This window comes from Erpetoichthys calabaricus, chromosome 3, assembly GCF_900747795.2.
Source record: "Erpetoichthys calabaricus chromosome 3, fErpCal1.3, whole genome shotgun sequence".
NCBI lineage: Eukaryota > Metazoa > Chordata > Cladistia > Polypteriformes > Polypteridae > Erpetoichthys > Erpetoichthys calabaricus.
In genome coordinates, this window is record NC_041396.2 from 249,537,416 (window position 1) to 249,681,594 (window position 144,179).

General features: G+C 38.9%; 2 protein-coding genes across 2 annotated transcripts; both read right to left on the minus strand.

Moving 5' to 3' along the window:
• Positions 1–433: 433 nt before the first annotated feature.
• ap1s1 (adaptor related protein complex 1 subunit sigma 1) lies at positions 434–90,325 on the minus strand. Its single transcript, XM_028798009.2, is given in 6 exon segments — positions 434–1,461; positions 3,284–3,309; positions 3,312–3,420; positions 44,777–44,885; positions 61,192–61,370; positions 90,159–90,325. Coding segments are annotated over 6 exon segments (474 nt in total). The 5' UTR covers positions 90,162–90,325; the 3' UTR covers positions 434–1,413.
• A 17,260-nt stretch (positions 90,326–107,585) lies between these two features.
• serpine1 (serpin peptidase inhibitor, clade E (nexin, plasminogen activator inhibitor type 1), member 1) lies at positions 107,586–120,411 on the minus strand. Its single transcript, XM_028798010.2, has 9 exons — positions 120,160–120,411; positions 117,628–117,866; positions 115,661–115,885; positions 114,661–114,855; positions 112,530–112,728; positions 111,030–111,130; positions 109,530–109,619; positions 109,152–109,235; positions 107,586–108,324 (listed from the first exon to the last, which is right to left on the minus strand). The coding sequence occupies exons 2-9, from the start codon at positions 117,863–117,865 to the stop codon at positions 108,278–108,280; spliced, it is 1,179 nt and encodes a 392-aa protein (XP_028653843.1). The 5' UTR covers position 117,866; positions 120,160–120,411; the 3' UTR covers positions 107,586–108,277.
• Between the last annotated feature and the right edge of the window lie 23,768 nt (positions 120,412–144,179).

Genomic DNA, 144,179 nt, shown 5'->3' on the forward strand with positions numbered 1-144,179 from the left:
TTGCACAACTTACCATCTGCCAGAACCCCTTGTGGGACAATACTGAAAAATCACTCAATTTTTGCATAAGCATTAACTGTTTTCAACAGTAACTGTACTAAACCTTGATCACAGCAACATTCTACACAATCTCAGCAAAGGTAACAGATTTCAATGAGCTGTTTATGACAAAGAATTTTAACATGTAACCCCCAACCCCATATACTGCAAGATGCTTCTAGCAAAATTCTGATTTTGGGCTCAGAATGGCTGATTCTCATTATCACCAAGAGCTGGTGACTCATCCACCATCATCAGGTAGGAAAGACTGCAGACAGAGAGGGAGGAGGGACGACAAAGCAGGCAGCGCCCTGCCAGCTGGCGTGGGTGCAACACAATTACATGCAGTGCAGGGAGAAAAGAATGAAGACGCAAGTGGTAAGAAAATGTCCAGTTGCACATGTGGAAATCAGTTTTATTTTCATTTTAATTTAACACAGATTAAAATTAAATTGCTTTACAGGAGAAGAAGAGAATAAAGCAAAAATTGAAGAATATTAAAATCATAAAAGTTTCAAAATAAAGAACACATTAATTCATCCTTTTTCCCCGTGTTGTGTATTAAAGTATCAACTAATACTCCCAGCTTTGCTGCTTTCCTTCCTAAGCAGACAATGGCTGAATATTATAATTCCCAATAAAATAAATACATTCACACAATTCCCTTTATTATAGAGTAGTAACTGAATAAGCAGTCTTTTTTCTTTGTAACTTCAATTGACAACATATATTTCAGTCAACTGTTTGCTCTGAGTTGCCAAGTCTGTTTATTCTGACACACTCTAGTATAAAAAAAGTCAGTAATTATCAGTATTTGGTTGTCAGAACTTCTGAGGAGCAGCAGGTAATTACAGGGCTGCTGTATTACATGCTGCTAAGTTTTTGCCTTCTGTGTTAGGTGCTCTGCAGGAGCCAACATATATACTTGAAATAATGCTGGAAACAGCACAAAGGCAATCACTTTGTCATCACTGACAAAAAAACATATGCTTTGATATGGGTGGGAATGACAGGGGAAGACTGTAAAATGTACAGGAAATATAACTGTTAGGCAAAATGTCAATAACATAAAGATGGAAGGGCATCCCTGTGGTCTTTTACCCTAGTACTCAATCTTTAACCAAGTGAAGACAGCCCACTAATAGCTGTCTACTATGTGAACTTCACATGAGTAGTTGCAGCCATCTGTTCTCCTACATATAACCCACTCAGTAGGTATTTACTATATGAACTTCACAAGAGTAGTAGCAACCATGAAATGTGACAGCCCAGAAGACTGTATTCTTCCTCACAGAGCAAAGTGACTGGTCCCATTAGTTGAGGAAAAAAAAAAAAAAAAGAAAGAAAAATTGAAAAAAGAAAATTATTGCTCTGCTATGCCAGGCCCATCTCTTCAAGGACACTTCGAGGCGACTCATCTTCCTTCAAAAGAAAGTATATAATAAAAGAAGAATTAGAAAAAAGTAGGTATAAACAGCAGCAGCAAAATTAAAAAAAAAAAAAAAAAAAAAAAATAGGTGTAAAAGCTGCAAAAAGAATTTCAAAGGGGTCCTATCTGTGTTCAAAAGCATCAACAACCACAGCAAAAATAACAGCAACAAAGGTATGGTGGAAAAATCAACCAAAATATTTTATTTTATGAAGTGTACACTATCTATTTTATTTGTACAGTACTTAAAAACTATAATAAATTCAGCAGTTTCTCTCAGGCAGAAACTACAGTACTGATTTGGCACTCGGAAGCCTTTTGTTTGAAGATCAGGCTACAACTAATTCAAATTACCTCAGAATATATCAAAATATTTAACATACCTGCTCAAATTATATGGGTTGCTTGATTGATTCTAAACAAGAAATAACTCTTAATTTATTTTACAATCACTTGTGTTTTGAGTGTGATAAGACATTAATTGTTAAATAAAAACCTTTACAATATCACATATTAATAACAAACAAAATGCAAAATTAAATTTCTTGTCAACAAGATTACACAAAGAAAGACTGTAGAAAACATGTGAGAGTTTATAGACTTTAGGCTAAGGTACATCACTCCCAACACTAGTCCTCAAAGGTTACTACATACCATATTCAACATTTCATTACACACAAATTTCAAAATAAACCTTAAATTCTTATTGAGTTATAAGAGAGTATTACTGATATCTACCCCCTTGCATATTTTATCTCCTAACTTTGAGATATAATAAAAGATGTAAAATGTAAATATATGTAAAATATATATAAAATGTTATATATACATTATAAAGAACGTAAAATTGACAGAAAAAATGAGAAGCCATTGCTCTTGCTAGGACATCCAAATTTTAAATTACTGGGATAAATAAATGAAATTAACAACCCTGTATTATTATATACTTTGCATTATTTGCTCACTACACTACTCCAAATCAGAATCAATCACAGATCCTGAAATCTAGCAAAAACATTCTTTATAGTTAAAAATTAATTAGAAGAATAACTAACTTCCAGTAATTCTCACAATTTCACATTAAGTTATTGCCTTGTGTAATTGCTGGGCCTAAGGACACTTTGTAATTATTAGTTACGATTACCTATATTTTCTTTGGTCTGTTTAACTGCTACTATAATTAAAAATAATAAATAATAATTCATTACATTTATATAGCGCTTTTTCTCAGTACTCAAAGCGCTATCCACACAGGAGGAACCGGGAAGAACACACAATCTTCTACAGTCTCCTTACTGCAAAGCAGCAGCACTACCACTGCACCACCTGTGAGGACACCTGTGAGAATCAAAATGCTACTAGCCTCGACAATTACATAGACTCATTTTCTGATTGGTTTATTATGCTACTGGCATTTTTAATAGAGTATCACAGTGTTACTAGTCTTAGTAACTCAATAATTACAAAGAGTTATTGATGAACTGACATATCTGACTCACTTCTCATTGCTTTATAAAAAGGGCAAGAGTTTCTAAAATCTTCGCTAGATTTCACTGTCTCACTGGCTTCATATAGTATTGCCAGCTTCATTTGTTGCATAGATAATAACAGGCACCTACCTCTTTTCACATGTATGCATATCCCAATTTTCATTAATGTTACCATTAGAGTATATGAGACTACTTTCTCACATGCTTAGAATTACTAAACAGGTTTCATTCCTATTTGTACACCAGTACATTATATAAATACTACTGTTATCACATAGCAAAACTTAATTTTATACATTGTAAAAGTATACATTTTCTCCCATACCTCCTGTAATAAATCAGCTTGCTCATTGCTTTCAGGACACTTTTCTTGGAAGTGTCTTGGATCTCTCCCCCCATTAAAAATTCATCCAAAATGAAATAGGCTTTTTCAAAATTGAAGATTATGTCTAACTCACAAACCTAAGAAGAGAAAAAATAAATGGTAAATAAAATGCAGTAACAGTAAATTGTATTGTATGCATACTCAAAGACAAAAGTGACAAAATGCTTGAAATGATGCATCTGCATAAGTATTGAGTTTTATTCTAGACTAGTGAAATGATTTGAATAAAAATAAATGTGGAAATTCAATATCGCTAAACACAACCCATATTGGGGGAAAAAAAAAAAAAAAAAAAAAAATCAAATACTGTACCTGCAGTCCTTAGATGTGATCCTGTTTTGCCTGGTATAAAACTCTGCGCTGATAAATATGTCCACCCATTACTCCCAGTGCTCTACCGCTACAAATGGAAACTGCAGTTTCCTGTGTTGACTCTGGTTTTTGTGTTACCCAACTCCATTACAACCTCTCCAAGATACAACATACAGTCTATGTTTTAAGTGGGCCATCAGCAATATACTGTACATGAAAACTTTTGTGCAGATTAGTTCAGCCATTTTTGCATGGTTGGCGAACAAACAAATTCAATTTAAAATACATAGATGAAACTCATAAAAAACACCAAATAAGCTCACAGTTTACATGGAATGTAAATTTGTTTTTGCTGTTCTGAATTCTTAAAAAACAATCTACCCTTCAACTGGCTTGTTTTCTTCTTGTTGCAGTAGATTATCTCATTGTTATAAACACTGAACATTTTATTTTATTACAAACTAGCTTATTACCCAGAGGCTTTGCTCCACTGAGAGCAAGGGAAAAAAATAAAATGTAGTCTATAAGTTATTAAACAGTAAAACCATTAACATTTAAGAAGTAAAGATACATTGAGCACTACTGGAGTGGTTTCGGGTAAACTACATTTAAAGGCGGTATAACACAACAGGTAAGTAGTACTAACAGCAGCTAAAATGTATTTGGATCATCTCTCGGTAGTAGATCCCTTTTGAAAGGCGCTACACAACCGCTGTGGTATAGAAATTACATTTTCTATGTTATCGTCCAAATTTTCTGCCTGACAACCTTGCACTATGTGCCGGTGATTTAAGAGAAAAAGAATTCTGATAAATGTGGACACTGCCCTTCCGTGTTTAATGGGCAGAAGATCCAAACAATTCCCAAGTCCAACACTTTACATGAAGAGGTCTGTACATCTTCTTAGATGTAAACTCTGCATCTTCTTAAAAAAATTGATCACAAAAGCAACTTGAATGTTGCGGGGTTTTAGTGTCCCGAACTCACCTTATTGAGTAGTCTATGCAGGGCAATTTACAAACAGAGTCCTGCTTCGATGGCGCCGATTACACTGATTCGCAAAGATTTTCACTCTCCCAGGAGCCGACGGGGCTCTAGAAGTGTCACAAACAGTGCGAGAGAGAGAGGACGCTGCCCGAAACTGCGAAGCTCTCGACCCGGCGGAGCAGCCCGACATTCCGTGCCTCCCAGCGTCCACTTTGTTCTCACGACCCCCTCACCACTGAAGGCGGTCTCGTCTTCACATTGCTTACAGCTCAGCGCAGTTAAAAAGTAGAAAGACGCAAAGCTGTTTTTCCTCATCTCTTCTACTATCAAGTACGGCCAACTAAAAAAAAGTTACAATGTGGCAGTTTCCGCGACAGTCATTGTGGACGAATAAATAAAACTTCTCTGTTAGAACGCGGCAGCTGGCGGACAGCTCAGCGCTATAGTCCAGAGGGCTGGGAGAGTGGCGACGCGAGGCGCACTTCTATGGGATAGTTCGGCGTGTTTGTGTTTACTTCCTTTTAAAATCAGTAAAATAACGATATAAAAATGGGGTCCACAACGAAGTGATTAGTTCCTGTATTATAATATGTTCTGTGGTCATACGTAATTTCCATATCGCGTGGTCATACGTAATTTCCGTTTCAAACCGCGAAAAGAATTTTAAATATATAATATATATATATATATATATATATATAGATTATGGATTATGATTAAGACGAGCCTTTCATTGGAAGTTGTTTTTGTTCCCATATTATGTATTTATGGGTAAATTTTCTGTCTATGCTGCATGTTTTAAAACTATTTCTTATAGTAAAACTTGGGGGCAACCACTCCCCCCCCCCCCCCGCTCGCTTCGCTCTCCAACCCCCCCTGCCTGCACTATGCACCAATAACTTCGCGTCTCTGTCGCTCGCGTATGTGGATTTCACTTTCACCAAACAACAAAACTTTTAATCCTCGTGGATAGACCTCTTCATTGGGAAGAAACATTACTTTTCCCTGATGCAACACGAATTAGACAATCTACAAGTCTCCGACTTAAAGTTTTAAAGCCAAACAATATCTACATCCATCCATCCATTTTCCAACCCGCTGAATCCGAACACAGGATCACGGGGGGTCTGCTGGAGCCAATCCCAGCCAATACAGGGCACAAGGCAGGAACCAATCCTGGGCAGGACACACACAAACACACCCACACACCAAGCACACACTAGGGCCAATTTAGAATCGCCAATCCACCTAACCAGCATGTCTTTGGACTGTGGGAGGAAACCGGGCGCCCGGAGGAAACCCACACAGACACGGGGAGAACATGCAAACTCCACGCAGGGAGGGCCCGGGAAGCGAACCCGGGTCCCCAGGTCTCCCAACTGCGAGGCAGCAGCGCTACCCCACTGCGCCACCGTGCCGCTCCAATATCTACATACTTCTGTCATATCACCTATGTCCATATATTCAATCTCTATTCGCTTTTACCTTTTCATCAATATCGCATTGAATTTTGATTCCGTATTTGGAATTACATTGTGACAACACAACTTATAACTGTCCGTGAGTGAATATCGTTTCTTTCTCTCTACAAGAAATGTGTCTGACAATAGCATTCACACAAATGAGAAAAATGATTGAACAGTGTGTGTGGTTTTGTGGGCAGGAACTTTTCCAAATCTCTTTGCATACGCTCTTGTCCTCGCGGGGCTTAAAATTTTCTCTCACGGGATTTCACTTTCACCATGATAACAAATCTTTTAATTCTCGCGAATACGCCTCTTCATTGGGAAGAACACTACTTTTTTTATTCCAGGATGGCAACACGAATTAGATTATCTACAAGTCTCCGACATAAAGTTTAAAGCCAAAATATTTGATCTATTTGATTCTCTTTTGCTGTTCTATTATTTCACGAGTAATAATTTCCGTTTGTTTGCACTAATGCGATCTTTACTATCCTTTTTTTGAGACTTTCGAATTTTAGTACTTCCAATATCTCTAACCTGCTCTGCACATGTACCGCGACATGTTTTTGAATTCTTTATGATGTTCTACGTTGTCATCTACTCTTTGTCTTTTATTTCTAGCCCCAGGCGTGGTTAAATCTCTTGGCACAAAGACTCATCTCGCGGGACGTGAAAGTGTCTCTCTGAGAAAATTACGTTTCGTCTCCTTCCAAGATTTTTTTTTATAATAGAGAGATAGGTTTTACATTAAGGCAGTGACTAATTGGTATACAGCATTTCATTATGTTCATATAAATTAAACCTGTGGTCTTCATTTTATTTTATTTCACAAAAATAAAAACAACAGCAATACTTTATTATGGGATTTATTATGGGATGTAAAGTTTATACAAAAAAAAAAAAAAAAAAATAAGCAAATATTTAAATACTGTATATTTGAATTTATGTTAAATGATTCTGGGTGTCACATGAATGTTTGTACATGGTTTTTATACTTTTCTATTGTGGTTAATGGCTCTAGTGGTGGCTACAGCAAGAAAAACACCAACAGAAAAACAAATTTCTAGCAGTGCTCTGTCAAATGTTATTTAAATATAAGAGGCATCAAAGTCCTGAGCAGCTACATACCATAAAAAGAAAGCATCAACACCATAGTTCTTGTTTTCATTCTAGTACCTGGCATATAGTTTAAATGGTTCAGCCTGTATGCTGCGGAAGCACAACATTATGTCTCAGCTCTTCACTCTACCTACGGTGACACCCTGCACCCTCACAAAAAGTGCCCTCCACTGCACTTCATCCCAACCCAGCTTCCCATTCTTACACTGCTGTCCTTCGCAGCAAGCAAAACTTGTCACAATGCTTTTGTAAATGGGACACAAGCGCTTCATGCCTTTGCAGATGCAGCAAGTGAATTAATAATAAAAAACCCACTAAATCATAATCATGGAGTTCAAAGCCCATCCCCGGATGCATTGCGTACAAGCTGAAAAACTCTGGAAACAATGGCTGTGTATTGAGGAGCACACCTATGTTCATACCCACACTCACTCACATTTAGGCCAATTTAACATCAGTTAATTAACATAATATGCCAATCTTTGGGACAGGTATGACATAACAATAACAATGTTACATCAACTTACAAAACAGACTTAAAATTTACTACACAAAGGTTACTTTGAAGAAACTCTGTGAAGGCATGCATTGTAACTTATTGATTGTAAACCTAAATATCCGCAGTTCAAATGCAATAAATTAGTTTAGGTTCCAAGTAATACCTGGGTCATTTCTTGTTATTTGAGATATAATTGAAATAAAATTATAACGTTTGAATGGATTCATTACCACTGCAGTCTCACAGCTTCAAAGACATGTGTGAAAAAGAAGTTTGAAATGTCTGCATGTGTCTGTGAAGGTCTCATAAAGATGCTCAAATGTTGAAAACTGTGAGTGTATGAAGTGGGTATTGTTCCTTGCAATGGGATGTTGCCTAACCACCATTAATTTTTTACAGAATAATTTAGCATACATTATAGTACCAGGCGTGGCAAATTTCATTGTCCTTCATAATATGCTCAAATGTTGAAAACTGTGAGTGTATGAAGGGGGTATGTTCCTTGCAAAGGGATGTTGCCTAACCACCATTAATTTTTTTACCAGAATAATTTAGCATACATTATAGTACAGGCGTGGCAAAATTTCATTGTCCTTCTTCACACTTTTGCCATGAAACATTCAAAACCCCAACTATCTGGCAGAATGTGCTACCTTTATGGATTTTTTGTGTCACAAATCCAACATGAAGTCAAAATGTGAAATAAAACGGTGTGATCTTTATACCATCTTTACATTAAACTCCTATCATTACACTGCCAACAATTTTTTTTGAAAAGTCTTGCTTCCTCGAAAAGTTTTTGCTGATTGTGCATACTGGGTATTCACAAATATACTTTGGTTAACTGCATCACGTAGGAATTTCTGAGAAATAGAACATGTATATGTTCTACCTGACAATAATGTTATTTAGTCACTTTTATGATTTCGCATATGCTATTAAATTTCAACAGAATTAAAAGTGCTTTGCTGCCGATTTTCTTTTGTATTCAATGTCTGGTGCATCACGTTGCAGTGTCCAACAGTAGTCCGCAAGCATTGATGGATTTCCAATCGCTCTGGTATCGTTTCTCCATCGTAGCAATGTCCTGGTGAAACCTTTCACCGTGTTTGTCACTGACAGCACCGAGATTTGTAGGGAAGAAGTCCAAGTGTGAGTGGAGGAAATGAATCTTGAGTTGACATGTTGTACCTTCACTCTGTCTTGTATGCTTTGAGGTTTGTCTACCAGCTGAATGTAGTTTGGTGCTCTGCAATTGCCCAGAAAAATGTCAACTTCATCTTGAAGGCTTTCCAGGCAATTTTTTCCGGCCCAACTAACAGATCTTCAAACAGGCTTGTCACTCAAAACATATCTGATCTGGGGGCCAACAAAAATGCCTCTTTGGATCTTGGCCGTCAGTTATCCTTGGGAACATGTGTCTTAAATAACGAAAACCTTCACCTTCCTTGTTCAGTGCTTTCATGAAATTCTTCATGAGTTCCCAGTTTATGTGAAGAGGAGGCAAAAATATCTTTGCCGGGTCAACAAGCAACTCATGTGCCACATTTTTCTGTCCTGGAACTGACTTTTCACAGAGTGGCCAGTTCTGTTGAGAATAGTGTGACTCTTTGGCACAGCTGTCCCATTCACAGATGGAAAACAACAATACTTTGTATAGCCAAGCTGCAGTCCTAGGAACAAGAACGACTTTTAAGATCTCCACAGATATTCCAGTTGTACCTGATATACTGGACGTGCTTCAGCAACAGTTCCACATTCTCATATGTTTCTTTCATGTGTGCTGCATTGCCAACAGGTACTGAAGGATAACGTTGCCTTGAGTAGCAGAACAGCTTTCAGGCTTAACACTGATGAATCAATGAAGAGATGCCACTTTTCTGGGTTGTGATCACAACCCAAGGCCGAGAACAATCCTTCAATGTCAAAACAGAAAAGCAGAGACTTGTCGACTTGTGCAAAAAATTTTTGGTTATATCATGATGTCGGCCTTGAAACACAGAAATTTTTTGTACCTGGTGACAGCAAACACCATTCCTGCAGGCTCAAACCCAGCAGCTCGGCTTTTGCTTTTGACAGATCCAATATCTCTGACCAAATCGTTCAATTCTGACTGTGTTATCAGATGTGGATCGCCTGATGAGCACCGGTTCAAAATCCAGGTCAATGTCACTGTCAGTAACCCTGCATTGCAGTTTCTTCATCTGGTTTGTTTAAGGTTCAATCCTTCGGTGGTTTCGGAATTGGAAGACTGTCGTCATGTGGCAACGAGTCTCATTGCTGAAGGCAGATTAGGATATTCAATTGACTTCTTGTTTTTGGCACCATTAGTCAAACAGAAGTAACAGTCCGTCACATTGTCTTGTGGTTCTCACCATATCATCGGAAACAGCAAATGGCATCATCTTTCGAGTGCTCTGAGCCAGGCTCTCAGACTGACAGCACATGTTGCACAGCAAATGTGAGGTGCCCATTCTCGTCTTGATCACCAATTTTGCAGCCAAAACACACGATGATAGCTTTCTTCACAAGAGCAGTCATCCAACGTCTCTGAGGTGCAAGTGTATATTCGCAAAGATATAGCAGAATATATCGCGGCTGTTACGACATTGACAAGACATCTCGCCCGACACAAAAATGTCCATATCATCAAGCTTACTTACTGTTATATTGGTACAGATACTATACGTTACTATACTTGATTACTATACATACACAACTGACTATATTAACCAAATGAGCAGGATCGGTGTATGTAAGCTACCCTTTACCAGCATGCTGAGACAGTGTCAAGCTCGTTCAGACCTGCCCAGGTATGCCCAGGATGTCAACAATTCCACAGAACAGCTTCCAACCTGGCCTGATTCCAAGCCTGGACATGTCCAGGCTGCACAGACCGTTGTTGATAAGTCACTTACGGGAGCAAAGATGTTTGGATACAAAAGTATAAGAAAAAATCATGACAAAACTGAAGATTTCCCTGAAATGGTACTTGATGGGTGATATTTGTTATCAGCACCCAATAATCTATAAGAAACACCCAACAGTGTTCAAGAAGCAAAAACTTTTGTTGTGCAGTGTTATCAATGCATCTATTTATTAATCATAATGGCACCACAAATATGATCACAGTCATTTCTTGAAGAGGTTCTTTTCAGTAAAACCAATTGTTACACTTACTTTAATTTTTAAGTTTGTACAAGGTGGCACACAAATTGGCAGAAAGTAAAAGCGAAAAAGGTAAACACATTGCTGTTATGCACAGTCTGCAACTAAAAAATCTACAATAAAACTTTTTACAGTTCCAACTTTATTTTTATAAGTACAAGGCAATTTAAAATTAACATTCCTATTCGTATCGAAGAATGTTCCATAATGTTTACAAGATACAATACAATTTATTTTTGCATAGCCCAAAATCACAACAAGTAGTGCTGCAATGGGCTTTAACAGGCCCTGGCTTTTGAGCGGGCCCACCAGCCTTGACTCTCAAGAAGACAAAGAAAACCTCCCACCAAAAAAAAACCCTTGTAGGGAAAAAAATGGAAGAAACCATGGGAAAAGCAGTTTTACGAGAGACCTCTTTCCAGATAGGTTGGGTGTGCAAGTGGGTGTCAAAAAGAGAGAGAGAGAGAGAGAGCGAGAGAGAGAAAAGGTTGGATGATGTGGAGATATGAATCAGGAAGTGCAACAGATTAGCAAGGAGGGAAGTATGGACAGCTATGAAGAGGATGAAGAATGGAAACGCCGTTGGTCCAGATGACATACCTGTGGAAGCATGGAGGTGTGTATGGGAAAATGGCAGTGAAGTTTTTAACCCGTTTGTTTAATGGAATCTGGAAAGTGAGAGGATACCTGAGGAGTGGAGAAGTAGTATACTGGTACCAATAATTAAGGTGGGATGTGCAGAGCTGTAGTAACTAGAGGGGGATAAAATTGATGAGCCACAGCATGAAGTTATTGATAACGAGTAGTGGAAGCAAGGTTAAGAAGGGAGGTGAATGATTAGTGAGCAGCAGTATGGTTTTCATGTCAAGAAAGAACACATTAGATACAATGTTCACTCTGTGTTGCTGGAGAAGTATAGAGAAGGCCCGAAAGAGTTGCATTGGGTCTTTGTGGACCTGGATGAGAAGCACATGACAGGGTGCCCTCGAGAGGAGTTGTGGTTTTATTGTATGAGGAAGTCGGGAGTGACAGAGAAGTATGTAAGAGTTGTACAGGATATGTACGAGGGAAGTGTGACTGTGGTGAGGTTTGCGGTAGGAGTGACAGATGCATTCAACGTGGAGATGGGATTACATCAGGGATCAGGCTCTGGGCCGTTCTTTATTTGCAATGGTGATGGACACGTTGACAGATGAGATTAGACAGGAGTACCCATGGACCTATGATGTTTGCTGATGACATTGTGCTCTGTAGCGATAGTAGGGAGCAGTTTGAGAAGTCCCTGGAGATATGGAGATAATTTTTCTCGAGAGGAGAGGAATTGAAGGGTCAGTAGGAACAAGAACAGAATACATGTGTGTGTGAATGAGAGAAAGGTCAGTGGAACAGTAAGGATACAGGGTGTAGAGTTGGTGAGGGTGGATGAGTTTAATACCTGCAATCAACAGTACAGAGTAATGGGGATGTGGAAATAGAGGTGAAAAAGAGTGCAGGCAGGGTGGAATGGGTGGAGAAGAGTGTCAGGAGGTTTTTGTGACAGACAGTTATCAGTAAGAGTGAAAAGATAGATCTACAGGACGGCAGTGAGACCAGCTTTGTTATATGGGTTGGGGACGGTGGCACTGACCAGAAGCAGGAAACAGAGCTGGAGGTGGCAGATGCTAAGACTTTGGCATTGGGTGGTGACGAGGATAGACAGGATTAGAAATGATTACATTAGAGGGTCGGCTGAGATTGGACGATTGGGAGACAAAGTCAGAGAGGCGAGAATTGCATTGGTTTGGACATGTGCAGAGGAGAGATGCTGGGTATACTGGGAAAAGCAGGATGTTAAAGGTAGTGCTGCCAGGCAAAAGGAAAGAGAATGCCTAAGAGAAGGTCTATGGATGTGGTGAGAGAGGACATGCAGGTGATGGGTGATACAGAGCAAGATGTAGAGGACAGGAACATATAGAACAAGATGATCCACTATGGCAACCCCTAATGGGAGCAGTCGAAAGAAGAAGGTGTGCTATGTGATTCTCTCAGCTGATGCATACTTTGTGACTCCACCTATATATAATCCCTTAAAGTGTATTTTATAGAAATCATTGAATACTGGGAAAATGTACATTAACAAAGAAAATGAGATGAGTGGTCAATTACTGTATTACAAGTAAATAAAAATAAACAAAGGCTACGCGTGAAAGATGAACATGGATTTAGATGATGGGATGATAGTGTGTTGCACTATTAAGTTAGGGGAAATGGATGGCTGTGTGGATTGCTAAACCTGCAACACAAAACTTTATACAATATGGTATGAATTTTATGAAATTTATAATTGGTCACTTTAATTATTCTCTACTAAAAACCACTAAACCATGCAAACTGATAAGTTCTTCTTTGGAGGCATTGATTGTTAATACAAAGAGTACAGCTTGGCCAATTTTGTATTATAACAAGTTTAAAAAAGGCAAATGGCATCAATGTTTTGTCATTGTTGCGGTTTTTCATGTAACCAAGCACTCATGTTTGTGTTTGTTTCCTCAGTAACAATATAATCAAAAGGTTAATACATGAAATCTTGTAAAATGAAAAGCATAACCTATAAGCAAGACATCCAACAGTGCAAAAAAAAATACAGATGTTTCGTATAATAACTATCTAGTCCATTAAATGTTGTAATTATACAAAATTGCTTTAACAGAATTTAAACATGTACTGTATATAAAACATTAAAATGCACAATGGTCACTAGTGTTTGCCAAGGCACTATCTTATCAGTAATCAATTATATGTGATATTCACCACTGGTGGATATGCAACATCATAATCACATAGACAGACTTTGTGCTTCTTTGGCAGAGTTATGAGACGGCAACAATCTATACTAGGCACCCGTTACAAAGAAAAATCTATATCTAGTTATTCAGTTTTATTCTCTAAATAGGACCTGGGTTTCTGACAACCTCCATCGACAAAATGCCATGATTTATGGAACCTAGCAAATACTGTAACAGATTACAACTTACCAGATCTGTTCTATTGCAATGGCATTTTTTCTATTTTTAAATGTATTACTTTACAAAATCACAGAATGCACTTACCTTGGATGCTCCAATCCCATCCAGCATAATAATCCTGTTTTGGGCTGATTAATCAATTTCAACATTAAACCGATAAATAATTTGTGGATCACTCATTTTCCACTAACATCCACCAAGCAGTAAACAGGCAGAAATCCTCAATAATCATTTTTCATTGTCCTTTGACAATGAGCTTTCCAGTGTTGTCTCCTGGCGTAGCATCACTACAGGACCCCCCCCCCCCCCCTCAGGTAGGCCAATGCCCACCCCACTTTGCAACTTAGTTTTATTCATTTTTTTTTTTACTTTTATTTCACAAATGAATATACTGCTGTATATATTGCATACATGCATTTTAATATACATCTCCGTGAATAAAACAGAATGTATTTATAAGTCTACATAGCAAAATCACCAATCATTTGTAGCCAGGTGTAGTAATTTGGGGCACCAACCAGAATGTCACGTTTAATGTAGCAAATCCAACAAAAATAAACATGCTTGGGCTTACTTGCCCTCCAAATATCAGGGCACAAATAAACAAAATATATTGGCTGGTTAGCCACTCATACTTGGGTTAGTTTCTCAAGAGCAACATCTGGCGGATAGCTGTTGCCAAAAATGATGTCTCCTTCTGGATCTTTTCTACAGAGCGAACCAGAAAGGAAAGAGTACTTCCCCTTACTGGGCAGTTTCTTGGCAATGTGGAGAGAGTAGGAGATGGCAATGTTAATAATAATGTCCCCTCTCATCCCAAAGTGTTATTACATGCCTCGACAGAGCCTGTAAGGAGATCATTCAATGGGCATTTGTGACACATTGTGAGTTAATTTAACTCTTAATTGTTTGGAAAGGATATGGATATCCATCTTACAGCAAACATCTCACTAATAAGGCTTAGAAAACAAGATTGACTAAGTTTTACCAATCACAGCCACTCAAAATATTGGATGTTAACAGAAGGCTATCAATAGTACCTTTCTGAATTTATTAGTTATGTACTAGATATGTCAATGTCAATTTATTTATATAGCACATTTAAAACAACATAGGAATGCTGTGGCTAAAGTGCTTTACAATAAAAGAAGAATAAAACATACAATTAACATAAATAACAAACATAAATAAAATAAATTAACATAAATAAAATAAATAATAAATAGAAGTAAGATTACATAATCACAATGAGGATACCATCAGTATTACTGAAGGTCACGGAAAGCAAGTGAATAGAAATGAGTCTTTAATCTTGTTTTGAACAGTTCAATTGTTCCACAGGCGAGGAGCAGCAGCTGCAAAATCCCTGTCCCCCTTAGTTTTACACTTGGTACGAGGGACAACAAGAGACAACTGACCAGAAGATCTAAGCACTCTAGATGGCTGGTGTAAAGCACACAATTCAGATAAGTAGGCAGGAGCAAGCCCATGTAAAGATTTAAAAACTAGCAACAAGATTTTAAAATCAATTCGAAAAGTGACAGGCAGCCAGTGTAAAGAAGCTAATATTGGAGAAACAGAATCAGACTTTCTTAACCCAACCAGAAAGCAAGTGGCAGCATTCTGGACCAACTGTAACCTACGTATCAGGGATTTGCTAATCCCAGAATACAGCGAGTTGCAGTAATCAACGCGAGAAAAGATAAAAGCATGAGTAGCTTTCTCAAGATCCCTGTAAGATAAAAAAGGCTTGATCTTACCTAAAAGACGAAGCTGGAAAAAGCAAGTCTTGACTACAGAATTAATCTGTTTCTCAAAAGAGAGGTTACTGTCAAAGATAACACCAAGACTGCAGATTTGAGGTTTGCAAAAGACAGAGAAAGAGCCGAGAAGTCCAAGACCAATTTGGGCTTTAGCTGATGGACCCACAATAAGCACCTCCGTTTTATTTTGATTCAGATCAAAAAAATTATTAGCCATCCAGGATCTTAGTTCAAAAAGACAGTTGTGCAGTTGATTCATTGCAGAGTTGCAGACGGGAATATAAACCTGTGTATCATCAGCATAGCAGTGAAAAGAAATGTTAAATTTCCTAAAAATAGCTCCAATAGGGTGAAGGTATATAGACAATAAAATAGGACCCAAAATGGATCCCTGAGGAACACCACATTTAAAAGGAGCAGTAGACGAAAAAGAGGAATTTAAAGTCACTGAAAAGTGTCTACCAATTAGATATGAACCAATTAAGAGCAGCCCCTTTAAGCCCAACAAGATGTTCAAGCCGCAACAGGAATATTTTATGGTCAATAGTGTCAAAGGCAGCGGACAGGTCAAGGAGGACAAGGCCTGCAGCACTACCTTAGTCAGTAATAATAGAGATGTCACTGAATACTTTCAGGAGGGCCATTTCAACACCATGATAACGCCTAAAGCCAGATTGGTAGATCACAAATAAATTATTGGAGTTAAGGTGATCAACCAATTGATTATAAATAATTCTTTCTAATATTTTAGCCAGAAATGGCAATTGGGAAATCGGCCGAAAATTGGCTAAAACTCCAGGATCTAATTCTACCATTTTTAGACAGGGACGCACTGCAGAATGTTTAAAAAATGAGGGCACAACCCCCTCACTAATAGAACCATTGATAATGGCTAGTGAAGATGGACCCAAAACATCAAAGGCTTCACTAAGAGGTGCGGTGGTACAAAATCAAGAGGACTGAGAGTAGGTTTAAGGGTGTCAATAGTACTTTTTAACTGTAAAAGTGAGACAAGATCAAAAGGCTTCCACTAAGAGGCGTGGTGGTACAACATCAAGAGTTCTGACAGTAGATTTAAGGGTCTCTGTGAAAGTGAGACAAGATCAAAAGATTCCAAGACAATGCCATGATTAACAGTAGGAAGTTCATAGCCAGTTGGAACAATACTACAGCAGATTGTATCAATTTTACTGACAAAGAATGAAAGAAACTGCTCACATGAAAGAACAATACTATTTAATCCCTTCACAAAATGATGGTGAATGGCCGCATTAATTGAATTAAATAAGACCTTACGATTCTTAAAATGACCAGATATTAAATCAGCGAAGAAATCGTGTTTAGCTTTCTTAACTGCAACCTGGAAGTTGAATAGAAAAGTCCTAAAAATCTGTTTAAAAACAATCAGTCCATCTTTTTTCCAACACCGTTCCGCAGTTCGATAGGCGTGGCTTAGCAATCACGTAATTTCATTTAGCCAGGGAGCAGGTCTTCTCTTATTACAGCGTATCTTGAGCGGAGCAATTGAGTCTAAAGCCATTTTACAAGAAGAATTAAATTCTAAAACAGAATCATCGATACCATCATATTGAACATGTACATCAAGACTAGAGAATATGGTTTTAAAATTGGATATAATAGAAGAATTTGAAAAGCGAGAACAGCATGGAGCACAACTAGTAGTGGGAACATCAACAGTAATATTCAAATCCATCATTATAGAACAGTGATCAGTAAAAGAAACATCACATAAATCAATATTATTAAGTAAAATATTACGTGTAAGAACAAGATCAAGGGTTTGAGAGAGAGTGAGTTGGCGTATTAATATACTGGATAAAATCAAATAAGTCCAATAGTGATAAAAAGTCATTAACCAAAAGTTTCGATTAACAACAAACGTGTATGTTAAAATCACCAACAATAAAAACTTTGTCATGGGAGAGGGTAATAATCAGCCAGGAGATCAGGGAATTCAGAAATGAAGATATCATTAATTACAGGAGGTCTATAAACCACAGTAAACAACAAAGAAGGGGAGCTACAAACTTTGAAAAGTTGTAGTTCGAAGCTACTAAACGGACCCCTTGTAAGGCTCTGATACAAGAACATACTTTTAAAAACAGTGGCAATGCCCCCACCACGACGAGTCAGCCGAGGAGAGTTTAAAAATGAATAACCTGATGGTACCAAGTCAGTAAAACATGAAGAGTCACCATTTACAATCCAGGCCTCAGTGATGAAAAAGAAATCCAGTTTATTTGAGATAATAAAAGTCTTGCAGAATAAAAGTTTTATTAGACACTGATCTATCGAGGCTGCTCTCTTGAACGTGAGAAGGACAAGAGCTTGCTGCGGGACGAGCACGGGTTAGCATGCGAAGATTAGCAGCATTTACTCCCCGAGAGCACACCAAGGAAGAGTTATGCCACCTTGAGATAGAGAAATTCAATTTGGCATCCAGCGCCCATGGACCATAGGGTCATAGACGACTCGCAGGCATCGGGAATCCAAGCTCTCGGACTTGAGTCGGCGTTGTTTAACAGCAATACTGGCTCTTTTTCCACGGCGGCAGCGTTTGCATCTCCGAAAGGCATTCAACTTACTGATACAGGTGAACACCGGCAGTCAGGTGAAGAAGTCAGGAGATAAATAAAACAAAGGTGAAGGTTCACATAATATCTCATCAGGAGATGAAAACTGAGAGGAAAGCAAGCAAGAAAATATGTAAAGTAAAGAATCACGATCATAAGACAGTGGCCATTGAAATAAACTAATACATGAAAACGAAGTTAAAACACAGATTAGCGAGACGAGCAGACGGCCAGCCTCACCAGTCGGCGTATCCTGCTGAAGGGAACAACACAAAATAATCATGAAGAATGTTTTGACGAGCAGCTGTTTAAAGTATTAATAGCAAAAGGAAATGAAGAAACTACAAAAAGCTACAAAGTCTGGTGCAGGAAGATGCCCCAAAGAAAAGTGAAAAACATACTTCTAGCTCAGCTGACTTTAGCAATGGGTTGGTCACCAACAATAACTACTGAGAGTGTCAGAAAATCTACAATCACTCCACTTCCAAATATGTCAGAATTGGCCAAGGTCATGGATTTGTTTGATATTCAAAAACCACCAAACTGAATGGACACTAAAAGTTTCCAACTTGTGTTACAACCGGTAAGTTGTGTAGCTTTATGGCAAATTTGTACAACAGATGTAGCTGGAATAAAGGACACGGAAAGATTCAATTTTTGAAGACTTCTATATTGAAAGACTAAAAATGTACACATCAGGCATGTTCAAAACACGAGTTAAGTGAAACTCTTGAGGCATCACTTTGCAAATATACACATTGCAAAGAACACCAAAAACTGTATTCTGTCTGCTTACTATTATAAAAGGCTACTGGTCAAAATTATTATGGATATTAACTAAGCGTTTGCACCTAGACAATTGGCTGAACTTCTAAAATGTTTTTGTTTTCCTTTTTTTTTTAAAAAAAAAAACAAAAAAAACAAATGTATAAAGTATTTAACAGTAATAAAAGTCACATTAGGCACAGTTGTGACAAATTGAAGCTCATACCCTCTTATTAAATCATGGCGTCACTACTGGTTGTCCTCACAGAGGTAACCTTATTATTATTTAAACTTTCAAAATACTTTGATAGATAAAATGGTTCTTTATCAAAATTTGCGCTTACATCCAAATATGATTCATTTATTTGCAGAGTAGTCATTTCTGATCTTTTATGTTTATGGACACAATAAATATATATACACAAACATACAGTTGTGCTTGAAAGTTTGTGAACCCTTTAGAATTTTCTATATTTCTGCATAAATATGACCTAAAACATCATCAGATTTTCACTCAAGTCCTAAAAGTAGATAAAGAGAAACCAGTTAAACAAATGAGACAAGAATATTATACTTATATATTTATACATTTATTTATTAAGGAAAATGATCGAATATTACATATTTGTGAGTGGCAAAAGTATGTGAACCTTTGCTTTCAGTATCTAGTGTGACGCTCCTTTGCAGCAATAACTGCAACTAAACGTTTCTGGTAACTGTTGATCAGTCCTGCACACCAGCTTGGAGGAATTTTAGCCCATTCCTCCATACAGAACAGCTTCAACTCTGGGATACTGGCAGGTTTCCTCACATTAACTGCTCGCTTCAGGTCATTTCACAACATTTCGATTGGATTAAGGTCAGGACTTTGACTTGGCCATTCCAAAACATTAACTTTATTCTTCTTTAACCATTCTTTGGCAGAACGACTTGTGTGCTTAGGGTCGTTGTTTTGCTGCATGACCCACCTTCTCTTGAGATTCAGTTCATGGACAGATGTCCTGACATTTTCCTTTAGAATTCTCTGATATAATTCAGAATTCATTGTTCCATCAATGAAGGCATGCCATCCTGGCCCAGATGTAGCAAAACAGCCCCAAACCATGATACTACCACCACCATGTTTCACAGATGGAATAAGGTTCTTATGCTGGAATGCAGTGCTTTCCTTTCTCCAAACATAACACTTTTCATTTAAACCAAAAAGTTCTATTTTGGTCTCATTTGTCCACAAAACATTCTTCCAATAGCCTTCTGGTTTGTCAATGTGATCTTTAGCAAACTGCTGATGAGCAAAAATGTTTTTTTTTTTTTTTGGAGAGCAGTGGCTTTCTCCTTGCAACCCTGCCATGCACACCATTGTTGTTCAGTGTTCTCCTGATGGTGGACTCATGAACATGAGCCAATGTGAGAGAAGCCTTCCGTTGCTTAGAAGTTACCCTGGGGTCCTTTGTGACCTCGCCGCCTATTATACGCCTTGCTCTTGGAGTGATCTTTGTTGGTCGACCACTCCTGGGGAGGGTAACAATGGCCTTGAATTTCCTCCATTTGTACACAATCTGTCTGACTGTGGATTGGTGGAGTCCAAACTCTTTAGAGATGGTTTTGTAACCTTTTCCAGCCTGATGAGCATCAACAACTCTTTTTCGGAGGTCCTCAGAAATCTCCTTTGTTCGTGCCATGATACACTTTCACAAACATGTGTTGTGGAGAGCAGATTTTGATAGATCCCTGTTCTTTAAATTACACAGGGTGCCCACTCACACCTGATTGCCATCCCATTGATTGAAAACACTTGACTCTAATTTCACCTTCAAACTAACTGCTAATCCTAGAGGTTCACATACTTTGCCACTCACAAATATGTAATATTCGATCATTTTCCTCAATAAATAAATGACCAAGTATAATATTTTTGTCTCATTTAACTCGTTTCTCTTGATCTACTTTTAGGACTTGAGTGAAAATCTGATGATGTTTTAGGTCATATTTATGCAGAAATATAGAAAATTCTAAAGTGTTCACAAACTTTCAAGCACAACTGTATATTATATATATATATATATATAAAAATATTATATAGTCCATAAAATCTGTAAATATTAAGCCAAATCCATGTAATTCGAGTCAGCTATATCCACGAACTATACGTACAATAAACAAAATAAAACAAGCGTAAGAAAGTGCAGAATTAAGGCGAACTTTGCGAAAAGTGTTGTTAACAGGGAACAGCGGCAACAAAAAGCGTGCGCCACCGTCCCCTCACCTGCTATAATAAAGCAGTTATAATAAAGAAGTTTAGTAGACTTTTACTTTATCTCATTTAGTGTTCTTCCCGGCGGTGTTGCCGTTTTTTAGTGTTAGTGTCTACTTAGTGTTTGTGTTTAGTGTTATGGAAGGAGTGATCTTACCACTGTCAGATTTTGCAATGAATGAGTTGGTAAATAATGATTATTTATCAATAGATCACATGACCAGATTCAATGAAATTTTAGCTGCGCATACAATTTTCCAACCTCAAGAGGTTTTGCTAATGTGGACTCCTGAAATACCTATAATGCCCATTCCACAAAATGTAAAACATATTCAAATATTACCTTCTGCAGCTACTGAACAAGTGACTCACTGGGTGTGTACTTATTATGATGGTGCTGTAATTCATGTCTATGACAGTTTAGACGCTGATAAAAAATTCAACCTCACCGAAGAGCAGCTTCGTTTCCTTCATGCTGTGTTTCCTTACAAACCTCCCATAGTTTATATATTACCTCCCTGGCAGGTAACCACCCATACAATCAGATTGTGACACAGACTACGAATGCCGTGAATGTAATTACCCCGATCTACATGCTGTCAAATAAACGAACCACACGCCGTGGCGCAACGTTAGGGGGCATCGCCTCTGGCGCTGACGTCCGAGGTTCGATTCCCGAGAGGGAGTGCAGTGGAGTGTGTACGCCTGATGAGCCCAGAATGAGGGCGAAACACGTGTCGTGTACTCTTTGCATTTATTTGACAGTAAACTATTTCAACCATTCTATGATCTGCTCCTCACAAACTGAGGGCACCGTGGCGGATGCTAGCAGATTGCTGGCCAACCACAAGCGTTACCTGGTAGGTAACCACCCATACAATCAGATTGTGACACAGACTACGAATGCCGTGAATGTAATTACCCCGATCTACATGCTGTCAAATAAATGAACCACACGCCATGGCGCAACGTTAGGGGCATCGCCTCTGGCGTTGACGTCCGATTCCCGAGAGGGAGTGCAGTGGAGTGTGTACGCCTGATGAGCCCAGAATGAGGGCGAAACACGTGTCGCGTACTCTTTGCATTTATTTGACAGTAAACTATTTCAACCATATATATATATATATATATATATATATATATATATATATATATATATATACACACACACATACACATATATACTTACACATATACATCTATACTAATAAAAGGCAAAACCCTCACTGACTCACTCATCACTAACTCTCCAGCTTCCCGTGTAGGTAGAAGGCTGAAATTTGGCAGGCTCATTCCTTACAGCTTACTTACAAAAGTTAAGCAGGTTTCATTTAGAAATTCTACACATAACGGTCATAATGGTGGACAACGTCTGCCATGTTAAATTTTCTTATTTATGGCCCCATCTTAACGAAATTTGGTAGGCGGCTTCACTGCGCTAACCGATACCGATGTACGTACTTACTTCGGTGGTATGACACCACTGTCGGCCGCCATATTGAACTTTCCAACGGTCTTTGTTACTTAATGGGCCCATCTTCAAGAAATTTGGTACGCGGGTTCCCAACGCTAACTGAATCCTACTTACGTACATATATACGTCCATAGCCTGCAGCTCGGTCCACACTCTGAATCCTCCAGGCACCCCTGAGCATAATCTAATTTTGAAGGTTGGGGCACCAATAATGTTACTGAGAAACTTACAGCCACCGAAACTTTGTAATGGCACGAGGCTTCAGGTCACATGCTTGCAAAAGAACCTAATTGAGGCAACTAGTTTTACTGGCGGTGGCTCAGGGGAGAGAGTTTTTATTCCTCGCATCCCCGTTATACCCTCTGATCTCCCATTTCAATTCAAATGCCTCCAATTTCCAGTAAGGCTCTGCTCCGCAATGACAATTAATAAGTCTCAGGGACAGACCCTACAAAAGGTTGGCACTGATTTGAGGCAAGATTGCTTTTCACATGGCCAACTATACGTTGCATGCTCAAGAGTAAACTCAGCGCACAGCTTGGTCATATTACAACCGGAGGGACGAACTGACAACGTGGTATACAAAGAGATCCTTAACAAATAATTATTGGTACATTTTCCCTCAGTTTATTATTTAAAATTTCAAAGCAGTACTTCGCCACTGCAAAGCGCGGGTATTTTTCTAGTATATATGTATAGAGAGAGAGAGAGAGAGAGAGAAAGAGAGAATTCACACACACACACACACACATACATTTCCCGGTTAAAAATTTTACAATACCTCAAGTTTTTATGGAAATATATGCAGTTTAATGCCTTAATGTTTCATGAAATCAAGGCACAGAACAAATAAACAAAGGCAACTAAAGTCAAAGAATCATTAAGTGCACAAAATTATATTCAAATTTTTGATTAATCAAAATAGCTACCTTTTGCCGATACAGTGCATCCGGAAAGAATTCACAGAGCATCACTTTTTCCACATTTTGTTATGTTACAGCCTTATTCCAAAATGGATTAAATTCATTTTTTTTCCTCGGAATTCTACACACAACACCCCATAATGACAACGTGAAAAAAGTTTACTTGAGGTTTTTGCAAATTTATTAAAAATAAAAAAATTGAGAAAGCACATGTACATAAGTATTCACAGCCTTTGCCGTGAAGCTCAAAATTGAGCTCAGGTGCATCCTGTTTCCCCTGATCATCCTTGAGATGTTTCTGCAGCTTAATTGGAGTCCAACTGTGGTAAATTCAGTTGATTGGACATAATTTGGAAAGGCACACACCTGTCTATATAAGGTCCCACAGTCGACAGTTCATGTCAGAGCACAAACCAAGCATGAAGTCAAAGGAATTGTCTGTAGACCTCCGAGACAGGATTGTCTCGAGGCACAAATCTGGGGAAGGTTACAGAAAAATTTCTGCTGCTTTGAAGGTCCCAATAAGCACAGTGGCCTCCATCATCCGTAAGTGGAAGAAGTTCGAAACCACCTGGCCGGCCATCTAAACTGAGCGATCGGGGGAGAAGGGCCTTAGTCAGGGAGGTGACCAAGAACCCGATGGTCACTCTGTCACAGCTCCAGAGGTCCTCTGTGGAGAGAGGAGAACCTTCCAGAAGGACAACCATCTCTGCAGCAATCCACCAATCAGGCCTGTATGGTAGAGTGGCCAGACGGAAGCCACTCCTTAGTAAAAGGCACATGGCAGCCCGCCTGGAGTTTGCCAAAAGGCACCTGAAGGACTCTCAGACCACAAGAAAGAAAATTCTCTGCTCCAATGAGACAAAGATTGAACTCTTTGGTGTGAATGCCAGGTGTCACGTTTGGAGGAAACCTGGCACCATCCCTACAGTGAAGCATGGTGGTGGCAGCATCATGCTGTGGGGATGTTTTTCAGCGGCAGGAACTGGAAGACTAGTCAGGATAAAGGGAAAGATGACTGCAGCAATGTACAGAGACATCCTGGATGAAAACCTGCTCCAGAGCGCTCTTGACCTCAGACTTGGGCGACAGTTCTTCTTTCAGCAGGACAACGACCCTAAGCACACAGCCAAGATATCAAAGGAGTGGCTTCAGGACAACTCTGTTAATGTCCTTGAGTGGTCCAGCCAGAGCCCAGACTTGAATCTGATTGAACATCTCTGGAGAGATCTTAAAATGGCTGTGCACCGACGCTTCCCATCCAACCTGATGGAGCTTGAGAGGTGCTGCAAAGAGGAATGGGCGAAACTGGCCAAGGATAGGTGTGTCAAGCTTGTGGCATCATATTCAACAAGACTTGAGGCTGTAATTGCTGCCAAAGGTGCATCGACAAAGTATTGAGTAAAGGCTGTGAATACTTATGTACATGTGATTTCTTAGTTTTTTAATTTTTAATAAATTTGCAAAAACCTCAAGTAAACTTTTTTCATGTTGTCATTATGGGGTGTTGTGTGCAGAATTCTGAGGAAAAAAATGAATTTAATCCATTTTGGAATAAGGCTGTAACATAAAATGGGGAAAAAGTGATGCGCTGTGAATACTTTCCGGATGCACTGTATAACAACCAAACTGTGGAAAGCCTTTTGATTCAGAACACCATCAACTCTGTATCTAGCAAAAGAACCCCAGACCATCACACTTCCTCCTCTACGTTTGACAGTTGGTGCCAAACAATGAGGAACCATCCTTTCACCAACTCAGTGGCATACAAATACCCTGTGTGATCCAGCATTTCAAAGCCCTATTTTGTCCTTTAACACTAGAATTACCAGAGCCAACAAAAAAACTCATAAATCTGGCCCACCTTAAATCCCTTCGCACCTCTCCGTCAGCGTCTTTTGTCTTCTAAATGTGTCGATAAGCAGCAAGCAGCCTGCCATACCACCCCCCACCACCTCAGAACGGGCAAGAAGTTCTCCCAGTTCCTGCCTTGATTGATTATCTGGGAGTCAGCTACCCAGAATTGTAAGGGGGAATAATTTGATGTGTGTTTTGGGTCTACAACAATCTATTTAAACACATGGTTAAAACAGAAAAGTTTTTCATGTTTTAGTAATAAATAACAAAATGTAGACATGAACTGTATAATATGTGAAGACTGATGGCCAAATATCAAATAAACACTTTCACAAAAGGTGCAAGTACAATACGTCAGCTTCCGTGGTGCTGTGGTTACAACTGCCGACTTATAATCTAGAGGTCGTGAGATTGAAACCTGCTCCCGGGCAAATTGACCATTTACAGTAGTGAGCTGCTCTTATTGTTAATATTATACAATAAAATCATACATTTGATTTGCGTCTGTAACAGCCAGTGTAAATTTATAGTACTTGCAAAAATGAGTGTTTTTTTTTTTTTTTTTCAGTTTTACTTACGATCACAATACAACAACCCCATCCACCCGCCCCAAATCTGATTCGGTTCATTTTTATCTGAAACTGGGAATAACTGTAGATGTGAGTGGTGTTTTGAGACAATCGAACTGGACATTCTCTGATCTGGAGGGATAAAAGCTGACGCACAAACACTGGTGAATCTGCCTTCTTCGTATCTCACCATCACTTGAATTTTTTTTATTCAGTTTTAATGAGCGTTCCTGCTCACGCTGAATTAGTATGCATCTTATGGTCCATTATGTCAAAGCCGCACTGACCAAAAAAAAAAAAAAAAAATTATATATATATATATATATATATATATATATATATATATATATATAGGAATATATGATATGTGGAATACAGTAATCCCTCCTCCATCGCGGGGGTTGCGTTCCAGAGCCACCCGCGAAATAAGAAAATCCGCGAAGTAGAAACCATATGTTTATATGGTTATTTTTATATTGTCATGCTTGGGTCACAGATTTGCGCAGAAACACAGGAGGTTGTAGAGAGACAGGAACGTTATTCAAACACTGCAAACAAACATTTGTCTCTTTTTCAAAAGTTTAAACTGTGCTCCATGACAAGACAGAGATGACAGTTCTGTCTCACAATTAAAAGAATGCAAACATATCTTCCTCTTCAAAGGAGTGCACGTCAGGAGCAGTGACTGTCAGAGAGATAGAGAAAACCAAACAAATCAATAGGGCTGTTTGGCTTTTAAGTATGCGAAGCACCGCGGCACAAAGCTGTTGAAGGCGGCAGCTCACACCCCCTCCGTCAGGAGCAGAGAAAGAGAGAGAGAGAGAGAGAGAGAGAGAGAGAGAGATAGAGACAGTTTGTTTTTCAATCAAAAATCAATACGTGCCCTTCGAGCTTTTAAGTATGCGAAGCACCGTGCAGCATGTCGCTTCAGGAAGCAGCTGCACAGAAGGTAGCAACGTGAAGATAATCTTTCAGCATTTTTAGACGAGCGTCCGTATCGTCTAGGTGTGCAAACAGCCCCCCTGCTCAATCCCCCTACGTCAGGATCAGAGAAAGTCAGCGCAAGAGAGAGAGAAAAGTAAGTTGGGTAGCTTCTCAGCCATCTGCCAATAGCGTCCCTTGTATGAAATCAACTGGGCAAACCAACTGAGGAAGCATGTACCAGAAATTAAAAGACCCATTGTCCGCAGAAATCCGCGAACCAGCAAAAAATCCGTGATATATATTTAAATATGCTTACATATAAAATCCGCGATGGAGTGAAGCCGCGAAAGGCGAAGCGCGATATAGCGAGGGATTACTGTAACTCATTTTATGACCTGTATAGTACATTTCGGGAAACATTGTGGCACTGATGCAACATTATTCATATTTTTCATATTCATTCGCATAACATCTTGCGCTTGTAATCAGTGACCAAGTTTTTTTTTTTTTTTCTTCGATCTTGCCAGTGTCCACTTTTGTGTGCAAGGGGCTGTTTCTTTTGTACTCCAGGGCATGCAGAGGAAAGAATAGTACAGAGAGGTCAGTTTCACGCTATAGGCAATCATCAGATTCAAAAGTTAACAGTTCACATACAACCAAGGGCCGTCCTTTCTACGTTTACGACATGTGTACCTATTGCAATGTACACACTTCTCTGTGCTGTGTTTACTATTACACTGAAGGGGCTGGGGGAGCGGCGGTCTTGGAACAGAAGCTTGTCGATGTTGCATCCTCTTTTGCTTTATCCATTGCCTTTTCTTGTAAGAAACGACGACGAAGCTCCTCTGCAAGATGAACAGTTTTGACATCATGGACCATAAGGTGCACACTAATTCAGTGTGAGCAGGAACACTAAATAAAACTGAATAAAAAAAATTCAAGTGACAGTGAGATACAAAGAAGGCAGATTCACCAGCGTTTGTGTGTCAACTTTTATCCCTCCAGATCAGAGAATTTCCAGTTCCACTGAACCATGATTTGTAAATGAGTATTTTTTCCCCGAACCCTATTATTTCAGATTTATTATCTCATATATACAGTACAATAAAACCCTGCATGCAGTACCTGAAGTGGAACGTAATTATTGGCAGTACTCTTATTCCTCCTCTCAATTTGTTATTGCTTTTACACCACGGAGAAGGGGGAGATCCCCATGAAGCATCAAGCTCTGCTTGTACCAGCCTATTTCAAGCACTGCCCACAGGAAAAAACAAGCACCACCATGTTGGCACATTCCTTGTCAAAAATTTCGCAATATGCATTAAGCATTGAGATTTAAAAGTTCAGAATTTTTACATGCACTTGTCACAGCATCTAAACTCTAATTACAAAGGAATATTGATATTTTGTTTGCCTTTATTAAATTAACAAGATAACTATTTGTTTGCAGCAGGTACTTATAGTTTACAACTCGACACCTTTAGTTTATGAGTTGGGATACTAGCCCAAAAGACCATCTCAGCTATAAGATGAAGGCGTATCTCCTCTAATATTTAATGTCTTAAATGAAAGAAACCATGACTAACAAAATTAACACAAAATTCACGTAGTCACTGGTGAACTGATTCATTAAATTTAGGCCAAGGGCAACATTTATCCAAAAAAAAAAGCAGACTAAAGTGTGAAAAAATAATCTTTAATGGTATTTCATCTTGCATATATTTTTGTATATTCACACCGTACACTGCACTTGTGCTGTAAATATGGATAAAACCATATGGATGTTTTAAAATTTACAATAGTATAAACATTCAAGTGTGAAGGCAAAAGCCTAACAGGTAGTTAAAGATATTAAGTAAAATAATTATACATGCACTGCGCACATTAAGGCCATATTTTAAATGAAGACAAGGAAGCTTGAGGTTGAACAAACAAATGTACATGCTAAAAATAGCCAAATGTGGAAACACTAATCAGGCAAAGTTGAGCAACAAGAAGGCATTATAAACTATAATATGCATGCAAGAGGTGAAATAAGTTAAAATGTTAACTAAGTATGCATAGTAATGATTATAAAAGGGAGCAGATTTAGAATGAAGCCTATGGGGCTATAGGTATGACAGCTTGTATCCTTGATTGAAAAATCCTGTAAGGAATTATGCACCCAGTAATGTTTAGTAGTTCAGCCTGTAAAGACAGAATGAAATACCAGTAGGCATATGAAACTGAATAAGAAAAACTTTGACTAAATCTAAGAGATAGTATTTGTGTACAGTTGGTAGCACATTATTTAGAATAATCACACAGGCTCAGAAATCTGTATAGCTAACAAAACACAAAATTTACGTAGAAATCTGTTTCACTTGGATGATGAGTGATATTTAGGCTAATGGGGGTAAGAGCTCCATTCCACTTCAAAGAAAACGGTAATGTATTACAAATGTTTTTATTAACAAGACAAGCTTTTATCAGGATTATGTGGTTAATCGAATGATTTTAACTGTGCAAATGTGAACAGGGAAAGCCCAGTAAATGTTGAAACAAAGCAAAAGAATTGAGATTAGATTATTTTTTATTTAAGTAAGTCAATTCCTGTTCATACTGAATACTCTTAGGGCCGGTTTATACTTCATGCTCAGAACGCGTACACATCATGGCTAGCACACAATCCCAGCATTATTTTGACACGTCATGAGGACATCCTCAGAAATGAATGTTGGTTGCAGTACCAGCAAAAATATGGGCGGCGTGTGTGTTCAGGTTTTGTTACATTACGTCAGCATCATAGTTTACTATCAACACGTGACAGCTGGCTGGCAGCACCAACAGAATCGATTTGTGTGCTTCAATGCTTGATGAATGGCTCAATGCGGTGAAGCAAATCATCGAACTTAAATGATGACATGCAAATGTCTTCATGGTGCTTTTCTTCATCCACAGCGTCCTCAAACTTATATGCTGCGTAGTGTTAAGTACTCATTTATCCCCAGGCTTACTCTCAATTAAAACAAATTCTGGTAAGTCAGGTTTCAACTAATGATACTACTCATATAATAAACCTCCCTATTGTTTGGGAGAATGATTCCACAAAATCATATATTTTACTTTTAAGCAATATCTCAGCCATGCTTTTATTGATAATAAGGCCTCCAAAAGCACTATATACTAGTTCACAAACAATACATTCATAAGCTTTTACCAGGTAACTCACAAGTGCCAGGCTCTGTCCAGACTGTTATATGATCTGTGCTCCATAAGACAGCCTGGCACATAAACACATTTTTTTTTTAATTTATGCTTGGGTACTCTGCTTCTGGTCAGATTCTTGTCAACGGATATAATTTTGTTACTTCTAAGGTAAGCTCAAGGCACTTCACCGAGTCTTAGAAAAAACAGCAGGGTATATGTAACATTGTATACAAATGTTTTCCTGAATAGAACAATGAAACAGATATCAAAGCATTAAATAGAATAAAGGACAATAAAGCAGAGTAAAATACTAAATTCAATACTAAAAGAAAAACCTAACAAATAACCTAATTTGTGATATAACAGACTCACAAATTATCCTGAGCACCTGGACAGAGAGGTAAACTGAAAGAAAGGGCAGAATGTTAAGTTAAAAGCCTTCCTGAATAGATGAGTTTTAAGTTGTTTTTTTTAAAAAGAATGAATGGAGTCGGCTAATCTAATTAATTTTGGGATGTCATTCCAAAGTCTGGGTGCTGTGGAGCTGAAGGCCCTGTCACCCATAGAGTGCAGGTATATTGTGAGGCACAACAAGATTGCCAGAATCAGAGGACCTTAGTAGGCGAACAGGAGCATAGTGATTTAGAAGGTCACTGATGTAGTCTGGTGCAAAGCCATTTAAAGCTTTGTAGGTTATTAATAGAATTTTATATTCAATCCTGTAAGACACAGGGAGCCAATGAAGGCGAAGCAGGATGGGTGTGATGTGCTCACTGTTGCGTGTAAGAACTCTTGCAGCAGAGTTATGAATCAACTGGAGCTATGATATAAGATTAGAAGGGGCACCTGCCAGCAGCAAGTTACAATAATCGATGCGGGTTGTGATAAAAGCATGGACAAGTTTCTCAGCACTAGAAAAGTAGAGGAATGAGCAAACATGGGATATGTTATGGAGGTGAAAGTAAGAAAGTTTCTTAATGTGGTTTATGTGGGCGGAATAAGAAAGGGAGGAATCAAAAATGACACCAAGATTCCTTGCATCAGAAGAAGGTCTGATGAGATTACCGTCAAGAGTGACTGAAAAGGAAGTCATTTTCTTAAATTCAATTTTGTTGCAATTTAATTTTAAAGAGTTCTGCTCCATCCAGGTTTTAATTTCACTGAGGCAAGTTGTGAGTTTAGAAATTCTGACATTGAAATGGAATGGAGTGTCATCTGCATAAAAATGATAACCCAGTCCATAGCTACGAATAATATGGCCAAGGGGAAGCATATAAATACAGAAGAGAAGATGGCAGAGGACAGCCATGAGGAATCCTTGTGTGACTGGCGCTGAGCTGGATCTGCTGTTGCCAAGACTAACAAACTCTTGCCTATCAGTCAGATAGGCCCTGAACCACTGGAGGGCAGTGCCAGAGATACCCAGCATGTTCTCCATTCTGGACAGTAGATAATACTGTCATGACTGACAGTGTCAAATGCTGCACTGAGGTCTAACAGAATTAATATGCTGGTTTGTCCAGAGTCTGCTGCCATAAGCAAATCGTTGGTTACCCGAAGAAGAGCAGTTTCACAGCTGTGCTGCGCCCTGAAACCAGACTGAAAGGGTTCCATCAAATTATTATAAGTTAAGTAATTGGTGAGCTGGGAGGCTACAACACGATCAAGAACTTTTAATAGAAAAGGTAAGTGGGAAATAGGCTGAAAATTGTTAAGATCGTCACCATCAAGACCAGACTTTTTTAAAATGGGGGTTACAGAAGCGATTTTAAAAGTGGCTGGCACAAACCCATTGTCGAGGGATGTATTGATTATTGTCATAACAGTCGGGATTATGGCATGAAGGCAGGATTTAAGAAGTGTGGTGGGGATGGGGTCCAGTACACAAGTAGTTGGCCTCATGTTACAAAGCAGGTCATTAACAAATACCGATGTGACTGGTGAAAATTTAGGAAAGGAGCTGGATGAATGGGAAGACAGGGAAGGATATAAATGGATGATGGATTTATGCTAGTTGAATTATTTAGATCTTTCATTTTATTGAGGAAAAAGTGGAGGAATTTTTCACAGACTTCAGTAGAGGAGGTAATTGGGACAGATGCAGGTTGAAGTAATTTATTAACTACAGAGATCAAAACCTTTGGGTTTTCATGGCCACTTTCTATTATTCTGCCATAATGTGTGTTCTTGGCTGCAGTTAGTGCATCCCTGTAAGACCTTTGATGGTCAGAGAAAGCCTGGATGTGAACAGTGAGGCCAGTCTTACATGACATTCTCTCAAGTTGTCGGCCAGTTGCTTTCACAGATCATAGCTCTGAATTATACCATGGAGCTGAACGCTTAAAGGAAACCTCCTTATATTTTAAAGGAGCTGTTTTATCTAGTGCTGAATGAAGGGCTGAGTTATAGTGGTCAAGAAGACTATCTAGTGTTGATAGAATAGGTGAAGACAGAAAAAGATCAGAAATGGATCTAGCATGAACAGAGGGATAGATATTTTAGATAGGTTTCGGAAAGAAATTTGACGTTTACAGGTAAGAGGAGGAAGAGGTAATGAGACTGTGAAAAGCACTGCTTTATGGTCAGAGTCCCAAATCACTGCTAGAAGTGTTGCCGACAGATAATCCAGATGTGCAGATCAGGTCCAGTATATGACCACCAGAGTGAGTGGGAAAATCAACATGCTGCACCAAGTCAAAACAGTCCAGTAAGGATAGGAATTAATTTCTCAGTTTACATGTAGTAATGCCAATATGGATGTTGAAATCGCCAAGAAGAATGACTCTCTGGGAAAGTGAATTTAAGTGGGTTAATAATTCAGTCAGATAAGATAAAAAAAGACACATTGTATTTCGGGTTCCCCTTGTACTTACTTAAGTACTCTGGTGACCCATTCCTCAGTGTTTGGATTTGCATGGGTCCCAACTTCTTTCTCATTGCTGTCTTTCTTGAGACAGAATTATTCAGTAGACCAAAAGTATATAAGTTTATAAAAGTTGTGCAAGGAGTAGCACATTCTAATACAGGAATGAGACATGGTCAATGAAGGAAAGCTGGAAAGAACATAGATAAGAATGGTATGAGCTTCTGTGGAATGTCCCAATGTGAGGAGGTAACTAATGCTAAGTTAGGAGAAAGACTAATGCTGTGTGGGTGTGTAAAATTAAAGATAAAGGATGATTGGGTGGAGACAGAGATGAGCATAAGAGGGAGTAGGTACCAGATGATGTGAAAAGAATTGGCTTACCACAAAGGATGTTCAGGGCTGTTGAGAGTGGACAAAGAATATTACAGGACAAACGGCTAGCCTGAGCAAACCCTAAAAATTCACTAAACTGGTGGTGATGATGATAATAATCTTATGAGCCACATTGAAATGATTGGTTATCCAAATTTTCAATCTAATGATCTATCCTGCTCCTGCATTCTCTTGCAGTAAAACAGACCTCAGTTTTCTGTACCAAAAATATGTTCATTAACCATACTTACCTGAAACATTGCCACTGTAGTGCAACTATGCTTTACTACTTGATATAATTAAATATAAAAAAGAAAGCTACTGAATTACAGTATCCTCATAATTAAATTAAATCCAAATATACAATACAGTATTTGAGCAGTAAGACATGAAGTAATTCTGTTTGTGTTGTTCGTTTTCAAAATCTAATTATTCTACATAACACACCAACAGTAAACTGACAGAAAAAATACATTATAGAAAAATATATATTTGCATTCTTACAAAAGTAAACTGACAGAGAAAAAACATGAGCCCCGTCCGGGTGCCACAGTGCCCCATCGCCAGCGAAGACACGTCAGTCTGAGCGACACAACCTGTGAGGGCGGTTCAACCCCGAAGTGGGTCCTACTATTTGTCCAGGGTCCAATCCGGCACCCTGGAACTCGTTTTTTCGCTCCTCCCCTCCTAGCGGCACCCCGCGACTTGCCTGTTTGGCACCTCCTCTGCAGGTTCCCTGTCCATCTGATTGTATCTGACGGGTCCGCTCGCACTGTCGTCTCCTCCACCGGCTCTGGAGCTTCCCTCTGCTTCCGCAGAGGATGACCCTTCTCTGGACGCGTGCACCCAGCTGCACATCCCTTCCTATTGGAGGAACCGGCACTCACCCCTCGATTCCTCCTATCACTCTTGGACGCCCAGACGGTCTGGGTCTGTGCATGGGAAACGCACAGATCCAAGCCCATCTGCGTCCATACAGAACGACGGGAGACTGTCGCAGGCTCGGGGCTTCGGGCGCTAGGACCCAGGGCACTCATCAGCCCCTGTCCTGCCTGCCCTCTCGATGTTGCTCCCCTCACCTCGCGAATAGCCTGCACCGCCGCATCCGCTATCGGAGATCCTCCTACTCGATACCGTTCTTTCGGATCACGGGCAATTTCGGTGGGCTCTCCTTTATGCTGTATGGGGTCGGTTTTACTTACCTTCCCCGCCGTACGACTCCGGCCAAAGGATCCAGTGACGCGTCCTTCCACCGCAGCATGCAGCGTCTGTGATGACGCGCCCGCCTTCACCTCCAGCTCCTGCAGGTCTGCATGGAGCGCACCGAGCATCTGTAACAGCAGTGCTGCAGCCTGAAGGAACTCCTCCAAGACACACAGCACTACTGGCAAAGACAGGAAGTCAGCCGGCGCAGAGCCTACCTGTCTGTCAGCCCCTTGCTTCGACTGCTTCCTGTGGGCCTCCTCCTCCGGCCCAATCGGGTCTCCCCCCCGGCACGGGACTGGCATTTCTTGGTCCTGCCTCTATACAGTCATTGGTGGGAACCCAAGACACACCGGCCAATCCTGTGCCTGTCACGGGGAGGGACTTCCGGTCCGCGGCCATTTTGGCTCTTCTCCTCCTGGTACGGTGACGAGCCGGCTCTTTGAGTTCCAGCGTCTCCCTCTCTGCAGCCTCTGCTGCTTCCTGAAAGCCCCGCAGAGCAGAGCGAGTCTGCCACCGACAAGGATCCGGGCAGCCCCTGCCTGCTAAACACAAAACACACGCGGCCCCACAGGGCCGGTTGCTGACAAGCAGGGAACTTACCTCCCAGGTCCCGTCTGCCCAGGGAAACATCCCCGGCATGGCCTCCCTCGACGCTGCGCCGTCCTGGGCGCCCTCAGCACACTCCCTGGAGCCTGCTGCACTCAGGTAAGGCCCGTCGATCTTCCGCCGCACCAGGAGAGAACCTTGTGACCACAGTCTGTTAACGGTCCGTGGGGCAAGACTTTCTTGCGGGGTTGTAGACACGCCGCTCCTGCGGCACGTGTGTGGGCGCACCTGCTGCGCCGAGCTGTCCACAAAATTATTTTTTTCTGGGGTTCCCCGCCTTGGAACAGGCGGATCATCCCATCTGGGATGCCATTGTGGAGACTGGCTCGGACACAGACAGGCAGACATGCTCATGTCACCCAACACACGCTTATTTACAATACTTATTATGTACAAATGTCCATAAGTGCCACAAACCCCAATCCTCCCTAAAGTCCAGGCCAACCACTCTGCCTCTTCGGACCGCCTTCTTCTCTCTTTCTTGCACCTTGTCCTGCTTCCACCCAACTCCAGCCTCGAATGAAGGGAGGCGGCCCCTTTTATCTGTACCCGGATGTGTTCCAGGTGTGCACCAGCAATCCCGCAGACACGCCCCAGTGTGGTGGAAATGCCGGCTGGCCTCCCGGAAGCACTCCGGGTGTTCCCTCTTCCCCCCATCACTTCCTGGTGTGGTGGAAGTACTGGGGTCCAGGGTCCTTCAGGCAGGGGGACGCCCCCTGGCAGTGACCACGGGCCCCTACAGGGTTGGGCTTCCAAGCCCTGTACCTGTGGCCCCCAATATAACCAGGACGGACGCCCCCTCGCGGTCTGGAGGAGGAATGAGTCCTCCTCCTGTCTTCCTGGGCGTCCTGGCCGGGCATGAACTCTGTCCGGGTGCCACAGTGTTTAAAATCACATTTCATGGCATGATAAGTTTGCTTCCAATCTATTTCCTAATAAGCTTTCAATTTCTACTTTTTTATTAGATTGATGCCTTTTGTATTAGTATCATCTGTCTATTTATTTCAGGTACAGTTAAGATACCAAACAGTATGAAGTTTCTACAAAGGGTCAAAATGGTCTTATAGTTGTTATGAATGCTTTTGTCTAATTAATTTCCAAATAAAGTACAGTAATCCCTCCTCCATCGCGGGGGTTGCGTTCCAGAGCCACCCGCGAAATAAGAAAATCCGCGAAGTAGAAACCATATGTTTATATGGTTATTTTTATATTGTCATGCTTGGGTCACAGATTTGCGCAGAAACACAGGAGGTTGTAGAGAGACAGGAACGTTATTCAAACACTGCAAACAAACATTTGTCTCTTTTTCAAAAGTTTAAACTGTGCTCCATGACAAGACAGAGATGACAGTTCTGTCTCACAATTAAAAGAATGCAAACATATCTTCCTCTTCAAAGGAGTGCGCGTCAGAGAGAGAAAAACAAACAAATCAATAGGGATGTTTGGCTTTTAAGTATGCGAAGCACCGCCGGTACAAAGCTGTTGAAGGCGGCAGCTCACACCCCCTCTGTCAGGAGCAGAGAGAGAGAGACAGAGAAAAACAAATACGTGCCCTTTGAGCTTTTAAGTATGTGAAGCACCGTGCAGCATGTCCTTCAGGAAGCAGCTGCACACAGAAGGTAGCAACGTCCCTATCGTCTAGGTGTGCGAACAGCCCCCCTGCTCACACCCCCCTACGTCAGCGCAAGAGAGAGAGAGAGAGAGAGAGAGAGAGAGAGAGAGAGAGAGAGAGAGAGAGAGAGAGAGGAAGTAAGTTGGGTAGCTTCTCAGCCATCTGCCAATAGCGTCCCTTGTATGAAATCAACTGGGCAAACCAACTGAGGAAGCATGTACCAGAAATTAAAAGACCCATTGTCCGCAGAAACCCGTGAAGCAGCGAAAAATCCGCGATATATATTTAAATATGCTTACATATAAAATCCGCGATGGAGTGAAGCCGCGAAAGGCGAAGCGCGATATAGCAAGGGATCACTGTATTTTAAAACAAGCAATGAATGAGCTGCTCATTTATAGGGTTTAGACGGCCTTCTAAAGAGAAAAAAGATGCAGAGAATTTACAAATGAATAATGTCAGATATGTTATTAAGACCCAGAGACATTTTTTTTATTCTCTGTAAAAGTTTGATTCCTATAATTTGAAATTTATTTAATATGTCATGAGCACTCTTTGTATTTTTTTGGTTAAGGCTTTGGATCTAGGATTTCAAAACCTGAGGTTGTAGGTTCAAATCCTAGTACTGACAATGACCATGAACAAGTCACTTCACTGTCCTGTGCTCCAATTGGAAAAACAAAATAAATGTAATCAATTGAATCTCAAATGTAGTAAGCAAAGTTTGGATATAATAATAGTAATAATAATAATAATAATAATATTATTATTAGGTTACTGGAGCTGCTTTCTCCTGAACATGCTATATACAATTGTCGATAACCAAAACATTCATGCATTACATCAACATTACAGGAGAGTGTAGGAATCAGTAGGAATAATGTAAAATGTAGGCATACATTATCATTATTAGATGTTTACAATTTGTTTATGTCATTCACTCAACTATAGTATTTCTTTTTGTGTTTTTTCATCAGTTGTATTTAGATCCCCTTTAAAGGCTAAAGATGCAAATGTATATACAATACAATAATACAATTTATTTTTGTATAGCCCAAAATCACACAAGAAGTGCCGCAATGGCCCTGCCTCTTGACAGACCCCCAGCCTTGACTCTCTAAGAAGACAAGGAAAAACTCCCAAAAAACCCTTGTAGGGAAAAAATGGAAGAAACCTTGGGAAAGGCACTTCAAAGAGAGACCTCTTTCCAGGTAGGTTGGGTGTGTAATAAGTAATGCACAGTTTCAGATGGACTGTAATGGGCAAATATATAGGCACCCCTGCACTTCTTTCAGACAATGCACCACTTTTCCCAGAAAAATGATGAAATCACAACTGCTTTGGTATTCACATGCTCATTTATTTTGTTTGTGTTGGAACAAATCTGATGTCATTCCACACAGAACTCCAGAAATGGACTGCACAAAATTATTGACACCCTCAACTTAATATTTGGTAGCACACCCTTTGGGAACAATAATGGAGATCAATTGATCCCTTAACTATAAATAAGTTTTTTACATCTCTCTACTGCAATTCTGGACCATTGTTCTTTTGCCAACAGTTGCAGGTCTCTCAGATTTGAAGGGTGCTTTTTCCCCCAACAGCTGTTTTGAGATCTCTCCACAGTTGTTCTAGGGGATTTAGACCTGGAGTAATTGCTGGCTACTTAAGAACTCTCCAGCACTTGTCTTAAACTATTTCTGGGTGCTTTTTGAAGTGTGCTTTGGGTCATTGGCCTGCTGGAACATCCATGATCTCTAATGGAGACTAAGCTTTCTAACACTAGTGGGCTCTACATTATGCTCCAAAATTCTTTGGTACTCTTCAGATTTCATGATGCCATGCACACAGTCAAGGTTATTTGGTCTTAGAAGCAGTAAAGCAACCCCAAAATATCTGTGAACCTCCACCATGTCTGACAGGGACCATGTTCTTTTCTTTGAAGGCCTTGTTTCATTTTCTGCACATGGTATAATGATGATGTGCTTTACCAGAACTATATTTTGGTCACATCTATCCACAGGACATTCTCCCAGAAGAAAATTGGCTTCTTCATGTAAGTTTTGACAACTCCAGTCTTGCTTTTTATGTCTGTGTTAGCAGTGAGGTCTTACTAGGTCTCCTACCATAGCATCCCATTTCATTCAGATGGTGACGGTGAGTAAGAGCTGACAAGGTTTTACCCTGTGTCTGCAGGTAAGCTTGAATTTGTTTAGAGGTTGACTGAGGTTCTTTATCTACCATTCAAACAATCCTTTGTTACAATCTTCCACCATTTTTTCTCTTTGGTCTACATCTATGGAGGTTAGCTGTAAACTTCCTTAATGATGTTGTGCACAGTGGCCATAGGAACATTAAGATCTCAGGAGTAATAAACTTGAGATTGTCTATGCTTTTCCACAATTTTGTTTCTCAAATTCTGGGACAATGCTTTGTTCTTCTTTCTCTTCTCCATGCTTAGTGTGGTACACATAGACACAAAGTCATCTTTACTCCATTTAAACTGGCTGCAAGTGTGATTTATATATTGCTAGCACCTGTTACTTGCTATAGTGAGTTTAAATACAAATGGTTGAAATTAAATTATTTCTTACACTTTGAAAAGGTGGCAATAATTTTGTCCAGTTCGTTTCTAGAGTTCTGTGTAGAATGATATCAGATTTGATTTTTTTCTCTGCTTTTTGTGTTGCTCCAATGCAAACAAAAGAAGTGAATATGAAAGCATTTGGAATTGCAACAATATTCTGAAAGAAGTGCAGGGGTACCAATATTTTTAGTCAGGAATGAGCTGGTACCCTACGTACAGTAGCTTTGAGCACTAAAGCACAATTTCTGTGGCTTCTCCATTATAAATTTAAGTGACACGATCAAAGACAAATGCTGTGGTATTGTGCATTTTAGATAACGCCATCAAATTGCAGGGAGGGTGGTCAGGTGTTTGGCTGGAATCACCTTTCAAGTTACGAGCACTGTGTCTGTGAGCTGGAGGTAGATGGAGAAGAATGGATAATCATGATGACAGCTATTACGCTAGAAAACTGCTGGTACGCATGTAAGAGTGCCAGTAATCAAAAGCAAAAAAATTGAGAAGTACCAGCTAACTTCAAGTACCGATGCAATGTATTTCGGACAGCAGAGAGAGTAAGCACACACGCATGTAAATGTAAACAATTTCAGAGGTCAGGGATGGAGCCCCCCTTTCAAAGTTTGTAAGATGCGAACGAATATTACAATGGAGTAGCTTATGTGGGACCTGTTAAGTTTAAACATATACTTTAGTACAATGAAGGGAGCATAGCAATATTCTTCTGTATACACAAGTAAATTAGATCTGAATTGACATGAATGCAAAGCAATGATACATATGGTCTTCTTTTGCTTCTGGGTACTTCTATGCAAAGATTCACTAATGTTGCATAAACATAACACTATGTATCCAACATTGCATATTGCCAAAAACATACCAAAATAATTAGGGATTATAGGTACCAAATGGTTTAAATACATTAGAGTTACTACATGGCTATATATATAAGCTAAGATATAAAGAAAAAAAACTGTAATAGATCCATAAATTCCAGTCCATTTGGATTAAAGCAATTAAGATTACTCGGTTTAAATCTGTCGTGCTGCTCAGACTCAGACATTTTATTCTTACTATCACTAAAACAAGAAACTTTTAGAGCATTACTGCTTCTTTCCTCACATTTTGTTTTATAACTTCAATGAAAAAGCAAATACATTAATTAAATTAAAAGCTTGGGACAATTATCTGATCTTCTAATCTTACTGTAAATAAAAAGATGTCAAAGGGTCTTAAAAATTTAAAACATTAAAAACACACTTCAAGGTTTACTAAATGTAATTATTAAATTTGGGTCTCAGAGTCCTTTCTTGCATCAGTCATTCAATGTGGAAATATGATTTAAGTCAAGTCAAGTTGGGGAGCATGCACTGGTACAGTGTGTTACCGCACCCACCATATGATGAAACAGATCGGGATCCCAGTTGGTAACCCCCCAGGCAGACACACGGTCCAGTCCCACCCTCTGGAAATGACCCTCTATCTGCCGCAGCCAGGTGTTACGTGGGCGACCCCTTGGACTGGTTGAGCCACTTGGGTCCCCAACAATGAGGATCCTACGAGCTGGATAACCCTTGGGGAATCGCACCACATGACCGTAGTGCCATAACTGACGCTCCCTCACAATGCAGGTAATGTGCCTCATTCGGTGCTCCATGAGCAACCGCTCATTTTACACAAAGTCAAACCAACGGTGCCCAATGATTTTCTGGAGAGACAATACCAAAGGAGTCCAGTCTTCGTCTCAGGTCACTGGATAACATCCATGCCTCGCAACCATATAGGAAGACAGGAAGCACCAGGACTCTAAAGACTTGGACCTTCGTCCTTTTGCATAGATATCAGGAGCGCCACACACCCCTTTCCAGTGACCTCATGACTCCTCATGCTTTCCCAACTGAGTCGAATGCTTTCCGAAAATCGACAAAGGCTGCAAAGAAACTCTGCTGATATTCATGTTTGCGCTCCATGATAACCCTCAGCGCCAGGATGTGGTCAATGGTAGACTCTTTAGGCGTAAAACCAGACTGCTCTGGTAACTGTGAGCAGCAACGAGAGCAGGAGATCACTCTTCCCTTTCCAGATAGGGATGACAAGTCCCGTTTTCCAGTCAGTTGGGATGATGCCAGTCTCCCAAATGGAAGCAAAGATTGCTGGCAATGCCAGAAGGACAGCCTTACCACCAGCCTTGGGAAGCTAACCCCTGACACCACAGTTCCCTGCAGCCTTGCCTCCCCTCAGCTGGTTCACCACCTGTGCAATCTCGTAAGAATGGGTGGTTCACAGCTAATTGAAGGATCAGCCTCAAGAATCGTGGACCCAGAGACATCCAATGTCATAGCCGGAGGATCAGCTTTGAACAGCTGCTCAAAGTAGCCAGCCCAGCGGGTCACAACTGCAGTGTTATTTGTAAGGACCGTTCTATTAGCCGCCCTGATTACGACTCTCTATGGAACAGATTTGGATGTGCATAACGCTTCAATTCCTCTGTAAGCAGGACATGGGTCTCTAGACCACAGATGGTGTGTCACTTGCTCACAGATTCCTCTAATAAACGCCTGTTTATCTGCCCTCAGAGCACTCACAGCCATCCTACTCAGTTCCCGGTACAGAACAGAGTTGCCATTGAGCCGTGTGCTGCGATTCCTCCTGATGATATCCAGGGTGCCCTGTGAGATGAAACACCTCTTTCTGGGAACACCGGTAACATCAACACCTCAGCAACCTTCAGGTTCTTGTCACGGAAGGTCTCCCACATCCCATTAGGATCAATAGTCGCACCAAAATCCGCAAGTTCCTCACACAAAGTGTGTGCAAACTCGTCAGAAACAGCCTGGTCTTGGAGTCTGGCCAAGTTCAGGCTCATTATCCTAGTAGGTGGTAATCTGCTGGACCTAAGATGGATCTTCAGAGTAGCAACAGAAAGTCTGTGGTCAGAATTCACAAACTGGGCACTTCTGTAGACCCTGCAGTTTTGCAAGAACCTCCAGCGTCTGCCAATGAGGATGTGATTGATCTCCTTCACCGCACAACCAGTATTGGAGTACTACGTCCAACGATGCGGCTCAGGGCACTGGAATCAGGATCCAGCGAAAAGTCAAGGAACATGGAACCACTTTCACCGTGGTCACCAGACCCATGGGGACCAAGACAATTCTCATTGCCAGTGGTTGCATTGAAGTCACCCATGACCAGAGGAGTGTCACCTCGTGGGCAACCATCAACCACTGAGCGAAGTTACGAATAAAATGTCTCCCTCACTGAGACATCATACGTTTCAATGGGGAAAACAAGTGAATGTGAGATGTTGATGTGTACCTTGAGTAACACTTAGGAAACCATCCAAACAGTTCTTACCCATTAGGGAACTATGTTTTATATCATGTAGAACTGTTTTCACATCAGTATTTTGATAGAGCACTGAGTTATAGGTGAATGTAACTTGAATGCAGAAGAATGCGTTACATGAGCTGAAAAACACTCTAAATGGTAAGAAGTGTTATAGCTGGTTCATCAAACAGAAACTGATCTACACAGTAAAGTTCTGCAAGGAACCTACTTTCACATGTGATACAAGTGGTTTCAACACATAGAAGGTAAAGAACACTGAGTAATGCTCCACTTCAGTTTTGCCCAATGCGTTTCAATGGGGAAAACAAGTGAATGTGAGATGTTGCAGTGTACCTTGAGTAACATTTAGGAAACCATCCAAACAGTTCTTACCCATTAGGGAACTATGTTTTATATCATGTAGAACTGTTTTCACATCAGAATTTTGACGGGCCACTGAGTTATAGGTGAATGTAACTTGAATGCAGAAGTACGTGTTACAAGAGCTGAAAAGCACTCCAAATGACAAGAAGTGTTACAGCTAGTTCATCACGTAGAAGGTCTTATGTTGAATGTTTGTGTTCTGCCTTATTTCTTCTTATCCTTTATCCTTTTTTTTAATTATATTTTATTTATATTTTGACATCGCAGGGACTGCACCTAATTTTGTTGTATTTGTTACAATGACAATAAAGATATTCTTCTTCTATATTCTTCTTCTATTCTTATAGAAACTGATCTACACAGTAAAGTTCTGTTAGAAACCTACACATAGGCACTGGCTTTGTCAGATAGCAAGTTACGTAATTAGTTGTCAGAGTGCTGGAAGCCTGCAGTACTTCTGAAACTTGAATTTGTCATTACCTGCAATTAGAAGTCATGTAAACGAACATCCTCAAGTTTGACATTCCCTCCAACTAGAAATCTAGTAATGTGTGGTCAAGCTTTACAAAGCCCAGACAATAATATCTGAGCTATTCCTTATAGACTGAATATGAAACAATTCTACTAAAAGGGACAGGGAAAAATGAATGCAGCTGAAGCTTTTAATAGTAATGTATATTCAGTAGCTTGTAGTCAATTAACTACAATGATATCCATTACTTTATGACTTTGACATAAAATAGCTGAAGGAAGTGTATTTTCTGCATTTTGTAACTACCTGCCCCTTCCCTATGTGGTACCATAAATACCTTGGGAAAGCACTATCAATTTACTTTACTAATTATTGTTAGTGTATTTATTGGCCTAGCATATTTTTATGCTTCAGTTTGCTGACCCTGTGCTCCCCCAAGATGTTTTTATACTTTTTATTTAATCCACACATATATATCGATACATAAAAATAATGCAACTAAAATGTTGTGGTTCCTACCCTCTGGTGCTCTGTCTCCGTGTGCAGCTCCATCAGTGAACTCAACTATCACTTAAATCTGTTGCATTTAAATCACTTTAACTGTAAATGTACTTCCTTTCTTCTGGAAGAACTGTACTAATCCTCCTAATACTACAATACTGTCATTTCAGGTTTATCTGCTATATTCATTATTTGTTGTTCTTTATTTACTATACCCTTAAAGACTAATATTGTAACATATATTTTTTTTGGTTCTTTGAAATTACTGCTTGAAATTGTCCTATTTGTTTAATATTCTTTAAATTCTTGATGACACCATTGCTCATTGGGTTTGTTTTTCTTTAGAGAAATATTTGAACATACAGTATATATTATCACACTACCGTTAAAAAAATTGCCCGCAAAATGTAAAAGTTTTACAAACTAAAAGTTCTATAAAAATGCATTATTTAGTCAACACTAGTGTGGACAGTAAAGCTCTAAAGGCTTGGAACCCCTTAAGCAACATATAAGTTTTAACATTTCTGGCATTCACTATTAAGTGTTTTTTCCCCAGGGAATAATCTCATAATATATATGCTCATATTTAAAAAATGACATGTTATGTTTCCTTTGAATATTATACTTACACTTCCAAAATATTTGTCTAGCAGTTCCACAAATCGATGAATGACCTCTAGAGTAATCAGCTCATTGTCTTGGTCCTCCACAGCACAGCAAAAATACAAGCTGGCATATCTGGAATAAAAATATGACATTAATTTGCAGTGGTATAAAACAAGCACTTGCGATATTTGTTTTTTTTTTTCTTTTCTTTAAAGTTTAGGCCAACCATGTCTCATCCTTTGCAGTGATAGAATTTGACTTGATAAATACTGCCACCTACTGCCACGTGAAACCTTTTTCAGTATATTTACTCAGCTAGTGGAAAACCTTTAATACTGCGTAACTAAACACTGACAATGAGAGAAAAACATTATTATGCAACTGAACTAATGTAACTCCTGTAAAACAATATACAGTAATAATAAACTACTGAAAAGAATGAAGACTACAACTACAACTGCTTTTAAAAACAGTACAAGCAAAAATCTCATAATGCATTAGTTGAGAAAAACCCAGGACATACTTCAGAAATACAGAAGATACATAATGAGTCCTTTAGACCAACTAATTAAATGCTAGCACTGTTATAAACAGATGAGGATATCAACCCTTTCTTGGATGTACAATATTGAGATTGCTTCTAGTTGAACAGTATTTTCAGCTTAGAACAAAACAAGCCTAAATTCATTTCTACAATGAATATAAACAAGAGCCACCTGGAAAGAATACTGTTCAATATCCAGCAATGGTGCATTCTACAGTAAGAGAACATTTATTATATACTCACAAATGAAGGTGCAACAAACCTTACTGCTAACAAAAACCAGTGTCCCATAAAAGCCTCATGACTTTAGAAGGATCAGAAATACTGTGTGTCTTTTATTTTCATTGCATAATTAACTTAGCAATTAGAGACTTTTACATGTTTGTATGATTAGAATATAATCTCTGATGCTTAATAGAATCAACTACCAGAATATACAAGACTTAAACCTTGTCATTATCAGGAAGTTCCAGTATGAGAAAAGTGGGATACAGTTTGTTACAGTGGAGCAAAGGCTTCCCATGAAAAGTTAAGGGTGCCTCGTAATCTATCTTACTAAACCACAGTTAATATATGCACGGTGGACGCACCGAGGCGCATGCGCACTGTGGCCTTGGCACCCGCCCCAGAGTCCAGAGTCAAACGCACGCATGCGCGCTGCGGCCTTGGCACCCGCCCCAGAGTCCAGAGTCAAACGCAGCGGCTTCCCAAAACATGGCTGCGCCTGCCTCAGAGCCAAACTCAGCGGCTTCCCAGAGTCAGTAGGTGGCGCCCAAATAACACAACGTGCTGCGCCGTGGCGCCCGCTTCACAGTCAAACGCAGTGGCTTCCCAGAGTCAGTAGGTGGCGCCCAGACAACACAACCTGTACAGTCATGGATACAAACAACGAACGAAGGTGCCCACACAAAGAAACCGCTTTAGTTCAAATAGGGTTATTGAATTAAATGGAAACTTTACCATGCCTACGACCTGTGAACTACACCTGAGGTAAAGCGTGCACCGCATATACCCTCCATGATATTTCATCACGCAGCGGCTTCCCACAGAGGCACATATTGCGCCGTGGCGCACGCCCCAGAGTCAAACGCAGCGGCTTCCCAGAGTCAGTAGGTGGCACCCAAACAACACAACCTGTTCACTACACTCGCTCTAATCCACTGTGCCAGTAATATAGATCACATAACGGTCACAGACTCAAACCCAGCGACTTCCTTGATCTCCTGCATATATTGCAGAAAAGGGATGTTCCAATTATACAATGATATACTGTTTTGACAACCACAGCCCCCCTCCCCCAACCTAAACCCTGTATATTTACATTGGAGTTTATGTGATAATGCATACATTATGACTGAAAAAAAGAAGGGGCAGAATGATAGTGCATTAGCATTGCTGTTTAAAAGTCCCAGAAGGTCTGAAATCTTGGCTTGGTCAACATATTTACTAAATTCTTACATTCTCCCAGTGTATGTGTTTTTTTCTCTGTGCTCCCTGTTTTTTCCCCTTACATTCCAAAGATGAGCATGTTAGCTTAACTAGATTCTCAACAGGTAAAGCATGTGAGTGTGAGAATATATAATTTGGGAAAGTAACTATTTGGTAAACAAATTAGTTTGGTGGACTGAATTGTCTACTCTCATTTGTCAAATCTCTTATGTTCTGATTAATAGATAGATAGATAGATAGATAGATACTTTATCTATCTATCTATTAATCAGAACATAAGAGATTTGACAAATGAGAGTAGACAATTCAGTCCACCAAACTAATTTGTTTACCAAATAGTTACTTTCCCAAATTATATATTCTCACAATATTAACTTTTAGTGAAGTATCTGATCTTGTGGAATGGAGAGTGGACCATTGTTAATATCTATTTACAGATACCAGCATGGTATCTGACTGGATGTAGTTTTGCTTCAGCACACTGATCGATCAGCTTGGCAGTTCAGCCTCCAAATCCACCCATAATCTTCAATCCATTTTTGCCATTTAATCCTGTCCTTTTCACTCATATCTGCAACTACATTCAGCACTTACCTCCTCTATCAGTCATCTTCTTTTCTCCCTTGGAAACACATCGTTTCACAGAAATCCAGTATTTGTTCTCTACTCTTTACTATGTTTAAGTCGTACATCCTTTTCCATTGTTTCTCTAATGTCTTAGGATCTCATGGCATCCTCACATTTATGCTAAATATCATTTTTAACAATTCAAGATATTTAAGATGCACTTGTCCTTTGGTTAGGTGTGATGGTATGACAAGTTGTTATCATGGACGTTTATGGTAGCAGATAGATGAAGTTTGGGTTTCTCATTTCTTACATAGAATATATCCTTTTTTTTTTTGTTTTTGCTTTTATTGATACTAATTTGTAATAAAATAAAGTGATGAAGCCATGATCACTGTAGTCAGTTTTGCCATGCTCTCTAATAAACTGATAAAAATTAAAAATGCCCCCATCCCCTTCTCCAAATGGCTGCCACCCCATGTAAGGACAGTTATTTTTAGCATACATACGTTGAAATAAAAAAGTGATAATGGCATTATTTTTTTTTATCCTGAAAGCACCAAAACGTCCAAAAACAAATCCAAAAGAATTATACATGTTGCAATTAAGGATTATAGCCTATGCAAATGATTACTGCAGCTGACATACTGGATAATTGACTTTCAGGTTAAATTATTCAGGAAAAAAACAGCAACAATTAACTTCCTCTGCCCAGCACTTTTTGACCAAACTTTAGTCCCAGGGTAACAAATAAGATCATATTTGAGAGAGGTTGGGGGAGGGACACATCAGAGACTGCTGCAATTTTCTTTTTACAGAAAACCGGCTGATCCCCCAAGACACTGCAGGCTATGATACAGCTAGCATTTTTTTTCTATCTAGTACAAGGAACGGGTCCAACTCTTTACGTGAAAGTAAAGGTGTTGTTTTATATTAAATAAACACACTTCACTGCATCTGGAGTGTTTCATTTTCAAGCGCCATCCATTTGAACTCCTCAAGAGAGTTCTTTCTAGTATTTTTGTAATTGCTGTTTACAACTCACTGGAAGCCAACACCAGCACTACACTGAGAAATCTAAGAGGCCCTTAACATATGCAAGAAAAAATGCTTAATAACAGAAAAAAGTCAAAGTTTTCACCAATAAGCACTCACAGCAGTCCAGAACACGTATGTATTCCACTTCAATCTTTGCAATTATAAACATATCTTATCTGACCGAAATAAAAAGCTTTTAAAAGAAAAGTCCTGGATGGCTGATATGGGTGGGGCAATACCAGAAAAGGTATTTGATAGGCCGCTTTTATGAAACAGTACATTGTGATGTTTTACTGTGCCACAAAAATAATATGATATAATAATATGATATATTGTGAGGGTAGAATTTAGGGGTAACTATTGACTCTGACCTGAATATTAATATTAATCAGATTACTAGGACAGCATTTTTTCACTTAAGAAATATAGAAAAAGGTAGACCTCTTATAACACTGCAAGACGCTGAGAAATTAGTTCATGCTTTTGTTTTCAGTCGACTAGATTACTGTAACGCACTCCTCTCAGGATTACAAAAAAAAAAACATCAATCGATTGCAACTACTGCAGAATGCAGCTGCTAGAATCTTAACTAGAAAAAGAAAATCCGAGCACATTTCTCCAGTTTTGATGTCACTACATTGGATGCTGAAGATGGCGCTGACTGGGGTGGCTGGCCGTCTGCTCGTCTCTCAGGTCTATGTTTTAACTGTGTTTTTATGTTTTAGTTTATCCCAACGGCCACTGTCCTATGATCTTGAGTCTTTACTAAACATATTTTCTGGCTTGCTTTCCTCTCAATTTTCATCTCCTGATTGGATTTTTTGTGAACCTCCACCTTTGTTTTATTCATCTCCTGACTTCATCACCTGGATGCCGGTGTTCACCTGTATCAGTGAGTTGAATGCCCCTCGGAGACGCAAACGCACCCGCCGCCGTCATGGGAAAAGAGCCAGAATTGCTGTTAAACAACGTCGACTCAAGTCCCAGAGCTTTGATTCCCGATGCCTGCGAGTCGTCTATGACCCATCTTCTCCTGCTCAGGACTCCATCACTGGTTCATGGGCGCTGGACACCGGATTTAATTTCTCCATTTCAAGGCAGCATCACTTTTCCTCGGCCTGCAATCGAGTAGTAAACACTGCTAATCTTTGCACGCTCACCCGTGCTCATCCTGCAACAAGCTCTTCTACCTCTCAAGGCTGCTCTCTTGAACGTGAGATCAGTGTCTAATAAAACTTTTATTCTGCAAGACTTTATTACCTCAAATAATCTGGATTTCTTCTTCATCATGGAGATTTGGATTTTAAATGGTGACTCTTCTCGTTTTACTGACATGACTCTAACAGGTTATTCATTTTTAAACTCTCCTCACCTGACTCGTCGTGGGGGGGGAGGGGGGGGGGGCATTGCCACTATTTTTAAAAGTATGTTCTTGTGTTGGAGCCTTACAAGGGGTCCGTTTAGCAGCTTTGAAGTTCAACTTTTTGAAGGGTGCAGCTCCACTTCTCTGCTGTTTGCCGTGGTTTATAGACCTCCTGTAATTAATGATACTTTCATCTCTGAATTCTCTGATCTCTTGGCTGATATCACCCCCTCTCATGATAAAGTTTTTATTGTTGGTGATTTCAACATTCACGTCTGTTGTCAATCAAAACCTTTGGTCAATGACTTTTTATCACTTTTGAACTCATTTGATTTTATACAGCATATTAATACGCCAACCCACTCTCTCGGTCACACCCTTGATCTCGTTCTTACTCGTGATATTTCAGTGAATAATATTGATTTATGTGATGTTTCTTTTACTGATCATTTTTCTATAATGATGGATCTGAATATTACTGTTGATGTCCCGACTAATAGCTGTCCCCCACGCTGCTCGCGCTTTTTAAATTCTTCTATTATATCTGATTTTAAAACCATTTTCTCTACTCTTTATGTGCATGACCAAAATAATGGTATTGATGATTCTGTCGTAAAATGTAACTCTTCCTGTAAAACGATTTTAGACTCAATTGCTCCGCCCAAGATACGCTGTAATAAGGGAAGACATGCTACCTAGTGAAATGAAAATACACGATCACTGCACCGTGCCTGTCGAACTGCTGAATGGCGTTAGAAAAAAGATGGACTGATCGTCTCTAAACAGATTTTTAGGACTTATCTTAACTTCAGCCTGGAAATTGAAAAGAGAACGAAACAAAACTTCTTTGCCGATTTAGTATCTCGTCACTCAAAGAATCCTAGGGTCTTATTTAATTCAATTAATGCGGCCATTCACTCCCACTCTGCGATGGGATCAAATAGCATTGTTCATTTATGTGACCAGTTTCTAGCATTCTTTGTCAGCAAAATCGATACTATCCGCCGTGGCATTGTTCTAACAGGCTATGAACTTCCTACTGTTAATCATGACATTGTCTTAGAATCCTTTGATCTAGTCTCACTTTCACAGCTAAAAAGAACTATTGACACCCTTATACCAGCCCCTAGTCCTCTGGATATTGTACCACCACGTCTCTTAGTGGAAGCCTTTGATGTGTTGGGCCCACCCTTACTAGCCATCATCAATGATTCTATTATTTTGAGGGTTGTGCCCTCATTTTTTAAACAAGCTGCAGTCCGTCCCCATCTAAAAAAGGCATAATTAGATCCTGGAGTTTTAGCTAATTTTCGTCCAATTTCCCAACTGCCATTTCTGGCTAAAATTCTAGAAATAATTATTTATAATCAATTGGTTGATCACCTTAACTCCAATAATTTATTTGAGATATACCAATCTGGCTTTAGGCGTTATCATAGTGTTGAAACGGCACTCCTGAAAGTGTTCAACGACATCTCTCTTATTACTGACTCAGGTGATGCGGCAGTCCTTGTCCTCCTTGACCTGTCTGCTGCCTTTGACACCATTGACCATGAGATATTGCTGTTGCAGCTTGAACATCTTGTTGGGCTTAAAGGGGCTGCTCTTAACTGGTTCAGGTCATATTTAACTGGTAGACACTTTTCAGTGACTTTTAATTCATCTTCTTCATCTACTGCTCCTCTTAAATATGGTGTTCCTCAGGGATCCATTTTGGGTCCTATTTTATTCTCCATATACTGTACCTTTACCCTATTGAAGCGATTTTTAGGAAATGTAACATTTCTTTTCACTGCTATGTTGATGATACTCAGGTTTATATTTCTGTCTGCAACTCTACAACAAATCAACTCCACAACTGTCTGTCTGAACTAAGATCCTGGATGGCTAATAATTTTCTTGATCTAAATCAAAATAAAACAGAGGTACTTATAGTGGATCCATCAGCTAAAGCCCAAATTGGTCTTGGACTTCTCAGCTGTTTCTCTGTCTTTTCCAAACCTCAAGTCCGCAGTCTTGGTGTTACCTTTGATAGTAACCTCTCTTTTGAGAAACAAGTAAATTCTGTAGTCAAGAGTTGCTTTTTCCAAATTCGTCTATTAGGTAAGATAAAGCCTTTTTTATCTTCTAGGGATCTTGAGATAGCTACTCATGCATTTATTTTTTCTCGCCTCGATTACTGCAACTCGCTGTATTCTGGGATTAACAAATCCCTGATACACAGGTTACAGTTGGTTCAAAATGCTGCCGCTCGCTTTCTGGTTGGGGCAAGAAAGTATGACTCTGTTTCTCCTATTTTAGCTTCTTTATACTGGCTGCCTGTCAGTTTTCAAAATGATTTTAAAATCTTGCTGCTAGTTTTTAAATCTTTACATGGGCTTGCTCCTGCCTATTTATCTGAACTGTGTGTTTTACATCGGCCATCTAGAGTGCTTAGATCATCTGGTCAGCTGTCTCTGGTTGTCCCTCGTACCAAGTGTAAAACCAAGGGGGACAGGGCTTTTGCAGCTGCTGCGCCTCGCCTGTGGAACTCTTTACCTCATCATATAAAGGAGTCGTCTACAATTGAACTGTTCAAAACAAGATTAAAGACTCATTTCTATTCACTTGCATTCCGTGACCTTCAGTAATACTGATGGTTTCCTCTTTGTGATTATATAACATTACTTCTGTTTTTTTATGTATATAACATTACTTCTATTCATTATTTATTTTATTTTATATTCATATATTTTATTTCTATTTATGTTTTATGTTAATTGTTTTGTTTTTCTTTTATCCTATTATTGTAAAGCACTTTGGCCACAGCATTACTATGTTGTTTTAAATGTGCTATATAAATAGACAATTGACATTGGTTACCTGTATCATTTAGAATTGACTTTAAAATCCTGCTTATGGTCTACAAAGCCTTAAATAAACTCGCTCCATGTTATATTTCGGAATGTCTTACACCTTACACTCCAAATCGTAACCTTAGATCTTCAAATGTGTGTCTGCTTAGAATTCTAAGAGCTAAACTTAAAAGAAGTGATGAGGCGGCCTTCTGCTGTTATGCACCTAAAATCTAGACTAGCTTGCCAATAGAAATTCGCCAGGCTAATACAGGGGAGCACTTTAAAAAAAAAAACCTATTACTTTAACATGGCTTTCTCATAGCTTCACTTTAGTTTAATCCTGATGCTATGTATATTCAATTAATTATCATTAATTCATGACGGCTTCAAAATCCATACTAACCCCTACTTTCTCTTCTGTTCTTTTTCTGTGGTGGCGATCTGTACCACCACCACCTATTCAAAGCACCTTGATGTCCCTACACTGATGGATTACACAGCCAGAAGTCCACATGACCGTCATCATGAAGTTCTTCCATGAGAACCCTGAATATAATGAGGACTGATTGAGGTCATTTATGTTAGGTAGAATGCCTAGAGAGTGCTGGGTGGTCTCATGGCCTGGAATCCCTGCAGATTTTTTTTTTCTCCAGCTGTCTACAGTTTTTTTTGTTTTTTTCCATCCTCCCTGGCCATCGGACCTTAATTTTATTCGATGTTAATTAGTGTCCGCTTATTTTAAATCTTATTTATTTTGTCTTTTTTCTCTTTCTTCATCATGTAAAGCACTTTGAGCTACATTGTTTGTATGAAAATGTGCCATATAAATAAATGCTGTTGTTGTAGAAGTAGGACTAATAAATTACTAGTGGTTTACCTTTAAATAAAGCATGAAGTTTTCAGTTGGCTAGACTTACAGGTGTCTATAAAACAGTTTATGATAGTTTTTAACTTAAGTTGCTGACATTGCAAGACTCTGCTGAAATGAACTATTCAGCCCTTCAACCCCTTGGTGTAGTGGAAATTTTTTCTGTATTAGTGCTTATCCTGTTTTACATCCTATAAATGTAATTGTCCAGCATTTAGCTTTTGTACTCCTCTCCAGCTTCTTAATTGCAGTAAATATGTGAACCCAAAACGCTCAATTACATATTGCCTTTCTGCTACAAAATGTCAAATGCCTTTCAAAAATAACTAATTGATCTTTAATTAACCATCCCACCTAACTGCACCCATCAATTAGTTACATTGATTATAATACAAAAATGAAGGTCAAAATGACCCAATATAAAGTTTTGGATTTTTTTTCTCTACATAAATCCCTGTACCCTATTAACAACTGACATGCATGATGTTGATAATGTGTATTATTAGTGTACGTGTGTGCCTGGTGAAGGTGTTTTCAGTGGGGGTAGTGTTTAGGAGTTTGTTTTGGGCAAAAAATCAGGCCGGGACTCCACAATAGCCAGCTTGCATCAAACCACTGGGTCAGTGCCAATACAGTAAGTACATCTACATAAGTACATGTATATTGGCTAAGCCTACTTATTACCTAGACTGAATCAATGCAACATAGGCAGTCTATAGTTAATTCAATACAGCAATATGGCACTTGAAAACTAACCAGCACTGCACGTATAAGTTTTCCTTGTATAAATACCATGGCCAGTGTTAAAAACAAAGATAATTTAAGGAAAAAAGACAATTTGATCCTGATTGAACCAAACAATTATGATGTATTTTACCGCTATGCTCTTATACTGAAACCAAGTTTACAAGGCGGCTAAAAAACGGTTTCACATTATACACTACAGCCACTTTGCTGACTAAAACCCTGCAATATTAAATAATCACAAACAAACAACTGCAAATTTGACTGAGGCATTTGCACAAAAGAACACAAATGTTCTTTTAGGAAAGAAAAAGCTTTATCTGAGCATATCTCGCATTAAGTCAAATTTATGTAATCTCTTTCTGATTGTAGATGCATGCACCTTGACACCAACATTTCTAAGAGTTATCTGAAGAAATTTTGTGGATCTAAGAGTCTTCTTCAAGTATCAAATGGTCATCTCTTGGGCTGAATTTTCTGGGCCAGCCAGTACTTGACAAACTAGCATTTGTTTGAAATCTGCTTCTCTTGCAAATTATTTTGTTTACAGTGGAATGACTGATTTTAAATAAGTTGGCAATCTTTTTAAATCTGTTAACAGACTCATAAGAATCTGTCAACTTCTTTCTGAGGGCCTTTGAGAGCTATTTGAGAGGGAGCGGAAGCAGCCGAGGCACAGAGCAGCGGCGTTTCCCATAGGCACATAGCTCTTCGCAAACACCCAAGTAAGTTCAACTGAAGTAAAGCCGACAGCTGACCAGGAGAAATAAATGGCAGTGAGAAATCAAAGTCGATCGCTCAGCGGGTGGTAGAAACTTAAACCCGAAGGTCTGTTAGTGATTCAGCTGAACGTGGAAAATGCAGAAGCACCGAAGTTACTACAAGAACGGAGAAGATGATATCAGCACTAAACGTAAGTTCTATCTGCTCTCTGCCCGCTGAGGGCACATTTATATGTTGTGTGTCCTGCAGCATGTACAGTTCAGGTTTTCTGGCCAACAGTGTAGACAGCTTCACCTGCCAAAAGTGTTTAGTTAATTTACAGTTGGTCTGGAAAATACGTGAATTGGAGGACCGTGTTAGGAACCTGATAGCAATTAGGCAAACTGAAAATTGGATCGACTTGGTTTGTTTAGACAATTCAGCTACTTCTGATTCGGCTTCAGTCTCTTCAGGTCACACCATAGTCAGTGCGTGGCCGAAGTCAGCAGCACCAATTCAGCCACAGGGCGAGTGGGTAACAGTATGACAGGCGTCTAAGAAGCCAAAATTTAGTCCCTCGGTACCCAGGTCACCAATTCGGACCCAGAACAGATTTTCAGCACTCCGCAGTGCACCTGTGGAAACCGAGAATAAGAAAGTGCTCATAACTGGCAATTCCATAGTGCGGAATGTTAGAATTCCAAACTATGTTAAACCAGCAGTTAATGTTAAATGCCTCGCAGGGGCCAAGATTTTTGACATAGAGGCCGCACTGGACCGTGTCGCCAACGAGTTAGTATGTCGGCACTAATGATATTTATTTACAGCAATCTGAGGTATTAAAGAGGAACTTCATCTTTCTATGCACCAAAGCTAAAAGAAAATGTTGGAATTTAGTTGTATCTGGCCCCTTACCAAGATTATATAGAGGGGATGTGATTTATAGCAGATTGCATTCCCTTCACTGTTGGCTAGAAACCTAGTGTGCAAATAAAAGCATAGTGTTTGTGAACAATTGGGATGATTTTTGGGAAAGGCCTGGGTTTTTCAAAAGAGATGGTCTTTATCCTAATTGGAGGGGATCTTATGTATTATCCCAAAATATGGCAGCAAAACTGCCTGGCTGACTGATAAGAGCACCATCCAGGCGGCAGTCATGTGATCTTAAATCACAGGCTGTTATTTATCCCACCTGTTACTATTCTGAAGCTGTTACCCATAATCCCTGTTGTGAGGCATCCAGTAAATTTAGTCATGATGCAAACCTTAAATTACTTGATAACCAAAAAATAATTAGACCAAAGGATAAAACCAGACCATCCACCAGGGGCATCTGTAATAGAAATTTACTTCAAATTAAAACAAAAAATATATCACCAATTCAGAAAGAAGCATGCAGTTTTAAATGCTGCTTATTGAACATTCGCTCTCTTGGCAGTAAAGCTGTTTTGGTAAATGATATTATATTAAGTACAAAATCTCATCTGTATCTTCTCAGTGAAATCTGGCTTAGTAAATGTGACACTGTCCCTCTAGTTGAGGCATCACCAGATGGATACTCGTTCCTTCATAAGTCTAGAGATTCTGGTCGAGGAGGAGGCCTTGGAATAATTCATTGTAACAAAATGCAAATCACTTCTAAAAATTCAGGCGACTTTACATCCTTTGAGGCATTCATTTTAAATATTAAAACAGATTCCAACACAATTATGGTGCTAGTCTACAGACCACCAGGGCCATATTCATTGTTCATGACTGAATTTAGCAACCTTTTATCTGATTTGGCTATAAATTATGATCACAAAGTACTGATGGGGGATTTTAATGTACACATTGATGTGCAAACTGACACTTTTAGCAAATGTTTTACTTATTTGTTAAATTCAGTTGGATTTTGTCAGATTGTCAAAGTTCCAACTCATAATCATAACCACACATTAAATTTAATTATAACTTACAAAGTTGAAATTCAAAATTAAATATTACTCCATTAAATGAAGTTAATTCCGATCACTACTTAATTACATGTGATTTAGTCCTGCCCTTGCCAACACACTCACAGATTAAAACAAAGACAGTGCGACATCTAGATTGTAATTCTGCTTCAAGATTTATAGATACTTTGAGTAAGTCAAGTGTAATTGTGGAAAACCATTTAGATGAGTAAACATCAAATATAAATGTGGAAAACAATTTAGATCAGCTAACATCACATTATAATGTGACCTTGAGAGATGCTCTGGATGCAGTGACTCCCCTTAAAATTAAAGTGATCAAAGCACAATAGAAACTCTCCCTGGTTTATTGAAAAAACTCGAGCTCTTAAATTGGAGTGTCGAAAACTGAAGCGCAGATGGAGAACAACAAAGCTACATGTCTTTCAAATTGTATGGACAGAGAGTGTTAAAAAATATTTAAAAAGCTCTCTTTAAAGCTCACTCAGAATACTATTCTACAATAATCAATAGCAATAATACAAATACTGTTTAGAACAATTGCTAAACTAACAAATGGGAATTCAGATCTACAGTGCAAAATACCAACAGATATTAGCAGTACAGACTTTATGAACTTCTTCAATGAGAAAATAAAAAATATAAGATCCCAGATCTCAGCATCACAGTACAAACTGCATACTAGCTTAGCAGACCCTGCCTCACATTGCATTCAGCACTTTAGTAATTTTAATCCTGTAACTGAGCAGGAAGTCTTAACTTTAATTTCTAAAATGAAGCCCACTACTTGTTCCCTAGATCCAGTGCCAACAAAACTAGTAAAAAGTGCAATGGATGTTCTTGCAGCGCCTATTCTAAACATTATCGATAGTTCATTATTGCATGGCACAGTACCTGATGCCCTAAAAGTGTCAGTAATTAAACCATTACTTAAAAAGTCAGACCTAAACCCACACATACTAAATAATTATAGGCCTATTTCAAATTTACCCCTTCTCTCTAAAATACTTGAAAAAGTAGTCGCCAATCAGCTTCAGTCACACCTTACGCATTACAATTTATTTGAGACATTCCAGTCTGGTTTCCGCACTGGTCATAGTACACAAACGGCACTAACGCGGGTTGTAAACGACATTCTGATATCCTCTGATGAAGGAAACTCCACTGTAATTATGTTGTTAGATTTAATTGCAGCATCTGACACCATTGACCATTCTATTTTACTGCACAGGCTAGAAAATGATGTTGGGCTTACAGGCACTGTGCTCGCTTGGTTTAGATCTTATTTATCAAATTGATTCCAATATGTACAGAAATGTGCTGACAGTACTCCATCATTATACACAGAAGTGAGATTTGGTGTCCCGCAGGGCTCAGTACTGGGACCTTTACTGTTTTCACTTTACATGCTTCCACTGGGGTCTATAGTTAAGAAACAATGTTAATTTTCACTCATATACAGATGACACCCAGTTAAACCTAACATTTAGATAAAATGAAGTTTCTCCGATGTTGTCTTTAATTATTTGCGTTAGTGAATTAAAGGAGTGGATGGATGAGAACTGCTTGTCATTAAACACTGATAAAACAGAGATGTTAATTGTTGGAGGGAATGATACTGATCATAACAATATTTTGTCATCATTTAACTCAGTTGGAATCACCATTCATTTTACTGAATCAGCCCGCAATCTAGGAGTTATCTTTGACTCTAGCATGTCATTTAAAGTGCATATTACAAAGTTGTCCAAATCATGTTTCTTCCATCTTAAAAATGTTTTATTTCTAGTAGGATTGACTACTGCAATGTGGTGTTCACTGGATGCTCAAACTGCTCTTTATACAGCCTACAGTTAATCCAAAATGCGGCTGCAAGAATTATTACAAGAACAAGGAAGTATGAACACATAACTCCAGATCTTAAATCTTTACACTGGCTCCCTGTTAAGTTTAGGGCAGATTTCAAAATCCTCCTTTTAACTTATAAAGCATTAAATGGTCAAGGTCCGGCTTACTTATCTGAACTTATCATGACTTACAAACCAGAGCGCACATTAAGATCTCAAGATGCCGGTCTGCTTATGATTCCAAGGATTAATAAAATAACAGTGGGAGGTCAAGCTTTTAGTTACAGGGCCCCTAAACTGTGGAATGGTCTGCCTGCTACTATAAGAGATGCCTCTTCGGTCTCAGCTTTTAAATCCCGGCTGAAGACTCACTACTTCAGTTTAGCATATCCTGACTAGAGCTGCTGATTTAATTGTACAGACTGCGTCTCTGTCATTAGGCATTAGCACTAAAACATAAGTAACATGATAGTTATAATTTGTTACTAACCCTCACCTATTCTGTTTCTCTTCTCGGTACTCAAAAGTGGCACTTGCTGCCACGGCCCACCTGCCAGGTTGTTTTGCCTGCCTAAGGTAAAGTCATACCTGATGAAGGATCGCATGAGTCGTGGGGTAGAGGGGTCCTTTCATCGGACTGGCTGGCCCAGCGCTGTTTCAGCTGTGGAATGGTCAAATGGGGGAGGCAGCTTGATGGCTGAAGTCTCCAGGACTCAAAACAAATCCAAATCATATTATGGGATATCATCTACTGTTAAATTCTGCTCCATAGTAAAAATTTTATTTTTATACTGAATTGAGGATTTGTTCTGTTCTGTGTATTTTATTGACCCCCATCTTTTTGACACCCACTGCACGCCCAACCTACCTGGAAAGGGGTCTCTTTTTGAATTGCCTTTCCCAAGGTTTCTTCCATTTTTTCCCTACAAGGGTTTTTTTGGGAGGTTTTTCCTTGTCTTCTTAGAGAGTCAAGGCTGCGGGGCTGTCAAGAGGCAGGGCCCGTTAAAGCCCATTGCGGCACTTCTTGTGTGATTTTGGGCTATACAAAAATAAATTGTATTGTATTTAGATCTTAGCACGGTGACATCACAAATGTCAATGGCAAAGGGAACTCCAGACCCTAGAAATTTAAGACAAGTTCAACCTGCATACTCCCTAAAGATGTTCTAATCATGTTCACCTAATCTGAAATACCAGATTCTAATTTATGGATTTTATTTATAAGGTATTTTAGATTTAGGTTATGAGAATGAACACACCAGGTCAATTTTATGCATCATTTGTTCAAGTATACCATCACATTATCTATATACATGCTTTGCACAAAGATCTAATGTGTGCCTGTTCAAATATGTTGAAAAAGTCACATTACTAAAAATAAACACAAACAGTACTTTCTTAATTATTTGAACATTATCCTGATATGAATGTGGAGAACAGGAAGAATGGGTAAGCTAGGAAGAAATTAAAACATAACCTTTCTCGTTTATAGGAGAATCACAAAAACAACATAATTCATAGCCACAAGAAAATAAGCATATTCCAAAACAAAGCATGTGAATCAGGTTTGTCTATGTTCAGCATGCACAGGCATATTAAGAACAGTTTCCCATTGTAAAATTAACTGCAAATAAAGTAAAATTATCAAAAAAAAAAATTATTCAAAAGTAGCTAATGAGACTTACCTTTCACAGTATAGTGACATTACACAAGTTATTCCTGATGGTCAGTTGCCTAGTCATGAACTTAACATTTTGTGAAAGAATAAAAGTTAGATGCAATTTTCTCGGCATTAACATGGCCCTTTGATATGAGCAAAGTAATGTTGAAATGCTAATGATCTAAATTTAAGCAATTCTTCATGTCAGCTGTGTATGTAACCTAATACAAATGAACTTTTGAGCAGAATAGTGCAACAGACTACTCAGTCACTAGAGCGCTATCTGTCCAAGCAAATGTAGGATGACGGGTAACACACCATACAGATCTTCTCTCAGTTTATATACAGATAGCATGAGACACACTGGAGTTGACATGGCCCCACAAACGGTCAACAGCTTATTGAGTCAATGTCCTGAAGAATTAAGGAAAGTGAAGTACCTGTTCACTATTAGGTAAATGCCCTTAATAAAGTGAACATTCCATAGATTATACATGAATGCACATATACATGTATTAATTACAGAAATCTGTGTGGAAATAAACAGTTACTGGCTATATCTTTTAAAACAAGATCTAATGTAATATAAAATAGACTTCCAATGCAAGTGTAAGGAATCTCATAAACCCTTAGTAGTAAAGCCTGCATGTATAATTAAGACAGAATGTTTAACTTCAATCTTAAAATACACTAGACAAGTTGACTTACTAGCAATTCTAGAAAATAGTGCAAAAAAAAAAAAAAAAAAAAACTAACCACTGTCTGTATCTTTCTGTTTGACTACACATTGTAAGTCATTAGTGGAAGAGAATACTTAAACTTACACTTTTAATTTTAAAAACCTGCTCTTTATTCAGCATATACCTTTTATAAACTATCTTGAGGTCTCGCCACTCCAGGAAACTGCACATCTTGGGCTTCCTGGCAAGGACAACTTGCATCAGCTCACGAACCATTTTCTTTTTCTCTCTCTCTGACGTTGCAGTGTACCATTTCTGCAAGCGCAACTTTCCCTGGCGACTGAAGAGCAGCATAAAACGCATCTGTGGTAACAAAAGGCAGACACAAATGAGTCAAGATTTTCATAATACTGTATAAGAAAATGTGTACTTTAAAATAAGTAAAAAGTAACAGAGCTGTTTAGTTACTGTACATATACATACATTAATTCTTGCTAATCAGCATTAGGGTTTACTGCAGCCCATTTTAACAAGTTCTGAGCTCTGGCTTCCTACACATTAGTAGGTTAGCTACAAAGGAATAGAAATTATACAATATTGTATACTGTTATTACATGTTTCCAACAAAAATGTCCTTTCCAGTATATTACAACATATCAAGACTAGTCAAACCGATATTCAAGATGTTAAGTCGCTAATCAAAAGATTTTAAATTACTAAACTGTTTGGTTTTTTTTCCCCAGTTTTGTCCTTTATTACTTGCTGGTTACATCCTTATTATAGCCATGAATTGATAGCGGCTTGTCAATTCAATTTGGTTTTCAATTTGTACCTGATGATTTGTAGTTCATTTCGATTCAAAATAATAACACCTGCGCCTGTATGTTAACAAACCTGGCTACATAAACTAATCCTTAATAGACCGCAATAAACTAGGGGTTTGCAAAAGAAAGGGGAGGGGAACGCAGCAGACCTGCCATGGTTGACATTCTTAATAACAGATTTTAAAGATTGTTTTTAAATTATATCACATAGTTCTTAAATAACTCAACAGTAATATTGAAAATGTTCAAAATTAAAATTTTGAGACTAAGAAAACAAGCAGCTATAATTTCTTACTTTTAAATATGTTCTCTTAGCTTACAGTGTAACATTTTAAATAAAGTATTATTTGACTAAATGTGAACAGTTTACTTGCCGGGGTTCCCAAATTTTTTCAAGCAGAGGTCTCTCAAAGCATTGTAACATCTGGTCAGTGCCCCCACTAATATAAAGCCAATGCTGCAAAGTACAGCAGCATCTTGAATCGCAAGTACTGCTAACAGTAGTAAAATAGCATGTTTTGGGATAACAATAGACCTATCAAAATCAAAGTAGATGCTTAACTACAGTAGCCTAATGACACATGTGATCAATTGTTATTTGATATCTCTATAAAAGGAGTTCTCATTATTTTTTTTCTTAGCATACTCCCCTGCTTCAAAATACCACAATCTGTTCGGTTATGAATTGTTAAGTATTGAAACCTAATTATTGTAGGTACAAACAACTAAAGGATATGTAACTTAAATTCCCCATCCCTAAGATTGTATTTTGGAATTTTAAACAAGGGATTGTTGATTTTTTGTGTAGATGTGGGTGTATGTTTTTTAATTTTTCTTATTTTTTAATGTAAGAACAGTAGGTGGTTTGATATAAAAAACTGAAAGTCCTTTAGTATACAAAAAAATTATATTGAATAGTATACATGTGAATTCAGTTAAAAAGTAGTATTTACGATTCAGACAATTCTGTCTGAAATAAAAGCTTTCCACTGTTGATTAACATTAGTAAACACTAAAACGTAATGTTATTATTAATGAAATAAACATAATCTAATAGCTAATGTTCATCTTTGTTACTCCACAAATGCTATTCCACAAATGCTATAAAAATGATGGTACACTAAAAACGTTTATCAAAACTAAAAGTATTGTAATGTTGGTGGAATGGACCTGAGAAAGAAAGACAGAGATGCACTCTGTGAGAGGAGGGGGAGAGAGAAAGACAGCACTCGCCTGAAGAGTTGCAAAGAGGTGGGGTCACCTTGGACCCCAAGTAAGCAGAGGAAGACTTTGAACTGGCACAGGTGGGCACTGAACAATGAAGAGGACATCATTGTGGGGTGGGAGAAATGGGACTGTCTCTCAGCACAGAGTGGAGTGGTGGAACTGAAACAAGGCAGAGTACAGCGAAACAAAATCAGCTGCTGTGTTTTTTAAGGCACACTTTTTCAAAGTTTTTTTTTTTTTTTTATGTGCGTTCTCTCACATGTCACCTGGGAGCTGCTCACATATTGCACAGCTTGAACCCACAGCTCCAGTCAATAACTACACTGATATTAGGACTAGTTTAAAGCAATAATTGAAGAATATTTTGAAGTTATACTTATTTAAAATATAACTAGAATTAAGACAGACACGGTCTTAATAAAGTATTGATCTATCTATCTAATAATTAGCTGATTCCCAATTGTGAAGTATCACTAAAATAATTATTAAAGAAATACTCCACCCAAATGGAACACACGCCACAAGATAGTAGTGTATGGTAAATATTATATGGTTTTCTGCAAAGAACTTTCAGTCTTAAGTTTGATATTACTGTAATCTAGATTAAAATTGATCATGAATCAAACTGTGTTTTGCCTTCATGCCACGTGCCAAAAGGATGACTAAAAAATCATTTACACATCACTAATTTTTGTGTAGGGAAATCACTTTAATAAACTAGAAGATTTGTCAACTACCTTAAGGTTCGGAAAGTCAATTTTTAATGCCCCGATTCACAAAATTGAATTGACATGAAAGAATCCATAAAAATCTCTGTACTGATTTAATCTAACCGCTCTAATCCTTATGGAATACTGCTCACAAGGACACTTGTTAGTTCACATCAGCCATTTATTTTTCTATAGCTAGGTCAATGCTTTATGCTTTTCCACTATTAAGAAAGATCTATTAAACCTGAATGGCATATTCTAGTTTATTTGAAGAATTCATAAACTGACTTTAATGAAACTGCATAAGGGTCATCTTTTATATTTCAATAACTTATTGACAGTGAATATTATAAAGGGGAAGGTGCACTTCACACCACCTATTTTCCAAGCATGTGCCTGCTAATTATCATCAAAAGTCTGTTTTTGAAATTGTAATAGTGCTTATAGCAAACAATCCAGATATACATGATCCTCAAATTTAGTTGACACGGGGCTGTTTTTTTTAAAAGAAGCATTAGACTAGGAGATAATTAAAAAAATAAAAAGTGCAATCAAAACAAGGGGCCAAAGGGACAAGTCAAAAAATGTGTTTGTGAAAGCCCAATAATCTAAAGTTAAAAAAACAAGCAAAGATCAAAGCCAGAACTAAAATTGAGAAGCCCTAGTCAAAACCTTTGAATAGAAGCTATAACATATCTTTCATCTTTTATATTTGATTTGTCTTTTCTAATAAGTAAAATGGAGGTATGCATTATAAATTTCATTCTTGTTTATAATGGCCTAAAAAGGGTTCGGTCTACATACATGGTATATTGTCAAGAAACATCATTATTTAAAATACTTACAAGCATCAAAGCACTAACAGCACCTGAAGTTATAGAAGTTTATTACAGTATTTACATTATAAACACATTTTTTGCAAAAAATATGTTTGTTAAGTCTACTGTATATCAAATGAAGACAAAAAACATACAACATTAACAGGACTACTGTTTTCTTTGTATCAAACTGTGATGTAAATGATGTTTAAAAAAAACAGTAAATTACTGATAACAGAGTTCCTCTAAACCTGAAGAAAATGCACAATATACACACACACACACAATATGTCTTAGCAAGTATTATAACTTTATACATATTTGTTATATTACAATATTTGAATTCTTACAGCTGACTTTTTAATAATGACTTGTGGGTAGAACCTATTCTGAAATGAGTGAGAATGGTCTTGTACCTTGGCTAAGGTCTTTAATTACAATGTCTTTCTGAGGTAGAAAGTGTTGTATATTTCCTAAAAAGAAGGCAACTGAGTGACCTTCACCATCCTCTGTAATGCTTTACAGTCTTGAGCCTAGCAGGTACCCTTACCAGGATGTGATACATCCAGACAGGACATACTTCATTATGTCTCTACAGAAATTATTGAAAAGAGATGCCAAAATGCAAGTTGTCTTCAGAAGTCTGAGGAGGTAGGTGTGCTGGTGAGCTTTTTTCACAAGAGACAAAATGTGTTGTGCCATTTAAGGTCATCTGTGTTCAGGCCTATGATGGTGGCATCATCAGAAAATGTAATAATGGAGTTTGAACTGTGTCTAGCCAAATAGTTACGAGAGAACAAGGAACACAGAAGGGGGCTGAGTACCCTGGAGTGTCAGTGTTAAGGGCCAGTGCGGAGAATGTGATACTGCCAAAACTGATGCTGATTTCTGCTGGTTAGGAAGTCCAAAATCCAATTGCAGAGGGAGTCACTGAATCCATTTTGGTGGTCAGCTTTGAAAGTACAACAGTGTTAAATGCTGAGTTGTAGTCTACAGAAAATAAAAACTTGGGAATAGCAGTGTATTGTATTGATGTGCCAGGAAGGTATGACGTACAAGGGATAGGGCAGCCTCTGTGGACAAGCTGTCATGATAACCAAACTGTAGATGATAAATATCTGAAATATTCTGTTTAATGTGTCCCAGCACCTGTCTTTCAAAGCACTTCATCATGACTGCAAGCGAGTGCCACTGATCTGTAGTCATTCAGACAGTCTACTTTTGTTCTCTTAGGCAGACAGATAATTGGTGTCCTTTTGAAGCAGACAAGGACAAGAGTTTTTCAGTGAACTGTTAAATATGTCTTTGAAGATGTCAGCTAATTGGCTGCTACATGTTTTTAAAACAATTGGTTTTTTCCAAGCCATCGTTTCAAAATGCGTAGCTGCCTGCCATCAGTAAATTCCTGATGTCAGCAGTTATCCGCAAATAATTATTAGGAAAGAGTTTAATTACTTTCATAGGCACACAGTTCTCACACATTTTTTGATGAAATCCAATACGTTACCCACATATTGATCTATATATGATAGTCTCTCTAAACATGTCCCACTTTACATAAGTAGTTTTGTCCTATGCTTATTTAGTCCAACACTGCATTACTTTTATTGCTGGCTGTGTTTGTTTCAGTATTTTCTTGTAAAGTGAATTACAATACATATTGTACCCAGTCTACGATTTTCATAAACAGGACAGGAAACTGGATATCAAGGTCTACGCAACACTTATATAATGTCCAGCTTGTAGATCCAATGACCAGATGTTTTTGTTGCATTCTTACCTACATCTATTATTAATCTCCAAATTGCACTGGATCAAAATCTGAGAGCATGGACCTCTTCAAGAAAACATGAGCTTGCTATCAACTTGTGGGGCTGCAACAATTAGTCGACATAATCGACGACGTCGACTACAAAAAATCGTTGACGCAGATTTTTTTTATTGTCGACACGTCATAAGTAGAACCTTCAATAGAGGCTCCAGTCACAAAGAACCACATTGTTTTTTGTAACTGCAATGCACTACATGAACGTGTGGGGGCAGTATCGTTTGTTATTGTTTGTCAAGAGTGTACACAGTCCTACCAACGAAGAACATCTGAGGAGAAGAAGAATGTAGAGGAAAATAAACGAGGTTGCAATGGCGAGTCAGATAGATGAGGGGGAAGGAGATGGAAAAAAATTTAGACAGAAACCTTCTAAAGTGTGGGAGCACTTCACCAAAAAAAAAAAAAAAAAGATGAATGCAGATTATGCAAAGCGAGCTTTCTTTTCACAGTAGCACCACCACGATTCATGAGCATCTGAAACGTAAGCATCCTGGAGCTGTGTTGCCACCGTCTCTTGAGAGGCAAGTTTTAGCGAGTAAAGTTAGTTTCACGTGTGAACGTTGCTGTTTGTACTATAATGTGTATATCAAGGTTTTGACAATGATAGTTAAGTGAATATAATTTCATTTATGTTTGCTAATGTGTTTGGAGCTATAGTAAACGAGTGAATAGGAATAGATGAGCTGTCCTAGTTTTTTTTTTTTTTTCTTCTTTTTTCGTATAATATTTGAGTTCATATGAATAGTAAACCATCTCTAACTAACGTTAGGTAACTTGTGTTTTGGAGCACATCAGTAATTAGCTTGTTACATATTTTAGTCCGTTATTTTTTATTTTGGCATAATATAGTACATGATGCGATAAACTACAACACTTTTCCTTCAGAGTGTGATGATTAAAACATCTTTCTCTGTTGCTCTTTATGTTTCAGTGGTACTAAGCAAAGACGTGTAGACAAGTTTATCCTGAAGAGATGCTCTTGCACTGCTCAAATGGCTGAAGTGTTTACAGAAATCATCCTAACATGATTGTCAATGACATGCGACCTATAGCTATGGTTGAAGATCAGGGCTTCAAGCAGATGATCAACACATTTCATCCAGGCTACACCTTACCCTCCAGAACTCATTTTACAAAGCTCATTGAGGGAAAGTATGAATCTGCTATTACTCAGATGAAAACTGTTCTTAAATCAGCCAAGAACAAGATTGCCCTGACAGCTGATGCCTGGACCAGTGCTGCCACATAGGCTTACCTTGGTATCACTTGCCATTTTAAAAGTGATGATTGGAAGCTCATTAGCTTCAGCCTCACAACCATGCCATTAGAAGAACGACAGACTGGGACAAACATTGCCGCATGGATTGAGCAGGCTGTGGAAAAGTATGAGATCCCTCCAACCAAAATTGTGGCAGTTGTTCATGACAATGGCTCCAATGTCGTCCGGGCAGTAACACAAAGAGGGAAACAACACCTAGACCTCAAAGCTGATCAGTAGATCATTTTAGAGAAGCTGGCTAAAGCTCTCCAGGACTTTGAATGTGCTACAGTCTACTTGAGTGGGGAAAGCTATGTGACTGTCTCTGCTCTGCCTCCACTGGTCAAAAGGCTTCTGAAATCCACCCACACTATTTATGATACAGTTGCTCTGCAGGCCTTCCATGCAGCTGCTTCAGAGGAGATCACTGCACGCTGGTCAAGAGAGGTCACCTTAAAAGATGATGATCCAAACAAACTGATCATTGCAACTGCACTAGACCCACGTTTTCGAAAGTTGAAATTCCTGAAACCAGAAGAGAGGTTCAGTGTTCAGAACAAAATACAGGCTCTGGCCCTCCAGTCAATGAATGGGAATATTACTCAAAACAACCAGCTTGCCACGGGGCACGAAGAAGCAACAGGACCAGATGATGAGGGCGCTTCAACTTCAGCTGAGAGAACTTCAAACAGATCTCTACCAGCTCTTGATTCACTGCTTGGATGTGACTCAACAGACAGTGACAATGAGAACACTGAAGAAGATGCTCACGAACAACTGATCACTAATGATGTAAGATTTATTTATTGAAATAAGAATAGTGCATATTAAACATGTCAAAATTAAACATTTCAGATGTAGCCAACTGGCTTATATTTATCTGTTATCCCATGCCAGGTGATGATGTTCTTTGGAGAGCAGCCCATCTCGAAGACAGAAAATCCTCTGTCTTGGTGGAAGGTGAATGAGGCAAAGTATCCCACTCTTGCCTTATTGGCAAAATCATTCTTGTGTATTCCTGCTACCTCTACTCCCTCTGAGCGTCTCTTCTCAGCAGCTGGGAACATTGTCTCTAAGAAAAGAGCCAGCCTCATACCAGAGCATGTCGAAATGCTCACGTTGCTGCACTGCAATCAGGAATATACAGTATAAACTGAATCTTTTATAAACTGTACATTATTGTTTTATTTTATTTGAATTGAAGTCTTATTTAAACTTTTGGACTTTAAGACACACCAGTGGCCATTTTTGGTTAGGTTAAATGCACTTTTTTTGTTTAAAGACTATGTGCACTTTAGTTTGTATTGTTTAATGTATTTCTTTTTTATTGTGATGGTCACACTAATATAAAAACATCTGATTAGTTTCAAATTCATATGTTTCACTAGTTGTTATTTTAATTTGGTTATTATTAATTTTAATCGTGTTAATGCAGAGACATCAGGGTGACATTCACAGGTGGACAGACATGAGCAGATGAGGTAAGACATGCACTGGAGCCCAGAACAGGATGCGCAACCACAGGTCGCAGGCATCAAAATAGTCAGGCATGAAATAATCGTGACTAATCAAAAAAAAAAAAAATTGAACGATTAGTCGACTACCAAAATAATTATTAGTTGCAGCCCTACTATCAAGCAGGGGCAAGGAACAGTCACCTTGAGTGGTGTGGTAAAATTCCATTGTCTTATTCACAAATGAAGGTTAAGATTGACCACCAAGGGAGCATAGTGGTTGCACAAATGTAGCACTGTACTGTACAATAGTGAAGTGACACCTACATCCTTTGACAATGTTGTTCAATTATGTGAATGATCCACATTTTTCACCCTTACCTATAGTCATAAAATTTTGGTACTGATAGCAAAAATAAGACGGCAAGTATAAGATTCCAATTCAAGGCTGTTGAACTCCAAAAAAAGGTGACCAACAGAAAAATTCAGTAGACTGTCAACCATCCAATTGATTAAAAGATGACAGAGTGGTTTGGGAATCTAATGACGATTCACTGAATCACTGGGAGAAAGACCATGGACAGATTCCTGGCATCAGACTGCCTGGGAAAGGCCTTGAAAGATGAAGAAGATAATAAGTGAGGGAGTGTTGTGCATTCTTGGTTTTCAAGCCTTGTCTGTGTGTTCGAAAGAAAGACTTTGGGAGCACCCGATTAATTTGAATAAATCCAGATTGAGGACTGTTAAGCCAGTGATAATAATTGTGTGTATACTTCCAAATAAAACTTAAATTTAGTTTATAAGCACCACAGCCAAAGGGCATATCTAAATCTTATTCCACTGACAATTACTGCATCTTTTCTTTCACCTTAAACTGAATTTCAAATGTATGTCCTGGGTATACTTTAAAACAATAGTCCAGATACTTCATCAAACCTTCAGTACCATCAAAAGTATCCATACATCCATCCATAAACTTCCCAAAAGAATTTTGTTCTGGTTCAGGACCATGGAGTGCTTTTGTCATTACCAGTCAACCCTGGATAGGATGGTAGTACATTGTTCACAAAACCTCTGACAGTGCAATGTTGAAGTAAATGTTCCAAAGCATTCTGTCAACAGATTCTTACTTTTATATGAAAACACCTTTCAAAAAAAAAAACAAATTCATAACAGCAGGAGATAACACTTGTGGTAGCACTTGGCTGTACCATACAGAATATTTTGCTACAAGTTTTCTGTGGAAATCATTTAACCCTTGTCATATTTACCAGTGCTTATGGAGGGATGGAATTTTTAAGTTAATGGCACACATTTTCAGCTCGATTTAAGGTAATACTCTGAGCTGTTTTGATATGGGCAAGAACATTCTATGTGGTGGTATCTTTGTTGAATCATATAGGTTTTCCCCAAGTATTGTGGTTTACTCCCTTTTCTTAATACATATACAGTGCATCTGGAAAGTATTCACAGTGCATCACTTTTTCCACAATTTGTTATGTTACAGCATTATTCCAAAATGGATTAAATTCATTTTTTTCCTCAGAATTCTACACACAACACCCCATAATGACAACATGACAAACGTTTACTTGAGGTTTTTGCAAATTTATTAAAAATAAAAAAATTGAGAAAGCACATGTACGTAAGTATTCACAGCCTTTGCCATGAAGCTCAAAATTGAGCTCAGGTGCATCCTGTTTCCCCTGATCATCCTTGAGATGTTTCTGCAGCTTAATTGGAGTCCAACTGTGATAAATTCAGTTGGTTGGACATGATTTGGAAAGGCACACACCTGTCTATATAAGGTCCCACAGTTGACAGTTCATGTCAGAGCACAAACTAAGCATGAAGTCAAAGGAATTGTCTGTATACCTCCGAGACAGGATTGTCTCGAGGCACAAATCTGGGGAAGGTTACAGAAACATTTCTGCTGCTTTGAAGGTCCCAATGAGCACAGTGGTCTCCATCATCCGTAAGTGGAAGAAGTTCAAAACCACCAGGACTCTTCCTAGAGCTGGCCGGCCATCTAAACTGAGCGATCGGGGGAGAAGGGCCTTAGTCAGGGAGGTGACCAAGAACCCGATGGTCACTCTGTCAGAGCTCCAGGGGTCCTCTGTGGAGAGAGGAGAACCTTCCAGAAGGACAACCATCTCTGCAGCAATCCACCAATCAGGCCTGTATGGTAGAGTGGCCTGATGGAAGCCACTCCTTAGTAAAAGGCACATGGCAACCCGCCTGGAGTTTTCCAGAAGGCACCTGAAGGACTCTCAGACCATGAGAAAGAAAATTCTCTGGTCTGATGAGACAAAGATTGAACTCTTTGGTGTGAATGCCAGGCGTCACGTTTGGAGGAAACCAGGCACCGCTCATCAGCAGGCCAATACCATCCCTACAGTGAAACTTGGTGGTGGCAGCATCATGCTGTGGGGATGTTTTTCAGCGGCAGGAACTGGGAGACTAGTCAGGATTAAGGAAAAGATGACTGCAGCAATGTAGAGACATCCTGGATGAAAACCTGCTCCAGAGCGCTCTTGACCTCAGACTGGGGCGATGGTTCATCTTTCAGCAGGACAACGACCCTAAGCACGCAGCCAAGATATCAAAGGAGTGGCTTCAGGACAACTCTGTGAATGTCCTTGAGTGGCCCAGCCAGAGCACAGACTTGAATCCGATTTAACATCTCTGGAGAGATCTTAAAATGGCTGTGCACCGACGCTTCCCATCCAACCTGATGGAGCTTGAGAGGTGCTGCAAAGATGAATGGGCGAAACTGGCCAAGGATAGGTGTGCCAAGCTTGTGGCATCATATTCAAAAAGACTTGAGGCTTTCTGGATACACTGTATGTTAGGTTAATTGGCTTTAAATTGTTCCAGTATGACAGACTAGGTGCAAGTGAGAAACCACACAGGATTGATTCCTTCCTTGTGTCCAACAAACTCCAGCTTGCTCTGACCCTGTGATATAGAAGTAGTGATGATCCGATCAATCAGTTGCCAATCTAAATTACCCGATTTTCACTACAAAAGATTCAATTGGTGAATATTAAATAGGCAAATCACAAAAAATGTTTTTTTTTCCATCATCTGTTTTTCTAGGCTTTATGTTAATTTAGTTCTAGTACTCCTTTACATGAGTTATCATGGCAGCTGAGCCAGTTCATGTCTTTTTTTTGCTGCAAACTTCCTGTAAACAGTCTGTTAAGACAGACTTTACCACAGAGAAAGAAGATTGGAATGCTAGCCTTTAAAAAAGAAGAGCCAATTATTCTCAGCATTTAAATCCAAACTGAAGACAAATTACTTTGGCACATAGTCAAATCAGCAGCTTGATGATTTTATTTATTAAGGAAAAAAAACTATCCAAACCTACATGGCCCTATGTGAAAAAGTAATTGCCCCCTAAACTTAATAACTGGATGTGCCACCCTTAGCAGCAACAACTGCAATCAAGCGTTTGCAATAACTGGCCAGGAGTCTTTCACATCGCTGTGGAGGAATTTTGGCCCACTTTTCTCTGCAGAATTGTTTCAATTCAGCCACATTGGAGGGTTTCCGAGCATGAACCACTTTTTTAAGATCATGCCACAGCATCTCAATTGGATTCAAGTCCGGACTTTGACTAGGCCATTCAGAGGTGGACTTGCTGATGTGTTTTGGATTATTGCCCTACTGCAAAACCCAAGCGTGCTTCAGCTTGAGGTCGCAAACTGATGGCCGGACATTTTTTGGTAGAGAACAGACTTCATGATTCCATCAATCACAGCAAGTCGTCCAGGTCCTTTAGCAGCAAAGCAGCCCCGGACCATCACACTACCACCACCATGTTTGATTGTTGGTATGATGTTCTTTTTCTGAAATGCTGTTACTTATACGCCAGATGTAATGGAACGCGCACCTTCCAAAAAGTTCAATTTTTGTTTTGTCAGTCCACAGAATATTTTCCCAAAAGTCTTGGGGATCATCAAGATGTTTTTTGACAAAAGTGAGATGAGCCTTTATGTTATTTTTGGTCAGCAGTGGTTTTCACCTTGGAACTTTGCCATGCATGCCATTTTTTGCCCAGTCTTTTTCTTATGGTTGAGTCATGAACACTGACCTTAACTGAGGCAAGTGAGGCCTGCAGTTCTTTAGAAATCTCATGGATGAGTCGTCGCTGCTCTCTTGGGGTAATTTTTGTAGGCCGGCCACTCCTGGGAAGGTTCACCACTGTTCCATGTTTTCTCCATTTGTGGATAATGGCTCTCACCATGGGTGTGGCTAGTGAAATTGAACTCAGCATTCCAAAAAATGTGATTAACCATACTTACTTCGTAATTTAGCAAGGGAGAAGGGTGGGGGGTTGGTGGGGTCAGATCCCAATTCCTTTTTCACATAGGGCCATGTAGGTTTAGATAGTTTTTTTCCTTAATACATAAAATCATCACTTAAAAACTGCACTTTGTGTTTACTTGGGTTATCTTACTTTTCACAGCACTGTAGTTATGATTTATTTGAATAAAAAAATGTAAGAAAATAAATGAGTGAATGTAGCATTTTTACTGTATTTTCAATGCTAAGGTGCCACTAACACCATATTGAATGATTAACCTAATAGAACTCAGTATATTTATACCCTGACCTAAAAATTCACAGCAGTAAAATAATAATCAAAGATACAGGGAATGATACAAGGAAATGTTTCAATATTGCATATCATTATTACTATGAGACATGCCTGCCTGATTGTGCTCTTTCATCTAGTAGTTTAAACCTCTAAATGAAAACTGAAATGAAATTCAGCGGGTTGGAAAATGGCTGGATGGATTAAGGTCTCACTCATTGCATTGCGCTTAACACCTCATACTCACAAGCTTTTTACCCTTTCCTAACTCAAACTTTTTTCTTTTTACATGCACACTGTCAAAACAAACAGGATTGGCAAGTCTTTTACACAATGTTAGCAGTATGGAGGGGGTGCACTAGTGGACTAGAACACTTGTTCACACAGTCTCAATTTCCTTTTTTAGAATGGAATCTGACATAAATTCTGCCCTGTCTCCACCTCTGCCTTTTCCTTCCAAATGGAGTAAAAAGTGGCAACTCTTAACATCATGTATCATTTGACCAAAGAAATTGAGCAGTGCAGATGCTCCTGCAATTCTTTCATTGCTCCACCAGAGGGTTCCTAATCACCTTTTATCATCAATCTGGAATTATTCTTGCATTTTTCTTTGTGTGAAAAAAAAAAAACAAAAAAAACAAAACAAACACACACACACATTGAATATGGAACTACCAGCTTGAGCTCCAAATCTTTGCAATTGTTGGCTCAATCCTTATTTTACAAGCACATGCCCTTTCCCAAATTATTTCATCTAGCTTTCCTGCTCTAAGTCTACCAGTCCTTTTTTTCCCATGTTTAAGATGTATTAGTCTGTATCTACAGGATGGAGGTACAGTAATCCCTCCTCCATCGCGGGGTTTGCGTTCCAGAGCCACCCACGAAATAAGAAAATCCGCGAAGTAGAAACCATATGTTTATATGGTTATTTTTATATTGTCATGCTTGGGTCACAGATTTGCACAGAAACACAGGAGGTTGTAGAGAGACAGGAACGTTATTCAAACACTGCAAACAAACATTTGTCTCTTTTTCAAAAGTTTAAACTGTGCTCCATGACAAGACAGAGATGACAGTTCCGTCTCACAATTAAAACAATGCAAACATATCTTCCTCTTCAAAGGAGTGCGCGTCAGGAGCAGTGACTGTCAGAGAGATAGAGAAAAGCAAACAAATCAATAGGGCTGTTTGGCTTTTAAGTATGCGAAGCACCGCGGCACAAAGCTGTTGAAGGCGGCAGCTCACAGCCCCTCTGTCAGGAGCAGAGAAAGAGAGAGAGAGAGAGATAGAGAGAGACAAAGTTTGTTTTTCAATCAAAAATCAATACGTGCCCTTCGAGCTTTTAAGTATGCGAAGCACCCTGCAGCATGTCGCTTCAGGAAGCAGCTGCACAGAAGGTAGCAACGTGAAGATAATCTTTCAGCATTCTAGGTGTGCGAACAGCCCCCCTGCTCAATCCCCCTACGTCAGGATCAGAGAAAGTCAGCGCAAGAGAGAGAGAAAAGTAAGTTGGGTAGCTTCTCAGCCATCTGCCAATAGCGTCCCTTGTATGAAATCAACTGGGCAAACCAACTGAGGAAGCATGTACCAGAAATTAAAAGACCCATTGTCTGCAGAAATCCGCGAACCAGCAAAAAATCCGCGATATATATTTAAATATGCTTACATATAAAATCCGCGATGGAGTGAAGCCGCGAAAGGCGAAGCGCGATATAGCAAGGGATTACTGTAAACTGCTCCAAAGCTGAACCTACAGTTTAATGGGTTATTTTGGTTTTAGAGAATTAGGTTCCTGTAACATTAACCTTAATAAGTTCCACTGGAGGCCTTCACTCTCTTTGTGGGCTTTAAAGGTACAGGTGGCCCGGCTTCTTCAGTTTCAGCAATTTGTGCATTCCGTTTCTTGAACCACATGTAAAGGGACTTTCAGTTGTCTGATCATTTGAAAGACTCAACATAAATGGATTACTTTTGCTGTCTTGAATATCAGATGTTACTGATTTTATGCCATTCACTGAAGGTGGTGAACTAAAAGTCTAAGGCTCCTGGTTTTAATTTTTGTCTGTTCATCTCTATGAAGATGATCTAAATGAACCTGCCACAAAACTTCTTGGACCTTCTTTTCTGCAAACAATTCCACTAATCTACTTTCCTCTCCCATTTCCAGTTTCTTAATCAAACTGCATCTTTTCACAAGGATGCTTATATACTTTATAAGAAAACTGGATATAAACCTTATTTACCTGCACCATTTATATATAGCTGCAATGGAATGAGGAATAGTGTGTGTTTCATACCATTTAGTTCCATAATTCTCTAAAATGTACAGAATACAAATTGTGGTCAAATATCAGATATCAACACTACATGAAGTTCATACACTGCAAACAAAATCCTCCTCAACAGCTCATCTGTCCGAATTATCATCAGCCTAGGCAGAGGAAAAATCTCAAGCAATTCAAAATGACTATCAATCAGGATTAACAAATCCTTATGGTTCTTCTCCAAGAAGTCTACATGAAGTATATGACATTTCAATTTGGTATTGTCCAATACTGTGGCTAGTTGCATACTACAGAACAAGCATCATATTTACTTACTTTTTTGAGTTACTGTCCAAATTTGGCCACCACAAATTATTTCAATCTAGAGCTACATCCTACATATTCCAGGATGTTATTCATGCAGCTCTTCAAGTAAGTGTTCATGATAACCAGTTTGCATCCTTGCTCATTTGAAAGCGGATGCCTGTGGTTAAAACAACATTGAAACATTAAATTCTGCATCTTATGTCACCACCCTTTTAATGTTAAATCAAGCATTCTCAATAAAGCTGGATCATTTTTGGTTTATTTTGCAATGTTTATAGCTTTCACGGGAAATTCTGCTATGCTAGAAATCATCAAAATTTCCAAAGTTCCAATATCTAAGCTTTCCTTTTGCTTCTGAGGCGATCTTGACAAAACATCAGCATTCCATGCTCTGCAGATTTCCTGATTTGAATGACATAGTTATACACTGGGAAAATTATGAACCACTTTTCTTTCTAGAAGTGGCTAAGGTAGATATTACTTTTTAAGACCCAGAATTGCTAAAGAGATTTTTAGTCTGTAAGAAATGCAAATTTAGGGCCATATAAATTATCCAGTGTTTGTGTTTTTTTTTTACTCTAAACATTAACAATAATGGTCCTTTTTCAATTTGTGCATATTTTTTCATGTGCATTAGAACCTCATGATAATCTGCTGAAACAGTATAGTTTTATGGCAGTTTACAACCAGCTTTTGTTTTGACTTTTCATCCAGCTCCAACTGCTGACATGCATGTGACATGTCTAATTTGTTAAACTGGTTACCCCCAGCAAAATCAGCAAACAAATTTTGTGCTGTAGGTAGTGCTCTTCTTCTATTCTTTGTTTTACTGAGACTTTATAGACACGTATTGTGAGTGAAGTTCAAGTTCTACAGCTTGCTTTAGTTCATGTTACAGGCTATACCTTACAGAACTTTGAAATAACATTTTACTTCTAACATCCAAGTACCCAAAGGGAAAACCCATTCAAACTCCATACACACACAGTGTGCAAGATTCAAATCTAGTACTCTGGATCCATTGTGCAATTTGCTAGGCCTTTAACAGGCTTTCTTCAAATATGTGATGCACATTCTCTCTCCAAACTTGTATCAAGGATAAACTCGATAACCACCAGTCTCACCTGTTCCCATCTTTTTAGCCTTGTCTACAGATCAACTGAAACTTTTTTCCATTTCCAAACAAATGCAATATCTTTATCTATCTGTATCTTAATTAGGGATGGGAATCGAAAACCGGTTCTTGTTGAGAACCGGTTCCCACTGTTTCAATTCCTTGGAATTGTTTGCCATTTTTGCAAACGATTCCCCTATCGATTCCAGTCGCCTCGAATGACGTCACTGCGTTGCGTAGCGTCATTTACCCAGCAGGAAACATGGCGCCTAAGCGGCACAAATGCTCAAAAGTTTGGTTATACTTTACGAGAAAGGATGACAACAGGGCAACTTGCAATACTTGCAACGTAGATATTTCATCAAAGGGAGGAAACACTACGAATATGCAAAAGCATTTGCACACAAAACACGCGATAACCTTAAATGAATGTTGTGTTTTTGATCCGCTCTGGACTAGTGAATCTCAACCCAGCAGCAGCGGTAACGTTTGCAGGTCCTCTCCCGTTAATACGGCAGGTAACTAATCAACTAACATTGCATATTATGTTAGCGCGATTTGCCTTATTGCAAAACCTGCTATTACTGTGCATTGCATTTAGATGACCATGATGAGAGAGACAGACAGACAGAGTCTGGCTGTCTCAGATGCTGGCAGTTCTCGCTGCAGTCTACCGGTAGCTTCTCCTTTCACAGAGGCGGGGAAAAGTAAAATGACACAGGCCAGGATAGACGAATGTCACCGAGCAGTGACTAAGTTTGTGGTAAAAGGCTTGCACCCATTTGCCACAGTAGATGCCCCCGATTTTCGGTAACTGAATGTGTTTAATTGTAGGCTAAGTCAGGGAATGTCAAATTTGCGTGTTCTCCTCTTACCAGATGTTTCATCCGTTTCCATTTCTGAGCTGAAACATGTGTTGAAGGCAGCCGTCACTGCAGATGGATGGGCAAGTTTTAGTCAAGATCATTACCTCACAGTAACGCTGCATTATGTCAGGAATGGCCAGGCTCAAAAAAAAGTCCTCAAAACCAAACCAGTGTACCAGGCACAGACAGGGACAGCTGTAGCAGAGGAGACTGATGAGATCTTGGAGGAGTATGGTATCAAAGACAAGGTTGTGGCAGCCACCGTTGATAATGCGGCCAACATGGATGTAGCTGTCAAAATAGTTGATGGTTGCAGAATTGCACTGTGCACAGTTCCATTGGACTTGAGTTGATTGTATTTGTTGCTGGCTGATGTAGTTTTATTTTTGAGTGCTCAGCTCATATATACTTTTAAAAAGGAGAGTGTAAATGTTACTGGACATTCTTGTGTAATTGCCACAGAATAATTTATGTTATACTTTGTTATTGCTACAGAAGAATATTTATTTTATTATTATTTTACATTTACACATTTTTTTCTGGGGACCCTGTGGCACCCCATCGAGGAGGCGTAGGCTGTGGATCTCTTAAGATCTCACTGTTGGGTTTGTAAGGTCATGCTACTCCTAAATTTCTATCTTGTTCAAAGATAAGATATAAAACAAAGTTCTAAGTTAATCGACCTGTGTGTTCTCCTTTTTTAAAAATAAGAATCGATAGGAGAATCGATAAAGAATCGAATTGTTAAACAGAATCGAAAATGGAATCGGAATCGTGAAAATCTTATCAATTCCCATCCCTAATCTTAATCCTTAGTAAAGTATACAGTGGGCAAGTAAGCAAAAGTACTCATTTCCAAAAACAAAAATATATTTGTTACAGGTCATCTGGCTGGAGCCAAAAATTACAAATTTGTGACTTTGTGGGGAAAGGTACAACAACTCCATATTTAAATCATGTAAAATAATTACATAAAAAAGAATAACATCTTTGAATACAAATATGGATAATTAACTAATTTAGTACACACAAGAATACCTGTAACCACAGATATGGAGTAATGCCTAGTTCATGCCTAGTTTGTTTGGTGTGTTTTTGTTTTTCTCTTCAAACTTTGGTACAACTTCTCCAAAAGTCTGTTTCTTTTAGATAGATGTGAGCATACCAATCACACTCAAGTGCGGACTAAAACAACTGGACTGGGATCCTTTGGAAAAGGTGATCTCAGTGCAGTACCAAGAAAAACCTGGAACGGTTTGTATGCGGTATTAACATGATCTGACAGAACAGATCTAACTACAGAAACTAAAGTGCATAAGGTGAAATTGTGCATGATGTGGTAGTCAAGTTAGTCTTCAGATGTTGGTAATTACAGAGTCTCATTTATAGCATAATGAGTCGTGGGATAACATGAAGCATTAAATAAAAAGGTAAAAAAGTAAACATGCTCAGAGGTACAAAGTGACACAATTTGCATAAAACAACTCACACAATTACCAATGAATCAGAGCAAGCCTTGAACCTGATCCATGCCTCTTTTGCATGCAATTGTAATTCAGTTGAAAAAGAAAATAAAGAGCAAATTCATTCGTGATCAGATTGATCAAAAAACATACAGAGGCATCGAGAAATGAACAGCAGAGCTCTGTGAGACTGACAATCATACCCCTTAATCTTACACCATGAAAATGATACACATAGACTGGTGTCATGGCTGTTGGAGAGTAAATCTGCACAATCATATAGTTAAATGAAAAAACACTTGATACATCTACTTTCATAAAAAAAAGTTTTTGCATAATAAAAGAAATCCTCGACACATCTGTGGGGGTGCTTAGTGATATGTTGAATGCACTTGAAAGTTTGCAGTGTGAAACACAACCAAACTAACTGGAAATTGAAACAAAGTAATAGATCACTTCCAATTCGAAACAAAGCAAATGGACTACAAGTGTGCACAGGAGAAGGTTATTACCTTTATTACAAAACAGATACCTAAATGTAATATTAAAATCAAAGCATGACAACAAAAAAGTGATAAGACATTTTAGTGCTGGATATGGAAGTAGAAAAAAAATAAATAAAAAATATCAGTAAAGGACAACAGTATGTTCTTAAGGAATTAGACTACATTTTTACACATACAGACACAGTCAATAGTGTCTTGTAACTAGTTGTACATTACACTGATAAGATTCTACATTTCAAAGAAGATCTAAAAATATATCCACTCTATCAATGAAAACAAAAGCTGCGTGAAAGTTACAATTCTGGTAACCCTCTGCTCCTCTGTCTGCGAAGCTCAAGGGGATGCTATAACAAATGAATGTGTTGTAACTTATTTAGAATAATACTGACATGTCAGCAGATAAACCCAGAAAAATAATACTGCAGCCTAGAAAAATATACATTTTATAAAGATTGTTATCAGATATATAACTTGTGTGCATTAAGAAGACCTAACAAGAAGAGCTCAAAATGTTGTGGGACACTAATGTAAAGTTTAACATTAAGCACATATCGGACTTGTAACTTGTTGCACTGACTCAACTAGACATTTCAGGTTTATTTACAATTTATGTGAATTAGCCCTAAACTGCAACAAAACAAACTGTGGAATTCAATATGGTTCTCACTACATGGTGCCTATAAAAACTGGTGATATAGCCTAAAAATATTTATGCTCGTTGACATGGTAGCATATCTGATACAAAGCTAAATGTATGAAGTCTAACAAATGCTTTTGTGCCCTAATGAAACAAAAGTAAAAACCTAATTAGTGGAAAATTTTCCAATATTTACTACACTAATGAAAAGTGCAATCAGATACACTTTTAATTTAAAAAAAAATCATTATCATAGGGAACAGTAAATGAGTTATTGAAATACTGTATTTTAAAGTAATGCTTTGCATTAATAAAAAATAGTAATTGCACAGCAGGAAACACCCAATAAGATAATACAAATATTCTATATTGCAATTCTGAATTGATTTGGCAAATGTGTATGGATCTGTGCCACACAAGTTGATGGAAAAATTCTAGAGCAAATTCAATGTGCCAAGAAGCATTACTAACATTATTACCAAATATTTCAGCAATTTCCAAATGTGCTTTGCTGTAAGGGATTTATGACAGGATTGGCGTCAACTGGAAGCTGCCATTGCTATGGAATGAGCCATTTCTCCAATACTGTTTGTGGCTGCCTTTGAAGTAATTCTCATTGGAGCTAGACAAGTAGTAAGAGGCATGAAATTATCCTCTGGTGAAAGGCTTCCTCCTCTGAGAAATTGCATGGTCAGTATCACTAGTATCCTCCAGAATGCCCCTTGTACAACAAGGTTGATCAAACTGCTTGATGACCTGACCACATGGGCAAGGATGAAGATCAATTCATCCAGTTCTCTAGGCCTATCGATCAGGAAGGGCATCAAGAAGGATAACGTTGTGTTTGTTGTTGGAGGCAAAGAGATCCCACGGTTGGCAGATCAACCTATCAGAAATCTGGGGAGACAATATACATCAGAGTTGTCAGACAAAAAGGTTGGGAAGTTGGTGCAGAAACAGTTGACAGAAGGGCTTGAAAGGATTGACAGCTATCCGCTTCCAGGGAAATACAAGGTGTGGTGTTATCAGTACACACTTTACCAGTATGTGATGTGGCCATTTAAAGAGAGCAAGGTACCATCAATTGCTGTCAGCAGGATGAATTGCACAGCTGTTATATCAGGAAGAGGCTTGGCTTCCCCCATTGCTTTCTCTGACACAGGTCTCTTTGAGAAAAATGCCCGTCAGCCTTGGATACAAGCAGGAGAAAACCTGTTTGGTGCTAGAACTGAGGGAAATCCAGGGACCACCTGATAAGGAAGGCAGAAGTGAATGTCGGCACCAAGGTTATTATAGTCAATGAAAACTAAAATCTAAACTGAAACTATTAATAAAAAATCATTTTCATAAACTGAAATAAAATCATTAACAAAACTAAAATAAAAAACTAAAACTAAATGAATTAGCTGAAAAGACTAACTGAAATTAAATAATTATTTACAAAAAATATTTTTAGTTTTCGTAACAACCGGATTACATAAATGTAAAGAATTATTATTATGCAAGGGCTAACCTTAGCTGCAGGTAGCAACCGGTCTTGCGCAAGGGCTAACCTTGGCTACAGGGTTCACGAAATTAGTGAAAATATACTTATATGAATTTCAAATTTGGTTTTTAAATAAACATTTCTGCTGCTAGTCTTTAACACTTGTCACTTTTAACTCTAAAACAGAAAGTCATCCACCATGAGCTGACCATATATACTCATCCAGTGAATGCCGGCTGGTGACAGAGGGCAGGTGTCACCGCATTTGCGGTGACAGTACAAGCTGAATATGGGTAAAGCGTTTGACAAAGAAAGCGATTTACTGTGTGATAATAATGACAGTTCTTCAGGAGCGGAGTGTTCGTGAAGCATACCAAGGTAATGATTTTGTTTTAAATGTGCTCAGCAACTTTCAAACCTGCCATTCACTGCATCTCCGGGGCTCAATAGAGAAGTCATAAATACAGATAATCCCTTACAGAATTTCAATCTTTTCATAAATGACAGCATTTTAGCTGTAATTCTGACTGAGTACAAGATTCATTATGTACACAGCAATTAATTCAGCAGCACACACTAAACTAAATTCCAGGCTGCATTAGTTTGATGTCCATTATGATGAGCTGCCACATTTCTTTGTGCTTCTTGTATATGAAGATGTAATTCAAACACCTGAACTCGGAATGTGCTGATCAACAATACCTTTACCATATGGACAGAAAAATCACGAGTGAGTAACATTTCAGTTTATTTCTCATGTGTCTGCGTTTTGTTGACAAGAATTCACCTGCCACTTCACATAGGAGAAATCCTTTTTGAAAATAAAATGGCACTGATTGCGAGACTGTCTAGGTCAACATAAAAGATCAGCATATTTCTGCTGAACAATCACTTTTGCTTTAAAAAGGTTGTTTAACAACGAAGCAACATACACCTTGCAAAATTTCTGAGTTGGCAATGTCTCTACTGAACTACAGGTAGGTAGGAGAAAAGAGTCTGCCAACTAGTGTAAAACTAAACCTACTAATGTGTTTTTGTATTTATTCTGTATTTATTAATTTAACTTTTTGGTTTTACACTCACAGCTCAAAAAATACCTGATATTGTGAAAATAATCTGGTGGCAGAATTATGTTTTAAAATATTTGTCTCACTCTTTTCAATATTTCTCTCTCTCACTCAAACTAGATTGTTGAAATGTCATATTCTTTTTGTTCTTAACATCAGTCATGTCATACATATTGCATATATAGTATTGTTGCAATAGACTGGCACCCTGTCCAGGGATTTTTCCTGACTTGCATCCAAAGCTGCTGGGATATGTTCCAGGTTTCCTGCGATCCTGTATTGGATAAGTGAGTTTAGAAAATGTATATATCACTCCTAATCTCAGATGCTATTTTTGTCATTTGTGGCTGTCCATACTCCCATTACCTGCCCTTATTCAAGTCTCGCTACCCCTAACCTTAACACTACATGCTTGTTTTTCTTTATTTCTCTTAATACAGCTAGGCGGTGTCTGCACACTGATTCAAGCCTAAGAGCCCTGTTCTTCCTAAGCCCCCATGATTTTCATGATAACACCTCTCAGAATACAGTCCACTCTATTTTCTGATTTTGATATATTTTAAGGACTGTAGGTCGCAAAATGCTGTCTATAAATTGTATGTGCCTGAGATGGAATCAGAGATCAATATGACTGGTAGAAAATAACGAACAGTATGGATGATTTAAAGTATTGAAGGCATTAATTATAAGCACACTTGCTTGGAGCAGGATATGTTGTGTGCTGTTAGACATTTAAAGTAAAAACCCTCAAACCTTAAATTCACCTAAATTTCATCACAAATTGGCCCATTCTGGGCAAGAAAAGGAAAAGATATGTGCCAACAGTCAGAGCACGTTTGTTCAGCACAAATGACATAGAAAATATTGAAGAAATTATAAAATTGTATCAAATTTTTCATATTCAGCATTTGGTTTTGATTGTGCTTGTTTTATCAGCCAAAAACAATACTAGACAGTAAACCACCTAGTGTTTCCACTAACATTAAACTTGTATTAAATCCAAACCTATTAAATGTACAGTTCTGTCTGAAAGTGACACAAAACTAAACTCCATAGTAGCTCTTTAACCATACAATAATTACTAAAACTAAAACTGAAAGTAATATATATAAAAAATAAAAAAGAATTGTCCTGTGAAATAAAAATTAAATTAAACCAAAAATACACAATGAAGGAAAATTAAAACTAAACTGAATCTCCAAGTAAGATAACAAATAATATATAATATAAAAACTAATTTAAAAAGGCAAAAGTATAACAACCTTGGAATTGGCACAGGACACAAATGATGGGCACAGACAGAGTTTGGCCTTGCCATTAGTAGGTTGCAACAGTAGGCTGCAACACAAAGTTGTCCTGGGGAAAGTGCAAGACAGCCGAGCAGGATTGGGTGGAAGAGAACGTACACTGGTATGAAGCAATGCCACAAATAAGCAAAGAAAGACACTGGTTGTGGAGGAGGTTACACAGGTAGAGCTTGAGTGCTGCCTCATTAAGGCGACATATGACATTCTCCCTTGTCCTAGGAACCTTGCTCTATGGTTTAGGAGTGAGGAGAAGTTCCCACTGTGTAATAACAGCAATACACGTCTCTGGCACATCTTGTCGGGATGCAAGGTTGCATTGACACAGGTAGCATAACCCGGTGTTGAACAAGTTGCCCAAGCTATTAGTCAGGTGCAGGGTGTTGGCAAATTATACTTTAAAACTCCATCGGCCGGACATCATATTTGTTGAACAAGGTGAGACACGACCAAAAACAGCAGCAGGAAATTCTCAGTCAGTGCTGGCCTCTGGGAGATCATGGGAGTTCAGGGTGGATAAGCAGATGATTTTACCATCAGAGATCACTCAAACAACAAAGACAAGATGCTGAAATGTGGTCTATAGCTATCGGGAAGGTCCTCATCACAGAATATTGAACTGACCTGGCAGAAGAGTGCAAAGCGGCAGGCTGGAAGACTTCCATCTACCCAGTAGAGGTCAGATGCACGGGCTTCATGAGTAAATTAGTAATCTGGTTCCAGCAGCAGGAAATGGCAGGGAGACATCCCCATTTGACAACTGCCCCCCCAACCCCCGGAGATGTATGTGGTAGAGAATAAAACATCAGTATACGGTGGCACCAGCTGGACAACCCTGCAGCTGACCTAAAGGCAATGGTGGAGGTGAGTCAGGGAAATGCAGAGCAGGAATAACTCCACCTGTATCACAAACTGAATTGACTTGGTGGCCTGTGTCAACCCATGATTAATTTATTTTGAGGGAAACTAGCATTGGCAGATGCCTGAAAGTGCTTGAAGGTGCTACATGTGATGTCTGGCTTGTTGGTAAGGTAACAGACTGAACCCTCAATGTTTCATATGGCCTATATTATTCATTATAACAGAAACTGGGTAATTACCTTTGCTAGGTGATAAAGCCCACCCACTTGAATACTGACTAATATGCCTTTCCCTAATTCACTAAAGAAAGAGAAGAGCTATAATGCAGTGCATGCTCCTGTGCACTCAGTTGTGGAGCGCACCAGTGAATCACAATGGGTCATGTATGAGGCTGCTCCACCAGTAAACTTAACACTGTAAACTTGCGATGCAGTTATAATATTGCACAACTGGAGCCACTTTATAAAGCGCGTATTTACATATGATGACGATATTTCATTTTTTAACATGAAATGCAGCAAAATATGTTTATTATATTATACAGATAAAATGTTAACATCATTTAAATAATCTATATTGTTAATATTGTTATTAAACACATGAGGACACGGTGCCGCAGCGCTAGCTAGTTCAGGGATTGTTCCTGCCTCACGCTGTATTCTTGCTGGTGCTGACGTGACACTGGAAGGATAGATGTATAGAATAATTAAACACGTACTACGAAGATATTTCAATGTTCTTTAAAAGTTTTGAATCGACGTTCTAAGCTTACAGATGGCTTAACATCTATTACAGCGCTGATTGTGTGGCAACTGGGTATTTGGAGAAAGAAAAATAAAGACAGGAATAAGGGGTTAGTATGTTTGAAAGAGACAGTACTGCTACAATAAAGTATTTCATCGAGGGTCGAGCATGGCGCAGCAAGCATCTTGCGTGAGACATGAACAATCACTGCGCCACCGTGTTCCCATGTTTAATAACATGCTTTAAGTCCTATCATCATGAAAATGATATCACATATACAGTACATCTCAGTATTTTAATTATTCAGAGAGTTGTAATATTACGAATGTAATGGATTCTGTGTCCTGTCGGAGGCAGAGAAGCCCGAAAGCACGTAGTGATTCACACACAGAGCACATAGAAGATCAAATACAAAACAAAGCATTTAACGTGCTACTTTAGTTACAATGGGATTTGAGAAACTAGTAAATTAAACGATTTTAAGATGAAGTTTACGATGTTCTACTTTAATGATAAAATAAACTACGTGATTAAAGTGGAAATTTCGAGATTAAAGTTGACATTTCGTGCTTCCCCCCCCCCCCCACTGTGTGCGTTTTTTTTTTCTCTGTACCCTAATAAGCTTGTGACTTTTTTTTTATTTCGAGCACTGTGCGACTTTGTGAACTTGAGCTTTCGAATTTCTCCGACACGCTATGTCACTCACTCAATCAACATCCTTTTGTTGATTATATCACTGTTTAAACCATCAAATAGTAAGTTTTTCCTTGCCTCCACTTGGTATTTGCTGAAATTCTTCTATTTTCCCCCGTGCATTTACCATTGTCTTTTCACAGAAGGCTAAGCTTAAGTGCTGTTTATATTGATTTGCATATTCAAATAGGCGTAATTCTGGGAGGAGTTGAGGCGGGACAGCAAGCGCGTGCACGTGCGTTACTTTTCACGCTGACCGGGATTTATGTAGCAGAAGAATGTGGAAGTTGGCATACGCACAGATTTATGCATCTGGATTTTTTTGTGCGTAAGCACATTTCCGCTTTTGTCCGTACGCCATGTTATAGTGTGAATTCTACGCACGGCGTTATACATGAGGCCCCTGGACTTTAAAGGACAAAGCCAGGAGATCAGAATGGGTAATGAGCAAACCAACTGAATACTCAGCAGGCAATATCGTTTTGGGTAATATCAGCTCTCTGAACTGTTTTTTTTTTTTCTATTTCTTCATAATATCCTACCCACACTTAATAATAATAATACATTTTATTTATTTGTAGTCGCCTTTCTAAACACTCAAGGACACCGAACAATAGATATAACACAGATTATAAACAAAATTAAAATATAAAAATTAAAATCAGACAGAGCAATTGTAAATCAAAGAGAAAAAGCAGTCTTACACAAATGAGTTTTAACTTTAGATTTGAAAAGTGAAAATGATTCAATATGTCTAAGCTCAGAATCAAGTTTAAGACCTTTTGTTAATATATAGTCCTCTGTCATCTACAGTATCTCACCTTCAATAAAACAATGGCACCTAAAGCAATTTTTAAAATGTACATTGGAAAGGTCAGGGACATGAAGCCTGAAAGGACTCCTCAGTAGTGCTAACTTCCAGCAAGAAGCTCTGACCATAAGGTGGATTGTACCCTTATTGAGAATAAGTCTAAGAGGAAATTTTTTAATATACATAATAGCAGTGTGTTTAAAAAAGTTTATAAAGCTCCAAATCCTTATAATTGTTTTTTCTTTCCATACAGCTTTGAAAAATTGTTCTTTACTTTAAAACATATAAGCATTGGAGTCCTGAGTAATCCTTTGATTTACATTCCTATAGGCTCTAGAGTTAAAATGGCACAAGTTCAAGAATCTTTCTTATATATATATGGTTCCCATTAGACAGTACATAAAACCAATAAAACAACTGTACCTAAAGCAATTCTAATAATAAATGTACTGCAATTTACTGAATACTTCCATCTATAGTTTAACTCTTGTATAATTCATACTGCATATCTATATTTTGATATCTTCAATTTGTTTTGTATTAAAGGATTACCTAATTAAGTAAATAAAATGAAAATATACTGGACATTACTCAAATGATAGGGTTTTCTGGTACAAAAATAAGATCTACATTTAGACAACTGGTCAAAGAATAAGGCTATGTTGTAAAATAAAGTTACGTTTCAAAATTTCAGTGTAAATGAATGGCAAAAATGAGTGTATGAGTAAAGGTGACATATGCTAAGAATGAACAGTAAATTAAGTAGGTAATACATTTATAGACAATAATTAGAAAGTATTGTTTGTCCTTGGAGAAACAAATTAGCATTGTCAAGCAAGAGTTTTCTGTGTCTGGTCATCTACACAGCAAAACAGAGGTTTCTAATCTTGGTCTGAAGCAACACATTTTCTCTTGGTTTTCACCTCGACCACTTTCTTAATCCAAGGTTATGGTCTATAGTTACAAATAAAGACTTGCTTAATAGAACACTTCCCATTTTCACATTCACTCCCCTTTGCCCAGGAGTAAAATATTTTACTTTTATTTTTCCAATTTAGCACATGCAGTATAAACTACAGTGTTAATGTAGGTTTATGATACAATTTACTGCTAAATACTGTAATACTGGGATTTGAAGATAAACACCTGCAAATAACATCAAAGGCTTTTCTTTTCTGTCAATGCTTAATTATTTTAAACATATTTCAACACTTTAGAAAAGAAGCTGCAAGGGCACATCCCCAAAGCCATGCAGGGTAGGTGTACTGCCGACTCTAAATTTTAGTGTGCGTGATTGTGAATGTTTATGTGTGGGCCCTGCATTAAACTGGTGGCCACTGCAGGATGTTTCCTGCCTTGTGACCTGTGATGTCAGGGTTGGATCTGTCGATTGGATTAAGCGGGTTTCAATGTATGTATATAAAACCTAAGCGAAAAAAAATGCAATTTGTCAACCAACTACATACAATGAAACCTCAGTGTTCTACTGTTCTAAATGAAATTGTTCTGTAATTTAAAAAATGTTGCACACCAAACATGTGGACTATGAGAAACTGAACAAAGTTAAAACCAAGCATGAATGCAAGTCCTTCGTTACTTTATGAACTACAGCTATCAACACGGTCAAAAAATTGCCATGAACGATTAATAACTAACCGGTGACATTACTTAGAAAAGTGGTCATGGTGTTGTATTCAGGATCCTACAGGTTCCTTCTGTGATCTCAAGTCACGACGTGCACTTCCAAGATTAACAGACATCGTTGTTCGCAAAGTGTGTTGAGGACATGTTCACCAAAAAAAGCTATAATCATGATAAAATGCTATTCATTCAAAAGCTAAGTTTACTGAACTAATACTGCCGATTGTATAAAAGCTGTCAACTCAAGTATCAATTACCGCACCTGCCTCATCAGAAATCTTTCCCCTTCCGCATGCCCACGTCAGAAGTGAAGGGACATAAAATGCAGCCGAATTTAGGAGTCCCCTTTAAATAAAGGCATGTATCTCTCGCGTCGACACGACTCAGCCCAGTTACACTCCACAACCAAGATATAAAAGAACGAACCGCAGCTTTGTTTGGCCAGGCTTCTCTCTGTTCGACTTTCCTCGAAGCATTAAGTGCCAAACCTCGGGAGCCATGGGTTTGCCACCTCCCATTTTAAGTCGCTCACCTGCCAAACCGCGCGAGGATACCTGCGGACTCACCTGCACGATCACGCTTCCGGCTCCTCGTGTGACAAAGGGGAACGGAACCCCGAACACGGCCACCCAAACTCTTCCTTACCATCTTGTCTTCCGCCCAAGTTCTCCGCACTTCGTGCGTGTCCGTCTCTCAGACTTCTTTGCAGTGGTTCCGTATTGGACGAAACAGGTCAATTCCTGGAGTCTGACTCAGCCATCACTATACGGTGAAGCGAAGCAGAAAGAAGGAGGGGGAGGCGGGGCGAATGCGAGTTGCGCATGCGTGTTAGAATTCGTTGGCGGGTGCTTTCCGGAAAATGCCGAACATGCTGTCATGGCAACAATACGCTGCCAGTCTTCAGACGCTGTTTCATCTTTACACTTTCGCGAGTTTCAGTTTCAGTAACACAGTATTAAAAAAGGTGTGGTGGAGCTACGTTCACATTTAATACAAGCTTCTAGGTATAGGACGTAATTTGCCACAAAATAATACTTATGAAACGTTTTATGAAATTCGTTATTTTATAAGTGAGGTTTAAACAAAATAGGGCAGCGTGGTGTTGAACTAGCTCGAGTTAATTGTCTTGGTACTATAACATCGTAAGGTTAATTTTCAGTACTAAATCGGCCCAGTATGCGTGAGTGTATCGTTTGATATCGTTTGGTGAAGTTGTGTCTTGTCCAGGGTTACTTTCTGCCTTGTGCCAAAACAGACTCAAGCGAACCAATATCCTGAATTTGAATTAAGCTAGGTAGAAGTTTATGTAATAATTACATAAAAAGCCCGCGTTAACCTAAGCTACTCAAATTCACAGTGTTCATAATAAATATGATTTAATTCATGAGGTAAAAGTACATAATAAACAAAAGAATAGTTGAATCCAATGTATGAAATAGTAAAATGTGTTCTTCAATTTAAATATTTAAAGTATAATATTCTCAATTGTAACAGAAATTTGCATTTTTCACCCTCTGATAGAGGTCCATTGAGGACTAAATCCCTAAGATCAAAAATAACATCATATTTGTATCAACTGACCCTGAAATAGTCTCAAACAATACCCGAAATGATTATGCTTGAAATTATTCACTTTTAACCTTTAGGGAGTGACTCTTAGAGGATTTAGACTACCAGCAAAATATCAAATGTTAAAAATATTAAATACATGATCAGAAACCTTGAAACTGTATACAACAACACTCCATATATTACCAATCCACTATTTTTTGAAGTTTTGTGAAAAGGTGTAACTTTGACCCCTTATTTCCTATTAAGGGTGAACCCCTGGGGTAAGTTGATGCTGCATGCACAAATTGTTCTCCACAAAGTTCTTTTGATCATGTAGCCATAGACACCTGATGGGTTATCCTAAAGGTGTAATTTCCTGCTCAAAATAATGTCTAAAAATGAGAAAAAGTAGGGGTTTTCAGATCTACAGAGCAAAAAATAAATTGGAACCCCAAAATTTTCAACAAATCTTGACTGGACATCAAGACTTGTCAAATGGTATATCATACATGGGGGTTTTCTCATACTGGTCTGAAGTCAGAAGGTACTAAATCAAAAAAAATTGATTTCAAAGTTTTCCTAAATAATGCTTTTGAACACAAAACAATATAACATGTTAAAAACATCATTAAATAGTAAAAACTAAATGTTGCACATTAGAACTATAATGACAGTTTTATAATGCAATAGGGAATTCTGTATCTTCCACTTCTAGAGAGTCAGCTGTAAAACACAAATTGAAAATTCTAGTTGAGGGTCATATTGTGGCTCTGTAATCAGAATAGCATACTGTATGTCTCCAAAGGCCTGGAACTTGGAAACAAATGTAGGGTAAATTTTTTTTTTTTCAAGGGAAAGTTATATCAAAGTACAACCATAATGCACAGGTAAAGTCCTCGGGTGTCATATATAAAGTCTTCCGTAGAATTCACACTAAAACATGGAGTATGGACAAAGAAATGTGTGTGCGCAGAAAAAAATTCAGATACATAAAACTGTGCATAAGTAAAGTTCTACTCACTTTCCCTTTATAAATCCCAATCAACGTGAATTTTAATGCACATGCTCCTCCTGGAATTTCTCTTATTTGAATATGCAAATCATTATAAATAGCCCCTTCCGTTCAGTTTTTTGTTAAAAGACAATGGCAACAGCATGTGTTAAAAAGAAGAATTTCAATGAATGTGAAATGGATGTCCTGCTCAGTAAAGCAGAGGCATGGAAAAACATACTATTTGGTGGCTTAAGCAGTGGTATAAGCAAAGAAAGTGCATAGTGCAGCGGAGGAACACAAAAGTTCAGAAAGTCACACAGTGCCGAAATAAAATAGAAGTGGTTAGATATCAAAGTCAACGTGAAAAGGCAAGTCGCAGCCCACCATCTACTGTAAGTGTCAATACCACTGGAGGATGCAGCAGAATACCAGGGCTCACACCATTTCAGCAGCGAGCGGCTGCAATTATTAGCGAAACACTTGTAACCAGCATTTTACCACCACCATCATTATAACATTGCTCTTGTTATGTCAGTGGGTTGGCAAGCAGGGTGAGAAGCCATGTCTTCAGTGGGTACCTGCTGTCACCTAATTAATCGTGTTATATGGTTACATCACACAGATAAATTACATTTTTGACCAATAGGGTAATATTAAATATCATCTTACCGAGACACCAGCCACACACAACACCGTTTTCAATTTTATTCCCAACACTTCTGTTTCTCAGAATGAATGCATCACGAGTTGAGCCAGGCCATCTCACCACAACATTAATGAGACTCATTTTCACATCACAGATAAATTTCACATTAATAGAGTGGAAATGCTTTCTATTTACATAAGCAAATTCATTATCTGAAGGTACCTTTATAGCAATGTGTGTGCAGTCAACTGCTGGTGGTCCATTCACCCCATCTATCTGCTGCAGCCAGGTGTTTTGTGGGCATTCCCTTGGCCCGGTCCAGCTGCATGGGTCCTCAACAATGAGAATCTTGTGAACCAGATAACCCTAGGGGGAATTACACCTCAAAAAGCAGATAATGTGCCTCATTTGGGACACCTTGAGCAACCGATCGTTCAACACAAACCAACTGTACCCAAGGATTCTCTGAAGAGACACAGTACCGAATGAGTCCAGTCTTCTTCTCAGGTCACTGGATAGCGTCCATGTCTCGCAACTGTATAGTAAAGCAGGAAGCACCTGGACTCTAAAGACTTGGACCTTCAGCAAAGGTATCAGGAGTGCCACATACCCCTTTCCAGCAACCTCATGACCTTTCATGCTCTCCCAAACCATCTACTGACGTCATAGGAAGCATCACCAGAGACATGAATGCCATTGCCGAGCTAAGTAAACTTCTTGACAAGGTTGGCAAGGTCGACATTCTCTCCAGAGACATCACATTGCTGATGGCTGTGCCCAAGAGGCCATTAAAAGCCTGGATCTTGGCTTTTATCCCAGACATTCCCAAAACCAGACACTCAGACTCCTTGCTCAGTCTCTCAAGAGCCCCAATGAGTGCCTCCATTGACTCTGCGAAAATTGCAGCATTGTTGGCAAAGTCTGGATCACTGAATCATTCTTTACCAACAGATTCCCCACAGCTGCTGGACCATATGACCCTGCCAAACACCCAGTCCATGCAAGCATTGAACAGAGTAGGAGCAAGAACACACCCCTGACAAACCCCAAAATCAACTGAGAAAAGCGCAGAGGTTCTGCCTTTACTCTGCACAGTACTCATAGTTCCTTTATTTAGCAACTTTGGGGGGATCCCACAAAGTCTCAGGATGTCCCACAGGACCCCTCAATCAACTGAGTTGAATGCTTTACGAAAATTACTAAAGGCTGCAAAGAAACTCTGCTGATACTCATGTTTGCACTCCATAAGAAACCTCATTGCCAGGATGCAGTCAATGGTAGACTTCTTAAGCGTAAAACCAGACTGCTCCAGTCTCTGTAAGATGAACAAGAGATCACAGATCTTATTGGAGCTTATTGAAGGGTCAGATGATCCTAGCAAGGACCTTACCCAGCACCGAGAGCAGTGTTATCCCCCTGTAGTTACCACAATCCAAGTGACCACTCTTCCCTTTCCAGATAGGGTTGACAAGTCCTCTTTTCCAGTCAGTTGGGTTGAAACCCATCATCTCCCAAAGGGAAGCAAAAATGTCTTGCAATGAAAGGAGCACAGCCTTACCACCGGCCTGGAGAATTTCAGATCCCTGCAGCCTTCCCTACCCTCAGCTGGTTCACCACCTGTGCAATCTCAGTGAGACTGGGTGGTTCACAGATAACTGAAGGATCAGCCTCAAGACTCCAGACATGTTCAACATCGTAGCTGGAGGATCAGCTTTAAACAGCTACTCAAAGTAGCCAGTCCAGTGGGTCACAATTGCAGTATCATCCGTAAGGACCATTCCATCACTTGCCCTGACTGCGACTCTTCGAGGAACAGATTCGGATGTGGGTAATGCTTTGATTCCTCTGTAAGCAGGATATGGGTCACTAGACAATAGATGGTGTTTCATTTGCTCACAGGTTCATCTAACAAACACATCTTTATCTGCCCTAAGAGCCCTCGCAGCTGTCCTCAGTTCCCAGTATAGACAAGAGTGGTCATCAATCCATATGCTGTGACTCTTCTCAATGATATACAATGATATATCCCTGTAAGATGAAACACCTCTTTCTGGGAGCAACAGCAACACCAACACATCCCTCAGCAACCTTCAAGGTTTTGTCATGGAAGGTCTTCCACATCGCATTAAGATCAGCAGTTGCACCCAAGTCTGCAAGCTCCTCACACAAACTGCATGCAAACTCATTAGAAACAGCCTGATCTTGTAGTCTAGCCAGGTCCAGCCTCATTCTTCTAGTAGGTGGTAGCCTACTGGGTCCAAAGAGTAGCAACAACAAGTCTGTGGTCAGAATTCATAAACTGGGCACTTCTGTACACCCTGCAGTTCTGTAAGAGCCTCCAGCATCTGCCCACAAGGATATGATTAATATCTTTCCACCAGTATTGGAGTACCAAGTCCAACAATGCGGTAAAGTCAAGATACATGGAGCCACTTTCACCACGGTCGCCAGACCTATGGGGACCAACACAATCCTCAAAGCCAGTGGTCGCATTGAAGTCACCCATGACCAGAGGAGTGTCACCTCATGGGCACCCATCAACCACCAAGCAAAGATGCAAATAAAATGTCTCTCTCACCAAGTCATCACTCACTGAGGTCGGAACATACACTGAGACCACAGACAAGGTACCCAGAGAGTGCCTTAATCTGTGTCTCATTATACACTCAATGAAAGGAGTGACATTGGACACCATTGGAAGGAGCCAATCCACAACAGCAACAGCTAGTCCCTTAGTATGACAGTCATCAAAGTGACCAGACCAATAAAAGGTGTACCCACCTGCAGAGATCTGGCCAGTCCCAGGTCTGAACACCTCAGAGAGTGCTGCCACTAAATGTGGAGTTTACAAAGCTCCTCCGACAGCAGAGGAAGATGATCATCCTGCCAGAAAGACAAAACATTCCACATACCTACTCGAATGGGCCACTTCAATGGCCCAGCAACACCTCAGCACCACACCAGTTCCAATTCCCAACAGGCCTGACTCCTTTGGCTCTCCAGCAGTTTTGATTCTTCTGGGGATGAGGCTCTCGAGGGTTTCCTCCATTCCCCATCATAATGCAAACATCCTTCCTATTGGCGGCTGCAGCAGAACTACTCCCACAGGGAGCAGAAAGGAGCTGCATGAAGTTTTTATGGTGGCTGGAATGCCAATCCTGCCACCAACCCCCAAGAATTCCCTGCAAGTTATAGGACCAACTGCAGGTCCTGATGCAGTTTAATGTCATAACCAAGACAGTCTAGCATAAAGCGGATGAATCCATTTCTCCATCTTTTGCACCCCCAGGTTGTTACAGTGATGTCAGCAGTGGGATAGAGATCACTAATGACCCCAACACAGAGGGCTCGTTTAGCACTAATGCTGGTGGGCCCCTCAACCTTGCTTACAAATGGCTGTCTTCACTGGGCAGAACAGGTTGCCTCACACCCCTTGAATGTCCCAGAGAATAGAGTTCTGAAAGGAGGGCATTGCAGTGACTCTGTATCCAGACCTGGGTGGAACACATTCATCAGGATGCTGTGGACTACCAGAGGGGGTAGGGATACCTGGAGATTCCAGCTATATATGTGGCTGTAACAACGTGAGTCGGGTGTGCAGACATATCACTGTGAATCCCACATTTTCCTGCTGCTGAGGATTATTGGCCTAGTTGTGTAGCCCCTGGTGAGTCTTAAATGTGAACCCTGTCCTCATGGAACTGAATAAGAGTGTGGAAGAGCTGAATGGCATGTGTGCATGCAGGCTGAGGGGATGAAGCAGCTCAGAGCGTGTGACACCAAAGAAAATCAGGCAGCGTGATTGAGTTGTTGCTGAAGAAGCCAAAGGTCCTTTTTAGGGCCACACCAACAGTCTCACGTAAGGTGGCTGAATCTTTTCCTCCAACTCTCACACCTCCAGAGTTGTTGCAATATCATTGACTACACAGCTCACCCTTCAAGAAAAAGACAAGGTAAGAAAGGACGAGATGTGACATCATGTGAAAAAATGATATTGAAGATCAACAGAACAACCCAGAAGAAGGAAACATGAATAAACCATGGTGGATTAAGATGGTAAAAAGTAAGACTGATATCTCACCTAAATAGCTAATTTACATAGTTCAGTTTTGTCTTTTGCTAAATTCTTACTGTTTAACCTTGAAATGCAGGTCAATAATATGGCTTTGGTTTCAGCCAATATCTTAGACTAAAATTATGAAATCATTAAATAGGGTCATTCAGGTATACTGTACTTTTTGATACATGTTTCAAAATATTGATATTTCATGCAATAACATATTGCATAATGAAACAAGATATATAATACATGCAACAACAACAAAAAAAACATTGATCCCGGGGGATTTTAGTTTTCCCAACATTGATTGGGAACTTGGGATCCAAAAAAATCTTCACAAGGGTTAAAAAAGAAACAGAATGAATAATTACTATTATAGTAAGACAGAGTAAAATACAGTGTGTTTATAGTACTGTTCTATTAAAATATTTATTAACCAAGTTTACCTTCCTGAGCAAAACATTTAATATTGGTTATTAAAACTGTCAAGCAGGCTTTAATACAGTTCTATGATATAAACTAATTTTGAAGGTACAAGACTTTCTTAGGTAACTAAGCTCCCAATTTCAGGCTAGTTAGTTGGCAAAAGACAAAAGTGTAGAAATAAAAGAATGATCCAAATGAAGCTGGGTAAACACCTAACAAATGCAGTTTAGTGCAGGGAAGTAGAAAGTGCTACAAGCTGGCCAAATGAACATTAATTATATTTGAAGTTTTATGGCACACTCCTTTTCAGATTCTGGTTTCCTTGGAGAAAGGGGTTTATGTTGATACAAATTTTTCATCATCTAGGCAATGTCAAGAGGCAATATAGAAAGTAAAATGCTAGTCTATATTGTAAAAACTGTTGAACATAAATCAATGGGCACTATATTCACTCTCTATAATGTACTTGTGAGATCAGATCTTGAGAACACCACTGGAAATGAGGGGCAATCACATTTAAGACTGAAGCCAGAAAGTACTTCCTCACACAAATGTCTGGTAGCACATACCTGGTTAAAGAGTAACAGATGCAAAAACTATCTTTATGGAGTTTAGTTATCCCCAAAATACAGTTTTAACAGCAAAAGGACAATTAAGGAAGAGTTGAAGTTCAACAAGAACAGCACTGAGGAAAAACATTGCAGAAAAGGTCATTCATATTTTTTGAAGTTTCCTCCTGTGGAACATAACAGCATAAAGTAATACTTTAGAAATTCTAAGTGATTTTGACACTATAGTGTTCAAAGCACTCTTAAGATAAGAAAATAAGCAAATAACTAAAGAGGCCTAAATTAAACATCAGAACATGGTGGTTTATTCAAGAATAAGCAAAGACGTGAGTGATATACAAAGCCTTAAAAAACCTCTTACACAGAAAGATTGTTTAAAAATCTTTCACTGTATCATACAGGTGAAGTATGTCACACACCGACACAAGCAATACCTCGTTTGCAAGCGAGGGTATTGACTTCACACACGTAGTAATCAAATTGTTAAAATGTTTACAGTTGACTTTTAATCTGGTTTGAAATTATACGTGTGGTATTTCATAAAGTGTCACAGAAAATATGTGATAAAATCATACTGATTATTCTGTAGAGGGTCTACCCAAGTGTTATGTATGAATCAAAAATTCTTGACCAGTAGATTTCAAACAATGTTATGAACCCTCCCACCAGCTGAGCAAATGCGAGCTATAGACTGCTTTTCTTATTTTTTGTGTGCTCTCACATATTACTTCACAAAATAACCGCAAATATCTATGACACTTCAATACTTACAGTAGATTCTCATGGTGAAAACAAATCCAAGCTCATTATTGTACGATGCATCAATCATGAGATATCCTCCAAATAAGAGGTGTAATGAAGCAACCTTTAGCAAGTACCACCTCACATTTCCAGGCCATTAGCTCTGACTCAATAGGTCACACACTCGCAAACCTCATACCGCTGGATGGCAGCGACTGTGATGTCTCCAATGATATGTAGATGTCTATATATGGACATAATGAGCCACAGCTGAGGGTGTGCATAATGAAAAATACACAATTTGAAGCAGGAGCAACCAATCTAAATAGTTTCATGTAAATATGTAAGTGGGGTGGGGGGGGTACTTAGGTTTAAGAGTGTGTTAGGGGATGGGTCAGAGTTTTTATATGATTCACTGTTATGCAATAATGATTTTTATAGGATTCACTATGTGCAATAAAATTATTCTAAACCTTGATCTCCGTTTGGAGAGATTTTGAATAAGGGAGGGGGACCCATGGAGCCAAATGCTGTAATTATTTAATTCTTTGTGTTATCAACATGAAAGTTTAGATAGGTAGTGTTGACATGTCTGGAACACCTCAAAGATGAAAAAACTGTCCTGGCGTTACTTGTGCATAAAAAAATACTGTATCAGAAAACAAAAATTGGCAAGAATGAAACTGTTTTTATTAACCATAAGCAGTGACATTCCATCAATGCACAAGTCATCTGTGATACCAAGATGACACTAACAAACGTTGTGGCTCAGTGGCTTGGGTCAATCCATGAATCATTTATTTTGAGACAAAGTAAATCTGAGTAGTGATGGTGCTGAATGTTGTGGCTGGCTAATTGGTAAAGTTACTGGCTGAACCCTCAGTTTTTCATATGGCCTGTACTATTCATTGTAACAGCAATCATGTCATTACATCAGTGGTTCTCAACCTGTGGGGCGGGGCCCCCTAGGGGAGCGTGAAGTAACAAAAAGGGGGGCGCAAAAATGTGAAGAAAAGAAAACAAGAATCGAAAATATGAAAAATACATCTATTGAAACTAAAACAAATTAACTTAAACTACATTCTGATACTAGAAAAATAAATATAGAATTAGATAAATGTCCATGAAAGTTAAGTAGGTATAATAAAATATGCATCTATGATATATCATTAATTAAAAAAGAACAAATTGGTATTAGTGGGCTCCTTTCAAAAAAACGTTAGGGGGGAGCAATTAAAACTGTTATGAAAACTCGGGTCGCAAATACTTAAAGGTTGAGAAACGCTGCATTACATGTGCCAGGTAATACCGCAACCCACACAGATGCTAGTGCTGTATACCTTTCCTTGACCTCCAGATGCAGAGGAGAGGCGCTATAATGACATGCATGATCTTGTGCTTTTAGTAGTGGAGCGCAGTCAGGTGATGGAGTCTCGATGTGTCAGGAGGGAGAGGTTGCTCTACTATCCAGTGAAGCTCTGCAGCATCATGATTGCATATGATAAGGCTGATTAGCATGCTCCATATATGGATGCTTCCATGGTGCTCAAAGCACACTCACATACACATATTTACAGGGTGATTGTGTTTTATAAAGGGTAAATTGCATAGAAATGTGCACATGCCAGATTTTATAAATCTGATTTGGGGGGGGGGGGGGGGGGGGGGGGGGGGGTACACATTTTTGCATGTGCATGTTTTCACACTTAAATCCACACAAAACTTAATGAATGAGGCCCATGGAATGCTAAGTAGTCCAAAATGGATTTAAAAAGTTATGTTTATTCATAAGAAAAGCATATAGAAGTGACCAATAAAAACATTTAAAAACACAAAGTAACATAAAAGAAAATGTAAAGTTCTACTGCACTGTAAGGTAACATAAAATAATATTTTCTAAATAGCCTAATCTGGTTCTATGTTGGTGGGTTGATGGAGCTATACAAGAACCAACCCCTTACAAGGAGCTAGTCCATCCCAGGGCCCATTCATTCAAATAAGGTATTCATTCTAATCCACCATAACCATGGTCAAAACAGTACTTCAGTTTTGCTTTTCTTGGTTCAGAACATTGGCCAGCACACCAGAGTGGTGTGTTTGAAAACCTGTCCATTTGTTGTCTGCATGCTCTCCTCGTGTCTGGCGTATTCTTACCCAGGCTTCTTCCCACATTGTAAAAATTGTGAATTTTAGGTTAATGATCTATTTCAGGCAGTGTGGCACAGTGGTTAAGGCTTTAGACTTCAAACCCTGAGGTCCTGGGTTTAAATTCTGACACACTGTGACCATGACCAAGTAACTTCACCTGCTTGTGCTCCATCTAGAAAAAGAAATAATAAGAAGTAAGAAGTAATCAAATGTATCTCCCAGATATTATAAGTTTCCTTTGATGAAGGCATCGGCCAATACTTTGAGACAATGAAGGGGGTATGAATTGAAATGAATAGTTTTAATTGTTTGTTTTTATTGGTGGCAGCACAACCTGTGTGGCTTAGACTGGTGTGAGGACATACAGTACATCTGCTTGTATTACATGATGATTTCCATGCAGCAGCTGCAAAATAATTAGGAGGCACCAGCTGAGTGTAAAGACTCAATAAAAGGGAGAAGGAGTAAGGAAAATAGAAGTGAAGTGAAGTGAGGTGAAGTGAGAGTGAAGTGAAGTGAAGTGAAGTGAATTGAAGTGAAGTGAGAGTGATTTGGTAAACAGATAAGGACAAGTCAGGCTACATCTGTACTGCTAACTACTTTATTCAGAGTAGGGCTAGAGGAGGCCCAAGAAGGGGTTTCACTTTGGCAGCTGAAGAAGATGAAATGCGAACCTGGAGAAAGAGTGAGAGAGACCAAGGGAGCAGGTAAGAGGATGGGGTCCCAACATGGTGGGATCCGGGACAGGGAACAGCAACATGAGAGTTGTCCCTGAAGCTTTGAATTGGATCAAAGCAGTTCAATAAAAAATGACTGAGAAATTGTATATCATAATACAACTGAAGTAGAAGAGGTTTCATTTTGCATCGAGGAAGGCGGCCTGTACACTGGTACTGTGAGTGCTGTGCAGATTGGAGGTAGGACCTCTGTGTTTTTCCCAGATGATTTCGCAATTGATTCTGGGGTTTGTCAGGGGTGTGTTCTTGCTCCTACTCTGTTCAATACTTTTATGGACTAGGTGTTGGGCAAGGTCGTGGGGTCCAGCAGCTGTTAGACATCTGTTGGTGAAGAAAGGTTCACGGATCTTGACTTTTCTGACGATGCTGTGATCTTTGCGGAGTCAATGGAGGCTCTGATCGGGGCACTCAAGAGACTGAATGAGGAGTCTGAGTGTCTGGGCTTGCGAGTGTCCTGGATAAAAACCAAGATCCAAGCCTTTAATTACCTCTTGGGCACAGCCATCAGCAGTGTGTCTGTTTGTGGAGAGAGTGTTGACCTTGTTGAGAGGTTTACTTGCCTTGGCAATAACATTCATGTCTCTGGTGACTCTTCCTATGAAGTCAGTAGATGGATTGGGAGAGCATGGGGGGTCATGAGGAAAGGGGTGTGTGGTGCTCCAGATATCTATGCAAAAGGACAAAGGTCCAAGTCTTTAGAGTCCTGGTGCTTCCTGTCTTGCTATATGGTTGTGAGACATGGACGCTATCCAGTGACCTGAGACGAAGACTGGACTCCTTTGGTACTGTGTCTCTCCGGAAAATCCTTTGGTACCGTTGGTTTGACTCTTTTTTTTCCTTATCCAGCAGCCAAACAATGAGATGAAAGCTATCCAGCACCTGACCAGCTAAATCAGGACCTCCTTACTTAAATGTCTTAACTATAAGCCAACCCCTGTTCACAAAATCTCTAACGTGTTAATGTTCTCATTTTGTCACAGCAAACAATTCTAACATTTTTGATTTTCTTTTTCTGAGTGCACTATCCAAATATTTTTAAAACCAGAACATATCAATATTTCTTAAGCCCTCCCTTTTTTTACTTATATTGTTTGATGGACACGCAGGTTTAAAAGGAGACCAAAATGTACAGGCACTCTAAATCTTAGCATTTTGGACTGGGAAAAGGTCTTTGAGTGTACATGCTAGAAATTCTCTCAGAAGCCATAAATTAAAAAAAAAAATAGAAAATGTTCCTTCTCATTTTACTCCAGCACAAACGTGAAAAATATCCTGTTCTCACTAAAGTCAAATCATTTGTTTGTCCGAGCTACGGTGGAAACAAAATTAAGCCATTAAGTACAATGTAATATACTGTAAATGGATCCTGAGTAATACATTTCTATCTGCTTTTCTTCTAAGCTTGAATTTTTCAACAAATGCAGTGAATCACTGTAAAATTATTCCACAAAAGACGACAACGTACTTCTAGTTTGAGAAAAACATTCACATACCCTTCTCTCCAAAAGCATTCATATGTTTTTTCATAATTCCCACTAGGTGGCAGCATAGAACCTTTATAGAATCCATTGTTCACAGGTGGGCTACATTACATCATCTGGGTATTAGTGAAGGCCACTAGGACCAGCAGCAACTCATATCCAGTTGTAGTCCATTTTTAATTAAAATGTGTTTTTCTGCTCCCAGTTCTTAACTAAGAATAGTGTAACAGAGGAAGAGATGACTTTAAGCCACAAGACTGAAGGTTCAATTCTAGCCTCTGTAGCCCTAAACAAGTTATTTAACCTGCCTGTGTCTTATCATGTAAAATGAATGAAACTGATTTAAGGATTAGTACCTGTAAAGTGCTTTGTGTGAGCTAATGTGCTCTATATGAGTAAATTATATCTTTATTATTGGGTAATAATATATTGCAGCATCCCGGCCTGGGGTGAAACCTAGATGGTAAGGAATTGTTGAGTCTAGTGGGGAGCTCATACAGCTGCATGGAGGACTGCGTCGATGATATGATTGATGAGTAAAGGGGTGGTACCCTGAAAGGAGGAGCTGGAAATGGAGGCGGGGATTTCTGGATGGTTAGGGGGAATGACAGGAAGGTGTGGGATATAAACATGAGGTATGAGCATGTTTCTGTATAGGGAGCCAGAATTTTCTTTCAATTAAAGATTTATTGCTAATTGTAAATACAATAATCCCTCCTCCATCGCGGGGGTTGCGTTCCAGAGCCACCCGCGAAATAAGAAAATCCGCGAAGTAGAAACCATATGTTTATATGGTTATTTTTATATTGTCATGCTTGGGTCACAGATTTGCGCAGAAACACAGGAGGTTGTAGAGAGACAGGAACGTTATTCAAACACTGCAAACAAACATTTGTCTCTTTTTCAAAAGTTTAAACTGTGCTCCATGACAAGACAGAGATTAAAAGAATGCAAACATATCTTCCTCTTCAAAGGAGCAAACAAATCAATAGGGCTGTTTGGCTTAAGTATGCAAAGCACCGTGGCACAAAGCTGTTGAAGGCGGCAGCTCACACCCCCTCCGTCAGGAGCAGAGAGAGAGATAGAGAGAGACAGATAAAAAAATCAATACGTGCCCTTCGTGCTTTTAAGTATGCGAAGCACCATGCAGCATATCGTTTCAGGAAGCAGCTGCACAAAAGATAGCAACAAGATAATCTTTCAGCATTTTTAGACGAGCATCCGTATCGTCTAGGTGTGTGAACAGCCCCCCTGCTCAATTCCCCTACGTCAGGATAAGAGAAAGTCAGCGCAAGAGACAGAGAAAAGTAAGCCGGGTAGCTTCTCAGCCATCTGCCAATAGCGTCCCTTGTATGAAATCAACTGGGCAAACCAACTGAGGAAGCATGTACCAGAAATTAAAAGACCCATTGTCCGCAGAAACCCGCGAAGCAGCGAAAAATCCGCGATATATATTTAAATATGCTTACATATAAAATCCGCGATGGAGTGAAGCCGCGAAAGGCGAAGCGCGATATAGCGAGGGATTACTGTAGTTCTAGTTCAATTTCCTTCATTTTGTTTTACATTCGTGTAATCTTCCTGGACTATAATGAATAAACTATTCTGCAACCACTTCCTTGCCCTACTGTGTTCTCCTTTTTAAATTTGTGACAGCAAGGTCATTACACTGGTGTCAGAAGTGGGATCTACAGACTAAGTGACCTAGGTTAAAAATGGATGAAGAAGGCTGGCCAGAACCACCACACAATGTCCTGGATGTTAAGATAATGGAACTTTCAGGAGGTGACTTGGAGAAAGCTATAGGTGCACTGGGGCCAGTAGCTGAGACCAGTGGACTACATTATGGTGTGCCGAGTGCAGGGACGGTTATACTGATAGTATTACCCAAGTTAAAAACATGTCATTTTGATGGAACTGGACCGTAGGAGATTTACTAGGCATGATTCGAAGTTATAGCTGCTGCAAATGGGTGGTCCCCAAGGGAGCCAGCAATACAGTTGGTGGCGACCTTAGAAGGAGATACCTTAAAAGTTATAGAAATGGGCCAAGGGAGGACCTTATGGAATTGTAGTGGCCTCTCCATACGAGTGAACACTGCTTTGATTGAACTGAATCAACCCTGGGGTTACAGCAACACTTGCACTCACGGACCAGGCTGATGGGAGCATCTTGGTCCTTTTTTACGGCAGAGATTCAGGGACTGGTGAGTCAGGCCTATCTGCACATTTTGCAAACTGCCCAGGCTAAATTAGCAGCCAATGTGTTTTTAAGAGGGGTTACACCTGCCAAACTGAGGCACCATGATCGTTTTACCTGGCTGAGCACATTAGAAGAAGCATTAGAGGAAGCTCAAGTGTATGAACTGGACAGTCAAGACACTTCGCTGCAAGAATGGGTTTATGACTGCCCTGTATCTAATGGGACAACACCTGCCCATTCCACTCAAGTTTGATGACTGCCCTGTAGCTAATCAGACAACAACTGTCCATTCTGCGCCAGTTCATGCAATATTGGAGGAGACCACAGACACCAGAGCTATTGTAACTTGCAAGAGAAGTGGCCACCCAGGCCACATACATCAGTTTTTCCCCCCTCCATTGGGTCTTGTTGCTGACTGAAGAAGAGGAACTGATGGGAAAAGATAGGGGTTTGAAGGAGGATGCAGCACTGGATCCTGCTGAACCTCCCCAGTGGAAAGGTACAGACATTGTTATGTTCAGGCAGATAGTTAAAAGAGGGCCACCGCTATGGTTGAGTGTGCCTTTATGAGGGTGCATATGTTGGTAATCCTGTAAGTTGGAGGACATGGAATTTTTGTGCTGCACCAAGTCTCAATTTGATTTTGCCCAGAGAATGCTATAGATGCCGGGCAGCTTCCCTCTTTGTCTAGGAGTGAGTAAAATGAGGCCACCCTGGACTGTGAAGCTTGAGTTTTTTCCCCAAACTGATCCAGTGGGGGGTGCTGTGGGCTGGAGCTCTGCCATGGAGAACCTGTGGCAGACCAGTTCACAAGGACTAAGCCTAGACCAGCAACAGCTGTGGGACCTACTGTGGACATGTCAGGTCCGATTCGTTACCTCCTGTGCTAACATCAAGTGAACTCACCTGGTCCAGCATAACATCAATGTTGGTAATACACAGCCCATCAAGGAACACCTGTGGTGTCTTTCATTAGCACATCGAAGTGAGGCAGCTGCTCTTATTAAGGAAATAACCAAGACGGATATTAGTGTGCCCTTAAAATCTCCCTGGTGCTCGCCAGTAGTGCTTATGAGAAAGAAGACCAGAGACTGACTCTTCTGTGTTAATTAACAGAAGGTGAACCTGGTGTCCATGAAGGACTCATACTCACTCCCATGGATGTATGAGGCACTCAATCTAATGACAGGTCTCTAACTGGATTTCTACTTTGAACATGTGGAGTGGGCACTGGCAAGTAGAACTGGTCCTAGATGCATGTGAGAAAACAGCTTTTCAATTGGGGAAGGATTATGCCATTTCAAGGGACTACCCTTCGGGTTGTGTAGCCCCCTGACTACATTCGAAAGATTAATGGAGTGGACCATGATAGGACTTCCTCATACCCAGTGTCTTATCAATTTTGGCAATGTATTAACTCACAGATCCACCTTTGAAGCAGCACCGGAAGAGCTCAGGGCTATTTTGGACTGACTGCATAGCTGGGCTGAAGTTAGTTCTGGAAAATGTCATCTGTTAAAACAGAAAGGTACTTACCTGGTTCACCGCTTGACGCAAGAGGCAAGATGGATTGATCCCAAAAAAATCAACAGTGCTTGGATTGGACTATGTCAAGTAATGGAATGTGTGGGGGAGGTGGACAGATGGGTGTATATTCCCCAACAAAATCAATGAGTGTTTCTACATTAAGACCAACTGGCACCGTATTGTGGCAGAAGGGAGAGAATACAAGGAGACTTGTTGGAACTGGCCTGAGAGGGGAATACATCATGTGGAGACCTTACTCAGGAGGTCAGCAAACAGCCAGGTCCTTACACCCCTGTGAGGCATCTAAGATGGATGATCAGGCTACCAAGTCAATATCTACTGTAGGATATCAAAATTCTCTTGAGATTAGGAGATTTCTGAGCAGGGAGCAGTGTAACATCCTGGCTGGGGGGGGAGCATGGAGTCTAGAGGGAACTTCTGAGAGCTATGTGGAGGACTGCTTCAGGAATATGATTGAGGAGATAAAGGGTAGTACATTAATGGAGGAGGGGATTTCTGGATATTTCAGGGGACAACAGGAAGGTGTGGGATATAAAGATGAGGTATGAGCACACAGTGTTAAGGCAGGAGGATTCTGTATAGGGAACCAGAGTTTCTTTTACGGTGTCTCTCAGGGCCATAAGAGGTTTATTGTTGGTAGGACTGAAAGCCATCAATGTTCATGATCTGGCACTGTGGGTCACTGCTTCCTTGTGCAGTTGTATTGGTGGGGTACACCGTAACATTCAGTTGTGTCCATTTCAAGGCTGTTTAGTCCAAGTTTAGTGTAGTTAGTTGTAAACTTGGACTAGACAAAATTAGGGAAGATATACAACACACCAAGGCTAAATAAATGGTTTCGTATTCTAGATGTCACTGTAGCCATCATTTAGTCCAGACAGGCAGAAAAGAGAAAAAAGTCCAAGTATGCGTATGCATTTTGATAGGGCACATTTCCCCCATCCCCCCAAATAAAAAAAATGATTCAGATTTACTGAAAAAAAACTTTATTATAACGAAAGACAAATTGCAAATACTTACAAGAAATAACACAATTTACACTTGTAGCAAAATGTATAACAAATAAAAGGTTAGGTTTGTTTTATAGTGCAATGACTCTTCCTACTCCTTTCCAGTTTACTAGTTAGGCACATTAAATATTGGTCTACTAAAAAAAGCTGTTCACCCCAACTCCACCTCCCAAGTTCAGATCTGTTTCCTTTAGATAGCTGGGCTCTAATTGCCAGTCCTTTCCTGTTCAGAATGACAAGATCTTCCTGAATTCTAGAAGCATTGTGGGCAGAGATTGTGGTCCTTTATTTGTGCTGTCTTGGATCAGTTTCACCAGGAAGAAAAAAAAAAAAAAAATCAGGAGGATAAACTTCTCAATTCAGTGCAAAAATGATAATATATTTTTATATATATATTGCGAAGATCAGCCAGCTTCAGTTTCTGCTGGTTATGTTGTTCCCTTTGAATAACCAGAGATCAAATTCAAAGAGACAGTCATCTGCCATTTTGTGTTACATTCAGTGTCAGAACTCTTGTGACCTCTTCATAAGTGTCTTGTACAAAAATATATTAATTTATATATTACAATCTCTGTAAATACAATAAAGTCATCATCATAATGTTGATAAAATGACAGTCAGATGCTGAAGGAGTCTTCAGGCTCTTGCCGTTTATTTCCTAGATGGCTCCATCACCTGACCCATGAAGAGGACAGTACCTGTGGAGAGAATTCAAGGTATTAAGAGGGGATATTCTAGGAGAATTTCATAGCATGCAAACACCAACAAACATTTTCAGTTACAATCTTTGCTCAAAAAGGATTCAATTTTTTTCCTTCACACAAGTGCTTCATTTGTAGTGCCGTTTCACTGAGCTGCTCTTATTTACATACATTTTCTCGGACTATACATAAATGAACTGATAGTTTGCTCCATAAAATTTTCCATGTGTAATGCATGTGAACACATTTGCATAGACTAATACTAGAAATAGTGTACATTCTGTACTGTGCCACAGTTTTGCTTATAATCACCCAGCTGCCAATTGTTTGTACAAAGACTGGTATTGTGTCCAAAATAACCTGTTCAGATGAAAAGTAATTTCCATTTCCCTCTGAACAGTTTTTTTTTTTCCTTTCTTCTGTGAGGTCTCTGGTTATTGGATGGTATGTGTGATGGGAAATCCTAAAGTATACTATGCAAGACCTTTCATTGCTGAATGTATGGACTTAAGATGCCTTAGGACTCAAGTTACATTTTGATCCTTTTGATTTTATTTAAAATCAGACACCTATTCATTTTGGAATGCCATATGCAAAACCAGTTCAAAAGGTCATGGGTGGAACAGTCCATTCCAGGAGCATCAGGTGCAAGGTAGGAATACACAGGGAGCCAGACCATCTCAATCTATAATGTGGAGAAAATTGGTGAACTTCTACCTAAGGAGGAGGGGGAGGTTGGGAGCATGTGCTGATTATGGTGTGTTTAAAAGAAATACATTACGAAAATTCAGACTGGATACAATTTATATAATTTTAATTCTCACCTGTAGGTTTATGCTGTACCAGGAAGAGGAATGGTCTATCAAGAGTGACCTCTTCAATCGCCATACGCGAGTACATGATTGCCGCTGAAAAGACAGGGAAAGCAGAGTGAGTGAATGAGAAAAACCTCCTTTGCTTTTTGGCTTGATATATTCCCCGCTGTTATTCCTCAGACTAATGCACAGGTGGAAGAGATGGTGCCACTGTTGCACCGACACTATATTCAAAAAAAGATGAAGATTGTGGGTTCGCTTCCCGGTTCGTCCCTGTGTGGATAGAGCTTTGAGTACTGAGAAAAGCGCTCTATAAATGTAATGAATTATTATTATAAATATGATACAAGTCTACTGCTAAAGCATACCAGTAAAAAAGTCACTCACCAGTGGCTGCTGATCCTTTAGTTCCCTCTTCATTCACCTCAATCTTGACTTTCTGAAGCACCTTGGACACATACAAGTTCTCATCGGCAACTGAATCATGTGGGAGAACAAAACAAAACAGTAAACACCAGAGTTCCTAATTTTGGTTAACATTTATATGCATACAAGATTGGGTGAGCAGAGAATGGCCTACAGCAGTAATCTAGACAGAGCTTTTTCAGTAAAACTTTAAACCATTTTGCTTCTAATATAGAATAGACAAGCAACAAAAAGTCAATCATAGTTATAAGACCAAAGTGCCATAAAGATTACATCTAGACAGTGAGACATGCCACCCAAAACTTAGAAGTCTGGTTCCATAGTCAATGCTAATTACAAAGGTAAGTGTCTGCTCCTCTAAATTTTTTCCATGAAAATCCTAATGATACACCCACGGCCAAAGGATCTAAGAGTTGCATTGATTCATATACTACAGTGGCAGATATTGGAGCACACTGGAATTTTATAGCTTTAAAAAAAATGGCTAGCTCTGTGTAGAGAAAATGGGCCAGCTGCTTCAAGCCAAGAATATCTACCTTTGGAACTTATTCCTTGGTAAATCACTTTCCTTTATGCTCACTCAAGATCTGCCATGACGATACTGAACTGGATAGTGATCAACAATCAAGAGCCAAAAACTAAGACATAGCTTTACATTTATTAGCCAGTCTAAAATTCTGAAACCCTGCTGCTGGCGTTGAGGAAAGGAGCTGTGCAATCCAAAGATATTTAAAAAAAAAAAAAAAAAAATCCATTCTACAGTGGAGGTGGTGTACCTGCCACTAGCCATTAGGAGATGTTCCAGTATATCCAGGATGGTTTACATCTCTAGATAAATCTAAAAGGTTTCACAAGACTTGTATTTGGCTTACCACACATTCCTTTCCCCAACAAGGCATGATACTCATCAGGATAAATGGGCTATATGTAATGAATTAAAAAAAGTCCTCCTTTACTACAAAGTTGTATTTATTTTGGCATCAAGACTCAGTTGTGTAGGTATTGCCAATATGGTCAATTTTTTGCAGAGTCAGAAAAAAAAAATGTAAGTTATTCAACTTTCTTCACAGAAATTTGACAGGATTCTACATTATCAATCCACTATTTTGTGTGATGAAACAGATGTTACATCCTATTATCTCCAATTAATCTGCCAAGATTAGTGTGTTACTGTTTGCTCATAAACATAACAGCACAAACTTCCTCCACTGCACAGATTTTGTGCGTAATGATCCAAGTAATGCCATCTAACCTCTTCCTACTCTCCACTAATCCACTGCCTATTAAGGGAAGAGTGTTATGCACTGGGAAATCTTTGATAGGATGAGTCCAGTCTGGTGATGAATGGCTGACAGTTAACAAAGTGGACCCTAAGAGTAATGCGATAAGACAGTAGACACCAATAGATGCCCAAATAACTCCAATGGAATAAAGACTGAGCAAATTAATGACTACACTTACCAGTAATTTTGCTGAAGTCTGCATCCAGCATGCTGAACATATCATTCATTCCCAGATCAGAAAGGACACCATTCAGTTCAGTCTCTGTGCTTATGGAGAACCTAATAAGAATTCACAACATAACATTTCCATTTTAATTCTCATAAATCTCTTCACATCATTCTCTAGAGGAGTATTATTCCTTTCGTATTACTATCAGGGCGGTAAAACTCCTAATTGTACAGTGAGTGCATTTTTGCTTAGGCTCTTTGTACTGACAATTTTATACAAGGGATTTAACTAGAAAATTGAATATGTCACCAGGTTTTCATCAATGCAATGACAACACTAAAGAAGTTAACAGATTATGTCATTATGGCACCTAATTTTTCTGGTTTGATTAGCAAGAAACACACACTGAAGCTGCACTGGAATATTTCACAGTCAAAACCGTAACAAAGTGTTGGGGTTCATAGCCATGCAGAATACAGGTATGGAAGATTTGGATCCGATTCTAGTAAAAATAAAGCACCCCTAAATCTATGACCCCAAATTTGATTAAGAGAATTCAGGAAGTGGATGGGTGAATGAAAGCATTCAGACATGCATTTAAATTTAATCTGGAAGAGTGGTGCCAACAAATACAGGAAGAAAATGTAAAACAAACATTGTGTCTCTCGTCCCTTCTGTACTAGCCTACCAAGATCCTGCCAAAAACTGCACCAAAGCAGAAAAAGATGGAATAATTTGTTTTCTTATTGTAATTCAACCCCCCCCCCCCAAGAATAAAACGTGCTTAAGATAAAAAGGCAATTAAATCATATTCTAACATTAACAATTTCAACCTAGCCTGAGAGGTCATTAAAACAATACTGTAGTTCATAAGTGCATAGTTGCTTACACCGCCTCACTGCCTACAAAAAAAAAAAAAAAAAACACACCACATTTAGAAAGAAAAGGACATTCATTGCTTCTTTTCCTTTACACGTACTCCTTATACATGTTCGTGTCTTCCTTGTACTCAGTGGTATTTTCAGTTTTTTGCATGGCAACTGTAAAATTTTCATTTTTCACATTACTGATGCTCGGTTATTCTCAACACTGGGGGAAATGTTTCAGTTTAATTCTGAACCAAATATTGCCTCTGATGGTTCAGACTTCAGTTATTTTGTACATGACTTACTGAAAAGTGTATTTTAAGTGAATGAGAAGTATCACCGCTACTTCAGATTCAGTCATGACTGGATTTTGGCTGTCTAATGAATATAAATTACTTAATTTTGATACGTGATGAGTGGTAGAAGTGTCGCATATTAAGAGATTTTGACTTTGTTATTGAGCTTGTTGGTGCTCTAGAAACATCAGAATGGACTGAATAAAACCATAGTTTGCATAAAACTACCTAAGAAAGTATTTATGAGCTTTTTTCTCTCTCTAAAGAGAAACTATCAATTAACAAAGTTTAAGCTTTAAGTTAAGCTTTTATGTTAGTTTTAGGGAGAACATTAGTCAATAACCTACCTAGGCAGTATGAGCTGTCTGCTGAGGGGCCTCATCTCTTTTCTCCACTGCTTTAACACCTGGTTGTCAATGTGCTGAATCAGAGCAGACAAAGGAACATCCTTCTGGAAGGGAGACAGCAGGAGCATGCCAAGGGCATCCCCCTGGTAAGGCAGCTCAATGACATCATAGTCCACACCATCTGGAGTGACAAATTCTCCTGTAGCCAGAAAAAAAATAAAATGGCAAAAATTAATACTACACTTCAAATAACACACAAGTTTCACACTGGGGTAGGCGTGGAGTTGAATATGTACTTCATTTCTAGAAGGTTTGGCAATGTAATTTGAACATGGATCACATGTTTAGCTTACCCAGCAGATTCTGAAATGTATTACAGGCACAGCGGTAAACTGCTGTTTTAGCACAGCTTTAGGGACTTCCACCCTGGGCACAGTGTGAAATTGTGCATTTTACTTGTGTTCATACTGGTCACATTGTGGAGTATGTATGTTTTAATTGTGTATTTACACATGTTCTGTAGATGCCTGAATGTCATTCTACAATTTAAACGATATGTGCACCACATTAACTGGAAAATCTAAATTAGCCCAGGATAACAAAAAACAGGTACGCAGAAGACTGGTGCCCAGTCCAGTGTGGACTCCCGTCAAGCATATGAAGCTGCCAAAGAAGGTTCTTACGCCTAGCAGCTCATTTAAAATTACTGAGCACAGCAAATTGAATATATATGCATATGTGGTGATTCACTAACCAGTTATTTTTCACTTTATGAAAAACACCACGTCTGAAAGATCAATGGATTTCAAAATGCTACACATCTTGAACCTCTTCCAATCCCCCCCCCCCCCCCCCCCACAAAAAAGGGATTGCAAACTGAGTTAGAGTTTAAGTTGGGTTTCATCTTGCTTGAAACCAGATATTTCTCTCAGAACTGCAATGAGAGAGTGATTTCTTCCATAGGGGGCAATCTGAATGAGCATGCCATGTGTTCCACATCCTTTGTTTCTCTAGACTATCTGTTGTTTGGTATTCAAGTAATGCAAGTTCAACAGTCAGCTAAAATGCACATTAAGAAATACTACAACACAAGTGTAGCACAGAACAGGTGATAAACCGGTTACATCTTGAGTTTATAGATATTAAGAGATGAAATCCCAAATCTTTTATAATTATGTACTGCATGTTTCATACCCCATTCATAATAATTACCCACTTAGAGCTATTAACCATAAAGCATTGCAAAGATGGCTAAAGTGTTTTCTTCTACCACTAACATTAGCCTGCTGCATTGCTTGAAATTTCTTTGCTGAAGTTAAACTCTTTTGAAGAATTAAAATCCATCCATCCATTTTCCAACCCGCTGAATCCGAACACAGGGTCACGGGGGTCTGCTGGAGCCAATCCCAGCCAACACAGGGCACAAGGCAGAGAACCAATCCCGGGCAGGGTGCCAACCCACCGCAGGACACACACAAACACCAAGCACACACTAGGGCCAATTTAGAATCGCCAATCCACCTAACCTGCATGTCTTTGGACTGTGGGAGGAAACCGGAGTGCCCGGAGGAAACCCACGCAGACACGGGGAGAACATGCAAACTCCACGCAGGGAGGACCCGGGAAGTGAACCCGGGTCCCCAGATCTCTCAACTGCGAGGCAGCAGCGCTACCCACTGCGCCACCGTGCCGCCCAAGAATTAAAATGCTTTTCAGAATGTCTTAATTTTCTAGTAATCATGCTCTTTTCTGTTCCTAAAATTGCTTTACTATGTAAGGCAAGATAATTACTTCACCTTTTAGCGGTCTTATTTTACATTATATCACAAAAGAGAATTGGGACAGTTGTTCCAGCACTTTACTTGCTGTAGTGAGCTTTTCTTAACAGGGGCAATCTGACTAATGTCATGTACTGAAGATAAATTACAGTGGGGTATCTGAACTGGCAAGTCAGGGTCTTAGCGGTGTTCTTTTGCTACATGAAAAATTTGATATTAATTGAAAATTATGTTAATAACGGGAGCTTTCAGACCTACCCAAGGTACTTGCATTTGAAATTCTAATTGCTCGTTTAATTCAAGATTCTTTCTAGTATCAGACGCTAACAACAAAGCTTGAAATGCATACATACCATAGCTGAAACGGTTTGTTTGCTGCATCATGGGTACAAGAACTGTGCTGCCATTGGCCATGTGAAAAAGTCTTTCATGAGTTCCCTTGGGATCGAATGGCACTTTCCACTTGCCCTGAAAGTGAATGGCATTGAGTAGCAGCAGTTGTGTTTGAACATTTATTGAATCCTGATGTAGGAACTTTGGAATCATTCCTGTTCAAAAAACAAAAACATCAGCAAGATCTTGCATCAGGTGATCACAGTGTTGTCTTTTTAGTGGCAGGTTTACTGGTTGGAGATGCAAGTAAGAAATTTATTGTACTCTGTATGCATGACATTACATCTGTAGCAGATTTTCTTCACAAACACCAGTACAATTTAAAACTGGCACTACCAGTTATTGCCAGTTTAAAAATATTACAAAGGGAATAAATGCATTTATATAGTGCCTTTCCCATGCTCAAGGTACTTAAGTGCAGTAGCACTTCTCTTTGCTAGTCACAGTCCATGTCTTGTGAAATATATTCCCAATTTGCATCCTGATAACACACTGCAAAAAATGAAATCTTAACAAGCCAGAAAATCTTGAAAAGAAATAATAGATCTTGTTTTTTTTTATTTTAAGAATAACTGACTTGAGTAGATTTCTATGTGTAAGATATATAATCTCATTTTTAGAAAATTTAACAAGTTAACCTTTCTCACTATATTGGCAGATAATTTTGCTTGATTCTAATACCTTTTTGTTTTAACAAGAAAAAGGTATTAGAATCAAGCAAAATTATCTGCCAATATAGTGAGAAAGTTTAACTTGTTAAATTTTCTAAAAATGAGATTATATATCTTACACATAGAAATCTACTCAAGTCAGTTATTCTTAAAATAAAAAAAAACAAGATCTATTATTTCTTTTCAAGATTTTCTGGCTTGTTAAGATTTCATTTTTTGCAGTGCAGTGTTATTAGCCAATTTTTCTGCTGCCTGTTTAACTGTTTATCTGCTTGTGTCTAAGACTCACCATCTGTGTGATCTGATACCCAGTGGTTGATGACACTGCCAGCCATTTGTGGGTCAGTGAAGTCCACCTGGTGTAGGCTTTGCTGGAAGGTTTTGAGAAAGCTGCGTCGGTACACCTTCTCCAGCAGCAGAGTTCTTTGAACAAAGACGGCATTGGCCACTTTCAGTGCTGTCTCACTGCTCAGCTCTTTCTGCAGCTTTCTCTGGATGTGAGGCACACCTCTGTCTGCAAAGTAAAAGTACAGGTCACACCCTTGAATATTTGTACAAGTCCTCTGTATTTTGTATTGGATGGGTTTATGGGCACCAAAAGTAAGGTCAACAGCACCACAGAGAGAGAGAGACTATGGTCACAAAGTGTATTGTCCAGAATGCCTCATCTAATTATGGATGTAAAGTCATTGTTAGTAGCTGGTGTGCACATATAAACAATGACAGTAGATAGCAAAGTGGGAGAGCACATTGAGCATTAAGCACAAATCCTCACCCACACACTATTTTATAATGTTGGTGAAGGCTGAATTGTTTCTTCACACACTAACCAGTCATCTTTAATTTTAAAGGATTTGTTTCCCATATCAGACTTTGCTGTATGTTCACATTGCTGTTATCCTTGTTTGCTAAGCTGCTTAGAGCGCATCATTCATTTGAAAGTAAAAAAGGATTATGAATTTAAAGCTGCTTATTTAAGTGTTACACACCACCCTCTAGCTAGATGCTCAAAAAATATGCATTTGTGCAGTCATAAAAGGTGAAAGCCTAAAGCATCCTTGTTACATTGTGAATTAAAATTGGGTAACATGTTTACAAAAGACTACTGGATGGTCTACAATTCTTGTAAAAATACATTATGAATACTTATTTAAGTGCTGTGTGACTGGTTAGTGTTAAGAATCATAACTCCATTATAGCAAAAATACCAACTGTTAAATCACTGGCTTTTCCAGTACAACCACAACACAACCACCCTTCATCCAGTTCCTGTCCCACTTATGGCTCAAGGACACATGCAGCTGGTGCCCATCTCATCCGCACTTGGTGCAACATAGTAACCAACCCCATGATATGGAGTCTGTATAGCAGAGGATAGTCAAACACACATTTGCTTCCAAGTTGAATATTTAAAATTGTGAGTTTATGCAACTTTTTTGGAACGTAAAGGAAAAGCAAATCTAAACAAAACGAAAAGGATTTTATTATTAGGCAGCACTGGTCTGTAGTGATTAGTACATCTGCCTTACATACCCAGCAGCAGGTGTTTGAATACTGCATTTTCCATGTGAAGTCTGCACATTTTCTCAGTGCCCAAGGTTTTCCTTCCACATCCTCATAGACATGTAGGTTAGCTTAACTGGTATTCCAAAATTTTGCCACTGCGTAAATTAGTGTATGCATGGGTGGGCACTTGTGACCTGACCAGGCCCATTTCCTAACCTGCTCCCAGTAGAGCCAGGACAGGAGATTGTCCCCCCAATAAGTTGGAGCCGAATTAAGTGGGTTTCAGAATGTTAATATTTAGAGAAACAAAAAGGACCACTTCAAAAGGTGGGCTTAATGATAAAAAAAGGGACAGCCAACATCTACTGCACATGTGCAGTATACAAAATTAGTATAACAGACATTTATCATAGTGTTAAAATGATAAGGAAAAAAGCAGACACATTAATTCTATTTTTAAAACAAAGGTTTTAAAGGGGGTGTTCTCATTAATGTATTAGATGCATCAAAATAATGTAAAAAGAGTGGGATCAAATGGCCTAACCTCCAAAACTGTCACATAATAAATAGGCCTTAGGAACATGACTAAATAGTAGCAAAAAAGAAAACAAACAGCCCAAAACTTGTTGCAGACTGTTAAGTTCTTTTATCAGGAAGCATCTGAATTAGCTTCTGATGTCCTACTACAAGGGCAATAAAAAACATACCAGACATTAATGCACTCACACATCAGGAGTGGTCTCAATTTACCTTGTACAGAGTATCCCATTGCAGCACGCATCTGCATGTGTGTCCTTCCATCTGCTCCAAGTTGCAGCATCCGCAGGACACTAGACACTCCATATGGAGATAGTACCAAATTTCTCTGAGCCAAAGGGGACTCCAGCACCTTCCAAAACACTTTGTTCCCAAAATCCACATCACTCTCTGCAACCTTGTTAGACAGAGCTCCACCCACCAGAAGGAGGAAGAATGTAAAAGTCTTCATGCTGTAGAAAAAAAAAAAAGACAGTAACAGGCACTTAATGCCAGTTTAAAAAAAGTTAAGGAAACAAAAATACTTGTATTAAAATTCTCTGGAACATTCTGAATTTAGTAGAGTCCATCATAGCAATAGATGATCTCCGTGGAATACCACATATTCAGCCAATTTACTTCCAACATACCTTGGAGATAAAGATAATGCAAGTATCCAATACTAGAAATTAACTTCAAGTTATTCAAAATTGGAAGAAGCAGCACAAACCAGCCCACTAATAAACCAAGAGTATTAGGCTGATCATGACACAATATTGCCCAATCAAGAACCATTGATGATATGTCCATGTACAGGGACTGATGTTCCTTCAACCCAGCAATGGTTTCTGGTGCTACTGAAATTATCACTACTGTACACAATAATGTAACTGAATAAAGGACCATGTACAGAACAAGATGCCAGGCAAACAAGTACAAGATATAAAAAAAGGAAAAAATATCCTACAGTGAGGAGGAGGAACACTCACCAACAAATTGGGAGGCTTCTCTATAAGTCTTTGTAGTTGAAAGAGATTGGCCAGCCCAGTGACTAATGAAGACACTATGGAAGGGAGTTGTCCAAGCACAGCATGATTTGGGGTTACTGACCAATATCTAGCATTGTTTTCCCATCTTCCAGAATGGAGTAGTGTAGTCTTACTTGTACAATTGGGAAGGTCAGGTCAGGTTGGGGAGCATGCACTGCTACAGCGTGTTGCTGCACCCACCACACAAACAAACATCAAGATCCCAGTTGACAACCCCCAAGGTAAACATGCGGTTCAGTCCCACCCTCCAGAAATGATCTGCTACAGCCAGGTGTTTTGTGGGCGTCCCCTTGACCTGGTCCGGCCGCTCAGGTCCTCAACAATGAGAATTCTGTGAGCCAGATCACCCTCTGGGAAATGACACCACATAGCCATAGTGTCCCTCACAATGCAGGTAATGTGACTCATTCAGCACTCTGTGAACAACCGCTTGTTCAACACAAAGTCAAGCCAGCAGGGAAGAGTGTACAAAATGTTCTTGGGGGAACCAACACATTTAAGTGGGTTTATTGCTTATTATCTTTATCAATCCCACAGTTGGAAATATTGTTACTTTAAGGAGACCCTTGATAGTGAGTAGTATGTGATCATCCCATGGCTTTTGCAACAAGGTTGGAATACCGCATGCAAGGATGCCATGAAAGAACTCTCTCATACTGTATATACACACACATTAAGTAAATACAGTAAAGATATGCATACAACACATGATTCTAAACACTATATACAGGTTAAAATTATATAAATATGAACATCTGTAAATTGTATGTAAAACTGTTTAACTGATTCGATATTTTTCTCCAATTCCTCCTCCTCCTCCTCCTCCTGCCCCAATATACTTAAGTCAATGGATGTCTCTAAAATTACCAGATTGGGGAAAAAATAAATAAATCACGTTTTAGAGCACCATATGACTCGTATTTGTTCCTGCCTTGTCCCCGAATCTGCTGGGTTGTGATGCATCTTTGCGTAACCCTTGATATGCTGGGTTCAGTAACCAAGTTACTGCCTTTGCTTAGCATAAATTTTAAATAATTTATATATTATGCACCCATCGAATTTTACATATTTTGGAATAATAGGACAAGGAATTTATTGAGTCCATTCAAAGATCAAGTAACCAAGACTTTACTTAGAATGATGCCAGTCAACATACTACATTCATGTTTAAAGCCAGTAAAACTTAATCAGGGCTAAACATCTACACTAAAGTCATTTCAGTATTGACCAGTGCAGGGTGTGATGGGCACATCTATTAACTTAACGGTAAATAAAGGAACAACATACTGTATGTGATGACAATTCTGTGTGTAAAGTCCAAACCAGCATGGATGTTAATAAACACCCATGTGTGTATGGCGATTGTTTATAGCCCACTTCAGATCCTCACTTTAGTGCTGGCTATTTGATACCATCGATTTGAATTTACACATCTGGTACTGAGAGTGATTAAACCTTTGGCTCAGTAAGCAACTGCGTTTTCTTTAGTTCGGCACCAACCGGTTTGTTTCGGTTGCTTTGCATGTCATGTCCAGCCGACTCTCGTGTCTATGAGTACAATCAATTTCCAGTGCGTGCTGCGTGAAGAAATCCGTGAACTGCTGCCCACGTGTTTTAAGGACTTGTTTTTGAATGTAAGCCTACATGCGATAAATTGATATGAGAAATACATTACAATACTGCAAACTGATTGTGAGAACAAAGCAAAAGCACTTACTTGACTCGTGGAAATTCCTCGGCTCGCGATCTGTGCTTCGCTGTTCCCAGACTTTGGCACTCAGCACCTTGCGAGAGCTGCAGTCTGCTTCTATGCGCTTTGACTGAAGACTTATATCCTTTTAGGTCTGCCCTCCCCTCAAGTGGGCGGAGGTTATTAGTGAGAATGAAATCATCACCAACTCTGTCTGAAAAACCCCCTCACCCCTCACCACCGGGATATGTGAGAACAAACATTTACATTTCACCAGACAAAAAAAATGTTTAAGACGTCTGAAGTACGAGCTGCTTCAAACAAGAACAAGGTGAGCTCTGGCTTGCGTTCATAGCTGCCTGACTGGAGTCACGCACGGTGCCAAGAACAAGCGGTTTTGTAATTTAGGAGCCCTGAAAGGCCAGTCAGCAATTACACCTTAAAGATCTAAAAACCTTAATTAGGTGTTCAGTGTATACCAAGCTATTATAAATGTAGACAGTCATGGTGCTTTTCTTTCAATCAATTTCTTTATTAGAGACCAGCTATTGTGATTAAGTAAGATGCTATTTAATTAGCTCCTCTGTTCCTTTATCTTAGTGTCATTCTGCCATATAAAAATTCACAGTAGTGCATATTAAATTTTTCTAAGAAAATTAGAAAAATTCCATACCATAAGAAAGTCAAAATTAAGTTTTCTTTTTGTATTATCTGTTTAAAACAACCACTTGGATGAATCCATACCTATGCCTTTTGAACCACGTTAGCAAGTTAGTTGTTGATCCCCATGCCTCATTGTGATTGTCTGCTGATTAGGGATAAAGAAACAATTTAGAACTGAGAAATGTTAATAAGCAGGAAGGTGACTCAATGGTTAGTGCTACCTTCTCGCAGATCTAAGGGACCAGTCCAAATCATAGTCTAGTTCTGTTTCTGGGGGGTATGGCATGTTCTCTGTGCCTGCATACATATTGCTTCCCATCCCAAAGACTTTCTAGATAGGTCGACTAGAAAATGTACACTCTGCAAATGTTTGTACAGTATATGTGTGTTTTGCAGAAGATTAGTGGCATGTGTAGGGATGATCTCAACATTGCACTCAGTGCTGTATGAATACTACTCTGAATTGAACTGAACCTGTTTGAAGATGGATAGATGAAAATTTTTAACAAGTAAATAAATAAATTAAATTTTACAAAAGTAACAAGAGGGGCATCAAATTAAAAAAAAAGCCTGCAGAAAATCATGATCTTCAAGGATCATGGTTGACCTCCTTATTTAGACAACAAGCCTTGAGTTGTTTCATTCAGTACATAGATAGATTTTAATGATTAGCCATGTCGTTGATAATGTCATTGGAGAGATGTGAATATGGATTGCTGGAATTGTAAGCAGTGAGTTCCACCACTTCTCTAAATCAATATCTCCATTTAGCCAGCAGCTCATCTGTCAGCTAGTTTGTGACTGTGCTTTCTTGACTAACAGTGGGCATCTCTCTCTCTTAGCTTGTGGACTGAAGGTTAAAACTGAAACTCGTAGGCTAAAATTAGATTATTCTGAGAGCCTGGGCTTTCCTCGATGATCCAAAGTTTTACTATCTTACCAGCTAACCATATCTATGCCTGGAGACTTAGATGACTTTGGTTGAATGTGCCATATGATGGATAGTGGTATCTTCTGAAACAATGCTTACATACGTAGATTTACAGATATAAAGCAGTAACAAAAGTAGAAAGCAATCCAACAACTTCAGTACATGTAAAAATGAAAACGCAACATTCTCCAATAGCCACTCAATACAATTCAGGGTGTGGGTAGTCAGAGCCAATCCTGGCAGCACTCAACACAAGGCAAGAAATTATCTGAACAGGGAACTGGTCCATCACAAGGCCCACTTACACTCACACAGGCCAGTTTGGAAATGCTGCTCAGCATGTCTGTGGGCATGTAAGATAAAAACTCACACAGACAGGTTGCGAATGTGTAAACTCCATCTAGACAATGACTGGACACTGGATTCAATCCCAGGATGCCAGATCTATGAGGTGGCAATTTGACCTAGTGTGGCACTCAGTAAACAATACCAGTAATACACATGCACATACACACACACACACGCACACGCACACACAGACACACGCACACACACACACACACACACATACTGTAAATATATATATATGCTGTATATATAAATATACATATCCTTTGTACGAAAGAAACATATGACATCTTTTAGTAAAAGGGATAACTTTTACCCCATTTGTCAAAAAATCTCTTATTGCAAAACAATTTGGGATGGTCCTCACTTTAGAAGATAGCACTGTTGAAAAATACAGTTGTTTGTCATTCATTTGTTCACTCATTTTCCATACCAACATATTCTAATACTGTCTACTGGAAACCAGAGTCTGCGGTATCAAGAATAAAGCAGAAGCCAGCTTGAAGTGAGGTGCACTTCTATTGAAACGACATATAAGAATGTAGTCATATGAAAAATAAATAACATTAATGAAGTAGTGGACCATCCATCTTCTTGTGATCCAGATCATCCAGCTATTTGAGATCCTAGCAAAACAGTAAAAAATTGGATGGAAGGAAAATTCTTGGTTTTTTTCATAGATTCAAGGTTAGCCTGTGATATCTACTTTTGAGTTTCCACAAAACATCAAACTTCCTGGAATGGCACAAAGATGACGAAGTTTATGGGCAGGGAGTGTTGTGGAATATTTACTTTAGATCTGAATTACAGGAAAATGAATTGTAAGCAGAGAGGTAGAACTGGGAAGGAAGACCCCTCAGCAACTTCAATCCATGCCACGGTACAGTTTCAGGCCATAATCATTTCTGTAACCCTATTTAAGTTTTCTTCTAGGTGGCATTGCCACATGCCAATCAATCTGCTTTAAAATCACTGCTACAGGAAAAAAGTGATTTATTGTGCATCTTTTGGGACTTGTTTTCAAATTAAAAAATATGTTTTATCAAGTCTATACAGTCTATACTATAAGGGAGCCTTAGTCTAGAGAGTCAACAAGTACATCAGCACAGAAATATACAAAAAAAAAATGACAAATAAAAGATAAAGCAATCTTGAGTATCAAGTCGCAAAGCTTGCTAGTCCCAGCCACATAATTTCTTGCTTTGATGTTTTTTTAGAGAATATACAGTAGGTGGATAGAAATGGCAAGATTTGTTTGATGAATGTCCTGTTCTTATGAAAATGTTTCTAATATTCTAATTACATCTGGAAGTGCAAATTTATTTTCATCAAGCTGATTCCATGAAGGTGAGTACAGTATATCATTATAATTTAGTAGGGCTTTGTAGAAGATTCCAACTGGGAGAAACGAAATGCAAGGCAGGGAAGTACACTAAGCATAAAAGAACTAATGTCTGTGCACTATAAGACATACTATTATAAATAAGTTGAATTTACCAATACAAGTACAGTGGAACCTCGGTTCACGACCATAATTAGTTCCAAAACTCTGGTCATAAACCGATTTGGTCATGAACTGAAGCAATTTCCCCCATAGGATTGTATGTAAATACAATTAATCCGTTCCAGATCATACGAACTGTATGTAAATATATATTTTTTTTCAGTTTTTAAGCACAAATATAGTTAATTAAACCATAGAATGCACAGCATAATAGTAAACTAAATGTAAAAACATTGAATAACACTGAGAAAACCTTGAACAACAGAGAAAACTAAAACTGCAAGAGTTCACGCTATAGTACTACCAACCGCTGGCTAAAAACACTTTTTTTTAATGAGTTTTAAGCATAGGGAAAAAAATGAACATTTGAAAAAATCTGTAATTTAATAAACCACCAAGAAAAGTAAAATTGCAACAATGCACGCTACGAACCGATCGCTGGAAACAGAAGTGAAAACAAAATCAAGCCCAGTGCATTCTTTAACTGCCTTCCTACCTTATGCATCCAGCCCCCTCTCTCTCCCACTGCCTGTGTGTGTGCATGTGTGTGTGTGTCGCACTCTCTCGCTCTTTCTCTCTTGCTGCTGCACAGGAAATGCACAGGGAGAGACTGAACATGTACAAACCAAAAGGGAACCTGGCTTGTTCGTATACCGAGTGTGTGGTCGTGAACCGAGGCAAAAGTTTGGCAAACTTTTTGGTCGTAAACCGATTTGTACGTGTACCGAGATGTTCGTGAACCGAGGTTCCACTGTAATTCCTATCAAAGCTTTTTAGTGGCAATAATATGTACAAATCTAGCATTAACAATAAAACACAACATACTGTGATACATATTCAGTGCAACAGAACAGGCATGGACATGTCACTTACTGAGGTTTGCTTGGCTGTAAGTGTGGAGAGAAAGGACAGGTAAAAGTGAATGCAGTGACAAAAATTTGGATAAAGGCACATGAGAAGAGACAGCACCACTGCATGCCTGTGTGAGAAGACAAATGCCTTTAGGAAGCGATAATAATAATAATAATAATAATACATTTTATTTATATAGAGCCTTTCCCATGCTCAAGGCACTTACAGAATATAATAAAGAACGGCAGCGTATACAGTATATAGCATTGTACAAACCAGATAAATAAATAAAGAAGATTAAGACAGTGAATTCTGAAAAAAAAAGAAACAGACAACATAATTGATGGTCTAGCACACACACACAGGTTACATTAGCATCTTGACAGAGAAGTAAACTGAGAGAAGGGTAATAAAGTCAAACAGAGCTAAAAGCCTTCCTGAACAGATGAGTTTTGAGTTGTTTTTTAAAAGAATTCATGGAGTCAGCTGACCTGATTAATTTTGGTAGGTCATTCCAGAGTCTGGGCGCTATACAGCTGAAGGCCCTGTCACCCATGGAGTGTAGATTAGTGAGGGGCACAACAAGATTGCCAGAATCAGAGGACCTTAGTGGGCGGGCAGGCACATAGTGATGGAGAAGGTCACTGATGTAGTTTGGCGCGAGGTTATTTAAGGCTTTGTAAGTTATTAGTAGGATTTTATATTCGATTCTGTAAGACACAGGGAGCCAGTGGAGACGGAGCAGGATGGGTGTGATGTGCTCGCTGCTGCTGGTTTGAGTAAGGACTCTTGCAGCTGAGTTTTGAATAAGCAGGAGCTGTGATATAAGATTAGAAGGGGCGATAGATTCTGTCAGCATAAAAGTTGCCCAAGAAGGGAAACCTCCAAGGAAAGTAGTGTGGAAAGGGATTTTAGCATTTCTTTGAAGCCAGGAGGAAATGCTTATGGGACTCTACTTCCTAGGAAAGCGAAACAGACCGCCTGGATGTCTAGCCCTTCAAAGGCTGCACAAAGTGAAGATTTGGATGGTCAATGACAGCCACCAGATGGCGCTCTAATATGATGTCTCTGTAGCTAAGGAGTGCTTTGATTTTTTTGGTAAGTGGGTAAGTGAACACAACACCCCACCTGATGGAAAAAATAAAAATCCAGTCTATCAGCTTTGATTATGATTCTTAAAGATATCTCATTGTTTATCCCTCCCCTGTATATCTATATTTTGGACAATAAATATACCAATTTTTACATAGTTCATGATATTTGGCTTTATTCTAGAGATACATCAGTAGGGAGCCTCTTATAATAAATCATAAGTGCAAGAAGATGGCTAAATCTAATTTATTTTTTGATACAAAAGAGATTTGTTCCTTATTTCAAATTCAGTGTTAACTGCAAGTTTTTCAAAGGGCAAGGCATAAAAGTCATAAAACAATGTGTGGTGCCTAATTGAATACCTACAAGATGTTTTTATAATGACAGGTGCTCAATGATTCAATTATTTATAGTAATTGTAGTAATTATAAATCTAGAACTTCATGATTTGGAATGTGATATGGAGAAATGCATTACCTTGATTTTATCTGAATTCAGTACCAGTGTAAGATTACTCAGAGGAGCCTGAATAGAGCTGAAGGACTCTTTCAGGTCCTTGATACTTAGAGATAAGTTAGAAACAAAAGTTTAAGGAACGTCATCAGACATAATGGAGAGGAGAGGCATTCCTAACAGTTGTAGTAATATTATTATATGAAATGGTGCACAAAACATGGCTAATGGAACCATGTGGCACTCTATGAGTAAAGACTTCCATCAGTCAATATTAACCACATGTTTAATGACACTTTTTAAATCAGTCTGCTCTTCTACAGTACAGAGTAATACTATTTAAAGGTACTATGGACTCCTACTCTGCAGATGTTTCCTCATGATGATATCAAGACATTTCTAATTATATTTGCAAGAACTGTGTCTAATTTTTCCTGGCAGCCCAATAGGCCCCATTCTGACAATCATATATGTTAAAGGTTTTCTTGTTTATCATGTTGCCACAGAGTTGTGATGTGTTGCTTGATCATCGGACATGTAAGTGAAAATTTCACTGTACTCTCTACACATGACAAAGCTATACATAGTACTACTACTACTACTACTACTAAAAAGGCTATTTATACACATGAATTGTTTTAATTAAAAATTAAACTTCACTTTGCATTATTTGAGCAAGCACAAAAATCCCAAAAAAGACAGCAACTGTTAAGATCTCAGGGGATCTCCGTCCTTCATGACAGTTGAAGCAAATATAGTCTTTCAGACCCTAGGGATGCTACTGATGACAAGAGTGAGATTATAAAAATAACCTTCACAAACCCTTTTAATCCCAGTCAGAGTTGTGAGAGCCAGTGGTTATCTCAGACGCATCATGTGCAAGGCACGAACCAGACCTGAGCCATATACCAATTCATCCAAGTTTAATATTATTAATATGATGTAAGAAAATAAACAAACAAGGAAAAAGGTTTGGGGATACACCCCGTATATTGTCAACAGCAATTATCCATCCATCCATTTTCCAACCCGTTGAATCCGAACACAGGGTCACGGGGGTCTGCTGGAGCCAATCCCAGCCAACACAGGGCACAAGGCAGGAAACAATCCTGGGCAGGGTGCCAACCCACCACAGGTCAACAGCAATTATCTCTCTCAAAAAACACCAGAGTAAAGGCTGGTGCAGAGTCCAAAATGGGTCTTACATGTAAGATAAGGTGGATAGCTTTTATAGGTTCTGGACAGGAAGAGGCGGGTCCATGAGAGATGGGGGCGGAAGTGAGGTCAGCAGGGAGGTGTGGTCATGAAGGGAGTGCGGGAGATGGAAGTGATTTAGCTAGGCTTCCCTTCAGGTGAACTTTAGGAGACGGAGAGAGACATTAGTGCACTTGGTCAAACCTTGTCTCTGCGTTTTTCCCCTTACTTAAGCTCTTAGACTGCCTCCCAAGTGCACGCGTGTGACAATGACTAAGAGAATTCAGCATCAGTTCTGCAGCAAGGTTCTGCAAATAAGGAAATAAGTTTTCAGGCCATTAGGTCCTACTAGCTTCCCAGGATAAACAGATTTAAAAAATACTTAAGGAGTAATCCTTAAAGTCGAAACCCTTGACATTAAGTATAACTACTGTATAAACCTGGATTGCTAGATTAAAGGGGACCTGTTTTACACCTGTTGATTTGTCTCATTTTTTTTATATGTGAATAAATTGTATATACAGATGAGACCAAAATTATTGGGACAGCAAAAGTAATTCAGAAGGAGGTGGGCATACTTTAGATATGTGTAAATTTGTGCAACATGTATTTTAGAGTGCTAAATGTAGGAAAACAGAACATTAGTTATAAATAAAAGAAAATCAACACTGATATGATGCTGTTGAAACAGGTGAGGGAACCCTTGTGGTATCTCTTCTCACACAAAATGAATGAGGCCAAAATGATCAAAAATGTTTTGTTTCGTGTTAACTAAAGCATTAGAATAAACGGAAGCTCAAAGGAGAACACAATGCAACTTGTACTTAAGATGAACAAAACCCCGCCACCACTCTAAAACTGTCTGTCAGACTCAAACCCTTGTCTCCAAGGTGGGTAAGCTCAGCCATCTGTCTACCACTCAAGCACTACAAGAAAATCTTTTTCTCATCCTCTGAATCTCTTCCTCTCCCTCTCCCACAGCCCTAGTGGGAGAGCTGATCAGAGCCATCTATGGCTAAGGCCAAAAATCCCCTTTGGAGTTGAGGTAGCCCACAGTATTTTTGGCTAACAGCCTTACCAGTTTAGAACTCCCTTTAAAGGTCCCTGGTGTCTCTATCTCTTTAGAGCAACCCCACCCATCAGCAGGAGACTGTATGCTACAACCTATTGGTTTACTATATGACTGTGTCAAAGCCAGTCTTCACCTTTAAAACTGAAAAATGGTCCCATATAACCTGACTTGGACTTAAATGTTTTCTCCTATCATCTACAAGATAGTCTGACCTCTTGTAAAGCAACAACAACATCATCAACAACAATAACATTTAATGATATAGCACATTTTATTACAACAATATACCTCAATGTGCTTTAAAAGAGTTCAAAGAGAAAGTTACAAGAAAAGAAAAACAAATTAGCCAATAAAATCAAAGAATAATTAACACAGAAAGAAAAAATAAATTTTAATGAACTTAAAAACAGAATAAAATAAAATAAAGTAAAATAAAATAAAATAAGCATTTGTTCACTATATCTCATTTTTCACAGAGAACACCAGCTTGATCAACAAATTTTTAGCATCCTGGGTAATATTATGTATTTCTTTCTAGATTGTCACTTATTCTCAATCCTCACTGATGCCTCTTTATATTGCTCTTGAGGGTCTATCACTTCCTACAACAACTTGACTTCCCAGTTGCTCTAGTCTATCTCTGTTACTGTTTCTGACTGCTTCTGTCAAGCCACACTATGAGAAAAGTCATAGCTAATCTAGAAACTATGCAAAGAAGACTAAGCAGAAGCCTCCCCAGATGAATGGGATTGTCTTATTCTGAATCTCTAAGGACAAAAAACATATTTAGTGCTGAGCAGAGAATAATCCATAATCTAGCTCTTCATAACTCTCAATTTATCAAAAAAGCTGGTCATGCAGAATTCTTCCAGTTGAATATTAAATAATGTAATCAAAAACACCAGTGGGACTGCATTCAGCATGCAAGCCATGCTAGGGATCTGCACCGGCAATCAGAAGGTTGCTGGTTCAAATCCCGTAAATGCCAGAAGAGATTCCCCTCTGTTAGGCCCTTGAGCAAGCTCCTTAACCATCTATTGCTCCATTCTGGGTATGATGTTAACCTGCATCCAGCCCTGCAAGCAGGTCCTCCAACTTACAGGGAAAACTTGTGTGTTGCTGAGGTGTCACCCATTGCAAAGTTGCATCCAGGTCCTAATCTGGAATCCTGAGGTGGTTTGCTGTGTGGTGGGTGCAGCAACACATTGTATTGGTGCATGCTTCCAACCTCTTTCCCTCTCTGGTGCTATGTCAGTTACAAGGGTCAGCAAAGGTGGCATTAAAGCATTTAATCGGTGTTGCTGAGGTTGTATTTTTTTTGTTTATTGTTTGTCCTTGTTTGAAGTAAGCATCATTTGATTTCAGCATTGATAAAAATATTTTTGCCATTCCAGTACCTGTATGTGATGAGGCAATCTTGTTTTTGTAGTATTATAAAGCTCTCTTATCATTAGCGAAGTAAGACTTTCTTGTTTGTGTTACATAAGAAACACAATAAATTTAACAAACATGAGGAGACCATTGAGTTAATCAAGCTTGCTTATTTAGCTAATAGCTAAGCTGTTCCAATATCTCATCCAGACACTTCTTAAAGATTGTCAAAGTTTCTGCCTTCCAGAATCCAATAACTCTTTGTGCAAAGCATAGTTTCCTGGCTTCAGCCCTAAATGCACTTTCCCTTAATTGCCTTGGGTGTCCTCAAGTAAGTGATTCACCCTTAAGCTGAAAAAATTCTGCTGGATCTACTTTATCAATGCCTTTGTGGATTTGGAAGACATGAATTATTTCCCCACACAGTCTCCTATGCTTGACACTAAACAGGTGCAGTTATCTGTGTTTTTCAGACTACAATATGTCTTTAAGGTCTGGGATGCACTTAGTTGCTCTCCTCTGTACAGCTAGAAGTGCTACCATGTCTTTCTTTTAGCATGGTGACCAGAACTGCACACAATACTCCAGATACAGTCTCACTAGTGCATTGCACAGTCTGAGCATACCACCCCTTGATTAAATTCAAGCATTTTAATGACATAACCTAACATTTTAATTGCCTTTTCAATAGTTTCTGGAAATGGCTTAGATTATGAAAATGTGGCATTAACATACACCCCTAAATCCTTTTCAGAAGTTTTTTTCCTGTAGGACAGTGTCTCCCATTTTGCTTTTAGGTTTATGTTCCTTTTGCCCATGTGAAGCATTTTGCACTTTTCTACATGAAAATGCATTTATGTTCTAAGTGTTTGTCTAGGTCTGAAGCTTGTGAAACTCTTTCTGATTTTTTTCTGCATCAGCAGTACCATCCATTGTTCCAGTTTTAGTGTCATCTTCAAATTTCTCAGGTTTACTAACAATACCAAAATCTATGTCACTAATACAGTATAAAGAAAAAAAGTGGATGTCCAAACTTCCCCGATGTCCTCACTGCACATGGAACATTCTCCTCTTATTTATACTCTTTGTCTTCCTCGAGTTAACTACCATGAGATACAGTTTTGTAGGTTACCTCTGATGCTTACATCTTTTATTTTTAGTACTAGGGTGTTGTACCGTGTTAGCCATTATGAATGTAGAGAAAAGCCAAGCAAAATGACACCTTTTATTGGCTAACTTTGTAATCTTTTTAGTTTGCCAATAAAAGGTGTCATTTTGCTTGGCTTTTCTCTACATCTTTTATTTTTGGAATTAATCTTCAGTGTGAGACTGTATCAAAGTCTTTTTGAAAGTGTAAGTAAATTATGTCATATGTTTTTTTCTCTACTATTGCACTTGCCTTTTCGAAGAAATCTAAAAGATTGGTTTGGCATAATTTTTTGGGTTTGTTGTTTATTGTAATATTTTTATTTTTCTTGAGCTTCCATAAAGTCTTAATTTTGCCTTGGGAATATTTAAGGCACTATCTATCTATCTATCTATCTATCTATCTATCTATCTATCTATCTATCTATCTATCTATCTATCTATCTATCTATCTATCTATCTATCTATCTATCTATCTATCTATCTATCCTAATAGAGGATAATGATTGGCTGTTGTTCAAATGTATATATTCTTTCAACAAATTAGCAGTAGCTTTATTAAATCTTTAAAGCTTTTCTGATCACCACAGGACATCCCTTCCTATGTCTATGATGAATAATGGAAATGATGCATAAAGAATAAAATATTAAGTTTTATAATTAAAGTAGGAATAGTAACAGGTTTTTTAAAATCTGTCTATATGAGGCATTTAGAACAAACAAGTTAACTTAAAATGTTTTTTTGAAATGTTATTAAGTGAGAACTGAGTTACACTAAGTTTTAGAATTAAAATTCTGCATAAAAGGGTTCCATTGAGGTTTTCACTGATGCTTTAATGCATAACAATTTCATTGTAATACTCCAGCGAATCAATGCCTGTCTATAACACTAGTAGCAAAAGTTTTGCTGATGACTACCATGCTGCAACATAGATGTTATTTTAAAATAAGTTATTGAACAAGAACATAGGGGCACAGATAAAAACTTGTTAAGAGAAATTTTCATATTACAGTTAGAAAGTTTTTCTCCACACAGAGAATCATAGACAGACAGAATAAATTACCAAGTAGTGTGGCACAGAGTAGTATTTAGAAACATTTCAAAACTACACTCAATGTTATTTTAGAGAAATTAAGTGAATAGGATTGAGGAACTCCTTGGGCGGGTGGCATGGTGGCGCAGTGGGTAGCGCTGCTGCCTCGCAGTTGGGACACCTGGGGACCTGGGTTCGATTCCCGGGTCCTCCCTGCGTGGAGTTTGCATGTTCTCCCCGTGTCTGCGTGGGTTTCCTCCGGGCGCTCCGGTTTCCTCCCACATTCCAAAGACATGCAGGTTAGGTGGATTGGCGATTCTAAATTGGCCCTAGTGTGTTCTTGGTGTGTGGGTGTGTTTGTGTGTGACCTGCGGTGGGTTGGCACCCTGCCCAGGTTTGGTTCCTGCCTTGTGCCCTGTGTTGGCTGGGATTGGCTCCAGCAGACCCCGTGACCCTGTGTTCGGATTCAGCGGGTTGGAAAATGGATGGATGGATGGAACTCCTTGGGCTGCATGGTATGTTATCATCAGTATAATCGTAATATAATAAGAAATAAATCTTTCTTGTAACGTTTGCACTTCATAATAGTATACAAGAGAATCCTATAATTCCACTTCTGGTTTCCTTCACACCCATTTCAATTTACTGCAAAGTCACAGGTGGCAGGAAGAGTTGCCAGTGCTGAAAAGAGTAATTTCTTCTACAAATAAACCACAATGGACAAATCAATTTAGTCTCTCAAAAAGTGTGCTCCAGAGTGAATTAAAACTGAACAAATTTAAATGTATTTACTCTGTGTTCAGTTGGCCAACTGAGCATGGACATAGGACTTTTTAATTGTCTTATAGGTCAGAATCTAAGAGCATTCTTTATGTTTTTAATTGTATTTTATTCTATTTATTTTATTTATGTTTATTGTATATTTTAAGCGCTGCTGCGTCGCAGTAAGGATACCTGGGATCGCTTCCCAGGTCCTCCCTGGGTGGAGTTTGCATGTTCTCCCCGTGTCTCCCCGTGTCTGTGTGGGTTTCCTCCCACAGTCCAAAGACATGCAGGTTAGGTGCATTGGTGATCCTAAATTGTACCTAGTGTGTGCTTGGTGTGTGTGTGTGTGTGTGCCATGCGGTGGGCTGGCGCCCTGCTTGGGGTTTGTTTCTGCCTTTCACCCTGTGCTGGCTGGGATTGGCTCCAGCAAAGGAATTTTAGCCCTGCAGCAAAGGAGTAAACTTTAAATGTTGCTTTAAAGTGCAGAATATATGTTTCAACATGCAAATGTAAAAGAAACGCAGTGATATGTTCAGCATGTGTTTATATCACATAACGGCGCATATGAATATAAAGGTAAAAAACAGACCACTGTTTTGGTAGGCTCGGATTGCCATTAAGGGAGCTATTGAAAGAAAGAAAGAAAGAAAGAAAGAAAGAAAGAAAGAAAGAAAGAAAGAAAGAAAGAAAGAAAGAAAGAAAGAAAGAAAGAAAGAAAGAAAGAAAGAAATTTGAGATTCACATTAAATTTTATTATTAAAGAGTAACTAGTTTAAAACAAAGAATAATATATGGAAAATACAAGTACAAAAACTGGTTTCCTTTGCTTGTGGGTAATCAAGGGTATTTTGTGCAATAATACATCTGTAAAGTTCCAGGAATGATTAGAATTTGTGATTCATTTTTACTTTTTTTGGTCCATTCTTGTTTGGAATTCTGGATTGGTTTGAGTCATTCTGTGTTTTCTTCCTCTTTTGTACTCATATTCTTAATTCCCATAACAGGTTGCTTTATTGCACAATTTTCTTTTTTTAATGTAACATGCACAGACAGCCATATAGGGTGAGGGTAAACAGGAAGATATAGAAAAAGTGGGGGTAAATTAGTCCTTGATGCTTTAGTAGAGAGGATGGATTTTCATTCTCACCATCTTTTTAATTATCAGCCACTCAAGTCTTTGTTATTCCTTTCAGTTTTTAGAGCTACCTATATATATATACAGTAGTTCGAATCCCGTAAATGCCAAAAGGGACTCTGATCTGATCTAGTCAGTTAAGTAGCAGAGGGGCTTGTTAATCAGTTTCAGCTGCTTTGGTGTTAATTAAATTAACAACAGGTGCACTAGAGGGCAACAATGAGACAACCCCCAAAACAGGAATGGTTTAACAGGTGGAGGCCACTGACATTTTTCCCTCCTCATCTTTTCTGACTGTTGTTTCACTAGTTTTGCATTTGGCTACGGTCAATGTTACTACTTGTAGTATGAGGCGATACCTGGACCCTACAGAGGTTGCACAGGTAGTCCAACTTCTCCAGGATGGCACATCAATACGTGCCATTGCCAGAAGGTTTGCTGCGTCTCCCAGCACAGTCTCAAGGGCATAGAGGAGATTCCAGGAGACAGGCAGTTACTCTAGGAGAGCTGGACAAGGCCATAGAAGTTCCTTAACCCATCAGCAGGACCAGTATCCACTCCTTTGGGCAAGGAGGAACAGGATGAACACTACCAGAGCCTTACAAAATGACCTCCAGCAGGCCACTGGTGTGAATGACTCTGACTAAACAATCAGAAACATACTTTATGACTGTGGCCTGAGGGCCCGACATCCTCAAATGGGTCCTGTGCTCACTGTCTGGCACTGTGGGGCTCGATTGGCATTTGCCATAGAATACCAAAATTGGCAGGTCCAACACTGGCGCCCTGTGCCTTTTACAGATGAGAGCAGGTTCACCCTGAGTACATGTGACAGACGTGAAAGGGTCTGGAGAAGCTGTGGAGAATGTTATGCTGCTTGTAACATCGTTCAGCATTACTGGTTTGGTGGGGGTTCAGTGATGGTCTGGGGAGGCATAACAATTGATGGACGTGCAGACCTCTACAGGCTAGACAACAGCATCTTGACTGCCATTAGGTATTGGGATGAAACTTGGACCCATTGTCATACCCTATGCTGTTGCAGTGAGTCCTGGGTTCCTCCTGGTGCACGACAATGCCTGGCCTCATGTGGCAAGAGTATGCAGGCAGTTCCTGGAGGATGAAGGAGTTGATACCATTGACTGGTCCCCCACGTTCGCATGACCTAAATCCAATAGAACAACTCTGGAGCATTATGTTTTGGTCCATCTGAAACTGCCAGGTTGCACCTCAGACTGTCCAGGAGCTCAGTGATGCCCTGGTCCAGATCTGGGAGGAGATCCCCCAGGACACCATCCGTCGTCTCATTAGGAGCGTGCCCCAAAGTTGTCAGGCATGCATACAAGCACGTGGGGGCCATACAAACTATTGAGTATGTTTCTGAGTCGTTGCAATGAAATTTCGGCAAAATGGACTAGCCTGCCGCATCATTGTTTCACTTTGATTTTTGGGGTGTGTTTGAATTCATGTGGCATCCTTTTGTTAACAGACAGCCTCATCTCTCCATCCAGTAATTTTTTAATATATTGATGTATATCCTAACAGCCTTTGGAACAACATTAGAGCCAGTACTAGTCAACTGCATGCTACACGCTTTACACAAACTTGCATTCACTCATACCAGACCAGGTTAAAGCAATCTGTCAATGTGCTTGTGATTTAGATGTGTGAACAGAAGTTGTGTACCCACAAGAAAACTCATGCAGGCATAGGCAGTGTTGTGATAAGGGCCATCATTGTGATCGGTATTACTTTTTATTTCATTTCAAGAATTATTTTTTGTTAGCAGTTTACTCATTTAATCAGTTATAAATGCTACAGTTCATTGGAACATGTGAATGAATAAAATTTTGGCACCAGCATAAATGGAAATGTATCCTAACAGAAACTTTATTTAAATCTTTAGTTAATAAAAGTGTGTTCATTTAATGATAGTGAAATCTTGCTGTTTCAGGATAAAACTGATCTATTAACATTAGGCATTTTGTTAGACACAGGAAGGCAATTAAGTTCTGAGACACTAATCTCCTCCTGTAAATAAATAACACAAGACTGTGCCGTATTTTGTCAAAAAATAAAACAAACTGTAATTGAGTTGTTAAGATTTTTACACCCATTACAGACAGAAATTTCCCCAAGTTTATAAATTTTTTGGTATAAGCATCAGCTACCGTATATGAGAAAGATCATGAGAAGTCTGGTAACCACTGAATAAAAGTTACATTTCTTCTTATACCACCATAGATATTACATATCTTATTCATCCTGCTATATATTGGCTACATAATGTACTTATTTCAAATTCTTGAAGCAACAAAGTATGTAAGACATAATTTCACCCGAAGCCCCTACCTGGCATAATTTAAAAAACTGTTATGGCAACTAATTTTTGAGCTGTTAGTTCTAGTGCCTAAATACAACAAAAGAATCCTAATATGCATTAGGTTTTAATACTAACACTGTCCTTTAGTTATAATAACTTTGAAAGCTCATTTCATTTGTTAAAACAGAGCTCAGAGAGTTTTGGAGATTTTGTCAGTATGTGATCTGCATCATTAAGGACTGTTTGTGCTGTCAGCAATAGGAGAACTAGTTGGTTGGATAAGTTGATCAAGGATATGGCTTTCAGCTGGTGGAAGAGCTGGACCAATTCTGAAGATAGTACACAGAAGGCCTTATCAATTGTCTGAGGGCCTGAAAAGTACCTCAGATAATTGCAAAGATATATAATTTTAATTTCAAATGACAAATGTTTCATAAGCCATTAAACAGTCAGGCAGCAAAAGTCTGAATTACAAAATTAATGCTGACAGTTGATTAAAAATTTCTCTGTATTATTAAAAAATGTCATCATTAACTAAGAGCAGTGTGTTCAACTGGTTAAGGAATCAGGTCAACCCTCTATGTGCAGTTTCACATGGTGTAATGGTGCCATACTACATATTAAAGTTTTTTGTTTTGCTTGAAGGAAGACAAAGTTTTGAATCAAAACTGTGCCATTATTGCTTAATACTTAAATATTGAAATACTACATGTCTATGTTACAAATACTGCTCAACAGTGTTTACCATGGTAAGGTATTACATTAAACAAACTGAATCTTTGTCTACATAATCACTGTCACATAAGTTTAAATTGAAGCAAGGTTCCTAATTTAATTTTAAAATAAAACAGGATTCCAAATTTCATTAACACCTCCCCTTCCCATTTTTTTCTCTGCAGAAGGTTAACTAATTTTTTTTTTAATAAAAAATGTTTCATAAATTAATTGAATCCTTACATTTCTGATTTCATAGAAGTTATCTTCTTAATATTTGTTCTTTCATTAATATAAAAAAATAATCAAATCATTTACCACACATCCAATTAAAAGGTCGGACAAAGTATTTAATTAAAGGGGAACTCCATCACTAAAGGAAGAATATCCCAAAAACGCTATTTAAATTGAAACGTTTAAGAAGGGTGTGTAGATTTTTGAAACCATTATAAAGTTAGGTCAGCCCATAAAAGACCATTTTTCTCAAGAGTTGTGTTTTTTTTTTGTTTTGTTTTTTTTTGAAAACATGGTGCTCCTGCATAAGCATTCAAAAATATTTCCCCTCTGTTAACTCTTGTAGTATTTTTCACAAGTGACTCATAAACATAAACACACACACACAGAGACAGACATACACAGCAGCATAGACAGAAGAAAAGAAAACAGCTCAAGATGGCCATACATGATACAAGCAAGTCCAGAAACCCCTAGTCATTGTTTTATGAGATGATTCACCAAAGAAAATTTAAACAGGCTTGTAGACAGGAAAAGGAAAGCAACCATGACTGCCTGCCTCTCTGTCTGAATTTCAAAAAATAAAAAAGCAAGCAAACAACAGCAGCAATAACAAAAAACCCATACTGTCGGAAACCTCAGGGATTTTACAGTAGATGGAAACTGTCCAATGAATTATCTCTTTGAGAAAGTGGATCACTATGGTTTCCATGATTCTGGCTTCAAACTACCTTAGTTTGAGAAATTAGGAAATTTAGAGGAACTTCTTGAGTTCTGTCTATCCATTTTCTGAACATGGTTTTTGTAGTGTGTAGTTACTGGCTGCTAGAGTAGGTTCAAAGCAGGAACCTACACTCTGGGGGATACATGTCCATTAAATGGTACACTCATATGGATTACTTTGGTCATTTTTGTTTTGTAGTTTTATCTGTCAAAACTCCATGTAAATATGAAGTAACTGTGCAAAAGGACAATGTAACTGCTCCCATGTCTTTTTAGAGTATGACTCTTACATGCCACTGGAAGTCTCATTCCCTTTTAATTATCATTAAATTATGTCTATATCATGAACCTCCTCATTAAAGATTACCAAACCAGCCATATTTGTCGGTCCATTGACAAAGGAGACAACCATAGGTGGCCTCCATGGAATGATCAATCTGAGAGTGCTGTGAATAGTGCAGGGGAGATGTCTTGAGATTCATGGTATGATAAGAGCCATAGAGAAGATAATTTTTGTGTGAGCAGATCTTTAATAAATAAACATTTTTAGTCCTGAATTGAGAAAATTAATACTGATAAATTGTAAATGAAATTACAAACTTAACTAGCTTTTTAGCTTTATTTTCTATTAAGATTATTTAAATAAATAAAATAAAGTGGCAGCCACAGCATTGATGCCTAATAAATATCACTTTTAGTATGGCATAATTCAGGTTTACTTTTACTTTTTCTAAGCCTGTGGCAATTTTGCACTCATCCACATACTTGCCTTAGATTCTCATTTCTTTTACTCTGATTACAAGTTCTTCAAGTCATACTTTATCACCAGTCTTCTGAAAATCAATGCAAATACTATGTTTTGTGTCACTGTGATTAAATGCTTATGACATTTCCTAACAGACCTCTAGCATATATACCTGTACCTGAACCTGTATCTCTACAAGTGTTCTTCACATGTGTTGTTTAATGTCTTTTTTAAGAAATGTTTCCAGTAATTTCACCATCATACATATAACTCCTAAATTTAACCCAAACACATTTTTATATCATGGAATGTTTCCTATATTTCAGCCATTATGCAGTGATTTGTGAACCAAAGTATGCCTATCTATCCTCTTTAATAAAACACCTGTGTGCGTCCATGTGTCCGTGTGTGTGTGTCTTCTGGTGAAGTGCACATGCGCGGGGCACGGTGTGATGCTTCAAAGCAGATGCTTCAAAGGCCACCTGACGCGTCACACAAGACAGAGAGGGCGGGACCTATAAAATATCATGCGGCCGATCCAATCGGATTTTGGTAAATGAGGTAAGACCTAAAACATAACGCACGAAAAATCCAATCGGGTACTGAGACGCGGAGACCAGCTTCCCCAAAGAGGTGGGATTAGTGTTTGTTGTGCAAGTGTTCACTCTGAGGATGTCAGATTTGCAATTAACAAACTTGGCCCGGTAAAGTGTAAAGTGACAGTCGCTGAAGGGGTTTTCCTAAATATACGAATTTTCATGATATTACCATAGGATGACTTTTAAAAGTAGATTTATTTTCGTGCATATAAAATCCGTTGCTGGGGAGATGCCACACATACAATAATCAGCTGCACGTCAGCACAGATTAAAATACTTGCTGGGGAACTGCACAGTACTTGCTGGAGAGACGTATTACTGCGAGAGAAAATTAAAGGCACCCAATACAGTGACGCATATTACAGCCACATACAAGCCAGGATTACTGTAACAGAAAATGAACGGTCCCTTGCCATTTAATATAGACTGTTCCTACTAATGTTTATGCACTACTGTTCTAGCGCCCGTTATTGTAACGGGCTTAATGTCTAGTATAGTATATAATATTACTAGCTTCATTGAGAACTTTCCAAATCATTTAGCAATTCATTTAAACGTAGCTACTAGTTTATTTTAGACCTTTTCACACAGTGGTGCAGTGGTAGTGTTGCTGTTGCCTTGCACTAAGTAGACCCGGGTCCCCTCTTTGTGGAGTTTGCATGTTCTCCCCATGTGTGTGTTTCCTTCTGCAGTCCAAAGACATGCACATTAGGTGAATTAGTGACACTAAACTGGCTTGTGTGTGTTTGGTGTGTGTGCTTGCCCTGTGATGAACTGATGCCCTGTCCGGGGGTTTATTCTTGCCTTGTGCTCTATGATAGGCTCCCACCCCCTTGTGACCCTGATCTGAATTAAGCAGGTTAGAAAATGATATGACATGATTTATAGGCTCCTGCTCCTACACTTCTTCATCATATTTATAAGGGTTTGCCCAGTTAACATGTGAGTAATTAAAGTTCCCTCATTACCTCAAGATCTCTCTCCAAATTATTGTTTCTGATATTGTTATAAAGTTGCATACTGACAATGAATTTGTTTTTTTAGTAAACAATTCCAATGTATTGCTTTCATCCTTGTTCCCCACTATCTGAACTTAAATATCTTTATTACAATGTGCTTCTTCTACCATTAGAAGCAAATATGTATTTAAATCCTTACTTATAATAATGTCCATACTTGATTTTTAATTTTGCCTGTCTTTTTGTAAATAATTTGTGTTCAACTGCATTATGCTTGTCTCCATTTCTAGGATTTAGCTAGTCATTCTTTCACTGCTGTAACATCACGTTTATGTGCAGCTACATCATGTTTCATTTTGAAACTTTTCTGCACAAATTAAGTACTAGTTCAGAGTAACCCACCTTGTTACTGACCCCAGCTGTTCTAAACGGTACTCCATTATACCATACATCTGTCTCCCTGTATCCTTCACTGTTATCTGAGCCATACCTTAAAGCAGTACTTCACAACTAGGGGTCCATAATCCACTTGGGGGCCACAGCAAATTTCCATGGGAGCTGCTACAAGACTGAAGAATTAGCAAAATGTTAGCAAAATATTTAAATCACAAAATCATGCTACATCAGTGGTGTAAAATGTATCCTTTTAAAGTGGACCACTTCATCAATATTAAGAATGCATTACATATGGTATACAATGACTGTCAGTTTTCTTAAAGACCCCCATTAAAGTGTGTTTCATGTATAAATTATATTTATTGTCACACACATTTGTATGGAGGCAGCTAAAGGGCTTGAAAGATGGTAATCCCATGCTGGACCAGGGGATGGCAGAGTGCACTAACACTTTCTTTCTTTCTCCTGCATACCACCTGAGGGAAGTCCCACCTGGGCCCTTTCAACATCACTTTCGGCTCCGGCCCAACAACATCACTTCCGGTTCCAGGCCTAAAAGAAATTACTCTCACTTCCAAGCCAGATGGCATCACTTCCTCCATCTGACTATAAAAACACCATCTTGTCAACAATAAATTAGTTCAGTTTTGGACCCAAGTCTGTAAAGAAAAATAAGTGATTTTTTTTTTTTGCTTTCTCTTTTTTCTAAATGTCCAAGTGGCTCTCCCAAACCTTTTTCTATGTTAATCTCTTTTACTCACAGTATATACAGTATAGTGTAATGACACTGATAAGCTGCATCAACCTGAGAATGAGTCGGCAACACTATGAGTTGGTACTCCATCAGTTAAATGAGCAGCTATGGAGCCAGCTGTAGGGGAGCCTATAAATACAGAACCCCATATTTAAATTATACCAGAGTAAACAATATTTTTTGAGAATAAATTAAGATAAAAAGATTTAGAAAGAATTAATGAAAAATATTTTTTTTTGTTCAGTGGTACCAATATCAAAGAAAATGCAAGGAGGCCTGCATATTTTGGTATGGCCACATCATGTGCAGCAGAGAGAAGTCCGTGAATAAAGACAGCCCTCCGCCTCAGCCCAGATGGATGCAAGTCCAGTGGACGACCCAGAAAACAGTGGCTTGATCAACTTAAAGAAGACATGCGACTCTCCAATGTCACCCCCGAAGATTCCTTCAAATGAAAGAAATGGAGATCGATATGCAGAAAAATGGGCCCTGTGTCAATGCAGGATAAATGCAAAGAAAGATTAAGACAGAAGAATTCTTTTGTTCAGCAGGTGGAAAGGATATATCACAGAAAGTGCCCAGGATGTCAACTTCCACAGAACAGCTTCCAACCTGGCCTGATTCCATGCCTAGACATGCCCCCAGGCTGCACAAACCATTGTTAATAAGTCACTTGGGGGAGTGAAAATGTTTGAATACAAATATAAGAAAAAATCATGACAAAACTGAAGATTTCTCCTAAGCGGTGATGGGTAAATTTTGATGTGATATTCGTGATTAGCACCCAAAAATCTATAAGAAGCAACCAACAGTGTTCAAGAAGCAAAAACTTTGTTTTGCAGTGTAATTAGTGGTCATTATTAATGACAAAAATCCCAACAAATTAGGAAAATCAGGCACTAGTAAAATAACTTACTTAAACACATACAGGCTGTTTTTAAAATAGCCTATTAATTGTGTATAATGCTCCAAAAACCACAGGAAGGGTAATAGCACTAGCAGCAGCAAATGTTTAAGTAAAATATCATGGCCTGTGTGTGTGTGTGGGGTGGGGGGGCACATATTCTTGTAGTACACTAGGGGACCACTGACTTAAAGCTTCTGATTTCCTCAGTTATACCCAGACTTTTGCAAAGCTTCAGAGAAGACCACTTTGTCCGTAGCACCTGTAAGCACATCACAATCTTCTTTAATTTTTTTTTTGGTGGAACAGGTCATCTTCTCTTAGATATTTTATTTTTTCTATTATAGACAATGAAAACCAGTAGAGATTTAAACTGGCAGTCTAAACAGACGTACAAGAGGAAGCCTCCATAAATCATGCACAAAGTGTTAAAATTAACTTAATGGAAATCCTGGGCGACCAATTATTTTCACATGCCTTGCAACTGTACATGCAGTGACTAAGATGTCTCCTACATTGCTGCTCATTCACCTCAAAATTGAACTTTAATGGCCTGTTCCCAATTATGCCTTCTAAGTGATTGGCTAGTGTGACCCAGCATGTAAGATAAAAACTAAATAAAGCATTTGCTGAGCAAAATGTTCCATGCTTTAATTAAGGGACGTCAGTGCATTTCAAATAGCCAGATGCAGTACCATAGAGTCATTTAATCTTTAGTAAACCTTATCAGTTAACTGCACAAAATGTTTCCCCAATTTACCTTGGCCTAGCTACTCTCTGACCTCAACAGCATTACCAGGAAACTCATAATGTGCCCCAATATCATACAGTATATAGCCTTCCCCTGTTCCTGCACAAACTTGGTCCATCAAATAAAAGCATTAGGTGTGACAGGTGTCTGTGAAGTCACAGGACTCTGTTAATGTAAAAATATTTACAACAGGAGAACTGATTAAAGAGAATGGTTTAATGGTCCTGGTTGTATGAGCTAATACAAGAATGTTTTGAAGTCATAAATCTTAAAGTTTATTTTTGCATGCAGCATTTAGGAAGGTTGTGTTTAAAATGTTGATTTATTTCAATGTTTTTGCAACACTTTTCGTAGGCCTAGTCTTAAATACTGTAATATCTACAGAATATTAAGTATAATTTAAATTATTGTCTCTTATGTTTGATGTTTAACTTGTAAGTTATTACTCTTTTCTACAAATGAAGAATAAAAATGCTTTGGTAATCATAATAATGGTTAAGGAGGAGAGAAATGGAGAAAGTTGGAAAGTTGGAAAACTAAGCCTATTAAACTGACCTTTCTTTATATTACTTAATAAACAATAACTATAAACTAAATAGCACTTTAGGATGAATTTACCTTGAAGGCTGAAACACGAAGTAAAATGATTTGATCACATCAGTATTTTGGCTGGACTACTATTGAGTGAGATCCAAAATGTATTTCAGAAAGACTACACGTTTTGAATTGAAACAGAGAAAGTAAATGGAGATGGCCCCTGTTTACTTCTAGACAATGACAAATCTTCAAAATCTCAGAAAGTATTGTTTTTTTACCTCAGTTTACTTCAGATGACTGCATTCTGTATGAAATATTTAGGGTTCAATCCAATTTTTTCACATTTTTGTTCCTGTGTTCCAAGGAATAAATTTCTACCAAATGTTGTCTCATCTCCGCCTCCTCAGTGTCGGTGTTATGTAATAGCCTTGTCTGCCCCAAAGCCACAACAAAGCAAGCCCAAACAGGCTGATTCTGCTTCGAAAGAATGTCAATGATATTTACAGAAATAATGATGTAGCCTAAAAATATTTAGTGACCTTGGAAACTAGATACATGGCAAAGCATTAGAATCTGCATTTGTCCCTTAACAATAAAAGTGCAAGAGAATTTTAAAAACAGGTAAATAAATAAGGTAAGCATTTAGAAGTTTAGTATATGCCATGCAGAACTGTTCTGTTCTGTAGTGAGTGTTTCAGAGAATTTTGTTGAATGTTTGTTTATGTATGTTTTGTGGCAGGCGGCTGGGGTCCATGCCTGGTTGGGACGCCCCTGCACACTATATCCAGGGGGAGCAGCCCTGGACAGTGCAATACCTCCCCCTGAACACTAGATGGCCGCCCCCCCTG

What these genes read in the sequence shown, in the direction of transcription:
- serpine1 (XM_028798010.2), bottom strand. Translation starts at nt 117,865, where the DNA reads ATGAAGACTTTTACATTCTTCCTCCTTCTGGTGGGTGGAGCTCTGTCT. An exon ending in AACAAACCGTTTCAGCTATG is followed by an intron (nt 112,729 to 114,660) that starts GTATGTATGCAT and finishes TTCTGGCTACAG; the next exon opens with GAGAATTTGTCACTCCAGAT. An exon ending in AGACAGCTCATACTGCCTAG is followed by an intron (nt 111,131 to 112,529) that starts GTAGGTTATTGA and finishes AATTCTTATTAG; the next exon opens with GTTCTCCATAAGCACAGAGA.